Source organism: Poecilia reticulata, chromosome 6, assembly GCF_904066995.2.
Source record: "Poecilia reticulata chromosome 6, P_reticulata-male-v2, whole genome shotgun sequence".
In the NCBI taxonomy this organism is placed as follows: domain Eukaryota; kingdom Metazoa; phylum Chordata; class Actinopteri; order Cyprinodontiformes; family Poeciliidae; genus Poecilia; species Poecilia reticulata.
Window position 1 is genome coordinate 5,505,026 of NC_088835.1, and position 133,871 is coordinate 5,638,896.

General features: G+C 38.9%; 4 protein-coding genes across 10 annotated transcripts; 2 read left to right on the forward strand and 2 right to left on the reverse strand.

Annotated features, from left to right (window-relative positions):
* Nucleotides 1-15,242: 15,242 nt before the first annotated feature.
* On the forward strand, nucleotides 15,243-65,320 carry LOC103465731 (alpha-1,3-mannosyl-glycoprotein 4-beta-N-acetylglucosaminyltransferase C-like). 3 transcript variants are annotated; one of them, XM_008410842.3, is made up of 5 exons: nucleotides 15,243-15,556; nucleotides 20,908-21,014; nucleotides 63,123-63,268; nucleotides 63,354-63,501; nucleotides 63,936-65,320. In XM_008410842.3, the coding sequence occupies exons 3-5, from the start codon at nucleotides 63,140-63,142 to the stop codon at nucleotides 65,099-65,101; spliced, it is 1,443 nt and encodes a 480-aa protein (XP_008409064.2). In that variant the 5' UTR covers nucleotides 15,243-15,556; nucleotides 20,908-21,014; nucleotides 63,123-63,139; the 3' UTR covers nucleotides 65,102-65,320. The 3 variants fall into 3 exon arrangements, with proteins under 3 accessions (XP_008409064.2, XP_081463836.1, XP_008409063.2); XM_081607710.1 differs by having other exon boundaries at nucleotides 20,908-21,010; nucleotides 63,126-63,268; XM_008410841.3 differs by having other exon boundaries at nucleotides 15,263-15,556; nucleotides 20,908-21,010.
* Nucleotides 65,321-65,932: 612 nt separating this feature from the next.
* On the forward strand, nucleotides 65,933-72,509 carry rnf141 (ring finger protein 141). Of its 2 annotated transcripts, none has more exons than XM_008410839.3 (6): nucleotides 65,933-66,245; nucleotides 68,810-69,008; nucleotides 69,592-69,700; nucleotides 71,268-71,449; nucleotides 71,618-71,725; nucleotides 72,296-72,509. In XM_008410839.3, the coding sequence occupies exons 2-6, from the start codon at nucleotides 68,878-68,880 to the stop codon at nucleotides 72,444-72,446; spliced, it is 681 nt and encodes a 226-aa protein (XP_008409061.1). In that variant the 5' UTR covers nucleotides 65,933-66,245; nucleotides 68,810-68,877; the 3' UTR covers nucleotides 72,447-72,509. The 2 variants fall into 2 exon arrangements, with proteins under 2 accessions (XP_008409061.1, XP_008409060.1); XM_008410838.3 differs by having other exon boundaries at nucleotides 65,936-66,245; nucleotides 68,813-69,008.
* A 1,440-nt stretch (nucleotides 72,510-73,949) lies between these two features.
* On the reverse strand, nucleotides 73,950-104,302 carry ampd3b (adenosine monophosphate deaminase 3b). 4 transcript variants are annotated; one of them, XM_081607706.1, is made up of 17 exons: nucleotides 104,151-104,302; nucleotides 103,937-104,063; nucleotides 97,588-97,655; nucleotides 89,183-89,405; nucleotides 88,889-89,045; nucleotides 88,101-88,266; nucleotides 84,528-84,747; nucleotides 82,989-83,118; nucleotides 82,687-82,881; nucleotides 82,372-82,503; nucleotides 80,961-81,124; nucleotides 80,641-80,767; nucleotides 80,373-80,536; nucleotides 79,792-79,912; nucleotides 78,721-78,894; nucleotides 78,493-78,603; nucleotides 73,950-77,120 (listed from the first exon to the last, which is right to left on the reverse strand). In XM_081607706.1, the coding sequence occupies exons 3-17, from the start codon at nucleotides 97,643-97,645 to the stop codon at nucleotides 76,941-76,943; spliced, it is 2,322 nt and encodes a 773-aa protein (XP_081463832.1). In that variant the 5' UTR covers nucleotides 97,646-97,655; nucleotides 103,937-104,063; nucleotides 104,151-104,302; the 3' UTR covers nucleotides 73,950-76,940. The 4 variants fall into 4 exon arrangements, with proteins under 4 accessions (XP_081463832.1, XP_081463831.1, XP_081463835.1 ...); XM_081607705.1 differs by lacking the exon at nucleotides 104,151-104,302 and having other exon boundaries at nucleotides 103,937-104,144; XM_081607709.1 differs by lacking the exons at nucleotides 97,588-97,655; nucleotides 103,937-104,063; nucleotides 104,151-104,302 and adding exons at nucleotides 91,881-91,977; nucleotides 92,053-92,162.
* Nucleotides 104,303-110,253: 5,951 nt separating this feature from the next.
* admb (adrenomedullin b) lies at nucleotides 110,254-112,616 on the reverse strand. The gene is made up of 4 exons (XM_081607711.1): nucleotides 112,498-112,616; nucleotides 112,256-112,366; nucleotides 111,901-112,026; nucleotides 110,254-111,206 (listed from the first exon to the last, which is right to left on the reverse strand). The coding sequence occupies exons 2-4, from the start codon at nucleotides 112,357-112,359 to the stop codon at nucleotides 110,933-110,935; spliced, it is 504 nt and encodes a 167-aa protein (XP_081463837.1). The 5' UTR covers nucleotides 112,360-112,366; nucleotides 112,498-112,616; the 3' UTR covers nucleotides 110,254-110,932.
* Between the last annotated feature and the right edge of the window lie 21,255 nt (nucleotides 112,617-133,871).

A 133,871-nucleotide genomic window follows, 5' to 3' on the forward strand; every position in this document is an offset into this window, starting at 1 on the left:
CTAAATTAAAACAGATCCAAGATCAGATTATTACATTAGAAACAATAAAAAACCATGTTTAATACAGAAGTATGAGCTTATTTAAAAGTATGTTTTATACCTGACTAAATGTTATTTTAGAAAGAAAACTTTTAATCCAAACCCCGCCGCCTTTAAAAAAAAACAGCCACATGGTTTATGCATGTTCTATTTTTTTTATGGATGATAAAAATAAAATCCTGACCAGACACCAGGATGCCAGCTGGTATTTATCATCACATTTTTTCAATGTCTATATATGTTCAACCTTGAATTCCTCAAGTGGCATAGTTTGAGTTTAACCTAGCTCAACTTCTATAAAGAAACAACTATATATATATATATATATATATATATATATATATATATATATGTTGCAGTATGTAACTTTTATTTTAAAAAATATAAATTTTACATATTTGTTAAAACTGCCACCATGTGGTGACAGCATAATGAGACAGATAATCTGTGAACAGATCGATCTCCTCCACCTCCTCACTGACCTGCTGCTGCCATCTGAAGAAATGCACCAACCAATCAGAGCCAGGAGGAGGGGCTTAGAGTTATCAATCATCCTCATGTGTGCTGCTAAATATTCTAGTGGTGGAAAATCAAATTACTGTTACAGGAAAACTGTTTATTCGCCATCGTCAGTGGTCATGCTAACTAACCTTAGCATTCAGGGCAGGATATGCTATCTGGAAGAAACTGTAGCCTAGCAGATCACAAGGAAGGGAAGAGAGAATGAGTAGCATACATGAAGTGATTGACAGCATTAAGACTGTACAGTAACTTTGATTGGTTGACAGATTATCTATCTTACACTGTACTGTCACAATATATTAACAAATTTAACAAATATGTAAAACAAAAAAAAAACATTTTTCATAAAGTTACACACTGCAACTTTAAGGGGAAATGAGCAGATTTTTCAGAGGTAGAAGACGTATTGCCAAAAAACATTGTTAGAATGAAGAAATAATCAACCAAACACAAATTTCTGTTCTTTTCTATGTTTATATAAGCAAACACACACACACGCACACACACACGCACACACACACACACACACACACACACCCCTTACTCATCCTTGAACCTCAAGAGAACTTTTCTAATTCCCTTAAAACGGGATGAACCGTGATTATTGATTATGTGTTTAATCTCTCCCACTATTAAAATCAATATAAAAGCTTTTTGGTGCTGTCCAGACAAACGAGGATGCTTTAGAGTCAACTCCCCCCCACAAATTACATCCGCCTCTGCAAGAAAACCCTTCGTAGTATCTGTGCCAGATCAGTCATTTTCATCTACTTGATGTATAAACCCTGAAAAGGCTTTACGCCGGATTTAACCGTCTTTCTTGAATTCGAAGACGTATTTACTTCCGTTTGAGTCGGTATGATTAAATGTTTGCTGAATTTTAATCAGGGTACAACGTCCTGATAACCATCCTAATTGTCCCCTTCTTTCACATTGCGCCGCAGCATTAGTCCACTTCGTTGACATGTGGGGCATAAAACAGAGACTAACCTTCACTGGAACTTTAACTAGAACTCTTTTTGATATGTTATCGCCTTTCATGTGTAAATGAAAACGGGTGGAAATGCCTTAAACAGCCTGTGGAGGGGTGGGCGGCGTGAACATCGCCCCTGAAGTGAAAACTGTGGCAGCGCTCGGTGGCGACCAGGTGTAAAAGTTTCTCTGAATCTTATGTAATGAGGAGTTCCTCCTGACGCTCAGAGCTGGATATTAACACTGCCAGATGATTCAATATAATCTGCAGCCAGGAAATTCATTCTCTGAAATGAAAGAGAAATCCAATTTCCCCCTGTATACTTCTCATTTGAATATAAATCCAAAGCCTGGTTTGCTGCCTCCCTCCTTCCTGGCGCAAGGCTTCAAATTAAAAACATGAAAATATGTCAGCGCTTCCGTTGGTTGAGCTGCAACACTGCTTCTGTCTCTTAGTTTCCCCCCTGCTTGTTACTGGATTGTGTGTTGTTGTTTTTTTTTTATCTGTGCAAATTGGTTTAATTAGATAATTAAAACACTGAAAAAAAAAGAGCTTAACCTCAGTTTGGCACCAGTAAGCCGTACTGTGGAATTCCTCACTCTTGTGAAGAATCACTAAGAGGTTGATTCAAATTTCCTTACTTCTTTTTTTCTGTGATTTATTTTGAGTTTATCAAACTGTTTGATGCGTTTTCTGTTATGTGACACAAGTGCATTTTAAGAAACTGCACCAAATTAAAAATATAAGCATTTTTTAAAAGAATATTACCGTTTTCTACAAGATGTAGACAGATTTTACAATTTCTAAACAAGAAATGAAGGGAAAATGTATTAATTGAAACATGAAATCTGGTTTACCCAACTGTACTTTTGAGAGAAAAAACAGAAATTTAAAATAAAGATGGAATGTGCCGTTTGAAACGTAGGACATAAAAGAAAAAGTCATACTTATTTTGTTTAACATCCTCCATCTTTGCTTCGGATTTGTTTCAAAATTTAAGATTCTAAAAGAAAAAAGTCCAGCTTTCCAAAAGGACTTTGCTTCTGTTTTTGCAAACTACACAACTTTAAAAGTTTATATCACACATCCGGCTACCCTCTTAATTTTTCAGACTGAAAACAGAACTAAATTTCAGGTGGGGGAATCCAAAAGTTGTCCTTCTGAAATAACATCGAGTGCAAAATAAGATCTGGTGAAAAATGAAATTGCGAGCATCCTGAAAAAACCCATTCCGACTGCGGCTGGAACCTTTGTACTTACACGTTTCTGGTACACTTGAAAATCTGACGCACAATTGACATCCGCACCCAACAACGACGGATGACGAAGCTGCTTCTCTGGGCCCTGCAGGGCGTTAACATTTGCTCCAAAAGACGATTTGATAAGATGCTGGAAGAGACTACTGTTGTGTTCATGTTGTGTTTGTGCATCACTGAAGCTTTTCAAGCCTAATATAGCATCTCAATGCTAAACATGCAGCAGAACAAACATCCCTATTGCTAATGTTAGCATCAACAGAAGTATTTTTTTCAGAGTTACATAAATGACCAGTAGAGTAGCACTTTACACCAATCTGATAGACGTAACAGATTAAGTATCTTTGTTGTTGAGCTCTTATGTCTATTTATTAGAGAACTTAGCAGCAAAAAGGAGGTTTGTGACAATTAAGATAGTAAGTAAGTAAGTAAGTAAGTAAGTAAGCTTTATTTCTATAGCACTTTTCACAGACCAGGATCACAAAGTGCTGCACAAAGTATAAAAAATAAAACAAATTAAAAACAACATACAAACAATAAAACACAGTAGTACACTAAAAAGCAAGATTAAAAAAGTGGGTCTTAAGTTGTTTCCTGAAAGTGTCTATGCAATGTAGAGATCGAATGGTGCAAGGTAGCTCATTCCATAGTCGAGGCGCCACAGCTTTAAAAGATCTGTCTCCACGAGTCTTAAAAAAGGTCCGAGGAACCGTCAACAAGTTCAAATTCGACGACCTGAGGCTCCTAGTTGAAACATAAGGCTGTATGAGGTTCTTAATGTAGTCTGGCGTCTGTCCATGAAGAGCTCTAAAAGTCAGTACCAGGATTTTATAGTGCATCCTGTAAGATACAGGCAGCCAGTGCAAGCTTTTGAGGATGGGAGTAATATGTTCCCTCCTGTGGGTGCAGGTGAGCAGGCGTGCAGCAGAGTTTTGTACTACCTGCAGACGCATTAACTCCCTCTTATTAAGACATGTAAACAGACTGTTACAATAATCCAGTCTAGATGAGACAAATGCATGAATAATCATCTCAAGCTCACCATAAGTTACCATTTCACGAAGTTTTGAAATGTTCCGAATTTGGAAAAAACAATTCCTAACAAGTTGAGTCACGTGCCGCTCCATCGACATTGCTCCATCCATGAAGACACCCAAGTTGCGCAGGTTGCTCTTAACTGTGCAGCTCAAGTTTCCAAGGTGCTGCTTAATTCCAGGCACAGCACTGTCAGGAGCAACAATCAAGGTCTCAGTCTTATTGGAGTTCAATAATAGGCTGTTTTCAGTGAACCATTTTGTCACTTCGGCCAAGCAACTAGTGAGAGCGCAAAGTTTATGCGGCTCACTAGGCTTGAAAGAGCAGTACAATTGAAGATCATCGGCATAGAGATGATAGGACACCTCACTAAACTTCTGAATGACCCTGCTTAAAGGAAGTAGGTACAGCAGGAACAAAACAGGTCCCAAGACCGATCCCTGCGGCACACCCCACAAAAGCCCTGCAGAATCAGACACTACATTTCCCACTGACACACTAAAAGTTCTACCAAGCAGGTAAGAGGTGAACCATTTCAAAACACAACCCGACATTCCAACCAAATGTTGGAGCCTATTTATCAGGATGCCATGGTCCACTGTGTCAAACGCCGATGACAGATCCAATAAAACCAGCACAGAACATTTACCGGTGTCCGCTGCTATCATAATATCACTAAACACCTTCAACAGGGCTGTTTCAGTAGAGTGAAACTCACGATACCCTGATTGAAAAGTGTCATAAATGTTATTTGCCTGCAAAAATGATCTAAGTTGGATGCAGACCACCTTTTCCAGGACTTTGGCCAAGAAAGGGATCTTGGATATTGGCCGGAAATTCTTGAGTTCAAAAGAGTCCAGTCCCGGTTTCTTTAACTGTGGCTCCACAATGGCATGTTTAAAAAGACGGGGAAACACACCGCTAAGCAAAGACATGTTAAACATTTCTGTAATATAGGGCCCAATGGAATCAAAAACCCTCATAAACAGTTTAAAAGGGAGAACATCTAAAGTACCAGAAGACGGTTTCATTTTTTTGATGATGGTTAAGATGTCTTCCACAGTGACGGGCTCAAATGAGGTCCAGCTCTGAGTGGGAGGTTCAAAATGCTGTAAACTATGGCAAGGCGGCAAGCTGTCCTTTATTACTTTGACCTTATCAATAAAGAAATCCAGGAACTCATCACAGCTAATTGTTGAATTATAAAGATTTACAGCAACAGGTGACACAAGAGAGCTGATAGTATCGAAGAGCACTTTAGGATTTCTTTTATTTGAGGCAATTAGACATTTAAAATAACTTGCTCTGGCCTCCTCAATCCTCCTATTTAGGAACAATATTAAGTCCTTTAAATGCAGCCTGTGGACCTCCAATTTAGTAGATTTCCATAAGCGCTCAGTCTGGCGGCATGTTCTCCTCAGAGACCTAATTTCATCATTTATCCATGGGCAGAGACTTTTCTGTAGTGCCTTCCTAGCCTTAACTGGCGCTACTTGATCCAAAATATCAGCACATTGGCTATTAAAAGCGTTCACAAAACAGTCAGTTTCAGTGAGATTATTAAGAAGTAAAGGATCAAACTTATCACAGAAAAGCATGGCTGTCGCCTCCGTGATGATTCTCCTCTTTACCTCAGTAAATACAGGCCGAGGTTCAGACGGCACCATCAAGTCAAAGAAAACACAGTAATGGTCACTCAGAAACACATCCTCCACACACACATTGGTAATTTGCAAACCCAATGCAAATACCAGGTCTAACGTATGACCCCTGTTGTGTGTGGGACCTGAGACATACTGTGTAAAGTTAAGCGACTCTGTCAGCGATATAAGGTCTCTTGCTGGAATAGAAGTAACATCATCAATCTGCAAATTAAAATCACCCACAATCAAGACCTTTCCCAATCTAATAATAGAAGATAAAAAGTCAGTAAAATCCTGAAGAAAAGTCCCAGCAAAGCCAGGAGGGCGATATATCAAAATAGTATAAAATGTATCTGAGGAACCAACTTCCATCATAAGGATTTCAAAAGAGGTGATGTGGCTTGTTTCTGACAGTCTGCATGTGGACCGGTCACGGTGCACAGCAGCCAGTCCACCTCCACGGCGTCCTGAGCGAGGCTTACCTACTGCCAAGTAACCAGCAGATGTAACCAGATGTGAACGAATGCTCCAATTAACTTGATAAAATTTTTTTAGTTGAGTCACATGGCTAGCATTTTTGAATTCTGTCCCATTGCATTTGATTCTACACATGCACCTTCTTACCTACACCCCCTTTCAGGTCAAAGCGATCCGGCCTGGAGCTGTGAATACTGTAGAGAGCAGCTGGAGGGAAGGTTAGATGATTGCCTGTATCGACTGTATTGACTTTCATCCTGTAAAATGACCGAGCACAGCTTTTTATTCGACAGCCAGCCACCTCCAGTGACAGATACCTGATGGAGCTTCACCCCTCATGTTTTTTTTATTCTCCGTCTTCTTATTCTTCTTCTCCTGCTCTGGAGAAGCGAATCTCTCGTCAAACCAAATATAACTTGGAACATCTGATAAAGCGCTTCGTTGCCTCGTTGCACACAGCGTTTGCTCTGAAGGCCTCACAAAGTGACGAGTCCTTACACCGGAAGGCCGTCGCTCCAGACGTTACCAGAGAGATGACTGCATGTGTCAACAAAGACGTGGAACTAACGCGCTGCCCCACTGTCTGGTTTCCATGACAATCGGGGTACAATGCCACAACAATAATTTAAAATCTGAGCTTTGAAGGGGAGCGGTGGAGTGTTTCCCCTTCAGTTATCATCATCACACCTTAAAGTTCAGAATAGAGGATGATCGTACCTCAAGATGGACATATTCCCAGATAACCAGCACATCATCAGCAGTTCAATCAGCCACTGGATTGAGAAAAAAAAAAAGCAAGTTCAGCTCTCCATTGGACCAGTCAAGCTTCAACAACGGCAGTAATAGAGGATGAAGCCGACCGTCGGGGAACTTGCTGGGCCTCCGATGTGTGACGGTGTGAGACTCAGATGGTGATTCAGTGCCACAGAGGCAGCTGCCATGAAATCCGACTGACATCATGTCTCATCTGAGACGCCCTGTGGCCAAACAAACAGCGGCTCATTAAAGGCTCCGTTTGGACCAAACGGAGAGCGAAGTGACATTGACTTGTAATACGGTGAAGCGAGGTGGTGTGTGTGTGTGTGTGTGGTAATAAACCTACACAGTTTTCTTTAGCCTCCATACTCATGGCCTCTTACCAGTGGTACTTGAACTTCAGGTGCGCTGTCTCCTGAGTTAGCTGAGAGATGGAGCTGCAGCTGACAGGCAGCAACGTGATCCGTGTGTTTAGGTGTGAGACTCATGAGCAAAACGCGTGACGTTCTAGTCAACCCACCCACGGCTGTGGAAGACTTCGTCGTTTTTTGTTGTTTTTATTTTACAAAAGGAAGGAGCAGAGGATTGTGCAAATGTGACATCATTGTTTCTGTTCTGAAAAGTCTTTGAAAATGTAAAGGTTCAAGGCAGGTAGTTACCTGAAAGTGTGATTACAGAAAAAAGATGTCTGAGTCAGTGCTGAATATGGAGAGTCTTCTTTTGTGAAGACAGACAGACCAAACAAAAACGTCCCCAGAACGTGCACATCAAACGTTCCTCTTCATTAAAACATACTTTAGTTTATTTTGAACATAAACGCCTGGGGGCTTAAGTAAGACTTAAAGGGGCAGTACTACTTAAAGTCTACTTTGTTGGAACTGCTTGAATCACCCCGGCAACCATTCAGCTGTTCAAAACGCTCAGTGGGACCTAACATCACCTTCAGGGACGCAGCTATGCCTCACAGAGGAGCTCCTTCCCTGTGGCTCCCCCACTCAGCTCCTTCAGACTAGCCAGCAGCAATTAGCAAACACATATTGGAACTGCTCATTATAGGAGCTACTTCTCAGTGCAAGGCTGGTAGAAACATTGTTAAAGAGTTAATGGAGGAGCCATGTTGTGATGACTTCCTGAATGCAGAGTTTCAGAAAGAGCAGGAGTTTCTTAAAGAGACAGATGCCTAATTTCAAGACATTAAGTTACAAAGTCAAATTTATTTTGTCATATTTGATACATACAGAATTTGTATTGCAACTGAAGGTGAAATTGTCACTTTGTTGTGCTATAAAATTATTCTATGTGGCTGGAAAACACATTATACTGCCCCTTTAATATATTTTTAGCCTGTTTTACCATATTTGATAGGCTGTATGAACTCAGTACAGGGTGTCTATAACTTCAGAGCACCGTCTTTAACTGGACAGTCACACCTCTTAGAAAACTGCTTCATTCGTTTAACTGCAGCTCTTTGAAATGTTAAAAATGATATGATTTTTTGTGTACGCTATCTGCTTTGTGAGTCATATTTCACTTGCTTTTTTTGTCGTTCAACGCGATTGACAGTCATCAGCTTCGTTTTAACCACAACGCAGCCCCTGACTGCGTGCTAAAAAGACACCCGCCTCTGCGTGTGCTGAGAGAGAAGGAGGATTTTATGAAGACTTAACATTTCATCCATTATTCATGGAGAAGTGGAGGAGACCCAGTGAGACGGCAGCCACTTCTATCACCGCTCTGTTATGTTTGACTCGTTCAGATGAGTGAGTCAAACGAACCGCTGGGAATTCCTCCCTCTCTCTGAGCCAAAAAAAAAAACACACTGCCGCAGGACATTTTCTTTCTGTTGTTTTGGCTTCCAGGCGTCCAACCCTTGGTAACAAATGTGGCTTCGTGCTCCTAATGAAATGTTATTTTTCTTGGAAGATCTTATTAAAAACAGGAAGTGGGCAGAGCATCAGGCCTCAATATTGTCCATCTATAAACATATGATTTACAGATTTAATGTTGCTGCGTTGTTGCAAATGTGCGCGAAACTTTGTCAATAATAACGTTGGGGGGGGGAAGCAATTTTCCAATTGCAGCATTTCCGTTAAAAAAGAAATCCAGCTAAAGTCACGTGTGAATTGGTGTGTTCTTACTTTTAAATAAGTCCTTCAAAAATATGCCTTCCCATCATTCTCCAACTACTTCCTGTCTTCTTCTTCTTCGTGGTTAGCGCCACTAGCAACATCCGGTTGTAGATCATGTGACTCATGTGATGCGAAAAAAGTTTTCAATTACGACATACTCTAATTTCGATAAGGCCCAAAAACTACCTTATCCTAGAACAAACCTTTTAATAGGGAAACTAGTGTCTCTATTTTCAAAATTGCCGTGTTCCCATTAAGCTAATTTATTGTCAAAATGTCAATTCCCGCAGTTATCTGGTCAATGGAAACGCAGCTTGTGTTCTCTATGTACGGAGCTCTGCAGCATGCGCCTTACTGAGGCTCCTCTGAAAAGGAAACGCGTGTACCGCTTCATTTTGAACAATAACAAGTAGGAGGAATCTATTATTTGCCGTCATTCATATGCAAAGCTACCCTCTACAGGAACATCCTCCTCTTCAGTCTGCACTCAGTGGTTTGCTGCTGCTTTGTCAGTCGTGTGTCGGTGTGTGCTCGAGTTTAAGGGGGAAAAACATCATCCTATATCAATTATGTCGAGTGGCCTCTTCAGGCTGATTAGCACATAAGAGGCCGAGCCAAGCGCTTTGTTCTGGAAGCATACGGGGACGGCGACGGGTCAGTGTGTGTGTGTGTCGGCGGAAAGGCTGTGGAGGACCATCGAGGTTTGATCAGAACCAAGCTCATTGGCTCGGAGTGAAACGTCCTCTGTGTTTGGCCGTTCTCCCAAAAACAGACAAGTAGCCAATTTGTTTGGAATAATTGCTGTTATTTTGTCCCCAGAAGCAGCAGGTTGCCTGGTGCTCGGCTCTGTTGCCTTACAGCCACAAGGTTCACATTCCGGTCTTTTTCATAGTTTTGTTCTTTCAGCATACTACAGCGTCCTCCACAGTCCATCTCCGTTACGTTAATTGGTTATTCTAAGTTGCACTTATGTGGGAGTGGCTGTGCGTGGTTGTGTTGACCATGTGTCGCCCTGGTGCCTCTTACCCCCGCTCAAAAACCACAAGGCAAACTCAACGGTCATCTCTGAGCCATACTTTTGCCATCGGCAGAAATATTTAGGGATGTGCAAAGGTAGACATATTCTTTTCCTCAAGATAAGATAGTTACCTAGTAGTTTTCTCGAGATAACGAGTCAACCGGTGTGTGTGTTAAACGTTACTCTGTCATAGTGTATGCCACAACAGTGGGACAGGATGAGGTAACAAGTTCACTTCCGGGTAGTTTTCGCAAGATAACGAGTTAAGTTTCCCCCGATGGTTTTCCCAAGATCACAAGTTAACATCCCAAAGGTTTTCTTGAGATAACAAGTTGATTGGTGTGGGATTATCCTGATTCCGTCCTTGTATTGCATGCCACAGTAGCAGGAGACGACTTATAAGTGTACGTCATGTATGTGTGACCTTTTCAATCGGAAAAAAGTATAAGATAATCATCTCGTTATCTAAAGAAAACAAGTAGTGTCTTCTCGTGATAATGGAAGAAATGATCTCATTATCTTGAGAAATCATCATCTGAGACGGCGCTCAGAGCAGCTTTGTTCTGTAGCGGCTGGGAGGGACAGAAGCTGGACGAGTCACTGAAATTATTTTACTGTTGTAGACAAAAAAAAAAAGATAGTAAAGCATCATTGTAGAAGCAGTTATTCACTAGTGAACCAACACTAACCTGCTTGAAGCAAATGAAAAAGGATAAATGCAAAAGCAACATGAGAAATGATCTTAAGTTCAGTCCGTTACATCAATCCTGATTCAAAAATGGTTTACTTTGAACCGCAGTGTTAAAGTCTGTTAGTGTAAAATAATTATTTAACTTAACTATTCATCTGATTATAAGAAATAATTTCACCTGTAACATCAGACCTTTTGTGTTGATTTGGGGGGTTTTGCATCAAACCATTACAACATGTGAAAACAGCACAAAAGTAGGTTTTACTCTAACATCACTTTTTCAGGATGACTCTTAGTTCTCCATTACTCTCCACTGTTACATTCATGCTTTGTACTGAACTTGATTTAATCCCACTTGAAATCCGTCTGTCAAACTGCGGTTGCCACAACGTACATCTTGTAGTCATGTACCATTACATGATCCATACATGTTGTAACTGGTCTTATTATAGCCGCATATGTAGTTTGTTGTGGTTTCTCAGCTTTGTTTTCTCTCTTTCTGCAGGTTTAGAGGCAGACTTCTAGGGTGTTGACTTGTGTTCTCTTCTCTCTACTCTGATCTCCTCTCCTTTTAAACCTGATCCCTTTCTACCGGTCTGTCGTCTCTGTGTCCATTAAAGTTGAAATAAATCCCTCTAAAATTCTAATAAAGTATTCTATATTTTTCTGTAGAATCTACTACACACACACATGAAGTCTGCGTGAGGGTTTACCATTGACCTTAAGATGGTTCTTTTGCAGCACGCTGTTAAACCCATTACTGAACAATACGTCTAATTTTCTTCTCTTCTAACCAGAAGATGAGCGACTGCTCGTTCGCACGGGGACCTCCTGCCAACCTTAGAATTATCTCTTCTGAAATATTCAGACGTTGCCTCAGTGGGAAAAGAACAGCAAGGCTGCAGGATTCATGCGGCTAATTGGCTTGCAGAATTTCCTCTGAATGCCTACTGTTACTGCGTTCACCTTTTGCACACACACACAAGGCTGACATTAATGGATACCCTTCAAGTCTTTCAGGCCTGTAATCATCCTCCAGTCTTTCACAATCTGCAGGAATCAGAGTTTTATAGTTGGGAAGGATTGTATGCAAGCATCTATCACTGCAGATGAAAGTACCTGGGAGATAACTGCAGGTTGAAATGATAATGGCGGTACAGCGTAGCCCTCTGTGGGTAAGATTGAAATGGTAAAGATATTCATGAATATGTTCTCTTTGTATTTTATTAGAATTCATTTCCAGAAGTGGAAAAGCTTTACTTGCTGTTAAAAGCGCCATCAGTGGCAGACAGAAAACTTACAACTTCATGCAGAAAATGATGCACCATTAGAACTGAGGACAAAAGGCTTTAGTTTAATGCAACATGTTGCTGAAATCAGTTCAGTCAGATTTATTATTCAGATGTGTGACCCTTATTTGTTTAGAAACCTGTCTTCTACATAAGTATGGGTTGCATTAATTTGAAATTACAATTGTAGAACTTTTAAAGAGATATAACTAATAAGCAGTTCCTTTTAAGCATCAAAAGTGGTGATGCATTGTCTACACAGACGTAATGGCCTAAAGTTCAACACCAACACGGTTGTGTTTTGCAGCTTCAGTTACTTTTCACATACTTGTTAGATTACTGTTCAAAGGCCATCAGATCTATTTTTACATCACAAAGAATCACAAAGTTGCTCTGAACAAAACGATCAGCTTATTCCTTTTTATTGTTAAGGGCAGCTGAAGCAAACCTACACTGGGACCAGGTTTTGGAGTAAATATTTTCCAAATGCTTGTTATTTTCAGCAAGCATTTGGAAATGAAAGCTTCAGGTCAGTTTTGGTCAGTCTGACATTTTTTTTATACTGACAATCCTGAGCATCAATTCAGTGTCTTCAGTCAGGCTCCAAAGGTTTAGTGTAATACTGACTGCTACAGGAGATACTTCTTCCTCTAGCCTTATGTACAGCAGCTCTGAAAAAAAACTAAATGTGTGGTGAAACATGTTATTTCATTTGGGAATTATAAAGTACTTTGGAATTTTCTATAAAATTTAATGATCTGCCTCTGAGCCCATTCAGAAGCCGTTTGGGTTTTTGTTAGGAAAAACAGTACAGTTGACCAAATGGGCTGGACAATGTAACTGAATCATTAAGTGTTTCTCAGATAACTGGAGACAACTTTCCTCTAAAAGGTTTCACTCCACTCAATTTTAAAGCAGTCGAGTCAGAGTTGCCAAAACTTTGGTAGATTTAAGACCAAAAGGCTCAAGTATAACATTTTAGGGCAATCACTGCCCAACAGTAAAACATTGGACTGTGTTTAGTGACAGGCAAGCTCAGAGTTGATTGAACAGTAGGAGCCATCTGTTAAAAACACTGAAGATTTGAGTAGAAACTCCCATTGGTAGTGTGATGTTTAGAGCAGGTTTTGTCTATACCTTGATCTAGTAAGAAAACTGTTATAGAAGGCATCCAAATTTTATGCAATTCAGACTTTGAGCAAAAACATCATTAGGCATTTTCCTCAGCACTGCCATAGGAAACTTTTCCTGGCTTAAAGTCAGTCTTAAGGGGAAAAAAAATAACTCAAATTAAAGCCCATTAGACTACGCAATATTTTGAGTCATTTGAAATTTGATGAGCAATTTACCTTGAGAGCCTGCAGGTGAAGGATGTAAACATAAATGACCGGATAGCTGTGCTGCTACACAGACCTACAGAACTTTGGAAGAGTGACACTCGGCAATGGAAGTGAATACGAGAAAAATTTGAATCTTATTTTAATCAGAATGGGAGGAGGCGTCGCTTGACACGTCACAGGGAAATAATCCACTCTTGGCCGTTCCCAGTTGCACTAAACATGATGAGCAAGCGTCAGACGGCAGCACCAGAAATATCGTTTCAGTTTACCATACCCTGAAATTTACTGTTCAAGTCCTGCATGAACTATGATGTAGGATTACCACCACCACTCAAGTGTTTGGTTTAAATTAGTTACCCACCTTTTCCACCCTGTGGTAAAACTGAATCTAGCAACTTCAGAAAGGCAGTTGGGCTCTTCATAGAAATCTCACTTTGAGACATCACCGCCAGAGAAAGTTGTTAGCAATAGTTAATGAATCCATCCCAACCAGACCTTTATACTCACCGATGTTCATCCCTTGACCCTCTTCTCCAGAAGCAATTGGTAAACATAACCGTTTTAGCAATATAGTGTCATTTCAGTTGCATGAAGTAGCACAACAATCTTAGTGGATCAATTCAAGGTTTTAGACTCAAATATAGTTATACAACAAGCTGCAAAATATTAACCTTTTGAAAAGGGATTCACATACCTTTGTCGAGCCACATAAATGCCACCACACAAAAAAGAAGAACCTGAACACCTCCCATGGTTCCTGCCACAAGTTGCAGGTGTTGCCACCATGTGAGGCATATAAAGCTCCATCCTGGTGGCACAGCTGTAGCTCATTAACTTTCATCGGCTCTCTCTTCAGAAAAGTCACCCAGGGCTCAATGAGACTCACAACATTTTCAGTAGTGATGCCAGTGAAGGAAAATATCAAATGAATGTAAATAAAAATTCGTAGTAAGAATTTAGTTGAATTATTGAGTTAATTTCACAGCATTAGTTTTTTTTCTGATTATTTCCTGTCCGCCCTCCAGGTCAGCAGGTGGAAGTAATACACACTCATAGCTGACCTGCCAACCTCCATAAGATATAACAAGAAGACCAGAGTCTCAGTTGTTTCTGTGACTTCTTAAATTTCAGTTTTGATATACATTTTGCTATTGTGTAGCATCTGTGATATAAAAAAAAATGCATAAAAACAAATCCACTGTCAACTTGGTGAATTAATTCTATCTCTTTCCATGTCTCAAGATGCCATCTTTGCCAGGTATTTTTTTGTGAAACAGATTTCAGATCTATCATGGTTAAAATAATAAAATGTATAAATTCATGTTGTAAAATAAAAATAAAGTTTGAAGTAGAGAGCCTCTCTCGTTAGCACAAAACTAAGTCCAAACAGTCTCCTCTGGAAATCCAATCTGCATTCCTGTTAAAACAGAAAGCAATAAAAAAAAATGTCTGAATATTGATAGAAACTTAAATGTCAGGAGCAACTTCATACTAGTCAGAATGTTTTTTTTGTTTTGTTTTATTTGCAATAACACTTTCTTCCACAGTTTTCCTTTGCGAGCACCAGCAGACTTAGTGTCAGCAGACTACATGAACTACTGCAAATATTACGCTTGAGGTAGAAGAGACAGATGGGTGGGAATTAATTTCTGGGAATAACTAATAGAAAACAGATTTTGCAGTAAACCCTCCTCCTGAGGTGATACTTTGGAGCGATCCCTCAAGCTGTGCGTATCTGTGGTGACATGGGAACTGAAAACTGCCTTTTAAACAGGAAGAAACCTCCTGCAGTGTAAGAGTCTCAGTGTAAGTAGCCATCTGCCAAGACTGACTCCATAAACTAAAATTTCCTCTTCGCTTTCGGGTAATGTCCAAAGAGACACACATAAAGTATTATAAATACAGTTCATGTATTTCCCACACAAATTTTTTTTTTTTCGTTAAAGTGTTAAGACAGACGGCTTTGATGCAGTGCCTCTTTAAGGCTGCCTGTCCAGACTCCAGAGAGAGAAAGAGATGGTGGCGATGGAGGAGGATACAGGGAGCCAATCAGAGGCAGTAGATGCAGACACACTCTGTTTGTAACACCTTGTGTTGGAGAGTGAGGGGGTGTTGGGAAGGTGTGTGTGTGTGAGGGGGGGTGTTCTCTGATGGATGGGGGTGGGGAATCAAAGCAAAAAGGAGGAGAGGCGAGCATCACTGCAGCGGAAGCACGCTCCCTGCCTTTCCCCCGTCTTTGCAACGACTTCTCTTAATGCCGAGAGCCGGTGCTGTCTCTCTCCCCCACCTCCTGAGTGAGTCATGGAAGTGATTTAGCGTAGGTGAGTGGAGCGGAGCGGCAACAGAAAGCCACAGTCCTGCTGGTGTGTGTGTCTGCGTCGTGGGCAGGTAAGCTCGCGCCTCGTCTCTCCGATTACAGATCTTCTTCTTTGGCCCCTTGATTTGCCTCTGCCTCCCCGGGAAGAGGAGCAAACAACTTCTGCAGAGTTTGCGTCGCCTTCTCCTCTCCTCTTCTCTCCGCGACCCCAGGGGGTAGTTTTGTGACCAGGCAGACTGAGGAGCGTTTCGTGCCTCAGGGATTGACAGGCGAACTCATGAGGGGCTGATGAGGTTTGGACGGAGATCAGAGGGGAGATGATGAGTCAATCTCTGCTTGAGGGACACGGATGATAATGTGATGATGTAAATATGTGTGAGAGCAGTGAAAGAGAACTGCAACAGATTGGTTCTTCAATGTTTAGGTGTTGAGATTGTGTCCCCGATGGGAAAACCCCCACAGCGCCCACAGCTGGAGCGCCTCTGGGTATCCCTTCCTGCTCCGTGTGGACTTTAAGTTTGTGGTGATGAAAGCAGGTGGTGGGACTTTTTTTTCTTGGTTTTAGCTTGAGCGACAGCTGAGCTCTATCACAGCTTTTATCATGAGTTGAGCTGTAAAAACTGCAGCTCAGCCCATGACACAAATCCCCGATCCCTCTCAGCTGTCGACATGGGGTGGGGTGGGGAGGACCTGTCTTCATCTCACGCCTGGATTAGAGTGATTTACACTCGCTCCTTGTGTGCCCGCCCGTGTTTGTGCGGTTTGACCTATAATGGCACCTAATGGCATCATATGTCACCTGCGAGAGGACGCTGTCAAACGGGACATCGTCCCCCAAGTCACACTCGGCCATAACATGGCAGCTGTTATTAATGTTAGCTCTCCTCGTGACCCTTGTTGAAACCTTTGCCGGTTGGTGGGAATTAATCTAGCCCTTAAATTTAGGAATTACTTGTATTGTTGGCTGAATTTATTCTGCTCTTTCTCTCTCTGTCTGGTGATTTTTTTCGTCTTTGTTGGTCTCCCACAAACTAGTCGTAAACACTTGCTTTAAGTGAACCTATAAAACATTGGGGTCTTCGTCCTCAGATTGATCTTCAAACTCTTTCTCCATCCCAGCACTGTCCAGCAGCTCAAAACATAATCGATTTGTCTCCTTCAGTGTACCTGCAGCCCTGCTCTTGTGATTGGAACAGATTTAATATGAGGAATCAATAAAAGGAAAATGGGCTTTTACCTGGAATGACCTTGTTGGGGGCGCCCAGTGGAAAAGCAGAAACTCTTGTTTTGATCTTACCTTCATCTCGGCATTGTGTTTGCAGAGGTTGAGCATCTGTATAGACTTTAAAAAGGCCTAAACCGGCTCCATTTAAATTCAAAACATCGTTGCAGTTTTAGTTTTTGCAGTCGGTGAAGTCTCGCTCAGGGAAGCAATGCAACTGGCAAACATTACCAACGTCTGCCCTGGTTCTTACAAAACTAACTTCAGCAGGGTTTTTTTTCTTCTCCAGAACATGTAGTGACAGCCTTTTAAAAGCAAACCCCGAGATTAGAGTCTTAAGTCCTAATTTTATGCGTACTCAACTCAAAACTTACTGGAGTTGTTTTCTCCGGAGATAGCAAATATCGGATGATTGCACACAAGCTTTCCTATCTTTACACACTCTGATGTGATGAAAAACATCTTTGAGTTGCAAAATCAGCTGAGGGAACAAGATTTTGGTCTCTGGAGCATTTGAGAAATTGAGAAATTTTGTGTTTACTACAGGCTATGCTAAAAGAGAATCAAATATGCACAACAATCTAGGGCTGAATACAACCTGTGTAAAGATTAATCATTCTAAGTGATTTAGTTTCTTTGTCAGCCAAAACAAGACACAACGAGAATATTTTCTGATGCTTGAATGAATGATGAGAAAACACTTTGAAGAAAAAAAACCTGAAACCTGGTCAGATTTCGGGAAATTTGTGCAACTCCGTGCATTGTTTTAGATGTTTTCAAACAAACCTGTTTATTTGGATTTTTAATAGGCAGGAACACTACATTTGTATTTTGTAAAATGGATAAAAAAATATTTTATGGTGAGGGATAAATTTGGACACCCCCACAGTTATTCCAAGTTAAAATGGCTAAAATTACTCTCAGGTGTATGACATTAGGTGCGCATCATGATGGTGTCATGACTTGGCTTTTTGCTCTGTTAATCATAGACATTTAGTTTGACGGTCTCCCGATTGCTGAAGTGAGCATGAACGTCCCAATGAGATGGAAAGAGGCCTTCAGAGAGGAGACTGAAGCACCTTAAGAATCTGGCAAGGGATTTGAAGACGCCTTAAAATAAAATAAACTCAGCAGTTTTACCGTATGGAAAATGGTCTAAAAGTGAAGGATGTTCACAACAGCTGCTATATATCATGACCAGTTCTGGTCATCCAATGACCCTGTCCACTAATACCTTACTTAGCTTGAAAACAAGAACTTCACTAGGTTCGTCAGGGTCGTTATAGCAGGGCAAACCCAGAGTCCTAAAAGTAATATGATCTGATCTGAATGCGACACAAACACAAAAATGCCTGCTTGTTTCAATAAGGACCACAGTGTTATTATCAATGTTGCCGTTTTCCTTAAAGCTCCAAAGACGCTCGTTTGACGTCTTGAGTTTTTACAACGGTGAGTCTCATCAGGAAGTCATTCTCGTGACCCAACCAGTGACTTCACCCCATAGCCAATCAAAGACTGGGAGTCTTCTGATGACATGTTTCCAGCTTGATTCCACACACTTGGAACCCCAGGGAAGTAGATACCAAAAAAGAGGCTAGTGCCACATAACCGTTGGAAAACCCTTATAACCAAATAGACACGAGTCAATCTGACAATGTCAAGGACACCCCAATTATCGGGGTAATCTTAAAATAATCTTAGGAGATATTGCTGCTGTGTGTGGTGTATTAAGAGTGATCTGGTCCGCTCAGAAGGTTGACGGGACCGCTCCAATCGAAAAACGTTATATTGTCTTAGTCCAATATCACAGTGTTTGTGGTATCCCCCAATGACGAACATTAGGGATACCAATGTTCGTCATTGGTATCCCCAATGAAGGGGGTACCAATGTGATATGTATTCAATCAGCAAGTGAGGCAACATTCTAAATAAAGAGGACTTATTTAATCTAGGATTGTGTTCAGGTGCCACAAAAATCCGTCATGAAGCTGCAAATGACCCCTAGCCCACACTTTGGACATCCATGTTTTAGTGGATAGGGTGTTTTAACTTTCTCCTTCATTAGAAACCACATTTCTGTTGCTACCTTTTGATTATTGAATAAAACATGTTCAATAGAGGTTTTACTGATGCGAAATACCCAGAAATAAATTGAGATAAATCAAATAAAAAGATTAAATATCAGTGTATTTCTTTTTCACATGACCGTATGTGGATAACCTTAAAAAAACCTAAAATGAACACCTTCAGATCAATGTTACAAAACATTTTTTCCCCTAAATGCATTCTCATTAGTCTGTCTCACTTTCTCTGAGATGAAGTGATCAAAATAAGGAAGGTGGGTGGACTGCCCCTACTTTTAAGGAACAAGCAAAGTCTACACGGCCATCTGCTCGCAGCAGAACTTCCTTTTAATCACGCCGGCAGCCTCTGAGGGAGCAGGCATTTTCACTCCTGCAGTTTACCATCTTGTATTAAGCAGGAACAGAACACACAGCATAACATGTTAGTCACATCATATCCAAACTGAACGCCAAGCTTAGTGACTTTCATGCCACACACACACAAACATGCTCCACTTAACAAATTAAGCAGACTGGCTGCTGGTTTGTCCTTGTAAACACTTTCTGAATGGTTGCTTTTGCCTTATATCGTTTTTACTTACATGAACATGTTGAACTGTGCTTCACATTCTGTTAGCCCTGATGCTGAGGCCTAATAGTCAAGTATGTATAGGTTTAAGCAGAGATTCTCACAAATGTTCAAATCTTTTGTGATGTGAAAGATAAGCCCAAGATAAATAACTTTAAACATTTTTTTAAAGATATAACGTGACATTTATCTTGTACAATACAGCTGAAAAATAGACAAACATGTTACAAGCAGAAGATAAAATAGGTGCAATAACTTGGCTGCATAAGTCTGCATATGAAAAATAATAGATTCAGGAGTTACAGCATTGTTTTCTAATAAAGTTGCTAAGCTTCAGCTCACTTATAAACTGGCCATCTTGTCCCACAACGTGTCCCACAACGTGTCATCTTTGTTGTGGCCAGTATAGATTTGAGCTACATGTGGAGTGACGCTAACCAACCAATAGGCAGAAGTTGACTCCGCCCCTCCTCATTTGCATAGAGGCAGAAAGTAAAAATAGGAGACAGAAAAATGAAAAATAAATAAATAAATAAATAAATAAATAAAAGGAGTTGTGGCAGGAATAAACTTATTAAAGAGACACAGGTAAAAGGAAAAACAAAAAAATATATTTATACTTTTTAATAACACTAAAATTCAAATTACGTGCTCAAAAATATAAGTTGTTGCAACTCAACTGAAAAAGGAATGTCAATTAAATTATTAACATGAGGTAAACGTCTTTCAAAAAATAATAATAATTGGTGCATTTTAAGTGTATTGATTAACTCCTTTGACTATTTATTATATGCTTTTACTTTTAATTATGTTAGTTTCGGATCCCTAGTTAAATGTATGACTGATGTATGATGTAAAGCCCCCCGGAAAACGTCCCAGTTAAACAACATTTAACTAAAGTTCTACGGGGTTTAGAGTCCCAGTTGACAGTTTCAACTAAAAACCTAGAGGTTGGAGTCCTTGTCAAAAGGTGTTTTTGACTAAAGTCCCTGAGGGTTAGAATCCCAGTTAAACGGCGTTTAACTGAAGTCCTAAAGGGGTGCGGGTTTTAATGTTTTTTTTTTATCTCTTTCTCACTGTTTATTTCTGTTTTTATTTTAATTATGTAAAGCACTTTGAAATGCCTTGCTGCTGAAATGTGCTATACAAATAAAATTTGATTGATTGATTGATTGACTGACTTATACAAACCCAACATTTAACCATGGGGTGCGAGCATACTCACGAGACCTCTACATGTAAGCTCTTTAAAGGTAGAAAGTGGCTCTGATTTAGATTTAGAGACGCAGCAGCAGGGGCAGAAGATAATGAGCTTGTTCTGCCTGAACACAGATGCATTGTGTTGGAAGAGAACGTTTTCACCGAAGAACGCTCTGTTTGTGAGAGTCTGACGTTCAAGGCTGACAGAACATGCCATCCTTTTGTCTCTAATGGACAAACAAATCATTAGGGACACGTGCTCAAAAACGCACGAGACTGTTGTGAACGACTAAGTCAAACTCAGTCGTCTTCTGATTCCTTCTGTCATTTGTGTTGCTTTACTTTCAGACCGGCGCGTGCTGTGACTGAAAGGATTCATGCCAGCCCAGAGAGAACAGGAAAAAGAGAAAAACTTTCCCTCAAACAACATCCGGTCTATTCACATCAACAAGTAGGTAAACTCTACGTTAAATTACTGGTTTTAAAACGCTTCTAAGTTTAGCGCGGGGAGCGCTTTCGAGCATTGACGTCAGTCTTCTATTTTTTTTTTTTATTATTATTCCTCGCGGAACTGAGTTGTCACATGAGCATCAGTGGCGCTACTTTTCAGACACCCGAACTGTTAACAGCTTTAAACGTGCGAGTACTGTCTGTACTGAGCCTGTGTGAGGTGCAACTGAAAACGAGCGGCTGCCTTCACTTCGTCCTTTGATTCATTGAAACTTTCATGAGCGAATCGTTAGCTTTCTGAAGCAAACAGTATGTTAGCTTCTGTACAAATTTGTACATCTATATTCAAACGTCCAAGAACATTAGCTATTTGAACATAGCTAATGTACAAATGATATTAGCTACATTCTCAATTGACAAAGAAATGAGAAATAATCAAGGTTGGCCCTGCTGAATTCCTTTTTTTTTTTTTACTGTGTTTTGTACACGTCATTTCCCCCCCCCCCCCCCCCCCCCCTCCTACATGTCTTAGCGTGACCATCAAGTCCAGAAAACATACACATGAGAAAAAATAATAATAAAATTGTGAAAGCGCACGCAGGGTCAGTGTGACCTCGCCAGATCGCGCACAGGATAAAACGCTCGCAGGAGGCAATTGGCCCCATCTCTTAAAGCCATGGGAGGGTTAAAAAGTTAAGCTCAGGTAAATTTATACGGATGAAAAACCAGCAAGTGCTTGTAAAGGTGAAACAAAGCTTTTTCTTTAGGGTTCACACGTCGGATTATTGCTTTATAAATACTGCACGCGCTCTGCAGCTATGTTCTTACAAGTGTTTTACACCTCCAGCAACTCCGTTCAGTGATATCCTGCTTCCACATGAAAGATCCTCCATCTTTAGTGAAGGTGTGAGAGTGTAGAGAATGACACCTTGGTGCTCGGGTGTTTGAATGGTAAAACAGTTAAATCTGTGAGCAGCTGACAAGTAAACAGGTTCTCTAAACAGAATATCAGACATTTCAACAGAAGTGGATTTTTCTTCATGTCTTTTACCACGAAGAGGCAGTCCTTTGATACAACATGATTTCATGACTGATTTTTTTTCTTTCTATTTTTTGTTTTTTTTTTCATGCTGAAAGGAAGCTTTTGGCTCTTTTCCTAGTTCATTCAGCTGATTGTTTACATACAGTATTTAAACCAACATAGCACTCTCTGTTACTGAATCAAACTGTTTCCTTTTTTAGGTTACTTAGGGTTATGGTTATGAAAAGAATTTCTATTTGCTAAGTGCCAGAATGAAGACACTTTTGTCACAGCGCACTTTTTAAACCTTTTAACACCTATATTTGTCTTTAAATTGTATGACTTGGGTCAAACATTTTGGGTATTATTTCACTGTAATTTGATGGGGGTGTTGCTTGTTAAGTTACATAGTAAAAAAATAATAAAATGGGTCACCATTTTATTCAGATGTTATTCAGATGTTATTTGAATAATAATTAAATTGTGTTACCAAATTAGTTATTAAAAATGTATATTCAAGTGTCATATTTTCAAACTAAATGTTTTATTAGCATGCTAAATATTTAGTTTGCAGCTAAAGTTAGTGAGTTTATTTAATTTTTACAAATTAAATATTTAACACGCTTTTTGTTGACAAACTAAATATATTAATATGCAACAAGAGCAGGCTTCAAAATATTTAATTAGACAGTGAAATATTATTATATTATGTATATATATGTTTTTAGTTTATTTAAATTAAACTAAAAACTTGGTTAGCTTGCTAACTATTGACTTTGAAGCTAAATATTTAGTTTGTAAGCTACATTTTAAGCTTGCTAGCTAAATATTTGCTTTGGAGCTAAATATGCAGTTAAAAAAATTGAGCTTGCTAATTAAATATCTAGTTAAAATTGTGACATATAAATGACTGAATAAAATTGTGAAAATATAACTTTTTAAAACAAACTCTTATTTTTTTTAAAAACAGGCTAAACAGTCCAAATTATTCATGCTAATTTTTGGCTGTATTAGGTCTGCTTTTTCTATTGGACTGAGATCAGAGCTTTGGGGTGGCCTCTCCAATGCACTGGATTTTTCTCTTTTTTTCTCTCTCTCTAATTTAATGGTTTACTGAGAGTTACCTCTCATTTAGAAGACCTGTTTAGACCCAACCTTTAACTTTTGGCCTGATATCTTCAGATTTTTCAGACTTCGTTTAATTGTGTAGTGTCTAACAGGCACTCTGTGATTGTTCATAAATCTGAAGTGGGCGTGGTTGATGTGTTAAGTTTCTCATGCAGTTTGAGACAAATTTCTCAGTTCTTGTGGAATATACACAAACCTGAAGCCGGTCCTGTTGCTGGCGTCTTCCATCAATTCAGTGTAAAGTCTTTTTGTGTTTTATTTACCGTTGTCATAGCAACTGAACTAACGGACGCCGGGAGGAAAAAGAGCGACGGCGGTTCTAGTTAGCTGAGGCATAAAGCTGGTCATCATTTAGCTAACATTACCTGCATCCAACAGCTTTACTGAACTCAGTTGATTAGTTTGGGGGAAAAACTCTGCAAATTTCTTTGTGTTTTGCTGATTTGCTGCCATGATTTTAACACACCTGAGTAGCTCTGCACAGCAGCAGCAGGTCTCCTTCAAGGTTGCACGGGTGTAAATCCAGCACGAGCGTCTTAGCAGTCATGTTGCATTTAAAGGCGGCTCGGAAAAACAGATTACGACGTGTTAACAACTATCAAACAGTTTTAATGACTGAAAAACATGACAGAAGGCATAGATATAGGAAGTGCGGAAGCCCTTACTGTATCAAATCGCTATAGGAATAACAGAGGGTTGGCCACTTTAAAGTAAAAACAAAGCTTCCAGTCCAAGGGGGGACACAGCTGACTCCATGGGAGGTCAATGCCCCCCAATGCCCACCCATGCCGTCGGGCCTGACTGTGTAGCTGATTTCTTTTTCTGTTCACTTTTAAATTAAGTCTTAGTATTTAAAAATAGTAAGTTGATAAGAAAAAAGAAAGCTGTGTATATTTTGTTTGACTCCCAAGGTAAAGGGTGACTTACCAACATTTTTCTCACTGGTCATAAAATAACCCTACTTTTTTTTAATTTATTTTTTTATTAACAACATAATACCTTTTACATAATTTTTGTGGTCAAGCAAACAAGTTACCTTGTTTGTTCAGGTATTTCACTGTTGCTTTTTTTTATTGACATTGTTTTGTATTACTCAGTTTTGACTTTGACATTAAAGTTTTTTTGTTTGTTTTTTTTGTCAAAAAAGCCTAATTTTGTTGGTCATGATTGATTTACCGTAAAAGGAGTAAAACATACAAAGGGGTGAACACTTCCCAGGGGCATTGTAGATGTAAACTACCTTTCTGCTGTACAGTAGGACATAGAAATGTGACCTTTTACCAAGGTCAAGGTCAGAGTTTGGTCATATTTCTATGACAACTAGAAACTCCAGTTTTCTACATTCTCAAATCACAAACTGCTTTAAATAATCTGTCACAATAGTCAATACAACTGCCAAAAAAAAGAGGAAATTCTTGTTTTGTGTCTTCACAAGTAGAAAATGGAATAATCTAGTTCAGATTTGATCAGTCGAAATATTTTAGATTTTGAACTGGAGACCAATAACCTCAGTTGGAGCTCATAAAGATAATAAAAATATAAACAGCTTTTCAGTTTAGTGTCGACAGGAAGCGCTGATGCAGGTTCTACATTCAGCTTCCTTAGTGCATCATTAGTGACATAAGTATTTATTAGTAAGTTGTATTTTTATGATGTAAAGTGCTCTGAAATGCCTTGTTGCTGAAAGATGCTGTACAGATAAAATTAGATTGATTGTACCAAGGTTGAGTTTGGATTCTGTTGGTGACTTGTTGAAATGTAATAATTCGTTTTCCACTGATTTGTCAACATTGTTTGTCTAAGAAGAATAAACACATATTGTACATTTAATGTTCTAAATGAGGAAACTCATTAACTAATTTTATGCTTTACCATTTTTACCAGTGACACTAAGATTTCTGAGACCTTATTAACTACTATATTTAACAGTCTGCAGTGTTTTTCATTTCCTACATAATCTTTTGGGAAATTTGCACTCTTGAACTAAATGTAAACACTTGGTAACAAAATGGCTAGATGGATGATTTGAGTGCATCTATTCTGGTCAGCTCCACAAATTCCAGACTTATGGTCATTTTCCTTTAAAATCACGACTGAAAACCCCTTTTTTTACAGCTGTCTTTGATTAATAACTGGAAAATAGATCGACTCTGGTATGGACATAACTCTTTGTTCTGTCATTCTAATAGGCATGTTTTTATATATATTGCATCCTATCTTTTTAATCCTCTAAAACACATTAAACTGCCTTGGTGCTGAAATGTGATGTATGCAATTAAGGTTGATTTAAATCTATAGTAGGCCTGTTACAATAACACATTTTGTCAGATGAATGTCCCAGAAATTATTGCAATGAACAATAATATTGTTTTTGAGACCATTTTCAGCTAATAATGGCATAATCATTCAAGTTTGCCTTCTCAAAGCTGAACAAACTTCAGTTTGCACACAATACTGGAACTGGAAGGTATTTTAAATATCTCAAATAAAATATAACAATAAGAACAATAAATAAAATGGAAATAAAAACCATGCATGACCGAAAACATAAATAAAACGAATTACAAAGTTTCTGTAAACAACATCGCCCTTTAAAAAAATTAATCCTCAGTTTGTAAATTATAGAACTCATTTTAATTTATTACTTGATTAATTGATTGCTTATTGCATCAGGCTTAATCTATAACGACTAACCCCTAAAAGCTGCTGTTTTGGGGATGCTCAATTGTAATTATTTAGTCAGTGATCACTCAGATTTTCTGATTTGGTTATATTTTAAAAAGTGTTATCAACTCATTAGTAACTGACTGGGATTTTTAAAAAAAACTTTTAATTAGAAATTTTAATAATTAACCTTAATTTTACAGGGGTGGGTTATGTTTATCTGGTTATCTGCCAAGAATATTTTATTAGCAGTTTATAACTTTTCATCTGAAGCACATTTTCAGTACAAATCAGGGTTTTCTTGCTGTTGTTTTTTTATATTTAGAGATTATTAAGTGAGAGAAATTAAATTAGTAGCTAATTTACAGAACACTCCAGAATTGTGACTGCTGTAATAGTTTATACAGAAGTACAGAATATTTCACACCTTCATTAAGAGCATGAGTAAACTTTTATCTATTATACAGAATAAGGGTCAAAATAAAGGCAACTATCTTCTGCTGCCTGGCAGATTATCGTTTTCATTTCGTCTTTTTCAAAAGCTTTTGATCTGCCTCCCACTAACTTTTGACAAGTTAGAAAAGAGGGGCCTACAACAGTCCCACAAGGCTTAATTATCCTTCTGACTGATAACAACTTGGAGAGGGGGAGGTCTGCCGAAATGAGAACAGGAAGCGAGGAGGGAGAGGGTGATGGTGGGGATTAATGCAGATTTTCTGATATTACCTGGCCTGTGATCAAAAGACTGTGTTGGCAGGCGGAGCACATAATCCTCTCAATTTCTCTTTCTGCTGCCATAAAACATCTGGAGCCATGTAGAGCAAGATATTATTGACCAGCCTGACTCCAGCAGTGGACGTGTAAATCACACCAGCGACTTTAGCCGTCTTCCACTGAATATTATAGTTGGCAGAGATCAGAGTTTTGTTGTGATTTTACCCAGTTTCTCTTTGAGCTATAACATAACAATTACAAGAACAGCTTTGGCCATTTTTTTATGCCTTCCTAATATAGACGGAAATTAATTATTGATATCTCTTTTTAGAAAAGAGGAAATATTTAGCATCTTATATCAACATTTGGTTTGGTTAGTGTAGTTAGCATTACTAAGAACTTCCCCATGTGTTCACTAAACGTTATGCTAAGGATTTACATTCTCTAGGCCTACAGAATTTCATTCCTTATGTCCGACTAATCAGCACCATGGAAAATGAATGGCACTCCTTGATTGGCCGCTTTTCAAATGCCACCCAATAGCATTCCAAGTTGCATTGTGCCTAGGTTTTTCTGCATTTTGTTTAGAATATTTTAGATATGTCAATGGGTCAAATTTATTTACATAGCACTTTAAAACAGGTATAAAACTGCACCAAAGTGCTGTACAAGAACGACAACACAAATGAAAACAGAGCACAAAACAATACATCAATTAAATGCCAAAGAGTAAAAATGAATTTTAAGAAGCAATTTAAAATGATCCAGGCTGTGGGCAGATCTAATCTGGAAAGGTAAGTCATTCCATAAAACAGGAGCAGGAACAGAAAAATATTCACACCAGAAAGGTGAATTTTCCACAAATAACTTGGGGTTTCAAATAGGTGAATCTCCAAATAGGTGATTAGCTCATTTGTAATAACAGCATGTCTATGCTTGGTGTCATGTTGGATTACAGTAAACTGTCAAAAAAAACAAACAATAAAACAATGTATCTAAAGTATGTTACTTAAGAGATATTGTCTGCCAACCTTTTTTCTTGATAACATTTAATTTAAAAAAGAAAGTGCAAGTTGCGGATTACCACCGTAGTCGTGCTAGTTTGCTGGTATACACAACACTAACGCCAGCAAATCCATTCCTATTGCTAGCCTGTCCACGTTAATGGCCAACAGAGGAAGAAGGGAAGGCTAGGTATACCAGTCACCAGCCTCTTCAGTGCTAACAGAAGTGAGTAATCTCTTTCTTATTTGCTAGCACCGGCGATTCTGTTACTGGTTCCCGGTTTCAGTTACTGGTGCTGGCCTATCAATAATCAGATCAGTAGCCAACTTCAGAATGCTACCTGAAACAAAGGAAATGGCGCTGGCTATTGCAACTACTGCGGCTATTGCGAATATTGCGCAGGCTGCGCAATAGTCTTAATTGTGGTGGTAAAACCACAGCATACTCATTATATTTAGTTTGGGACGCGTGCATAGCAGCCAGCTTTAGTGGTATTCATGCCAACAGAAAGGGGATGGAAAGAAGGTGGGTGGGAGAGGACAGGCAACCAAGGAGCCAGTAGCAGAGTTGTAGTCAAGACCACCAACCCAAGACCAAGTCAAGACCAGCACCCCATGCTACGTGACACAAAAAAATTAACTTTTACCTATCAAAATTGCTTCTGAAATTGATCTGAAAGATCCACATTCCCATAAAAAATAGATATTAAATACTTAGAGCTGAAATAAATTTAATCAGTAAAGATCCGTCCAGAAGAATCGGATCGTTCCTGAATGTCATATCACTATATTGCACTTTGGTACCAGCATTGTCCCATAAATGCGACACCTCAGTCAACACCTCCACACAATAATTCAGCCATGAGTGACAACTTTTTTTCATTGCAGATGCAACATGTGTCTCTGTACAGCTAGCTTTGCTAGCAACACGTCCACGGAGCTTACCTTTCTTTAAGCTTTCCTTCCAAGTGACAAAGTTGGACGAAGTCCCCACCGTCTGTGAAAGCGAAGCGCTGCTTATTTTACATGTCGCCATATCAATTTATGCAGCTATTATATTACTGACGATCAGACACATCTCCTCCCGCTCAGAGGAAACCACTGCGCATGTCTTGGAGCTTCGCGTGCAAGTAAAGGTGGAGGCGATGGGTGACAACAGATGTAAGTCACGTTATTGCTGGGATTTTACGGCGCCACCTTAAGTCCCTGAACTTCACATTTTAACGGAAATTTTTTTCGACTTGGATGTAACGAGTAACGCGACAGTTTTGTAGAAATGTAGTGAAGTAGAAAGTACAGATACTTACTGTAAAATGTTGTGGAGTAAAAGTATAAAGTACCCATTATTAAATCTACTTAAGTAAAGTACAGATACACGGAAATTGTACTTAAGTACCTGTACTTCGTTACTTCCCACAACTGATCTAGTGGAAGCATAACGTAACTCCAGCCTCTAGTGTAGCGTCTATTCTATGCGCCTTATAATGCGGTGCGCCTTATATATGAAAAAAGTTTTAAAATAGGCCATTTATTGAAGGTGCGCCTTATAATCCAGTGCGCCTTATAGTGCGGAAAGTACGGTAACCCTTTAACCTGCAAAGGTTCCTCGAGGTTCAGTACACCACTGGGGTTGTTTCAGGAATTCACAGGTTCACATCCAGGAGGCACACGCTTGTATTTGTTGCCAATCGAGAAACGGAATGAGGTCCTTAAGCTCCAGCAGAGCGAACAAATCTCTCACTTTTTATCGAATATTTACAGGCCGCTCTAGATCGAAGTTCCACCTCATAGCTGTAGCCACAGCCGTCAGCTACATCTTAATTTTTCTCTGTTGTTTAATGGAATAAAATAATAATGGAATAAAATAATAAAAAACCAACTATCAAAACATTTACTCCCAACAAGGCCTCCCAACTTCCATTAAAGGGTCATGCTAAGTTGAAAGCATATTTTCAGTTTCCAGCCGTAAAAAGCAGAACATCCATCCTGTGAGAGAGAGGTCAAAAAGCTAAGCTGCTTGGCAGACAGAAAAAAAGCGGCTTTATGTTCATGCTTGGCAGTGCTAATCTGGCTGCCTCCTAACAAATCTCCCCCTAATTTTGAGACATCATCAGACACTGATGGACCGCCATGTGGCGTCTGCCTTACAGCCGGGTCTGGACCACACTGAGAGGCATTGAAACCTGAGAAAGGTCCACTTTCACACAGTATCAAACGTTGATTTCTGATGATATAAGCTATTAGTCTGCGATTAGTGATACAAATATTTTAAGAGCTCAACATCGAGTGATGTATCATCCAGAATGACAAACATTCAGATCCGTCTAAGTGATTTTTACAGAGAAAATTAGTTTGGTAGGGTTTTTTAAAATAACTATCATGTTGATAAAACAGAATTTCTGCAACAATTATTTCATCAATTTCTAAAACTTTTGTTTTTTTTAGGAGGTCCACAACTAAGATGTTTCTTTTTTTTTCTTAATTCTTAATTACTACACCCACCTTGTAGTACGGTTAGACATTTATCGAGATAAATATCCTATTGTGATTATAATTTAGGTTTATTGTTGTCATGGTAAATTCCAGCTAATGTTTAAACCTCAAGACTGTCCGTGTTGTCGGGATAAATAGCTCTGCAATTTTCCACAGTTTATAAATTGCACTTCTTTATGTAACCGGTGTCCTAATGATGCGCATTACAGTTAGGAATGTTTTTCAAGAGAAGTATTTGTGTTTGTGGGGCCATAATTGCTGTGACACTCAGTTGCAGCCGTCAAGTTACCTAAAAAAGAAGTAATAAATACTCATCAATTTTATATTTATCACAATGGTGCCACAAAATAATGTGACAAACATTACTTCCATTTTGCTCACAAACTGAGAGCTACAAGGTAGAGACCTCAGTTTGTGATTTTAAGCATAATTTAAAAATGCAAAAGTGTGAAATATGATGAAAAATAAAAGCCACAAAGCTTCTGAAAAATCCTTGACAAAACTGCCGCTACTATAAAAATGTTCTTATTTAATCATCAAAACAGCTTTACGGGATTTGCCAAGGTCACAGTAAAAACAAAATGTTACATAAGCAGAAAATTAATTCATTTGCTTTATTCCAAAGAACTAAAAGATGATCACAAAAGTCTGATTGAAAAGTGTGGATGGTTGTTATGGATGGACAACCATCCATAAAAAATGGATGGCTGTTAATAGATAATGCTCTGTCCATTTTTTTTTTTTTTCTACCCCAAAACGATCTGGAATACAGAATATTCAACAGAAAAGAAAAATATTCCTACAGAATATTTTAAATAGTGGTGGGACTCAATATTTTATGTCAAGTTAATTGTAGGATCTGTAATCAATCAATCAATCATAATCACGTTTTAATCAAAAACCATATATCAACAACAAACATTTGAGCTCAAAAACCCTTTTTTCTTGCTTAATGTTTGAATAGATATATGAGCTCAGCAACAAAGATATTATTGTTTTTAATCAATTATTTAGGATATTCAACCATTAGATTATTTTTAAGCTCTCCTCTACCCATTCAGCTCTGAAGTGTCTCAGGAACTCCTGATCATTCATGGGACTAGAAATGAGGATGCTGACGTTAGCGTTGGGGTCGTCTGTGCTGTTGTTACATGTTTAGCATTGAGATGCTAATTTAGGCTTTAATAGCTGCAGTGATAAGCTAACTGCTTTTAGCACAATTTGAGCACAATAATAGTATTTTCCAACATCAAATCAGATATTTCTGAAACAAAAATTAAGACCCTGTGGACCAAGAAACGGCCCTGTTGTCTATCAGTGTATTTGTGGATGTCGCTCGTGCGTCAGATTAAGGGTTACCCTACTAGAAATGCATGAATACAAAAGTTCCATCTAAGCAATTAATTGTGCTAAAAAAAATGTATGCGTTAAAATTTATTTAATCGAAATTAACGTCTTAATTTGAAAATGTACTTATGTCATACAGTGTGAAATAAAAAACAGTTCTTCGTAGGGAAGTTTTGCTTTTTAGATGTTGAATAATTTTCCCACAGTGTAACTGAATTAATCATCTCTTTACCCATTAAAAGTTCCTCTTTTGACAGCCATAAATTTGATTACAAGAATGTAATCGCATTTGGTATTGAAAATACAATTTGCATAAATTTCACGTCCAAAATGAAATATTTTGTTTTACTCTCTACTTTTTCCTTCACTTCCACTTCTACCCCACCATTCAGAACTTGTAGGTGTTCAGAAATGATCCCAAAAACCTAACAGTGAAGCAACTTTTAGTCCTATTGATCCGGGAGGTTGTGGGTTCAAATCCCAGCCAGGACCTTTCCACATGCAGGGTGGATGTTCTCCCTATAGGATCAGAGAAGGAATGGACTGTCCTTTATCTGCAGCATCCATGAAAATGGAAGCAAATACTTTTTAAACAAACTCCTGAGAGATTTCAGGTCTCTAAAAACCTCTGAAGGAAACAGGTTTTTACCCTGCTGACTGTACAAGGAGTGCTGTCGTTGTTCCGGCTATAAGGAGGCATGCATTGATTAATCTGAAAAGCATTCCACTGATTCTCTGATCAGTCAGATTGTGCCAACAAAGAGATGAATCAGTGATAAACAGCCTACGGACACGCAACAGGTGGATTGTGTATGCGTGTGTGTGTGTGTGTGTGCGTGTGTGTGTGTGGGGGTGTGTGTGTGTGTGTGTGTGTGTGTGTGTGTGTGTGTGTGTGTGTGTGTGTGGGTGCGTGTGTGTGCGTGTGTGTGTGTGTGTAAGCCAGGAGAGAATCAGAGAGGAGTTATCAGTCCTCCATCTCTGTCGTCTACGTGGTGAACCGTGAAGAGCACGCATGTCGCATTCCCCCGAAACCCGCTCGCCCGGTTCATCCTCCATTCAGATCTTGGTTTATTTAGCTAATTAGCGCAGATTAGCTTCTCTTTGACGGAACGGGGGAAAATGTACGTGATTGGATCAGTTAAGCTTTTGATATTCATAACTCGTTCTTGCCACTTTATTTTACAAATCCCAGAGGATTTTATCACAGAGCTTAATTTCCTCTACTGAATTCCTGTTTTCTGTTCTGTTCTCTATTCTTCCATGTCTGGTCTTTAGTTTTGCTGTGTTGTTTGGCGCTGTTGGCTGAGGGTCTGTGTGGCATCTCATTGGCTTGCCTTTCATGTTTCATATCTGATAATTTACCTCTAAAAACGTTGAGCCACAGATCAAACCATAACTGGTTGACTAATTGCCAGATGCGAGCAGGACCTGTCCACCCAATGTGCCACTGCTTCAGCTGAGCTGCGTCTCTAATAACCAAGCAATTGCTCAATTTGGCATTTCAAAAATAAATTTGCTTAATGGAAGCACAGCAATTTTGTAGAAACTCAATGTTTTGCTGCTAGGATGAGATGATTTTTAAATGTATTTATTTTTTGGCAGTATCGAAATTGGTTTATTGGAAACATTGCAGTCTTGCTAAATTTTATTTTATTTTTATTTTTTATTTTTTGGCATCACACAAGTCACATGATCAACAACCAGGTGTTGCCACTGACGCGAACCAGAAAGAAGACGGTGACAGGAAGTAGTTTGAGGATCATGGCGGCACTTTTTATTTTATGATTTATCTCTTGAACAAACTTATTCAAATGCAATTTTGATTGTGCTTCTTATTTTATAGTTACACCGCAATTGCAAAATTGTAGGGATTTTTTGATGTTAGCTGAATATTAAACTTTTGCACACATTTGTAAAGGAAACGCAGCTGCAAACCAGAGCCACCGTATTATTAGTCTCAACAACTTTAACCGAAAACAATTTCTAGTCTGTATTTCACTTCTACTGACTCGTTTCCACCATTGGTTGGAGTTAATGATGGTGCTCCCAGCAGCAGCAGCTCAGGAAAGTTTCTCTTTTAAAAAACGTGCACTTCTAAAATGCCAGCCGTTTTAATTGTTCAGATTTGACTGCATGCAAGATAATGTGAGCTGTAACTCCCAGGATGTTAAAAGTATACCAGCAGGCAGCTATATGGAGCATGCAGCTCCTTACCGTCCTAATAAGCCGAGCCTGTCTTCTCTGACTGTGGCAGGTTTGTCAAATCCCCACTTTTTAAGGTCCTGGTGTCGGGCGTACCTGACAGAAGCTTTTGATTATTGTGGATGGCTGCAACATGAAACAAAAAGCATCTTAAATATATTTTCCTGCCAGCATCAAGTCTCTGCCTCAGCTCATCCTTTGATCTACTTTACTCTTGCAGAGATTATTGGGGGGGGAGGGTGGGGGGGCAGGTGATAAAAATAAAAGTATAAACTGGCTTTAAAGAAATTATGTTGGCATGCACATTTGAAAATGCTTCTTTAGTTAGAGAAGATCCAGTTGTCTGGTGAAGGATCCCACTGTTATGGGAAGATATTTCACACTCTGTGAGGTTGGGACTACAAACTTTGATGTGTGTTATTGTTTCTCTGTGAAAAACCAACACAAAGTAGAGGATCACTGCATTGCGGATAAAATTATGGTGCATGGTTTTCAAAATGTTTTAAAACTGAAAAGTGTGTCGTGGATTTGTCTTCAGCCTCTGTTTTAAATTATAAAACAGCACAGAAATTCAATGACACCGTTCACAACTCCTCCTTCTGTTCACTGATTGGCCTGAATGAAATGTGCTGACTGAGAAATATAGGTGAATGGGATAAATTCCAGATGTAGCACTGAAGGGAGATGAGAATCGGGCTGAATGGCGATGGCTAGGCTAGCTTGTGGTAGACTACAATCATCACTTTGTCTGAGTTTTGGCGAAGGAAGTTTTATTCAGGCGTCCCCTAACGCCTAAATAAAACGCTGACGTCTCCTCTGCTGAGCGTTGGCACCGTGGCTGAATGAATATTAATAATGTAACTGTTTACATCAATCACTGCTATGATTTTTACTGACTTATCGCGTTAACAAGCTCATTCACGTGTGATTTTAATTTAATTTCTTATGTAGCAAAACATTAACAGAACATTTACAAAAAATGTGTGCACGTTTGTAACGAAAACACAGCTAGTGATGGGAAAATTAGCAGATGTGTTTATGATCACTGCAGAACACTGGATTTTATTCAGCATGCTTCCATTGATCAAATAAATGTGTGGCTGTGAAAGACGAGGAATACGAGAGGACTATTGACTCCAGGAACAAAATTGGAATTGATTTGGCGAGCGGGCCAGAGATGGTTTACATTTCCTGCAGCGAATTGTTATGCTGGTGCTCCACGTCAACCTCTGGCCCAATTTGCCTCTCATTATTCTTCCAAACAAGCGCGCTTGGCCCCCGGGTGTGAAATGAGGGAGACTTAAGATGGTTAAAAAATCTTAATTGATGAAGCAGAGTGTGATGCAGAGGTCCATCTCTGTCACATTCTCTTCTCATCAAAAATAATATCCTGTCTGGGAGGAGAAAGAGGAGAGGCCAAATGGGTAAAAGGAGAAAATCAGAATATGAAATTAAAAAGGCCAGTATGCTCGTATTTCAACACTCAGACTGAAAAATAAACCGTAACACTCGAGATCTTGACGCACTTCTCTGTGCTGCAAAATGGAAGAGCCAAAAGGTCCATGGATGTCTAGACTAAGATAAATCTATAGTTGGTCCAAACGTCACAGGTTTTCTACATCTAGATTACATTTTCAGAAGTTTGCTTAAAGTCTAAATGTAGTCATATTTTAGACATGCTTGATGGAGAGAGCTGAGCTCAATACATCTAAATTAACACATCGTCTCTAGGTGAACCTCATAACCGCATCCTTAACTTAAACTATGATGTAAATTAGAGTTTTTTTTTTTTAGCTTTATATCATGTTAAAATGTTATTCCCTCATTAAAAACATACCTGGGGAGTTGCCTTGAGTCTTTAATGCGAAGAACGTCTGTTAAAGAGGAGCCATGTTGTGATGATTTCCTGAAGGCGGAGTGTTGGGAAGAGTAGGAGCTTCTTAAAGAGACAGTGGCCCAAATTCTCATTATTTGACTTCTCATTATTTGACTTCACAACTTAAAAGTTGTGAAGTCAAATTTCTTTTCAGCCATATTTGATACATGTATCACTTTATGACAACTGAAGGTAACATTGATAGTGCCGTTTTATGAAGCACAATGTGCCAGGAAAATACTTTCTGTTTTCTGCATTAAATGTTTCCCTTTATTCACAATTCCACACGCAAATGCTTAGGATGGGTGTCTCCAGCCTTCACAGTCCAAAAAGCCATTTTCACTTTCAGTTCAGGTAAATAAAACTCACTTACATCCACTAATTTTACATTTAAAAAATTGTTTAAAAAATAACTTCTGTGGGAAATGTGTGTTGTTGTTTTTTTAAAGAGCTGCATTTTATTTGTATTTTTGAGGTCTCAAAGAAAAACATAAAACGTTTTCAAACTGGACATAATTCTATGGGATGGCGAAATTTGTGCAACATGATGTGAAAGAAAAACAACACATAGTTTCCAACCTAACGAGAAAAGAAAATATATATTTTTTAAATGCAGGGAATTTTATGTGATTATTCCATTAAACCACCTCTGAAAAATCACCTCCTGTTTTCTGTTCAATCCCAGCAGAGTGGTCATTTTTCAAACCAAACCACTTTCCATCAAATATTATAACGTGATATAATCCCATCCAATTCAATTCCCCTGGCTCACCTCAGCACAGGTCCAGACTTTGGAAATGATGTGACGTTTTTTTGGATGTTGAGGCTAATTTTTCCAGAGCGTTATTGTATTTGCAGAAGATATTCCTATTAACATGATGGGAAGGCCTGGCGATGACAGGCTTATGAGTGTTTGAAAGCCTTGGGGATAAACATTGTTATTAGGAGGCGGGGCGACAGGCAGATGCCAGATGTAATAAGCTAACTGTTTTTGTTTTATTTTTGCGTGTAAGGGCATACTTAGGACTGAAAATCAGATTTTTTTTCCCCACCCCATCACTGCTTTCCGTTCTTCCAAAATAACAAATCACTCACTAAAACAGATGTAAAGGGAAATTTATAGCAGTAACTTCAAGTCAAACAAGGTTTGAGATGAAGTTTCTTCCTCCAAAGAAACAGTCTGTCAGAAAAAAAAAAAAACATTTACACAATCTCACAGTGAAAAAAAAAAAAAAGAAAGAAAAACAGGCTGAAAGGATGATGATGGAGCGTTAGATGACAAAATGCTGCCTGTCTCAGGTAACAGTGATGTGCTAAGAAAGGAAAATTTAGCTCCGGTAATTGAATAAAGATTCTTTACATCAAACTGAGGTTTTGGATAGAAACATGAGTGTGTGTTGTAGGCAAGACGAAGCGAAGCGGTGCTTACAGAGGACGCTCTCTGAAAGCAAGTCGGCCTCTCACTCGTCTGATAGATGAGCATTCTGGGAAACATCATTCTGAACTCCCTGTGCTCTCCAGAGGATTTATTAGCATCCCATTATGTTCATCTTATAGCAGCAGTCTCTCTTGTACACTTCTGGCAGGCAGCTGAGTGATTATGGCTTGCTGTTGCTTTGGAGCATTTCCCAATGTGAGTGTTTGGGCTGAGTTCCAAATCGCTGTGTATGATGTCCTTTTTTTTTTCCTTCTTCTTTTTTGGTGTAATACATATCTGGTACAAATGTAGGTTGACACAAGTTTAGCTACTGCATAGAAGGTATGAAAACTCTGCATGAGTTCAGAACTGCCAAGTTTGTTTCCGAGTTAAAAAGAATCGTAGAGAAAGGGTCGTGGTCAAGTACTCATGCTCCTTTGACATTTCATCAGGTTTTAACCACAAACGTCTGTCATAGACCAACACCAGACTAAAAAAATGTTGTTCGCTTTCATACAGCTAAATAAACAAAAACTGCTTACAAAAGTCATAAACCTCAGTTCTGCTAATGCCACAGGGATATACTGACATGGTAATTAGGGGAAGCTAATTCTAAAGCACTAAATTCATCCATCTTGATACTCACTGTGTGTCACAAGGAGAACATGATAATGTGAGGTGACATTTTGCTCTTTGTTTGCTAAACACCCCTATAGTTGTGTTGTATTCACTCATTCATTTGTTTCATAAAGTTTCTTTAAAATAAGACAGAACATGAAGAGAGGAAACTGAACTGCTGCACACAGAGACTTCAAAATAAGAGCATGAATATAAACATTACTACTTGAAAAATTATTTAACACTTGGTTATAAAACAGCGAAGTGAATTACCGGTTTAGAATCCATCTGGAAAAGTGTAGGGTAAGTTGAGCTAAACATTTTAAAATTTAGCTAAAGCGCAAAGCTAAAAAATTAGCTCTGCTTTTAGCGAATTACAATTACAGCAGTGTGCCCACCGCTCTAAAATAGCAACAAATCATCCTAAGTAACTAGGTGTAAACAGAATCCACTTCCTGTGTGTGTTTTACTTTCTCTGCACAAAGCCAGCTGTTGTGTAAAGGCCTCAGTGGTTCAGAGAATTTTAGTCAGAAAACAGCATCATGAAGAACAAAGAACACAGCAGATAGCTGAGGGCTAAAAACGGCAGTAAGAAGTTCATTTTTCAGTCTGTAGGGAATATAGTGCTCTGGTCAGATTAGACTAAAACTGAAATTTTATGGAGAAACGCTAACTGTGTACACTGTGGTTCAGTTTGTAGAGCAGGTACAGTGTGCAGAGGCTGTAGTCGGCGATGTGCTTGTCCCAGGTTTGATTCCTTGGTCTTGGGTCATTTGCTGCTTGTCTTCCTCTTTTCTCTCCATCCTGAAATAAAACAAAAAAAAAACCTAAAATTCTGCTTATTACCCCACCTTGAATTACAGTGGTGGTAGAATCATGCTACAAGTTTTCCATCCTGACTGAACTGCTGCCATTTTGTAAAGAGTTAGTGCAGCTAAGTCTGGAGATATGCAAAGCTAACAGCAAAAATTCCAACCCATTTATTGCGATTGCAATTTTTTTTTTACTTAATTTAAAAGTGCGCCACTCTTTTCATATTTTTACTTTCTTTCCAGCCTTTCAGTTTTGCACCGCTTTGTGTTACTGTTGGGTAAGATCCTTATAAAATACATTGAATTATGCTGTTCTGACATGGCAAAATGTGAAAAAGCTACTTTAATAGTAAGCTGCATAGAGATCTAACATTGAATGTCATCATTTTAAAGGTTTGTTTTTGAGAAGCAGAAACCTGCAACAAGCATTGGAGTACAGCTGCATCTAATAGTAAACTTTTATGAATCAGATTAGATAATTTTATACATTTACAGTGGATTTCTATGAATTATCTACTATCCCAGAAATCAGACATTTGATCTCGTTGTTCATATTTAGTTTTTCATATTTTTGAATCATATCCAAAAACAAATCTTTCAGTCTGTTGCTTCACTTAAAATCCCATCACACATCAGGTTTGCTTTTAGCGTCTGATGGATGAAGGTATGTGTCTAAAAACACATACCTTCTGTAAATCGCACATGGTGCGATTTACAGACTTTTTTCAGACGTATTGATCATTTCAAAAAAAGTCTGCAGCAACTTCAAAACACCACACACACACACACACACACACCTTAGATATATTCCACTGCGAATGTCGCAGAGAGGCAGTAATAACGGTAATTTCATGCTCTCCTGTAGAAAAGCTCTGCCGGCTCTGATGTCGATTCATTTCCTCTGGCCTGTCGAGTGTTTGAGCGAGCTGACACGACCGGGACCGCTCCCCCGTTTCTTCTTCTGCCTTCACTGCTTCCAGTTCAAGGTTGGCTGCTCTTACAGTCAGGTGGAGTTCAGCTTGGTCGGTTCTGTCAAACACAATATAAATACCGTCCAATTCCAAACCCCCCCACCAAAACCAAGACAACTAGCCCAAAGCTCAACCTCTAATGAAACCTGAGTCAATAGAGCTTCAGTGTCAGGTTTTTTTGTGGCATCATGTCTGTTTAAATCTCGATGTTGTGCTGGGATTTCTGTTTTACAACACCACTACATGGTGACACTTGATTAGCCAATGACTAAACATTGATGATGTCATATTTGACGGATTCTAGACATCTCTAAATAAATTAACTAATAAGATGAGTGCAATAACAAGGCATTTCATTAAAAGTTGTCTGCTTTTCCGTCACAAAATAACTATTTTGAAATAATTTTCCTCTGATTTTTTCACAGCAAATGTTGTGAAAAGGAGCTCAGATTTGAACAACTCACACAAGTTTTTTTGGTTTTTTTTTATTAGCCCGTCTTCAAAAAAAAAAAGTTGAAGTAACTTGAAATGTTACTTCAACAAAATAACATTTGTTGAAGTAAGATCTAAATGGTTTTAAACTCCAGTCTGTGCTGTTCAGTTTATTATTAAGTTTATTATTTAATCTGTTCTGTAATCTGAACGTCACAAGCCATAACCAGGCTTCTCTCTGTCGTCACACCATTCACACACACCCTTCACACACACTGTTTAAAATTGTCACTCTCTCCGTCACACTCCTAATAATATTCTAGCGCAGTCTGAATCGGGGGCAGCCTCTGTGCTGTAGTGTGAATCAGGATCAGCCTTCTGTGATGATCGTATCTCTGAATCATCCACTTTTTAACAGAAAAAAAAACAAATCTTGGAATGTGGGATGCATCATTTCAGAGTCACAAAGCTTTCTGGCCGTCTCTCTGCTGTTCTGTCACCGAGCTATGGCAGTTGTCACCATGGAGACCAACATCTTAGTCCCCCCATATTTTCTTGCATCTCTAAATCTCTCCGCTTCCTGTTAAAATGATCTGCCATCCTGACAAAAAATAAATAAATCAGGTTGCAACACGCTGGCGCCCTTTTTACCCCTCTTTATGCCCCCCCTCCACTCCTTTGCAGAGCTGGGAGGAGGAAGAGGAGGAGATGATGGGCTTTGAGAATACTTAATGACTTTGGTATTACCCTCTCAGGCTGTTTCATTTCGGATGAGATCTCGGTAACCCCTGCAGGCAGATGGCACATATTTCGCACATTGTCGCACGCCTGGTGTGACAAATAGCGCGCCTCTCACCTTGGGGCATTGTTGACTCCTCACAGGAGGGCTGTTTGTTATTAAAAACCCGGTTCAGACAAGCTTGAAGCTTCCCAGCACAAATTATGCCTTCTCTGGGATAGAAATGTATCATTGCCAGGTCCTGGGTGATATTATATCCCTTTGCCCTATTGCCCCCTCTAAACCCTTCTCTAAGTGAGGGAATCGTAATAACAGAAGAATTGATTAGATGTGAACTGCAGAGTAGCAGTCAGGAATGTGTTTACTGTAGTCTCCCTCCAGTCCAAATGCCAAGGATCAGCTCCCAGCAGACACTCCTCTGCCCCATGAATGATTAATGAGTCAGAGTGCCTCTGTAGGCGGCCACAAAAATACATTTTCTACCACTTAGGTCAGTGGCGTGTCACTGTTTTCCACCGGACATTCAATGCCTTAAATTTGGGGGTTTTCTTTTATGAAATTATGATTCTGAAAAGTCTGCAGAGCTGCTACTAGTTTGTCAGGTAGTGCCTATTAATCTGACTCCCAACACAAAAACGTGCTGTCATCATGTTACAGCACGTAACATGATGACGTTATGTTGTGCTAAAAGGTGTCACTTTACTTTGAGATAAAAAGAAATGCACAGTTAACAAATGTTCCAAACTGAGCTAGAGCTAGCTAGAAAATGTCAAAACAAAAATAACTTTTCGTTTATCCTATGGTACAAGGAGGATATGTCAGAAAATAAATATCATGTTTAATTGTCAGACCCATCGATTTGAAGCTAAGCTAGCTAGAAGCGGGGCGAATATGGGGTGGCATATGTTTCAAAGCTTTTGTCTTGTGTAAGGCAGCATTTTGTCACATGGTACAAACTGCAACTATGGAATATAAAAAATTACATGAACTTTAGCTTATTTTACTTAGAATTTATAAGGGAATTAAATACCAGTGAAACACATGGATTATTTTGGTTTTCAGCCATTCTTGTGGAGATTTGCTGCTTCTGTCATGTCAGATGAGCCAGTTTGTGCTTAGCTTTAGACGTCAGTTCAAAGTGGTCACATCTGACTGTAGAATACTTTTGTTTTTAAACCTAAACCTTTAACATGGTGTCTTGCTAGTGCGACGACAAATGTGACGCACTAGTATGTCAAGTGCTTGTTGCTAGCAGTGACATTTTTCTGTCTCTTAATCAATGCACTGTAAACAGTACCATCCTCCTTACCGTGCGGTACCGTCTCATGGACCTGCAGCTGCAGGTGTCCAGAAATAGTTTGGTGTTTGTTGGTTTTATGGACCACTTTTACATTGGAACCGCACTAATCTCTTCCATACCACTCAGGGGAAACAATGCATTAATGACATGTTATGCTACCAGGTCAAACGCAAATAACTGAAATTACAAAGTTACATAAAGAAAGGGTGAGTTGACCATATGACAATATGGATACATTTTGTTTGGTTTATTGTTCTCTTTAAAGATAAAATCTTTCAGAGAGAAAACTTGAATTAGTCATGTTTTCTCTTGGTTGAATCTTTAATAACATGCTATGTTTGACTCTCTTTTCAGCTTTACTACCATAAACTCTAATGTTTACCATGTTAACTGAAGCTTTTCCAGTTTGAAAAGTTAATTCCTGGCTTTTTCGGATCTCTGAATGTCACAAAGTCTGAGCTTGGGTTTAATTTGTTGCAGTTGCAAGATGAAACAGTTGTTTCTCAAAAATGTTTTTCAGTTGTAAACAGTCTTCCTTGCTTTAGTATGATGGAATTTAAATAATCTGTTTACCTCATCATCATTTAAAGATTAAAGAACAGCAACAACTGATTATCGATGATCATTGTGTAGCAAAACTTGCAGTAGTTGGTTTGAAAAGGCCAGATCATCAAATCCTTTCTGTTCATCCTCACTGTAAAGCTGGTGTTGGAGACTTTACTCCAATAAGTCAACATAAGAAGAAAGTGTCATACAAGTAATCAAATGCTATCAGCGTTTCCAAGGCAACCAAAACTGACCACCTTTGTAACACAATATCAACCACCTATTTTCTCACCGCTTTTACTTATGTTGGCTATTTTCTAACATTCAGCTCAGCCCCCCGTGAACCTGGACAAATTACCTGAATCAAAAACAATATGACGCACAAATGTATCTATAGAGATATTTTTCTCATCGCCATTAGCGTTAATTTGCCACAGATTGGAAAGAAGAACTTTAGTGTGCGACGCTGAACATGAGAAGTTACCAGAGAGGGCTGGTCTGAAAACTGATGGGGCTTTGTGAAGCTAATGTATGATACACAGGGCAGCAAATGAAAATCAACCTCGCCTTGTTCTGCCTCCCGATTGTTCGTGTAAATAATACGCAGACAAACTACAAATATTTTATATAGCTGGTGACAAAATCAATACTACATGAAGAGAGTTAATGACACGGAACTGAACGAACTCCCCAACCGAATGAAATCCTGCACTTCCAGCGCTTTACACTGTGTGATTTAAGGATTTTCCACACAGATGCAGCATGGAGAGAGTCCAGTGTAACAACTACAGTAGTCCAAAATGTAAACTCGACATGCTGTGTGAAGCTTTAGAAACAGACAGATGTTAATGAACAGAAGAAGAAATAACCTAACATGCAGATATTGATCAAGAGTTCAAGAGTTTATGCATTCGTAATGACTTATTAATTGAAAGGCAACCCTAAAGTTCAGAAAGTTCATAATCAAATCAATGTTTTTAAACCTTTAAGTAAAAAAAACAAAACAAAAATGTGGTATTGAGGCGTGGCTTCGAGACCACAGTCAGACTTCTGTAAAATATGTCAAACTAACTCTACTAACTTTTGATTTGTCACTTATAAAACAGTATATTTGTTTTTTTTTGGCATTTTTTTGTGAGCTCATTTCAAATCAAGTTGATATAAATCTTCAATTCCCAATTAAACTTCCTGTAGGACTCATCCATCACCCGCTGATTCCACAGGAAATAAATGCCAGGGAGGCAAACTTATAATGAGCCCAGTTCTTCCAGTTAGCCTCACCGTAGATCCACAGCCTGTAGCAGCTTATCGTTCCAGTCAACACCACTGGAAAAAAAAAAATCTGATTTAAAAAAAACAGCCACAAAGGCAACTCATAAAGAGAGAAGTGGTTTGGGTAGGTAGAACAGTCCTCTGTACAGGAGTGTTGAATAACTACCTGAGGTCATGCAGACAGAACACGGCGTTTACTCGTCTCACAGTTGGTAAATGTGATGGGAACCAATCAGATGAAAAGATTCCCATAGTAATGTAACATTTTCACCAAAGCTAAAGTTCTTTTGTGTCTGTGTTGCCATGAAATGGACCGGCGACCTGTCCGAGGTGAACCCGGCCTCTCGCCCCCAAACCGTTGGAGATGGGCAGTTATAGTCCATTTTTTTATTTGTTAATTACATCGATTTTAAGATGCAAAAAAAATTTTTATTCGAGAATTTGCTTTTTTTCTTTTTACATACAAAGGATTTTACCTTTTGAAAATCGTCCGACAATTTAAAAATGTTGCCGTGTGAACCAGGCTCTCCTTCTACTGGGTCACAGAGATGGTTTGGTTTTACAGTGGTTTCCATGACAACAGACGGCACCAATGTTGTCAGTCTATGTCAAGGTCAATGTCAAATTTATTTATATAACACATTTGAAAAAAGACAACAGTTGACCAAGTGCTTCACCATAACACCCACCGTCTTGAAGGCGGAGTTATTCACCCCCTTTATTTGAAGGGGGTGAATAAGACTGACATGACACTTTCATAAACATGACATAACACATGTCATGAACATGAATAAGCCTTCATGAATATTTATGACTGTTGTCATAAAGCGTCATTCGGTAAATTATGACACTTTTAATACAAAGTCAACATTATTCAAAATGTCTTTGTTATGACAACTTTACATTGGCCAAAAAATTATTACTGTTTAAACTTTACCTTTAATAACATAAAGTTACCTAATTTTTAAAGTGCAATCAGTAATACTTTTAGAACCAATTTATATCAGGCAGAAGCTTGGTAAACGGCAGCTCAGGGGAGGAATTTTGTCCTCGAAGGCGGCGCTAGATCCACTCAGTCATTTTGCACAGCTGAATGGTTGCCATGGAGATGAAAGGATTTCTCAAACATGCATGAAAGAATCAAAGCAACACTCCAGGGATGTGGGAGTAACATAACATGATGCAAAGCTCAAAAAAGTTGATTTTACTTAATTCTGCCCCTTTAATAAAGCAGACAGTGTTTCAAGCATGTACAACTTCAACCAGACTTATTTAAGAAAAAAAAACATACAAGGAGGTGGTGTGCTCTTTGTCCTATTTCTTGTGGAAGAGCACTCACTGCAAAACAGTAATAAATCAAATCCAATTCCCTGTCTTTTATAAGATTACCTGTTTACTGACAGCCAAACATGCGTCACCGCTCACAAACACTCGCTGCAGGTTATGCATCCACATGTGTTTGCATAAATTTTTAATCACGCCTGCCCGTCTCACCCAGCAGCAGGATGAGCGTACCTCCTGCAGCTTCAAAAACCGGCAGCCCCTCACCCCTCCTCCCTCACCACTAACCCACTAACCCCCCTCCCCGAACCCCCCTCTCCCAGCACCCCACCTTGATGAATAAGTAAACACATTGAACCAGGCAGAGATGCAGACGGTAAAATTCCCAGCTGGAGGCAGGAAGATTTGCTTTCTTCTGGAGGAAATGTTGTTTACTTGTTGAAGATTTCGCTGCTTACTTTCTGTGAACTCTATTAACATTTTCCTTAGAGTCTGGATCCACGCATCAGCTTTAATTCTGCTCTGGAGATTGCATTACACAGCCTCAATCATACATGGAGCAACTGTTATTAAAGTATGTGAAAAACAATTTGCCTTGGTCTTGACTGCTGGCAAACATATATATAAATATATATATATATATATATATATATATATATATATATATATATATATATATATATATATATATATATATATATATATATATATATAAAATTGTGTCCTTTCTTTATTGCATTTCTGAATAATTCAGGAGGCAAATTGACAAAAGTAGAGAAGAGTGTTTTTCTGGTCTGTATGGTCTTAATAGGGAAGGCTGTAGTGACAACCATTAAGTGTTTTCATTCTGTTTTTCATTTTTTCTTTAAAAAAAAACCTGCAATTGTTTGTGTGGAGCTGTTGTTTACGTCGCCTTGGAGACACCAGCAAATTGTCCGACTGCTTTTTTTCGAGTGGTTCGCTTATCTTTTATTATTCTTAACACGTCTCCAAATAGACTGTTGTGTCGCTTGTTTCTGCTGAGCTTGTATGTTTAAAATGACATCTTACAAGCAAAGCATGAGCCTGAAGGAAAATGCAAAAACAGTACAATAGAGCAGGAAAAGGCAATGTGAATATAGAAATGTACAGTTGTTGTCTGAATGGGCCCAGTTTTACACTGGATCCCTGTCTCTGAAATTCCATAGTGGTTTATGTAAACAAATAATGCAGTGCTATGTAAACGACATAAAGCGGTGAGGTGAGTGAATTGTCATCAGAGCAGACAGAGGGTCTGCACAGTGTAGCATGAGACTAAGGGTGTTTTCACACCCAATAGTCCAGTAGACTCTACTCTATTTGAGACCAAATAGCAACATTTGTTACATTTTCAGCTGGTGTGGTTCACATTCGCTCTGCACTGTCAAAAGAATCAAACTCTATGAAAAAATGTGTTTACTTCCTCGCCTGAGAGGGGCGAGGCAGCACCAAGAATCACTGAAGGAAACAACACAGAAAACCTCTGAACAAGAGATTAGCTGCGTTCCCATAAACATTTCCACAAATCTTTGTTGTTATTGTGCTGTTGTGGAAAAAAGACACAATCTCACATTTGCCATGTTTCCATTAAATAAGAAATGTATCTAAAATCATTCCTCAATAAGCTCATTCACAAGATGTAATTAAAAATCATGGCAGTTATGGATGTCCCTGCCATGATTGCAAAACTTTTTAAAGAGATTTTTCAGTTTCAATTTTTTTTTCCAATTTCAGACATTTTTTTTTCCAGTTTTAAAATAAAATTTCAGTTTCAAATCTTTTTATTTTTTTTTCAGTTTTATTATTTTTTTCCCCTTTTGAACAAAGTTTATGGCCCCAATCTAGCTCCATAGAATCAATCTTACCACGGTGGTATCAATCTGATACGGATATCAACTTTATAGCTGTACTGTTGATATTTTGGATTGGTCTCCCCACCTCTACTCTTGTGAGAGAACTGCTAAAACCACTGCTGGGTTAAATGAAAATGTTTAATGTAAGTGTACTAGGAGTATTAATATTCTTACGTTTAACTGTAATTGATTAAACACAGACTCACTGCTGCAGAGCTTCTTACAGGAGCAACAGGAGACATTTTACAAGACCAAAAATCACCTTGATCGTCATCTCACTGCAGAGAAAACTCACTGAATCCTGACAACTACTGATCAACAAAAACTCAAGTTGTGATTCATCTTTTCTTTTTTTTCATATTTTTTTCCTCACCATGGAATAAAAAAAATGGATCAATATCCAACCGAAACATAAGTAGAGAATCCCAAATCAGTCCATCTTCATTTTCTCATTTTGACAAGTTGATGCTTCATGCCAGATAACTCTGGAACATGTGATAAACCTTCTTCATGTTGTAATGATTGGAAACAGAACGCACAATTTAACTGTAAAATATGGGCCGAAATTACACATAGCTGCCTTGAAAGACAGGAAATTGCATTTTTTTGCACAAATATGAGTGATTACATCTAGATCACAGAAAAATGTGGAATTTGATTTTCAGCCTTGGATCCAAAAGGCTGACATCTTCACACAAGCAAAGTAAAAAGCATCATAAGGAATAATTGTATTCAAATTGTCACCAAATTAGACTGCAAAAATCACATGTGTGTTACTTTCCAAAATCCTCCATCAAAACCTGCTGCCTGCTTTCCTGCCACACCCACACACACACGCCCATGCACGCACACACACACGCACACCCCTACACACACACACACACACACACACACACACACACACACTGCAGCTCACTAGTGTCCTTCTGGGTTAATGCACTGCCTGGATGTCAACAGGCAAATGAACAGCACTGTTTACCAAATGGCTTTGTTGTTCGGCACACAAGCTTATTAATTCGGCATCTCATTACAGGCGCCGAGGAGCCATTTTCCTGGAAATTAATTGCATTTTTTTTTTTTCAGCACGCTCTTGTCATTATCATTCTTCGCTGCATATGGATTAGCTGTGACCATAATAGCCCTAAATATTTCTATTACAGGAAGCCTAGACAGAGTTGGAGCATCAGCCAGAAGCGTGACCATGTTGGTGTGAACACAAACGCTGAATTTCAAACAGGAGCTTTTGTGGAAATCAGGCTCCAGGTGCTTCCTGCTAAACAAATACAGCGGCCAACAGTTAGCGTAGCGTTGTTGATTCAAAGTCTTGAGTGTTTCTGAAACTGGGACGACGCTTGCTAATTTTACACGTTTAAATCATCATGTAGTATGGAAGAGGATTAGGGCCACTGATAAAAAAAGAATTCTGACTTTAATCTCAGAATAGCGATGGGCATTTATCGTATAGTTTATCGTGAGAAATTTCCTGTCATAATAAGATTTTTATTTATCGTTGTTGCAATAAATTCCAATTAATGTTTAAAAACCTCTGAAGCTATCCATGTTGTTGGGATTTTTATTTCTACAATTGTTCACTTTATTAATAAATAAATCAAATCAATAAATATCAATACATTTAAAAATATGATTAAATGCAGTTGCTGTGTGCATTTTAGTGATAAAAATTACACTTGTTTGTGACTGTCCCAAAGAAGCGTATTACACATAAATATGTTTTTCAAGAGCGTTACTTGTGCTTCTGGGGATATTATTAAAAAGTAGTAGTTTTTGTCGTCACTTTTATCGTTATCACTGTAGTACCGCAAAATATCATGATAAAATTTTATGTCCATATCATCCACTCCTATTTCAGAATTTTGACTTTGACACAGAATTAGAATTCTGAGCTTAATCTGTCAAAATCCAAATAAATAACCAAGGAGACTTCAATTACCATGTTACTATATGAAAATAATATGAAAAATAATCACATAGCAGTTTGTTCTTTTCTATAGGATTTAAGACTCTACAATTTACAAAAATCTGATTCTGAGGAAAAAAACATCGGAAATCTATAAAACGTCCAAATTTTAACTTTTTTTCACTTTTCCCAAAGGCCCTCTGTACTACAGCTGCCATAGCAGCATAGTGCTTAACACTGCTGTCTCAGAGGGTCCAGTTGGAGCATTTTTGTGCTGAGTTTTTATTAACTCTTTTATTCTGGCTCTTCCCGTTTTCTTCCACTGCCGCTTGTTGGATCAACTGGAGATCTTTAACTGCCTTCAGTGTGAGTTTTAGCATGGGCCTTGTTTTGGATGGGCGACCTGTCCGATCGGTGCCCTGCCTGTCGTCCACTCAGGCATCGGCACGGTGAATAGAAACAGCTTACCCGCCTTGTGGCGGGAGGGGGGGTGGGGGGGGGACTGAGAAAGCTGATCACTGAACAGACTGTAGCTAAATGCTAACAGGTCATGCTAGCAACAGTCTTTCTTGTGAGGAGTACTCACCTTTCAAATACAGTCTTATGTGCTTTGCAGGCATTTTATCATTTTATAGCACAATCAAGTAACGTTAATGGTATATATACTAAATATGAATGAAAAGAAATTTGACTTTGTAATTTAATGACTTGAAATTGGGCCTCTGTCTCTTTAAAAACTTCGGCTCTTCAGAAAACTCCACCTTCAGGAAGTCATCACAACATGGTTCCTCTATTAACCCTTAACTTTTTTTTTTTTTTTTTAACCAGCATTTAACTGAGAAGCAGCTCCAGTTCCACCACGTGTTTGCGAATTGTTGCTGGCTAGTCTGAAGGAGCTGAGAGGGGGAGAGCTGCTCTGTGAGGCAGAAACTTGGAAACTGCAGCTCCTTAGATGAGCTGAATCTAGAAGGCGGGGCTAGGTCCAGGCAGGCATTTTGCACAGCTGGTGGTTGTCATAGAGATTAAATGATTTCTTAAATATGCATCAAAGAATCATGAAAAATACGCCAGGTGTATTTTTCAAGAGGGAAGAACATAACATGATGTAAAGCTCAAAATAGTTGATTTTACATAATACTGTCCCATTAATATTCTCAGATCTAATTATATTTTTCAATGGAAATATATATTTTTTTCAGTTTCATTTTTAGTTTTCATACCTTTGGCCCCATATGTTTTTAGATCTGAAGGTTGTCTCATCAGAAAAAGTTATGGACATTTTAATTGAACTCGTTTTCACTGGATTCACATAAAAGTCAACAAGACAATTGTAATAGTTATTCTGATTCAGTAGTGACAATAAAAGCCCCTCCACTATATTTTCTCCTATGAATAATTGGTTATGTAATGAAGTCTAACCAAGTCTTATAGAATTGAAAAAGCAAAATTTTCTCCATGAACTTGTGGTCTGGTGCTACACACACACACGCCCACACATGCACACACACTCATGCATGGGATACTGGAGGGTATTGACAACAGGTGCACAACATTCTTTTTTCAGTTAGAGGAGGTCATTAAAAATTTATCATCTTAATTTCTGTTCCAAACTAATTATCCGAACAAATGAGTTTGGAGGTCTCTCCAACAGTTGTTGGCATTAGTATCTCTAACACTATTTTTTATTTATTTATTCTGTTTATAAGATGTCATTTGAGAGTTTTAAATTCAAACAGCCAACGCAAAAAGCCAAGCTTTCGGCTTTGTGATTAAAATACAATAGAATAACGGACCGGAGCCTGTTCATATGTAAGACCTGGTAGAGGAACAGTTGAAAAACGAAAACTAACTTCTACCAAATAATGACAGCTAGATTAAAATATTTATTATTAAATAAGCGATACCAATAAACAGTGACCCCTTTAAAGTGCCACCAAAAGTCACACAACACCGGCACTGTAGGACCAGAGCTTTCCGACAAGATGATGATTATTGTATGTTAGAGTCTGATAACGACCGGTTTGCTCCACAAATTCAACACAAACAAGATTGTTCCCAGGTTATAAATACCTGTAAATTATGCAGCGCGGAGAAAATGTACCGATTAAAGATCAGGTCTTGAACAGGAGGTGAAAAGTGAGGATAATAATAATAAATAAAGGCTGTGAGCTGAGAGCTGCATAGAGAGAAAGAAGTGAGTTTATCAGACCTCTGTGGGCTGCACCTAATCTCTGCCTGAGGCTATGAGGAAGCACAACATGTGGAACAGAAAAGATATTTATTTTATTCCACTGCATTGATTTTTATCCTTTTTAAAAATGTCCGGAGCACATCTTGGTTCTCTGTCCAGTTTAGCCACTTCAAACTGCTCTGGCTGATGTCTAGCCAGCTGTAAGATGTAAGTGGCAAATTAGAGGCAGAAACCTCTTCACATTAGCATTGGTTAAAGTAATCTGATCTCCGTTATCGGCTCCTGCAGTTGCAACAAGCTGCTCAGTATTCAGGATTAAAAGCGGGCCTTCGGCCCTCGAGCTAACACAATTCTCTTCTTCTGAAGCTCGGCGCTGGCGCACAGCGGGCCTGCCGTACATGTAAATTGCATCTGGAGTGTATTTACCTTTCAGGTCAAAGACGAACATGAAAGGCTTCTGCGGTCCCAGTGGCAGCGACTGTAATGAGGATGGGCTCGCCTCAACAGCCAGCGCTTTGACCCACATTAGCTCGCTGCTCCAGGCCCGTATGGAGGCACAGCAGACACGACAGTCTGTACAACTTCATGTCCTACTGAGTCGTTGTAAATGGAGAAAAAAACCGGAGGAGTAAATTGCCACCAAAAGATTTATGAAATTTTGAGATTAATTTTCAAGGAAATATTCGAGCTCCAAAAATCAAAAGTTAGCCAGAAAAAAAACATGGAAATCTCTGAGTTGGGAATGTCAAACATTTTCTACAAAAACACAAAAGTTTCAAATTTGTTGGAAAAAAAAAACAAAACTAATCTCAGAAATTTTCTAGGAAAAAAACATGGTCAGGAAAACAAGATCAATAATCTTCAAGCTTTGGAAATTTGTCAAAAGTTGTACTTTTTTACTTTGTCAATTCACAAATTTCTAAGGTTTTCTTTCTAGAATATTTCTGAGATTAATCTACATATATATATATAAATTTGGAGGTCTCTCCAACAGTTGTTGGCATTAGTATCTCTAACACTATTTTTTATTTATTTTTTCTGTGTATAAGATGTCATTTGAGAGTTTTAAATTCAAACAGCCAACGCAAAAAGCCAAGCTTTCGGCTTTGTGATTAAAATACAATAGAATAACGGACCGGAGCCTGTTCATATGTAAGACCTGGTAGAGGAACAGTTGAAAAACGAAAACTAACTTCTACCAAATAATGACAACTAGATTAAAATATTTATTATTAAATAAGCGATACCAATAAACAGTGACCCCTTTAAAGTGCCACCAAAAGTCACACAACACCGGCCCTGAAGGACCAGAGCTTTCCGACAAGATTATGATTATTGTATATATATATATATATGTGTAGATTTTTTTCTAATAAATGTTTGACTTTCCAATTTCCAAAAGTTCAATGTTTTCAACTTTTGAATCATAGAAATTTCCACTTTTTTTTTCTAAAAATGTTTTGAAATTAATCTAAAAATGTCTGAGTTTTTTTCAAGGAGATTTTCAACTTTTGAAGCTAAAACCATTTCCAAATTTTTCTACAAAATTTCTGAGATTCCAAAAATTTTGAGAATTTTTTGGTGGATATTCACTCCTTTTTTTAAATCTATAATAACCCAAATCTATAATAACCCCATGATGTGGGTCTCGTTAGTCTGAGACCCACATCATGGGTCAGATTATAGTTACTCTGTTTCTACAAGAAAAAGTTTGTAATCTAGAATACATTTTTAATAATTCTTTAACAGCCCCAGATAGCACACATTGTTAAATCAACGTAAAATTATAGTTGGAATTGTTGATTTTTGGTTGAAGTCGACAAATGATGGTGGATCAACCATCAAACAACCATTCACCTCTAGCCAAGTAACTAACGTTGAAACTGTGTCATTGAATCAATGTTGTTTTGTCGTTGAAATCTAATGACTGAAATGCGATCAACATCTGATCAATGTTGAATCAATGTCAGCTGTTTTGCCACACACCTTCTTCCCCTCCTCTCCTCTTCATCAGAGCTCTGGGTGAGGGTTAATTACGTTTTTACTTAAGCACTATGTGCAAGAGCTGGATGGTTGTTTGATGGTTGATCCACTGTCAGTTGTCGACCTCAACCAAATATCAACCATTCTGACTATAATTCAACGTTGATTTACCATTGTGTGCAATCTGGGCAGTTTGTTGCACCCCTCATCACCTCCTCATCTCCCCCTAACTCCCTCCCAAATCTCCCCCCACCCACCTGCTCCTCCCAGCCTTCCCCTCTTTATCCCCTCTGATAAAGAGGGGATCTTCCCTCCCCCCCTCCTTGAGCTCTGGGTCAGAACATTTTATTACTAAGTGGGGGTTAATCATGTTTCAAATTAAGCACTACATGTTGAGAACAGTGGGTTGCGATTCCTTTCTGTACATTTTTTTACTTGTCTGTAAATATTATTACTGACTGTGCATAATGTGTTGACACAAAAACATCTACAAGTCTCTACTAGGAGTTGTACAGTCTGACTCCCCCTTTTTACACTAGTGGTTTTTCCCAACCAAACAGCCACTTTGCTGCTGGCTTGTTTGCAACCAGTTTCTGAATTGAATTCTCCTCTGAGCAGTTTTATGGTAAGTTTTTCAATATTACTTTGATCTTAAATGTGTTTATTGAAAAATAACTGCATTGTTTTGTGCCCATAGTAATCCTGGTTCTTTTGGGGCAAAACAGATATTTTTAATAATTGAGGTCATGTCTCCTTTTGTATTATTTTCATCCTACCCACCACTCCAGGCCTAAGTATGAAATCCTGTGAGATTTTGTGGGATTTGAGTTTTTAAAATAGGGCGGGGCCTATTGTTTGGTCTGGGAGAGCATGTGGTGGACAAGGAAGTGTAAGGCTAGCTGCTCCAGGTGGGCTTTAAATTGTTGTGATAGTAATCACTTGTTTTTAACTTTTTATTATGATGTGTTTAGGGACGTGCTTAAATGTGCATTTGTTCCAGAACAGCTGAGTTACATGACTGCATGACTGTCTGCAGCCATCAAGAACCTCAGAAGGTTGTTGATCATCCACAGATTCAATCCAGGTGAGGCAGAAGAGAAACACTTAAAACATGTAAGGCAGGTGGAACACTGAACTAAACCTGCTTTTGACTGATTCAGTCTGTTGATTCTTAGATTGGTAACTGGTTAAACTGAACTGGACTATTATTACTTGTGTGGGATCTTTATCAGCATATAGACACTTTTTTAAGGAATTTAATCAACTTATTTGGAAATATTTGTAGTTGATGGAAGATTTAACCAGTTATTTGATGGAAGTTTATTCTGTATAAATTATTTTAAAAAATTCCAAGTACAGTATAAATCACATTTTGCTCTACTTATTTGTCTCTGGTGTGTTTAAATAAACCCTGATCCTCCCTGAGTTTTATCTTTAGGTTTTCTGATAAACAGCCTTTATTTTAAATATTGATTCACTCATTTTAACATGAGTGCAGCATCATAAATCCTACACTATACTGCAACTTGATGGGTAAATGTAGTTGTATGTAAACATTAAGATAAATATTAATGAAAGATCAAGATAAATATTTAACAGTGAGTGTACATGGGGAACTATATGGTTTGTATTTGTTCTGAGACCTGTAACCAGTACACTGTTTAATCTTTCATTGTCTTTCAGAACTTTTCAAATGTTTATCATCTTTCTAACCGGCACCTTCCTCACTTTTATTTTTGTGTTTTTCAGCCATTGCTCTGCATTTTGACCGAAAGCTGACTCTTGAGGACTGCAGCTAAACTGTCAAGAAGTGGCTTCATTACGCGCAAGAACGAGAGGAAGACATGGCAAGGAATCAAAGTGACGCCAACCAGAGTCAAACTGGGGTTACCACAACTTGTACTGTTTCCCTAGTTCTTACAGTACAAAGCTTAACCTCATGGACTCTGTTCTTCTGTAGACCATACACTGTTGTTTTGACAGCCAAAAAAGGAGTGAAATATGTTTAAAGATCTGTCCCTCTTAAATAAAATTTTATATCAAACCCATGTTGTCATATTTAACCTTTTGTACACAGTTAACCCATGATCTGCCAATAATGTAGTGTTTAACACCAGTGAAGAAACTTTTAGTGGCATGTTATAATGTAGATATATCAGACCTAAAAATGTACATAAAGCAGGAGCTTTCATTCAATATAAAATCAACAGAAATATGCCTGCAGAACCACTTTCAGATGAAGGTTGAATCAACATTGATTCCTAACTGATTCAATGTAATAACACAAATATGCATGTAAATTGACATACAGATGGTTGAGTCAACATTCAAGTGACCGACCACTTTCAATGTTTCAATGTCTCTGCCTAACATTGATTCAATGTTTCAATCATTCTGTGCCATCTGGGCCCTTGTCATGGATCTCGGGTCACGTCTGTGTTGTGATCTGTTCTGAAGTAAAAACCCAAACAGCCAGAAGCCGAACCGTCTTTACTGTTCAAACTCCACTTTGATTTGAACTGTGAGGGAATCAGGAGGGAACATCACTAAGTCGGTCTGACTTTATTTATTCAAGGTGACTCAGCTGGAGGCAGGAGAGAAAACGTTCAGACAGCATCTGTATGCATGAGGTTAAAAATACAGAAACTTAGAAGAAATGGACAGACGAATGACTGTGTCCTTTATGTTGTGAAATGCTGCTGTATTTTACTGAGAATATTGTGTAATGTTAAAATTCTGTGCCATCTGGATAATGCATTAAACATAAAGTGTAATAGAATTAAACTAAGACAGTTTTCTTGAATTTTAGAATGCATCTTTTCACTTTTTTTGCTTATGATTTAACTCTTGTTTGTGGATTATATTTAAATCTGTTCTGCCATTCTGTGACAATGAAATGTTTTGTGAAGTGCATGCATATGTAGTGGTGTGGTGACAGCAGAGCTAATTTTTCTTTTAGCGCTTTAGTGTTTTTGCTAACTTTGAAAACATTTGGCGAGCTTAGCTTCCCTTAAAGCAAATTTCCTGGATACATTCTAAAGCGCTAATTTACTCGACTGCTTCGTAAACATTCAGTTGAATAAAATTTGACATCCGTGTTGAATTTTGGTTATCGACCGTTAAGAAATATTCAAGTAGTTTATCTTCATGCTTTTATTTTGAAGTGGGTGAAGGTTGTTTACACAGCTGCTTTCTTTCCTCTCATCGTGACATTTATTATGTACCCAGAATGTAACACTATAACTGTTGTCTTTAAGAACATGGTTGAATTTAGCTGTTTAGCGTTAGCTTCTGCTAAGCAGGAGTATTTTAGGGTTAGCACAGCTAATGTTTTAGCTAGTGGTGCCCACAATTTGTGTATGTTTGAGTCTGTTTACATACATTTTAACTTGTGTGCTTTAAAGAAAATCTAAAATTTATTTTTTTTAATTTACTATGTCATAGTTGAGCAAAAGGTAAAAAAAAAAAAAAACATGAAAATACAAAAATTATCATAATATTCACCACCATGAAGAGTGGCTGCATGCCTCCGACCTGGGCTCTTGCCTCACTCTTCTCACTCATCTGAACCATTTGAGTCACATCTTATTGTCTGTGTCTGTTTTGAACCTGCCACCCACTAAGGGCAGAATCGATCTATCATCTCGCCTGACTCACTCTTTCAGACGGTGCCTGCCCGGGATGTGAGCGGTGTATGTGCATCTGCTACGAGGCCACCTGCTGTTATTCATAATGCCTTCTGAGTTTCCTCTCAGAGAAGTTGACAGGAGAATGCTGACAGTTTTAGTCACACAAAGAGAGAAGGAAAGCTGTAGAAGCAAAGCTGGAATCAGTGATGCATTTACAACAATTTATTAATGCTGCATTATGTATATTTTATTTAAAAAACATTATCTTTTAATTGATCTATGTCTTGATGGTATAAGACAGATAATCTATGAAAAATCAATGTCCTTTGCCTTCTCCCAGTTCTCCCAGTGCTAACTGCAGAAATACACCACTCATTCAGAAACAACCAATCAGAGCCATAAGGAGGGTCTTAGCGCTGTCAATCACTCTTGTGCTCATCTTGTCCCACTAGCTCTCTGCTTACAATTTAACAAAGAGTTCAACTTTGCTAGATCTTTTTGATGAGCAATGACAACATAACCTGCTACAAATGCTAAGGGTAGTTAGCATAACCACTGATGACGGAGGATAAACCAGTTTTCCCGTATGTGTACATTGTTTCTCAACCACTAGCATATTTAGCAGCATACAGAAGGTTGATTGACAGTGCTAATTCCCGCCTCCTGGCTGTTATTGGTTGTTTGGCAGACTTCAACCATAGCTCAGTTAGGAAATGGAGAAAATTGATATTTTATTTTTTGTCTGAGGTTATCATATTGTCAGACATGGTGACAGTTTGAATAAATATGGGGGGGAAAAAACATTTTTATAAAAGTTACACTCTGCAGCTTTAAGTGTGGAAGTCCAAGCCACTTTTCACAGTGGAATTATTCATTCTGACTCGGTTAAGGAGGTGATATTTCTTCTCTCAGAGTCCCGGCAGCCCAGTCCATCCCTCCACCATTAACCACCTCTAGCTGCCTGCATTCATCCAGTCGATAACAGGATCTCTCCATGTGCGTCCCTCTGTCTCCGCTGCGAAAACCGTCCCATCCATCATTTTCTGACCAAACGCATTACACGCAGGGTTCTGCTGAAAAGGCAGATTCTGTTTCAGCATCTTGTCCTGTTCCACTCATTCCCCTCTCCAGGGCGTATCCTGCTCATATCCCAGTGACCTACTGGTTACCAGTGCTGCACAGTGGTATTAAGTTTCGTTCCCAAAAGGTCGCTATTGAAATGAAAAGATTACTCATTAATTTTTCCACAATCACACTTTCATTACAGGCTGGTTATTAAATCTTTAGCTCTCTAGCCCAAAGCCTATCTCGTCTAACCCACTGCAGTCTTTCTGTTTTTTTTAACAAATTACAGCTGACTTGTTTATCCGTTTATCTTTCATCCATTCTCACTTTTCACCTTTAAAATGTAATTTTTATTGCTTGTTTCATAATTGGTAAACGTTTTATATTGTTATGGTGTAAACTGCCTTGTTTCAAGCACTGAAATATGTTATACAAATAAGCTTACCTTTCTACTGTAAATAAAACAAAATAAGAAAAAAAGGCGTTCGTGTAAAAAAGTATATTTTCGAAGGACTTGGATTTGAGGAATAAATTTCAAAAATTAACATATTAAAGGTCACATTGCCAAGAAAGAAAATGAAAAACTAAATTTCTACCATTCAGCAGCGGAAAAAAAAACTATTTTCTAATTGAGTTAAAGGGGCAAGTGTTCTGTAAAATCTACTTTTTTGTAGATTTTACAAAAAAGTAAAATCTACTTTTCTGATGAGGGAATAATATTATTCCCTCATCAGAAACATATTTGGAGTGTTGCCTCGATTCTTTCATTCATGGCCATTAATCCCCATGGCAACCATTCAGCTGTACAAAACACCTGGTTGGACCTAAACCCGCCTACAAACCGCAGCTCCACCTCAGAGCTGCAGTTTCCAAGCTTCGCCCTCCCATCCTACTTTTCCTCTCAGCTCCTTCAGACTAGCCAGCAGGAATTAGCAAACATTTAGTGGAGCTGCTGAGCTTATTATGGGAGCTATTTCTCAGTGTAATACTGATTAAATGTTATTTAAGGGTTAAGAAAGGAGCCGTGTTATGATGACTTCCTAAAGGTGGAATATCAGAAAGAACAGATGTTTTGTCTGAAGTATTTGCTCTCCTGCCTTCACACACATATGAATGTGAGCGACGACTCCTTCTTAATCCATCAGGTTTATTTCAACCCAATGGATTTGTTGTAGATTCTTCAGATCAAGATGTTGCTTTCTACTCTTGAATCTTGAATTTTACAGGCCTGTCAGTATTCAGGTCTGGAAGCTGTGGGGGAACTTCAACCAAAAAAAATTAGGTCAATCACAGTCAATTAATTTTTCCACATAGGGCCAGGTTAGTTTAGATACATTCTTTTCTTAATAAATGATATCAAACATTTAATAAACTGCATTTTGCATTGTCATAACTTGAAATATAGAAAGAAAAACATCTGAAAAAAAAAAGAAAATCAAAGTTTTTTCAGCCAGAGGCGTCTTCCAATTCGCAGTAAAACAGACTGCTACAGCAGGATCCTTCCTGTGCACAACCATCAACGTCTACAACTCTTTGAAGAATCTCAAGTTAATAATATTTAATTCCCCTTTGGGAGCAATAATTACTTTTGAATTGAATTGAACAGTTTCATTTTAATTCTTAAAATCCAAATTTATTTGTAAAAGAATCTGAGGATAATTTAAAAAAAAACTTCAAGCAGAAATTTCTTTCATGGTTTTATTCTTGTGTATATCCTAATTTTCAGTTTTGACTTTATTTTCTGAATAGTGTTTGAAAAGCATCAGGTTAACCTGATTGGACCCATTTGGTTTCCATCTAGCTTCGTGTGCAAACAGCCATCACCAGCTGTTAATCATTTTTAAGTGCTCTACTGCGTTTTTTCCCCTCCTTTTCATAAAAATTTCAAACAGCAGCTGTTTCGGGCCCCATCAACTCTCATTTCTTTTATTCTTTCAGAGAGACTCTGTTTAACGCGCAGTGAAGAAGAGAAACTCTGAGGATGTATTACTATTTGAAATGCTGATAATTTGCTGACAAAAAAAAAAAAGAATTAATAAAATAAACACCTCAGCAGAGTAACATTTGAAGTAAAGGCAAATTGCCCCCCAACTCTCCACCGCCACCCCAAACCTCAAATGTGGGACTTATTTATCCCACCGAACGCGGCTTCATTTCCATATAAATGTATATGACCTATAGGAGGCTTGTTTGTTGCTCAGATTCGAGGAGAGAAAGCAAACAAAAATCTCATTTCTTAGAAGGATTCTCCGTGGCAGAGTGAGCGGGCGGCCATTACGGTGCCTGGTTAGGTATTCCTCGCTCGTCTCAATATCAGATTTCGCAGGCTGCTGTCTCAGATAATGGTGTGTGTGAATATGTGTGTGTGTGTGTGTGTGTGTGTGTGTGTGTGTGTGTGTGTGTGTGTGTGTGTGTGTGTGTGTGTGTGTGTGTGTGCATGTGCATGTGTGTTTTCCTGTCAAGGCTTTCATAATACTGACTTGTGACAGCCGTCATTGTCTTTCTACTTTACTCTCTCAGGTGCCACCTTGGAGCTTTTTCATGACAGAAAGCCAAAATGGCTCATTCCCTCCAGCAGATGGAGGATGCTCTGCTGGCTAGAATGGAACCTGAGTAATGAATGAATGAATGATAAGGTGTTTGGTTTTTTTTAGGACTGAGTGAGATTTTTTTCTGCATGTAGTAAATAGCTACTGTACCATGAAATGAAGATTTCTTCTGTTTTGCTGAACAACCAGCTCACTCTGGTGTTCTCTCCTATCTTTTGCTGTCGCCGTTTTTGCGGACTAGCGAAATGCAGCATTATACCTGGTGCCTCCAATCAACTCAAATCAGAAGTTTCCAGTCCTGACGTCATCATCTGGGCTTTCCTTTGTTGTTTAAAGAGGTGGCAATCACTCTGTATGTAAACTTTTGAGTTTGACACAAATAAACAAACCTGACATGTTATTTTTCTCATTATTGTGGCATTTAGCTAATAGAAATAAGTTGGGCAATTCTAACTTACCTAAAACCAGAGAAGTTTGGTCTGATTTAACTTCAGTGGGAAAAAGAAAAGGTGAATATGTCTTCTTATTTGATGAATATAAACTTCTAGTTACCACTATATTTTTACAGAACTTCCCATCAAAAGATCAGTCCTGTAAGAAATCTGTTTAATATTATCATATCTCGGGCCAGGAGCGTTAATTTCCTATCAGAAAATCCGTTTAAGAGCGTCTGGACAATCATCTGGCCTGTAACAGCAGAACAGATGACTGACGTCTCAGCTTGTGAGCGGATTAACAAAACGATCCATCATCATCATCCATTTAGCTTCGTCCAGTGAAAAACCTTCAAATCAGCCTTCTGCATCGGCCTCAGCCCCCAACGGTCACATCTGTCATGTTGAGTAGCTCATCAAAACGTAATTAAAGATGACGATCTGTCCAGGCTTTGATTGATGCCTCGGGGTTGCAGCTTATTATTATTCTGATTAACGTTAGAATAATCTATTTTGTTAGATATGAATAACTGGCATCCAACCGTAAAGACAGGAGTTGTACAGGATAATGAGGAAGGTTGATGGAATACCTTTGCAGATTCCTTTGTTCTAAGTTTTTTTGGTTCTTTTGGCCATTTTCTGAGTTTTCAGTTCTTTTTTTTTACTTTAGTGTTTCTTCAATCTACAAATATTCAAAAAGATTAAATATCATTTGCACTGATGTGTCTCATATTCATGCAACAAGTTAACAGGAAATAAGTGTACGTGTTGAGATCTGACTAGGAACCCTGTGATTTTGATGATTGGCACTAAGCTTCACAGATCAAAGGGTTTAAAGGTTTTATATCTGCTGGAGCCTGAAAGAGACTGATAGAACATTTTAAAGGAAGGTTCTGTAAATTTATAAAACATCATCATAGCAATGGGGCACCGTTTGTAAAATTACACAATCATTTGGATTAGCCTGTCGTAGGAGAAACACATATTTTCACCATATTAGTCATTGTTACGCCCCCAAGGTCTAGGGGTCCAGGGGCGATAACATAAAATGTGCCCAGAGGAACAAATGGGGTATAAGATGATTTATTACAAGAAAGTTTTTCAAAACGATACAATTTAACCCAACTAATGCAAAACAAAAGGGGTCAACAAACTAAAGAATATTAAGTGCAAATTAAAGTTACAAAAGGATCCAAACAAGTCACTTCAAAGTAAACTCAAAATAACCCAAAATGGGAAAACAGGGAACACACAAAGGGAATGTTAAGGGGAGCACAGAGCCTCCCAAACACGAGCTTCTAGCGTGTGAAGTGAAACTAAAGCAGTCAAACTACTTAGCAGAACAAGCAGAAACAAAACAGTTCAAAATCGCCACAGCAGTTGTACAAAATAGTAAAAACAAACTGCCTAAAGCAATTGCTAACACCAAACAAAGGGGACAGCTTTACAAAACCTCTTCAAACTAGCTGCCCCTCTAGAGGAAGGATTCAGGAGCCCTTTATAGGGTGCAGGTGGGCCTCATCAACATTTGATTGACTTGAAAATCCTCTGCTGGTCCAATAGTGGAACTGCTCTCCGACAGCCTTCAGGCCAGCCAATCAGGAAGGTGTGCTCCCACAGCTGAATCTGCATAACAAAAGGAGCCTGCACAGCCTCAAGAGGCCAAGGGTCGTAACAGTCATTCATTTATAAATGTCATGGTTTCAAACTACTTACTACCAAACTAATAGCTAGCAAGCTAAAGCTATCTTGCTAAATATTAAGTTAGAAGCTAAATATTTATTTAGCCAGCTAAATAATTAGTGAACCAACTAAAAATGTAGCTCCAAACTAAGTATTTAGTTTCAAACTAAGTATTTCAAACTTAATAATTAGCTTGAAACTTAGCTAGCGAGCTAAATGTTTACCTCCACTCTAAAAATTAGCTTGCAAGCTAATAATTTGAAGCTAAATATTTATTTAGCAAGTTAAACATTAAGTTAGCTAAAAATGTACCTCTAAACTAAGTATCCAAGTAGCAAGCTAGATATTTAGTTTCATACTAAATATTTAGCTAATTATTTAAATTGGAGATAAATATGAATATGTAAACTAAATATTTAGGTTTCTAATTAAACATTTACTTACATTTATAAATGAATGAATGAAATTGTGAAAATATCAATCTGAAAAATGAACTCCCATTTTTTTTTTCTTTCATGACTGGCTATATAAACTAAACTATCGCTGTTCATTTTTGACTGTAATTTTACAAATGGCTGACCATATGCTCCTTTCCCTCTAGTCTACAGATGTCAGATCACACTAATCTGTTTTCCTTCAGAAGCTCTGCTTTCTAGCTACCATGGTTAATGATGTAACCAGCTATTCTATTCTATTCTATTGAAGATACCACTGTTACCACCAGACATTCTGGTACTACAGATTTTCTTACAACTATTATTTTAGTTTTGCTTCAACTGCCTTACCACCATCCTTCTAGCACCATCATTTAGCTGACCTTCTCATTAAAGTGAATCATATTTTCACAGATTCTTATCTTTAATATTCTGTGGCAATAAAAGCCCAGAGCTAAAAAGGAGCTGAAACAAAAACCAATACTATTCCCACTTACATCACTTCTCTTTATTTCCCAGCAGTCACAGCTGTGGTCATGAGGTTGCTGTGGAAGTCCGTGGACAAGATGAGGTGTTTGAGAAAACGATCCACGCTCCCCGTCCTCACCTTCCTGCTCACCGCGCTGCTCTTTTTCAACCTTTACATGAATGATGGTTACGTCCTGGTACGAGTCTCAATTTGGAATCTAGCGTCTAAAACCTCTGCCAGTGCCATTCCTTGTTGATCTTTTGGGTTTTTTTGTGCTTTAGGAAGGTGAAAAGAGACAGCTGGGGGAGACGTTGATTCATCCTTCAAGCTCTGACAGATATGTGCACACATTCAAAGATTTGTCCAATTTCTCTGGGAGTATCAATGTGACGTATCGCTACCTTGCCGGAATTCCACTTTCAAGAAAAAGTAAGCAATATGCCAGGCATGCAGTTGAAACCAGATATTTACAGAAATCATATAAAACCATTTATAACTTTCTTCAAAGCCGGAGGTTTTAAATATATTTCCTCACTACTTGGCAGAATTGCCTTTTAAACCATATGACTTCATTCAAATGTTTTGGATCTATGTTAACAAGAATCTCAAAGTATTTTCCTGGAATTTTGACCCACTGCTGTAACTCAGTTGGGTTTTTTCTCCAAATGTAGCAGTGGCAATTATAGACAAACACTTAGATTAAAGGACATGTCTCCAAAAGTTAAGGCCTATGTTCTTATTACAATGTATTTTCATAAAGTTTGTGGAAATATCTGGTGTCAACTGTATATCATCTTGAATATGTTTGTTGCTAACTTGAGGGTAAACATTTTATTTGTGAGATAAGACTGATTTCATTTCAGAGTATCTTACCATTGGGTTGGCATCTGTCAAGAGAAAAAAGGGAAGCTACCTGCTGGAGACGATCAAATCCATCTTTGACCAGTCCAGCTACGAGGAGCTGAAAGAGATTGTGGTTGTGGTCCATCTGGCAGACTTTGACTTGATCTGGTGTGAGAATGTGGTGCAGGAAATCACCAGAAAGTTCGCTCACCACATCATAGCCGGCCGCCTCCTGGTCATCCAGGCCCCAGAGGAGTTCTACCCTTCTCTGGACGGCTTGAAGAGGAACTACAACGACCCAGAGGACAGAGTCCGTTTCCGCTCCAAGCAGAACGTCGACTACGCTTTCCTCCTGAACTTCTGCACGAACCTGTCGCACTTCTACATGATGCTGGAGGATGACGTGCGCTGCTCCCGGAACTTCCTGACGGCGCTGAAGAAGGTGATAACCTCCAGAGAAGGCTCCTACTGGGTGATGATGGAGTTCTCCAAGCTGGGCTACATCGGGAAGCTGTACCACTCCAGAGACCTACCCCGACTGGCTCACTTCCTTCTCATGTTCTACCAGGAAATGCCTTGCGATTGGCTCCTCATCCACTTCCGGGGCCTACTGGCTCAAAAGGACGTGATCCGCTTCAAGCCCTCGCTGTTCCAGCACATGGGCTACTACTCGTCCTACAAAGGTGTGGAGAACAAACTGAAGGACGACGACTTTGAGGAAGACTCCATAGACATCCCAGACAACCCCCCGGCCGGCATTTACACCAACATAAACGTCTTTGAGAACTACGATGCCACCAAGGCGTACAGCAGTATAGTTGATGAGTATTTCTGGGGGAAACCTCCCTGCACCGGAGACTTTTTCATCATAATCTTCAACAAATCAACAAAAATTAGCAGAATCAAAATAGTGACAGGGACGGAGGATCGGCAAAACGACATCCTTCACCACGGAGCTCTGGAAGTAGGCCAGAAGTCTGTGGAGACCAAACAGGGAAGACAGTGTACAGCCTACATCACATTAGGAGAGTTTAAAGTGGGAAACATTGAGATTAATGATGTGGACCACAAGATTGGCTTTGACATCGAATGTGTCAGAATAGTTGTCACGGCTAGTCAGAAAGAATGGCTCATCATCAGAACTATCAGCCTCTGGACCACACCGCCTGTTGGTCAGTTAAAGTAGGGACGTTGAGGTCATTCTGTACTTTTTAGTTTGATACAAGTTCATTTTGGACTTTTACTGTGCTGTAAATTTAAACCAATCCATATTTTCATGGGTTGCTTAAAGATTTGTATATTTTCATTGTGATGCATCAACAACAGAACTGCTGTGTACATAAGGTCATTTGTAATACAATGTTCATTTTCTGAGGATCTATTTATAAAAAATATTTACACATTGCTGGAACTGTCTGGCTTTTTTTTAAGTCTTGCTAGTAATTTTAAGTTAGATCATAGATCTTTAAGTTCTCAAAAGTGTAAGACCTTACTTTAAAGAACAGTTATTTCCCAAAGTTAAAGGTTTTTTCAGCGTTTGCTTTGTCCTTTACTGCCATCTGGTGGTACATTACAAAACTCAGAGATACTTTTTAAATCAACATGTTTATATATTATATTATATTATATTATATTATATTATATTATATTATATTATATTATATTATATTATACCAAAAGAACATGCAAACTCCATGAGGAAAAACATTCTATCAACCGGTCTATCAGATATGATCTTAAATAGTCTTTGGTTGTACCATTACACAATGTATAAAGAATTAAGGGATTTAAATACTATTTACATTTATGTAAATTAGTTTTTTTATAATGTCATAGAAATACAAATACAAATAATAATAATAATAATAATAATAATAATAATAATAATAATAATAATAATAATAATTTTTATTATTATAATAAAATTCTAGTAAAATAACGTTAAGGGGACTAAGAGGAATGAATACGTTTGTGCGGCACTAGATAACTTCACTAGGGTTACATTTTAATCATATTTTCTCTCTCTCTTTTTTTTTTTTTACTCCTACTTACAAACGGTTGCGGCAGGAAACAAATGAGACCACAACTGCCTGAAACGACTTCCGACAATTTACTTACAATTCAACGGGTTAAACCACATGAACAAGGAGGTAAATTATGAACAAATACTGAAAACCTTCGAACAGAAATGACCCAATTCACCTGAGGCGAACAACGAAGTGACGGTGATTGCGTCATCAAGCCGCGCCGCTGCGTGTTGTTGTGTTTGTCAAAGCAAGTTCTCAGCGAAGGCATCAACGGAACACTCAACTTTTTGGACTAAAAGTGTGGTGAGTTTGAATAACGTAATATTCTCCGTCATAATTTCCTATATGGTGACAGCGTTTCTTGTTCGTTGCTAGCATGTAGCCGACTCGCTAAGGTTTTTCAGCAGAGCTGCTGCTTTTTGCTAGCTGATAGCTTATCAGTAGAACTTCGAATTTGAACTGTGCTTCGGTTCAGTTGAGTTTGGTCCGAAATGAATGTTTTAAAAATGATAAAAATTGGAACTGGTTAGCTGGAGCTGAGTTCGCTTTGTAGCTTATTTGGTTTCAAATGGTTCTCAGTTGGCCAGCAGTATGTATACAACGGTCCATTAACATATTGATAGTAATAAAATTTTATTTTTTTAACATAGGCGTTTATTTACAACAACCGCTTAAAAATACATGTGTTGGTAAAGTTTTAGATAAACTATGCAATCTTATTTACCATGGGGCTGCGTAGTATTGGAAAATCTGCCAGCTGAAATATTGCTGAATGCCATTGCATAAAATGTTGGTACATTATCTACATTTCAGTCATTCTTCGCCTTCTCAGCTGTTATTACGATATTAGTGACACGATAGACTTTAGTTTCTGGGCTAGGCCATCTTATCACGTGCGTCAGGTGTAAGCTCCATCCATTTGAGTAACTCTTCATTCCAACAAAATCCTTTGTTACACGCTGACATTATGATTTTATAATATTGGTTCATTGTGCAACCCTAATTTGTTGGATACAGTACTGTCGGTGTTTTCATGTCCTGAATGTTTTTGTACAGCCACACTAAAGGTGTTTGCAACAAACCACACAACTAAGTAATTACACACACCTATTGTCCTCTCTCGGCCTCTCAGCTGTAAATATTGAAACTATTCAGGATTTCTGGGCTGTTAGGTTTACTAGACATAGAACAAGATATGATTACTACAAGTCTGAGTATCTGTTAGTGTTTTGTATATAATTCGGGGTTTCCCCCAGTGTATTATAAGCCTGGTGGCCCACCAGGCTTTACTTGTGCCCCCACTAGTCTAAGCATTGCTTGTTTATTTAAGTTTTTTAACAATGTTTACATGTTTTAAGATGTTATAGTTGGTGTTCAGGTATTAATCTTCCAATCTTTCAATAATACATAATTATCAAGTGATATTTTCAAATTTCCTGTCAACTTTAAACATTTTTAAAATCAAAAACATGACGGGCCGCTGGATGAATGACTGTCCTAGCACCCAACCAGCAGGCTTAGCAAGTTTTCTGGGGCAAACCTTGTAATTTGATATAAATATCTATAATATGATCTAAATATTATTTTTCTAAAACTGAAAAGCAACCGATATTCCAGTATTAGATGTTCTTGTATCATATTATTCAAAGGTGCTTGTAGCAGTCTGTGTTGCAGCAAATCTGAAGAAGCTTCTGCTTGAAGACACTCGTTGTAAGGCAGTCTCATAAAGAAGCTCAGGGTTATCCACGATGTTCTTGATTTTATGAGAAATCCTCCTTTGCACCGTCATCTCCAGAGGTTACACAGTCGTCCACACACACACACACACACACACACACACACACACACACACACACACACACACACACACACTCCTTCAGTCTCACCCTTATCCTGGATAAGGTTGATAGAGCAATCACACGTCTCTATGGTCGTCATAGAGACGGGTGATTGCTGGGGCCTCCACCTGTGTTTCTGACAAAGCAGATCAGAATAAGAATATAAATAAGCCTGTCAGAATAAGCAATGACTCAATTAGTCGCACGATAAATAAAAATGAGCTCCATCATTTCTATTCTGATAATTCATATATTTTTAAGGGAAATTTTGTTCACCGAGACTTTATGATCCATTTTATTTCTGGTGTGGGTTGCAAGCGCTTTTTATTTCAATGTTTTTTCTTATCTTTGGTTGTTATGTTTTATTTTGGATAGCTAAAATATCTTCCAGTTCCTGTGTGGAATGTTCTGCACAAAATTAAGTTTATTGAGAGGGTGAACTAGCTTTATTATGCCTTTATCAATAAATGACTTGAAAATGGTCTCAAAACAACAATATTGCAACAATCACCAGGACAATTTATTGTAAAATTTGTTATTGTGACAGACATAAATATAAAAACAGAAAACAAATGCCTCATGAATTGAGTAAATTACATCTTCTTAAAGTCCAGAATATCATTCAGTTTTTGTTTTTATGCTCTATAGATTATTAAAATTTTAGCCAGCTGACTTTTGCTGATTTATTAGTCGGTCTCTATATTTTGTTCTAACTTGCTAGCAGTCAGCTCCTCAACTGACATGCCACTAGTGACTGGCAGTTGTAGTTTTAAAACCCAATTGTATACATTTTTCATTTAATTTCATTCAATGTGTAGTTTCACAGGACCAATAATATGAGATTCAACTGTTAGGCTAGAGGTGGTACGTTTTCAGCCTCCTCACTACGACTGTTCATGTTTATCACAAATATTTCAAAACAACTGAATCTGACCTTCCTGTAAGTACAGGAAGTGTGTGGCTGCAGGCTGCAGTGTGAACGCAGCCTTAGGGAGCATTTGATCTGTTTTAACAAGCTCGTTTTGCCAGCAGGTACTGCAGAACTGAATGAAGTGCTGCCCCCTGCTGGACAGTAAAGTGCTGCTGCTGCTTCCAGGATGGGCCAGCAAATCTCAGGTCAGATAAACCATCTGCCTGAGAAGCTGGTGAAACATGCTGGACTGGTCCGAGAGAGCGGCTACCTGACCTACGAGGAGTTCCTGGGCAGAGTGGCTGAGCTTAATGACGTGTGAGTGTCGGCACTGGCTCTGTCGTTTCTCTGGACATACTAATAATGCTATGTGGACGTTAGTCCGCAAACAGGAAGCAAGATTTTGACACTTTATTTTCAGTTCTTAAAATGTAAAAAAGCCATGAAGCAGATCAATGGGGGGGGAGTGAGAAAATGACTCAAGATTTTAATGTTTCATTTAGTTTTTCCACTCAGACAAGCATTAGCAGCTGAAATGTTAACAAACTAATCAAGGAGGCCTACTCTGGTAGTCTGATGCAACGGTGTATCAGACTACATTTCCACCAAAAAAGCTCAAATACTGAAGTTAATGTAAAAAATATTCTAGTTTCAAAAGTCGAAAACTTTTTGTGTCTTCTATAAAATTTCTGATCTCAGTTTCTCAAAATGCTAGACACCAGTTCGACCTGAGCCTGGGTGTCGAGTTCAAGGCGGACTCCTCTCTAAGAAACAAAATTCTGTCATTTTCAGCACACATTTACATCAGTGACAGCCGACTTTGGCACTTCGGATGAAGTTTGTCGGAAAGTCTTCAGGCCGAATCTGTTTTATAGGTGTACGATGTTTTCTCTCCTCTCAGGACGGCCAAGCTAGCTGTCGGGCAGCAGAAGCACCTTCTGTTTGAAGTCCAGCCCGGTTCTGATGCCTCGGCCTTATGGAAGGTGGCCGTCCGGATCGTCTGCACCAAGGTGACATCCGGAGTAGCGCTGGTCCACATTCCACTGTTTGAATTCAAACTTATTTCACAAAGGACGCCACACCAAACAATGCTACATGCTAAAAACAGAGCAACCGTTGTTTTCTTGCAACAGGCTAATTTTACAAACCCAGTCCTTTGTTGAACCTTTTTATTTCTAAAGAAATTAAAGTGGAAGATTTCCGTCACATATGCTCAGTTACTGTGACTATTAACAAAAAGAAAAAGATGAAAGTGCATCTTCGAGAGAAACGAATTCTCCACAACTGTTTTATCAGAACACATCGGATCGCTGTAGAACTATGGAGATAGAATATGTAGATCAGGGGTGCCCAATACGTCGATCGCGATCGACCGGTCGATCGCGGAAAGGTTTTGAGTCGATCTCGGCAGGTGACTGAGTCCAGCACTTCCTCTTCTGACAGCCTGATCAAAAATATTCACTAAGATCCAAAACGTTTGTTGCTTCATTAAAAAAAGAATAATTATAAAAAGTCAACGAAACATGTTAAAATTAATAATCTCAGTAATTATTGTTTCAACAAGGTGTTGCGCAATCCAGTGCGTTTCGGTTCCATTAACAAAAAAAGAGAAAAAAAGGCGACTCACAGACCGACTGACGAGCAGAGCAGGAGTTTAATTAGCTACTCAACCACCGCTGTGTTCATGAGAGGCTTATTAATAATCGAGAAATAAATATCAAGCCTAGAAACCTGATATCGTAACGGACTGAATGTTGTGTTTTTAATGTAATCTTTGCTCAGGCGGTTACCACGGCAACGAGTGTGCTTAAACGACAGAGAGAGAGAGAGAGAGAGAGAGAGGGTAGGAGGGGTTTTGAGTTGATGTCTTTTCGGATTGTTTTGCCTTTGTTTACCTTTGCTGTGGCTCATTACACCTGCTGTAGTTTCTGAACGTTCAATAAACGTTCAGAAATGTTTATTGACTAATTACCTAGTTCTTTGTGAGCATACGTCACAACATCAAATAGGACAAACCTCCTATCAGTCTGTAGTTTCTCATACTGAGGTCATCAAACCAAATTTCAGGTCTACCATGACTGACTGACACCTGCTGGCCTCAGGTTTGCAACCAGCTTCTGACTGAGAAACCAGTAAGCTGCTCCCAGTGTCAGAATGTCACTGAGGAAGAAACTGGATTAGGTTTTATGTCACTTTATTATTTCTGCTATAACTGATATATATTTGCATACAAAATAAGTCAATAGAGTTTAATTTGCAATTTTTATGTCATGAGGTAGATCTCAGGCGGCTGGTGAGAGAAAAAGTAGATCTTGGTCTCAAAAAGTTTGGGCACCCCTGATGTAGATCATCCAGTAGGACATTGTGCATGTTTTAGTTTCTTGTTGTTTTTTTTTATTCTATTTAGAATTTGTCCCCAAATTTTTATTCTATTTGTTGAATTCGTCCCCAAAGTTTAGAAGAACAAACAAAATGTCTCCACTTTCAAAAATATTAAGAACGCACCAATAAATTGGCCTTGATCTCCTTAACCTTTGTGTGTGATGGACGATCTGGTTTGAATTTGTCGACTCTCAGATAAACAAGGAGAGCGGAGTGGTGGAGGCGTCTCGCATCATGAACCTGTATCAGTTCATCCAGCTGTACCGGGACATCACCAGCCAGGCGGCTGAGGTTCTGTCAGCAGAGGGCGCCGTCAGGGGCTCGTCCGCCCAGCTGCCCTCCACCGACTCCTGCCAGGCCAGCATGTGGATGGGGAGGTCAGTACACAGGAAGTGGCTCTTTTTCAGCAGGGAGCTTTCACATTTTTAATTAGTAGGAAAAAAATAAGTTTAAAACCATATGTCGTTTCCTTTGAAGTGTTCTAAAGTTATAAATAGTTTTGCAAGGCGCTGTAGAGCTAAAGTGGTGTGTTTTATTGAGTGCAGGGTGAAGCAGCTGACCGACCAGGAGGAGTGCTGCATCTGCATGGACGGAAAGGCCGACCTCATCCTGCCCTGCGCTCACAGCTTCTGTCAGAAATGCATCGACAAATGGTGAAGCTTGCTTAATTTATTTTACTCACACGCAAGAACAATAAGGTTAAAAAAAGCAACACTGAGGCGGTGCACTTTTACAAACTTTTTTTTTTTCTCCTTTTAATCTTTAATACAGAGTCAGAATAAAAGACGTTCCCAAACGGGTCCCTGAGGAGCCCCACAAACTAATGTAGTTCTGCTAGCAGTGTCAGGGTTTCCCCCAGAAAACCTGGTGGTTGGGGTGTTGGGTCAGTCATTCATTCAGCAGCCTGCCGTGTTTTTGAGTTAAAAAATGTTTAAAGTTGACAGGAAATTTGAAAATATCACTTGATAATTATGTGTTATTGGAAGATTAATGCCTGAATACTGACTATTAATTCTTAAAAAAATGCAAACCTTTAAAAAGAAAAAAAAAACTAGAATAAATTATCAATACTTAGCCTGGTGGGGGCACAAGTAAAGCCTGGTAGACCGCCAGGCCTATAGTACACTGGAGCAGTGTGACTGCTGATATAAAGGCATTGTTTATGCCGTAGTCATCTATGGTGGCTTCTCGTTGACATCGCGTGGCATTTTCTGCGTTGCCAGGAGCGGCCGCAGCCGGAACTGTCCCATCTGCCGGCTGCAGGTGACGGCTGCCAACGACTCCTGGGTGATGTCAGACTTTCCCTCGGAGGACGAAGTGGTCAGCTACATCCTGAACCTGGCCGATGAGGCGGGCCACCCACACCGGCCTTAACACACCACGCAGAGTAAGGGAGGCCTAGCCCTTCACCTGATTAAACACACAGTGACACTTTGACTGGGAGATCTTCATGTTCCACGTAAACAGCAACCAGTCGGGTCTTATTTGTGTTTAAACGGCAGACACCAAGTTACTGTTCAAGACCTCAAATTCCCAGAATGCACTTGGCAGCCTGAGTATTCCTCCCTGTGTTCTGTGTTGTTCCAAACCGGACTGTGCTCCATAACACACACACACACACACACACACACACACACACACACACGCATACATACAGCTCTGGTGAGAAGTTCACATGTACCCGTCATCAGCATGAATCATTTTGGGCTTTTAATGACGAATCTGAACTGGTTCAAATATACATTCAGATACAATTCATATGAATTCATATTCAAGAATAGTTTGTGGATCCTAAGGGGAAATTAAAGGTGCAGTACTATGTAAAATGTACCTTTTTTGAGCATTACATCATGTCATGTCGTCATGTTATTTTTTTCATTAAAAATGTACCTGGAGTGTTAACTTGATTCTTCTATGCACATTTGGTTGCCATGGAGATTCAATGATTTCTCATTCAGCTGTGCAAAACGCCTGGGTGGACCTAGCCCCGCCTTCGAAGACACAGCTCCTCCCCAGAGCTGCAGTTTAAAAGCTTCCGAGCTTCTGCCTCACAGAGCAGCCCTCCACTCAGATCCTTCAGACTAGCCAGCAGCAATTAGGCACCTGGTGGAACTGAGCATCTGCTGAGCAACTTCTCAATGAAATGCTGGTAAAGGGTTAATAGAGGAGCCATGTTGGGATGACTTCCTGAGGGCGGAGTTTCAGAAAAAGTGGGAACTTTCTTTTAAGTCGTATTTGATATTTTTGTCAATTTTATAACAACTGAAGTTAACATAGTTACTTGATGTGGCTAGAAAATACATAATACTGTCACTTTAAGATTCTTCATAGAGTAGATGTAGATGTGATGTCTGTGGGCAGAAAAGATCTCCGGCTTTTCAACAATTTTCAGAAAACAGTAAAAACCAAACAAGACTCTCACTGTGCAAGAAATTTCTATTTATCTGCAATTTGGATAAAATTGTTAAAACATCCATGCAGATCTGGAAAAAAAAGTTAACTTTACCAGCCTTTAGAGACCTACAGTACTGTAAGGATATTCAATTCAATTAAAAATATTACTTTATTGATCCTAAGGTGAAATTAAATACATATATTGTTGCATTTTAGGCAATAAAATCTATTTTCTTATGTAAAAAATAAATGTAATTATTTATTTGCATGCTTTAATGTATTTCTAAAGGCTTAACTAAAATCATACATTGCAGCCCTTAATCAACAGAAATATTTTGTATTTTGTTGACCTTATTCAGCTCCTGTATGTTTTTTTTCTTTTGTTTTTCTCGCCAGTCGATCTCCAATCTTTAAAAAGTCTGACCTACCAATTCCGATTTTGGACGATTTTTTTTTTGTCTGAGAAGTTGCTAAATGTAGCGAGAGAAGTTGCTAAGCAATGGGAGAAAGACCTAAAAGCCCAAAATGAATGACATTCATGCTTGCGTCAGGTCCTGTTTTCTATTTTCCTGCTGAATTGTAATAGTTTGGGCCGAGTTAGCTGAGCTGTAGCGCCACTGAAACCAGAACTGACAGAAACCTGATGTTGCCTCTAAAACAGGTGGTAATATTTGGGAGCATAAATGTGAGTTGGAAAGTGATATTGTTCCAACACTGTGTTGGAATGACTTGGATTAAACCACTTTGATTGCTGAGTCTGGAGGCCCTGTGGCAGATCGTCCTTCTGGAAGCCATTAACTGTTAAATAAGTCGCAAAAAAAAAGAAGATAATCTTGGTTTTCCCATTTCTTCCCCCCCGCAAATCAAAATCAGACACATTCCTGTTTTCTGAACTTCCAAAGAAAAGTGATCTAGTCAAATTTCTTTCCCATCTGCATGTTTGTTCCCCACTCGGTCCCAAATGAGCTCTGGGATGTGAAGCTGTGAAGGGACATGATTCAGATTTTCCTTCAAAAAGTGTTTTGAACGAATTGGTTCGAACTTTAATAGAAGGAGTTGGCTAACATGACAGCTTTTCTCACTCGGATTCAATCCTACTTTGCTTTCTAAGATGTTCTTGCTTTTTTCATTGTACTTATGTGTGTACATAGAAAGATGTACTCTATATTATTGTATAAAAATAAATGAATTCTCATCTCTATAAATATGTTTGCATGAGTAAATCTGCTGTTTTCTCATGTCTGCTGTTACCAAGTTTCCTTTGAGGCAGAAATTCATTGAGTTCTGTTAGAGTATTTCTGAGTGATTCTGCTCTCTGGTTAATTAACTGTGATTTATGTGTAGAACACCAGACCTCAGCTTCAAAAATTAAAACCATACTATGATGGCGTGTCATTGTAGATAGGGTGGAAAATAGAGAGTAAATTAAACTCAGAAACTTTCTCGAGAAAGTGAGCAAATTCCTCAGTTTGAAAGTTCAAAGTTTGCTTGAAAAAACTCAGATTTTGACGTTAATAAATCTTAAAGGAAAAAAAACTTGGAAATTTCTGAACTCTGAATGTTTCAAAGTTTGTTTTTTTTAAGGAAATTTGCCACTTTTCAAGCTCAAATTTCCACGTTTTTTTCTGAAATATTTCTGAAATTACTCTCAACAAATTCAGCAAACGTTCAACTTTAAACTCAGAAATTTGTAACGTTTTTTTTTCTACAAAATTTCTGATTGGCAAAAATGTACTCCTCCTTTTTCCCCCGTCTGCAGTGGCCCTAATACTCCATTGTATCAAGTTAAGTCTAGTTTTTAATATAGTACTGTCTGTTTCAATACTCACTTTAAGAACACATTAAAAAACCCATTCTAAAACATTACCATAATAATACTTAGGGTATTGAGTATTATTACCAAAAACCATTCTTTAAACGTTGTTTAAACAATGTTTTATGTTTAAACATAGTCATGAACTAAACACGTATCTCTTTTCAAAGCTGACTTTTATTATTATTTTCTAGTTTTATTGCTCAGCACAACACTCGCATATTTCCTGATACATGATAGCTCTCATTGTGAAGTATATATATTCAGTAAGATATTTATATTTCACAAAGATTTTAATGAATTCTGTGTTGAGATGAATTTGTAAGAATTTTTTGATGGTGAGTTTTTGATTTGATCACTGAGCTTTTGTTCTTTTAATGTTCTCCTAAATTATAAACTTTTTTATATTTCTGTTTTATTTTGTTTTCTGAATGTTGAATAAAGTTAATTCAATGCATTTAATAACTTTAGTTTGCACATATCTGACACTTGATTTTAGATACTTCTCTATTTTTTTGTATTTTCAAATTAAGGTTGTAGCATTAACTGTAATTCCACTAACTGAAGTACTTTTTTTTGCTGGAGGTCTTTCAGTCATATTGCTGTATGTTTGGATGTGGATGTAATGAAATCGAAGCCTTGTTAATGTACTGTTAATAAAGAAGCTCGACTTTGCACATAAGCACTCCGTCACCTTGCGTATTTACTTAGTCATATTCTTTATCTGCGAATAGCTAAAAAGTCTTACATTTATGTAGGTAAAATTAATGGCCAAAAATTATTTTTTCAGGTTTGAATTTTCCTCAGGCAAAAGTCTTGAGCCGCGCGCAGACATCTACATTGGGTTCTGTAACTCGAGACGGCTTGCGGCTACTGCTAGCTACCTGCTAATTTAACTTTACTAGCAGGTACCGCTAGCTAGCTGCTAATTTACCTTTACTAGCATGTACCGCTAGCTAGCTGCTAATTTACCTTTACTAGCATGTACCGCTAGCTAGCTGCTAATTTACCTTTACTGGCTAACTAGCATTTTTGTACCTGTAGTGGGGAAGAGCAGATTTATCGCCTGCTGGCAACTTCTGCCGCCAACAGAAGCATTGGTGACAGAAGTGAAAACCTGTTTTCTTTAAACTCAATTGTCATTTTTCAAACTCGCATATTAAACATTCTCATCTGTTTTACAGCCTTTATTTAAGTTGTGGAAAAACAGAAATTAGACATTTTTAAAAAGAATTATCTAATCAATTTTAACTAATGTTTTCATACTCTGTAAATCTTAAGTCTTTAGTAAAATCCTTGCAACAGCATAAAATCATTATTAATACTTTGATAAAAAGTGACATTTCCCTCAATGAAATTCATAATCATACAGACGAGTTGCTGTATGATAATTGCACGAATGTACTCAAAAACTAAACATAAAAACCTACCCAGATCAAAAGAGGCACATAAATGGAGATATCTGTGCTGGTTTCAATCCAGTCTCCAGACACACTACATACATTCTTTTTTTGTTTTTTACCTACCCCCAACATTATGAGAAAAAAGTGGGGAAAAAAACCCCAATAAACTGAATTAAAAAAATATAAAAAATCTGCCACCTAGTCGGTGTCCTGTCGTCTGAAGACGCAGCCCAGGCATTTGAGTTGGACCCGTCGGGTCTACAACTCGGCTGGGTTCAGAGCGCTCTCCGTCTTCACGGCGTCCACCAGGAAGCTGAGTTCGTTACACAGAGTCTCGTGGCGGTACGCCATGCGGATCTGGGCCACGTTGGTCCGCCGGATGTCGTTGCCTTCTGGTCCGTCTTGAAGGTAGTTGGAGCCGAGAAAATGTTTCTTCTCCTGTGGGTTTAAAACATGCAGCCCATGAGTGAAGGAACATTCATGGTACAAAGTTTTGTTAAGAGGAATCACGAGTCAGGTCAGCGATCTGGACATAAACTACAGGTTCATATCGATACAGAGACTGTATCGGTATCGGATCGATGCTCGCATGGTAAGATCAATACTTTAGTCTCAGATTCACTCTTGAAGTTTTATTTTTGGTATTCTAGTTTCTTAACTCTAACAAAAAAAGTATTTATATTTGCTCTAAAATGATAATTATTTTGACTTTGTTTTTTTTCCAGAAAAGATGCACAATTTAAAAAAATTGTGCACAATTTAAAAAAATATTTTTTTTAATTGTTTTTTATTGTGAAAATGTGTTTTGTCCAAATTGTTTCTTTTTACTTAGTAAAAATTTTTTAAAGCAAAAACATTGGAAAGTCAGAGGTGTGATGAAATTTATTGGTATCAGCAATACTGCTGCTGTATTTACTTAGCATCGTATCGATATCAAAATATTCAGCATTGCATATAAATCGCACATATATGATGAGATCAAATACTTTACAGTCCGGAACAGAACTTTTTCGATAAAAGTTTAAGATTGTCTGGTTTCGAAAGGGCTTAGGAGTAAAGAATCAGACAATAAAATCAAAATAAATAATTGGATTTTCATTTTTCTATTCTTTAAAACCAAGTTGAATGTTCCTTTCCAGGGTTAAAGGCAGTACTAGTTTTGAGCACAAGATGGCAGTCTAGGTGTTATCAATAAGAGGAAATGTATTTACTTATTTAATTTAAACAGAAAATGAAAAGTAAAAATAGGAAAGAAACTATAAGAGAAATAATGTCATCTGAACGGACGTGCAATTTTACACAATATGTTCAAAAAGGAGCAGGTAGAAAATAAAAGACTCCTTTCATACACAAAGGATTCTCTCCACACATCAGATAAATCTTAAATAAATCATGACTGTATCATTATTTACACATTATTAATATGAGCTATTGCATCTACACAACATTATTTCCTACCAGTGCATTTTTGTAGAAGTTTTTAAGCTGGTTTATATTTGTACTTTGCCCTTGACCAACATTCTTAAAACCAAAGTATTACTGTCTTATATTGTGGTTGGAATAATTTACATGTTTATATTTTGAATGTCTTTACTCAGAGTTAAGTGGAACTGTAGTCAAATTCCTTATGTGCACAAACGCTGCAATCAAAGCTGATTCTGATGAGTATTAGAGTAAAGGATACGCGTATGTCTCTGTCTTTAGGCATGACCTGTAGTTGTGTCATGTCTTCAATGCAACAGTCTATAAAACAGCCAGAAAGTTGAAGGTTTCGTTGCTTTTAAGACGGAGACGATCCGTGTGTCCTTACCTGGTGTGAGAGTCCGCTCTGCAGGACGCTGTTCCTGGCAATCTCACACAGATCACATGTGCTCAGCTTCCACAGCTGCGCCGCTATGGCGTACTCCTCCATCAGCGCTTCCTGGACATTTATTTCATGAGCATATTAGCAGCCAGACAAACAAAATGCACCTCAACACTCCTGCAACACCCAAAGATGCTTGAACACTTGATAACCCTCTGAGAGAAAGCAGTGTACCTTGGTGTAGTGGAACTGCATGGGATCGTCGGTGGACAGCGACACACACAGGCCTTTGTGCAGAAACTCTCGCAGTGGGTTCTTGGAGTACTGGAGGAAGAGGCTGTTGTTGCTCAGCGGGGACATGGCGATCGGGACCTGGGCCAGGTAGTACAGGTACTGCAACACCGGACTCTAAGGAAGACGAGGACAAGCATCAGGGATTACCGCTCTAGGTCAACACTCGTTCGTCTGTCAGACGATCCAGAACAACTTGCGTGTAAAGAGAAATCGGTGGATTTTTCAAGAATTATTTGACACCTTACTGAAACAAACATGGGATGAAACCTTCAAAACAAAATCTGGTGTTTAAGGTATGTAACAAAAAAAATAAAAAATCAATCTCTCAATCTGTCTGGTTTACCGACAGACATGTGGAGGTGTTTTATTGACCGGTAAACCAGACCAGACTTTGGTAGAAACTGAACATATTGCAGCAAAGTTGCTTTAAATCTGTTCCGTTATTGAACATGCTGGATATGGAAACGTTGCAAAAGATAAGAGTTTACATCATCTAGGGCAGGGAGGGAAGATCAAACTCATCTTCAGTTTTCAGCCACATCAAGATCATGAATCAATACAACTTTATGGGTTGTATTGAATCAACCCATTAAACATGTTAATATTTAACTGTCTGCATTTGATACATACTTCAATAATGTTGAATATCTTTTTACATTGATCAGTCCCTCCAGGGTTTTTTGAGTTTTTGCAATCAAAAATTGCAGATTTTGTGATGGTAATTTAGGAATATTTTCAAGGAATTTTTAAATATTTACAAATGTGATGTCAAATGTGACTTTGTATTACTTGATAACAGACTAGAACTTGACATCAAGTGAGGTTGAGGCAAGAGTGTCGTAAAGGTCAGAAACATTGCCACCTGCAGGCAGGATGCTAAAATGTTTATCAAGACATTGATGTGAATTTTGACCAGAATTTTCTCCCTGGAAACAACAAATTGTGCTTATTGTCTGTGGCTTTATGAATTCTTCTACGGTCACCGGCCGTTTCATGGCAGGAGGGCTGCACCTTCTTGAGGTTGAGTCCATGGGAGATGTTGTCTGCAGTCAGGAAGGCAGAGACCAGGTGGGTGATGGAGCCGGCCTCTCCACAGTGGGGACGAAACTGGAAGGTGTTCAGGCCTCGCTCCCTGTGGACAGAAACATTTTCAGAGTCACGTTGCCGGGAGCTTCACTTTGAATCTTTTCAATTGGCTAAAATCTCACAACTCTTTATCGTGCTTTCAGTATGCCTATTCAGTGGCGCAACTACGCATTATTCAGGTGGATGCGAAAACATATATCGGGCTAAGAGCAAGGTGAACTTATAACAATCTCACTCTCAAAAATGTTCACAAGGATTTCCTCATCACACTTGCGTTAAGGGCTTATTTCCACAAAAGGTGATGGTCATGTACACAAGAAATAAAGATGGGAGGTGATTGTGCTAGCAATTATCTGCCACTATCAGCCGCGAGGGCTAACCAATATTAACAGCAACAACTTTTAGCAAAACCCACTGATTTAATTTGTGCGTGTTACCTAAACAAAAGTCATTGTTAACCCTTTTTTTTCTCTCTATAATCGGCTGCACCAACAGGCTAAACTTACTTGCGCAGGTTGTTGAGCACCATGATGTTGGCATACATGTAGAAGAGGTAGTAGGTGTATGGAGGGTTGTTGTCTTCGATCCACTCCTCAGGCTTCGGGCTTTTGTAACTGAACATGTGGTCGCTGTGTTTGGACTCGTCGTCCACACTGTCGAACCCCGTTACCTGCAGGGCGACGGAGGCAACATTCACCATTATGCTCCACCAGATGTGGAGAAATCTTCTACAGTTTGTCTTTCCGTTCAGTTGGGTGTTGCGAAAGGACGTACGTATTTTAGGAACACATGGATTATTTTGTGCTTTTGAGGGTTGATGGTGGCCTCGAAAAGTGGAAGGAAAATGTTCTCAAGTATCTTGGCAAAGTTCGGCACCAGTTTCTTTGACTTGAAGATGTCACTGCAAGACAAGTAAACAAATAAACCCATCCTAGCAAATGAACAAATCAGACAGTTGCCTGTAAGTAATAGTTAAGTAACTGATCTTAAGTTTCTACATGATTACACTTTCGAAATGGACCCATGCTGACATCATGGTGTCTTTTGAGGGTAACGATCTGTGCTTTGCTCTGTAAGTAAGACTGAGTGCTTACTAGATCCTTGGAACCTGGATCATCCATCTCATGTTGGGGGAGTGGACCTTCTGCTGGATGAACCATGTGGCGAGGTTCTCCCACTCGCTGGGAGATCGGCCGTAAATCGACAGACGGGGCTCAGCATACTGATACGTACTCTCCTCCAGCTCGGCGGCAACTTCCTGAAACAAACATGCAAACCATACAGGAAGCCAGTGATGCTTTTTGTTAAGACAGAAGTAGGCACTTGCAATCACTCAGTATATAAAAAAGCAGCAGTAGTGTCTCACTATACTATGATGCAGAATGTTTTTAAGAGGTTTTATTGGCTCTAGTAGCCTTTACTTGAGAGGTCAGACAAGAAAGTAGGTAATGAGAGAGGGGAAAGACATGCGGCAAGGTCACCAGGCTGGGAATCGAACCTGTGACGGCCATGTACATATGTTGTGCATTGCTCCTGTGCCACCCTAGAATGACTTTTTTAATTAGAAACTCTAAAAAAAATTTCTAGAAAGATTTTAGACATGTAGGTACAACCTACAGGGTAAGTTCTGTTTCCTTGGGGTGTGAATATGATGCGACACAGTGGACGATTTCTCTCAGCCACTCTTCAAAGCGGTAGGTTAACTTACATCAAGTAAGTTAGTTGATGTAAGTTATCTTCTATAACTTATGTCAATGACTTCGGTGGTTAAACGTTGGGTTGCAGGTCTGTCTGTCTGTCTGTCTCAGTCCTTGAGTTCCTGGAAAAGACACTTCATCTGGTTTTCCTGCTGGTCATTAGAACCTCACCTCTGTCAGTTTGCAACTACAGTGTACAAACTCACCACCATGAGAGTGTGGATGAATGGGCCAATGACTGAATGTAGTGTAGAGCGTTTCAGGGTCCTCTGGACTACTAGTACACGCCATTAAGCATTTATGAATCTGCAAACGGCTACAAAAAATAACTGCTCACCTAAGCATTTCTTTATGTATGGTCATTTATTAAAACAAAATCCCTGAAAAGACCTTAAATTTACCTTAGTTAATCTTAGGGTCACCAGTTTGAGATGAGATTTATTTTAAGGTTCTTTACATAAAGTGCCAATTATTGAGATTTGTCTCGTAAATAGAAGGCAACCCTTGATGACTTCTCAATCCCATATAATATCAATATGAGATATATTGATATATAATATCAATACCTTTCTAAAGTAATGGCCGATGTCATTGTTTTCTTCCCAAAAACATTATTTGTAAAAATAGGTAGTGATTTAATTTTTTCAAAATCACTTTTGCTAGAAAATGACAGCGATTATTATAGGAATATGACAACATGGACTAGAGTCCCATTAAACCTCAGTAGAACACCAGATCTGTCCAGCAGTAACAAATGACATCATCTTGCGTGAAGCCTCTATTTGGGGGCATCGGTGCTTTTCCTCACCTTGACGAGACGCGCAAAGTACTCTCCTTTGATGTAGTTGTCGGTTTTCAAGTAAATCTCGCGCAGCTCGCTGGCTCCAACAGGGTTGTACTTGGAGTTGAACTTGTCGAAGCGGTGGAAGGTTTGTCTTCCCTGCCAGTCACAAGAGAGTGTGTGAAAGACAGTAAAACAGAACTTGGCATAAAACAGACATCAGATTAAACTCCTTTGCTTTCGTCCTGAACAATCAGAATAACAATCCATCAGTACATTTCCCTTAATTTGCAGCCTGATCAGTTAACATTAAAGTGGTTTTCCAGATGTTTTGACTCTTACTGCGTGGACGTCCAGTGAATCCACAGTCAGGTCATAGGGGTCCATGCTGAGCTTCTTAAAGACTTCTTTGAGAGTTATCTTCTGGTTGCCTTTTTCCAAGACCACCCGGTCTGCCTCTGTTTGGTACGATAGCTTTATGAATTTCAGCAGATGCTTCTGATTCATGCAGGCAGCAGCGTGTATATGTGTGTCCACCTAAGTTTGATCAAACAGGAAAGTTGGACATTGCGCCGTTGCTCGTCTAGACTTCAAACGTTACATCGGATCTAACGCTGGACCCGATGTCAAAATTGCAGACTAACCTTTCTGACGTTGTAGAAATCTCTATGTGCAACGCTTTTTAACTCTTTCATCTCAGCCATTTCATTTAGCATTTCATGAAGGTAGAATTTAGATTCCAAGAAGTTCAGCCGTCTGTGGCAGTAGGTTTTCCTGCAAAGCAACACAAAATACAGAGAAAGATTTTATGTGTTGTTGGGAATTACTGGGTATGAGAAACTTCTTTTAATCACTGAACTGCAGGGACGCAACCCTCTAATAAACAGGGATGATCCACTTTTTCACTTTCAATACCAATACAGGTATCTGAGGTTTAGTATCGGCCGATACTAATCCGATACAAAAAATGTGTGTCGAATTTCTTTTTTTAAACAGATATAAATGTACTGAATGACAAATTTATTTCCTTATTCTGCACCAGCAGCAGCAACACTTAAAAACCCCAATAGTATCACAAGCTTAGTTAAAACATGTAAAAATCACACAACTTTAAACAGGTCAGTCAGTGCAGTTAGGAACGTAACAGAGTAGAAAGCCTAGAATTAGACTGAATAGATCTGCTGTTATGGATTGACTACATCGTCACCCATACCCAATCTAGAATTTTTTCAATATCAGAACCGATACAGATATCAATATTGGATCGGTGAATCTTTACTAAAAACCAGTGGTGGGCACAGTGGAGCTAATTTATCATTCAGCGATTTGCTAACTTTGAAAAGGTTTAACACATTTTGCTTCCCCTAAATTCATTTTTCCGAATACATCCAAAATCACTAATTAACTTTACTGTTTTGTAATTATTCAGTTGGACAAAGTTCACTGTTTGTGTTTAAGTTTTGGTTATTGACTGTTAAGAATTATTCAAGTCGTTTATAGTTGTGCTCTTATTTTGAAGTGTGTGAAAACTGTTGATGCAACTCTTCGTGCGTTTTCTTTTTTTATTGAGCAAATGGCAAATATCTAAAAAAGAAACAAATGAGGTCTACAAAAGAGCATGAACAAACAACCAGCGTTAATTAAAAAAAAAAAAAAGCAAATATTCATAAATTACTTTGAGAGCCTCTTCACATTCCCCACCATTATTCTACAGATTTGGAATAATAAAGTTTAAAATTATATGAAAGTTTAAGCCCTACCATGGTCAGTTAGGTAAAATAGCTTCATCACTACCAATACTCAAAAGTCAACAACTGTAAAACTGAAACCATGAGGTCTGATCCAAAGAATCATTTCCTGAAGCACAACTGCACAGTTAGGTACTCAATCACAAATCTGATCATTTTGAGGGCGATATATTGTTTCACATATTGTTTCGCTGTAACATGGTGGATATCAGCATGGATGAATTCAGTACTTTAGCATTAGCTTCTTCGAAATACTTGTTGCAAAATAACTTTAGTGTAGAATTTACCCCCATCATGGTTCCCATCTGTTCCGACTTGCTAAACTATCATTTATCTTTGCCTGAGGTTGGGGAAATGATTGACGCTACCAGCTAAGACGTAACTCCCTCCATGACCTCAGCTTTGTGGAAGATGTTAAAGTGTTGGCTCACTCACGTTGGCCCATCAGCTATCATTGCAAGTACGTGGCTCAGATCGATGGTGAAGGTCTCCAGGTCAGGGTATGGCAGGCTGAGGGGTTGCTCTTGCTTCAAGGCCTCAGCGTTGGCATAAACATTGACTATTCCATCCTTCATCTTCAGCTCATAGTTCAGGTCCTCAGGAATGCCCTCCATGGAGTATGGGTCCTCTCCTTCTTGGGGGCTAGGCCAGGTGTCTGCACATGTTTGGAATAGACGAGCAAAACATTAAACCAGTGGTTCTTAACCTGGGTTCGATCGAACTGGGTCTCAGGGGTTCGGTGGAGCCTCTGCCGCGGAGGTAAAGACACTTGTGTAAAGTCGTGATGACGCCCCGCTTTGCCATCACTTGCTGCAGAGGATCAAGTTACATTGATTAGCCAATCAGAGCTGCGGAGGAGCACTGATTGAAGGAGTTCAACTCTCAGCATTGATTTGAACTTGTGTCTTTAATTACTTCAGCAAAACTCAAAAGTTTTTTCAAATTCTGTAGCTTTCGGTGTACTTCTAAACCTGCTCCTTAGTCGCATCTTTTCAGGGCTGCTACTGCCTCTCTTGGTGGTAACACAACCAATATTATTACATTACTAAATTAGAATACCGCAAAGTCTTTATTATGTATTAGAAATTTTTCATTCTCTTAACAATGTAGAACTAATTAAATGATCTAAACAAAACCTTAAAGTGGTTCCAGTTTCTCTCGATGGCCAACCTGTTGAAACTGTGGCAAATTTTAAATACCTTGGGTCGTTCCTGGACAGTCAGCTCAACTTTGCTGAAAACACTGACTATATTTTGAAGAACTGTTCTGAGACGCTACCTTTTAAGAAGACTTAGTTATCAGTCTTCTTAAAAGGTCTTCAAACTGGGGGAGGAGGGGTGGGGGGGGAATCATATTTTATTTATCACTACAGAATGGTTCAATGAATGCGTATATGAAACTGGTGGGTTCGGTACCTCAAAAAAGGTTAAGAACCACTGCATTAAACAATGCTGCTTTAAAGTAAAACTGGATTAAAAGAAATCACTGACTGAAAAAGACAGAAGCAGTCTTTCTGTGGGAAAGTCAGTAGCTGCATTTACATTGACCATAAAGCTGCACAGTTTAACATTTTGAAAATAAATTCGCTGAATGGAGACATGCTAATAAAAAAAAAACAACAAGTCATTTTTGGATGAAACATTTTGGCACTAGAATAAGGTGGGAGGTTTTTTTGGCCATATCGAAATTAGTTTATTTATCATTTCTTTCTCTATATTCACTGACTGGTAAACTGTGGAATGTGTTCACTATTTTAAACACCTGAAGTTAAATTTACAAAATGAGTACAAAGTAAAAAAATCCAGTCTGCTGATCCAGTCTGAGCACTTTGACCTACAAAACATTTCCGCTTTTACTTTTCACTCCTGGCTGTTATCACTACCTTCCTAAAATAATGGCCTAAGGTGATTTTTGCCAAAAGTGATTTTGACAAAAGAAAAAAAAAAAACACACTTCTGGCAAAAAAAATGACGGGCAATTATTTTAGGAATGTCACAATCTCAGATTTTAATGAATGTCTTGCACTGCAAATCGCTGAGATTTTTAAACATTAACATTTTGTCATCTACTAAGAAGTGAAGAACAAAAGCCATTGTCAGCAACTTAAGAACTTGTTTATATGCAGTATATCGCCAAAAGCATTTGTCCATCCGTCTCTGCTTCAACTCCTCTGGAACAGCTTTTGGCATGGGTCTGTATGTGATTTTCTTTATCCTGTCTTCCGAAAGCGAATTCATGAGAAGAAGGACTGGCTCTCGGTTTCCACCATTATTCACCCTGGTTGTGTTGCATTTGACTGAGGACAGGAAGGAGTCAAGTTCCAGTCAAGTTCCTCCAAGCCAAACTTGGTCATCCATGGGTTTATGGGCCTTCCTTTGTTCTCATACAGCTGGGAGGATGAAACTGTCTCAAATATTTTGTTGTACTGAAATAGGAGTTTCTTCTATTTCAGTACAATAGAAGAAACTCCTTTTGCATCTCCCGTTCCCTCCTTTTCAATACACTGCTGCATCCGATGGGTTTTTATTGCAGAAGGTGAAATAAGCTTCCGATGCAGCTGTTCACCCATAGAAACTAATCCCACAAAGATTTCTATGCACTCTTCTCAACCTTGTATGAAAGTCACATTAAGTTTGAAGGCCTGAAGGCATTAAATTTGCAGAAATTTGGCATAAACTCTGATTTTACATGTCTTAAAGGGGCAGTATTTGTGTTTTCTGAGAACATAGGCAGTACCATTCTATAGCACAATAAAACACCCATGTTACCTTCAGCTGTAAAAAATAAAAGAAGCTAAATATCTCAAATATGACTTTAATATAACTTTTTGTAATTTAATGGCTAGAAATTGGGCCTCTCTCTCTATAAGAAACTCCTGCTCTCTCTGAAACTCCACCTTTAGGAAGTCATCACTGCAGTGCTCCTCTTAACTCTTTAACAATGGTTTTACCAGTGTTTCACTGAGAAGTTGCACCAATAATAATCTCATCAGATCCACAGTTCCACTCGGTGTTTGCTAATTGCTTCTGGCTAGTCTGAAGGAGCTGAGTGTGGTAGTCGAGGGTGAGGTGTCCTCTGTGAGGCAGAAGCTTGGAAACAGCAGCTCAGGGGAGGACCTTCGTCTCAAAGGCAGAGCTAGGTCCACCCAGACATTTTGCACAGCTCAATGGTTGCTATGGAGAATAAAGAATTTCTCAAATATGCATGAATAAATCCTGGCAACACTCCAGCTATGTTTTTGATGAGGTAATAAAATTATAATATAATGTAAAGCTCAAAAAACTCAATTTTAGATATTACTGTCCCTTTAATTCCTCATGGTAGGGTTTCTGTTTTTCCCAATCACTTCAGCTTTGCCCTAATACCACTAAGAATTGATTGTGGAATATTTAGTAATAACAAAAATCATGACTAGACTTGCACAGGTGCCATCCAGTCAAGTTATTTCACTGAAATTTACTGAACTCCTTAGATTTTTTCATAAATGTCTGTAGAAGCAATCTGCATATTTAGGTGTTTGTACTTAGGTCAGATGGTCCAATGATCAGGATTTTCATGCCTTTTAAAGAGTAACTGTTTATATAAAGTTACTCTTATGTTTTGCAGAAAAAAAAAGATACAAAAAACTGTCCTAGCTTTCATCATGTATGAGTCAAGTCTTTGTACTCGGTAAACACTTCTGGTTGTGTGTTCATTCATCTCGAACCAGGAATAGCCTGACTGGCCTTGTGTCAGACACACACTGATACACATAGAGAGGAGCTGAAAATAGCAGTGAAAGATACTACTTTGCATTTTATCTTTACATACAATGCTTGAAATCGAGCTTGAAACAACAAATGGAAAGAATTTATCCCTGTGCTTCATACATCGTCAGTGCTCGAGTTGCATCTGATGAGTTTAAGAGCGGATGTCTGAAGATTAGCATCTGCAAGAGTGGGAGTGCAAACTCAGTAAATGTAGTGAATGCTTTGATGGAGTAACATTAGTTTAAAGATCTTACTGTACCTGGCAGAACCTCGTCTTCTTCGCTCCACTTCACATTCTCTCCATCGCGGAGGTACTTCGCAGTGGTTCTTGGGAAGCGGTGGTACACCAGCTTGGAGTATTTCTCTCGGATGACGAGGGCCTTAAAGAGACTCCTGGCTGCTTGTTCGTAATCCTCAACTGTGACCTGGAAACATTAAACAAGTTTAATGGAGAATTCACACCAGCGCTCTAGCGTGTTACTAGGTAAACGAGTAGAGTTTCTAAGGAAACTCTAGCTCCACCTAAAAGCCTCGGTCTTGGTTCGATTGAAGTGAATTTTGTTGCAGTTCGGATGCGTATGTGAAAAACAAGTGGACCGGAGAACGCTCAAAGGCAGGAAGTGAACTACAGTGCAGGGCATTCTAGGTAAATACAACCAAAACAAATGTGAGTGTTTCAAAAGCTGGAGAAATGGCTCCTTTTGTCTATTACCAAAGACAAAAGAGAAATCTTACAACATTCTACAGTCTGTCCCGTCCTTCTTGTGTATATAATTGTGGCTCCCAGGGATTTTACACACCCTTACAAGGAGTGATCTGGGTCTAGAGAATAAATGTAATATTTTGGGTCATTAAAAGTAATGATAATTATAGGACAAACTTAGGTAGCAAGACAAAATGTTGCAGGTCCAGTGATTTTCCCTTGTCTCCTTTAGCCCGATTCATGTTTTGGTTGTATCGTTTCTGGTTTGGATCTTCAATATTTATCACGGTGGCTTTTTCAATACAGACTTGTGTTTTTGCTATGTGTCCTTAAGTAGTACGCACCCCAGCACAGTAATCCCCACTGATGGTAACTCTCTGGTACTCCGGGAAGTTTTCTGGGATAAAGGCTTCGGCCCCTCCTGACGTAGTCAGTGGAGACGCCCTCCAGTCATCCTGTAAAGACATGGACTGGGAGCGCTTCAGCAAGAAGGTCTTCTTCCTGAAAGGGGAAGCAACAGGATCACATGACAAGCTGCAAGCTCACCTTCATAAAACTGTTCTAGTTCATAAAACTTTAAGTTTTCACTGTTGGGTACAGATGAGTTGAAGGTTTCCGAACAGTAACCCATGATGTACCTCTTCACTGATTCCTGAGATTGCTGCTCGGCCAGCTCCTTTTGCATCTCCCGCTCCCTGTCCTCGTGCAGGCCGATGGGACAGTCCTCCGGCACGCTGAACAGGGCCATGGCGTCCTTGGTGTCCTCCTCTCTCAGGGCAGAAGCATACACTTTCTCCGCCATGAGCCGGATCTTCTCATCCGCCACGCTCAGAGACATCTTCGGGAAGAGCCGGGCTATGTCTGGAAAAAGAGTAGCATTTTAGAGAAGCTCTTGGATTCATGTCACAAACTATCACAGGTAACCATTTTGTGGTAACCAGTGATAGACCCTGTCCATGGGAGCCCGTGAGCTTTTACCCAGTACACAGTCCTGCAAGGTTGCACTGAAACCAACTGCACTTTTACATGTTTTTTTTTCTGTGTGTGTGGTTTCGGGGACTGACAGTCTGACGGGACAACCCCATCATTTCTCCACTGTCCAACCGTGACATTTGCTGCAATCCTCCTGAGCTTTGTGCTGAGACCCCGAAAGAGGTAAGGATCATTTCGTAAGAATCACATGTATATTTGTATTAGTTTTTATTTATCTAAGCAAGTTGCCAACATACTAACATTATTTTAGAGATGGCAGTAAAAACATGTATCAAAGATAAACCAGAGACATCTGAATTTGAGTTTGAGGTGGGAGTTGGTGGATGTTTTGCTGAGCTTCATCTGACCTCTAGTTTGTAAACAACTTCCAAAAGGCTGTTCATGTTTCTGTCCAACATCCCGGCCAGGTTACAGTCAACACATTTTACACTGCCGCTAAGAGGCCCAGTACCGGTGTTGAAAACGTAAGGCCACAATTTATTTAGTGGACAAACGGAAGCGCATCCCACAAAAAAATATTTTTCATTAGGAAAAACATGCATTTTTCTCTGTCCCTTTCTAAGTTTTTCACTGCTTTGTGTTGGTCTGTCACATAAAATCCCAGCAACGTACTCTGAAGTTTATGGGTACAGCAGCTGGAACAATGTGGAAACTGAAACATGAACACAAGACTCCAGATAAAAACATGAATATAAAGTTTTAGAGGCTCCTGGGAGATTACTGCAAGTCCATTTGGACTGCAGCACACTTCCAAAGACATTATAATAAAACAGTCTGGTTTATTTAGGCTGGTTTATTTAGGCTGACCTGGATCTCTTTCACATCTGTGGCATGGCGCCTGGTGCTATATTTACCAGGCGCTTCTGTGAATTTGTATTTTGATCAGATCAGAAGAACAACAGCAGAGTTTTTTTGTTTTGTTTGTTTTTTTTAGACGGCTCAGCTGGCTGGCCAAACATTCCCTGCTGTGAAAGCTTCTGTTGCTATCCAGAACCAGAAGGAGATGTGTAGCTATTCTGACCTCCGTGTCATCACTGTTTCTGGCGTTAATGTTTGTGCCAGTCAGTGGGCCGCGTGGAGTTTCAATCAACAAGTAGGACATGAAGATGTGTGTACGTCCCAGAGTATTGGGTGACACAGGCAACGCTGTCAGAACTTTGAACGCTCTTGGCTCCCCAGAGACGACCGCAGGACTATTTACCTTCACACTGACACACTTTCTAAAGCTTTCATTCTGGCCGAAACAAACCTCTTGTAAAAAATGCTTAGATGTGTTGAACATTTTTATGTGTTGTTAACTTACCACCAAAGATTTTAAACTATTAAGGTAGTTGAAAGGATATTTTAGTGGTTGAACTAAAGTAAAGCAGTGCAAAAATAGTGGAAGAAAAATGACAACCACACATAACACTACTTCACAAATAAAAATCTGAAAGGTGCGGTGTGCAGACGGAAAGAGAGGAATAGACAAAGAAACAAAGAAAGAAACAGAAAAAGCAAGAAACAAAGAAATACAATTACAAATAGAAACTTTTTAAAATAAAAAAAAATCAAAAGAAAGAGAATGAAACCTACAATAACATGGTGTGCATGTAAACTGAAAAGGCTGGACGAGATGAGCATCAACCAGATCAAACTCAAGACTGACTCCAGAGGAGCTGCAGAAAAAGTTCAGCTGTTGGTGGAAGAAAACCATTCCAACTTTAGAGCAAAGGTTATCACAAACACATGAAGAGGAGAGCAAAGTTTAACCATTGGACTGGAAAAAACTCAGCACATCACTGTGGATGCACCATCACCATGGTGACAAATAGTGGTTGTGGCATCATGCTGTGGGTTATGAGGGATGGGGTCAGATCTGATGGGATGATGGAAAGAACTAAACACAAAGCAAGACTAGAAAAAAAAACCCTGTTAGAAGCTGTAATACAGGGGAAATGGATGGTGTAGAGCAAAACATTCTCATTTGACTGGAATGGCCCAGTCAAAGCATAGTGCTACATCTGTTTGAGAATACATGGCAAAACTTGAAAATGTGTGATCTAGAACTGCAAAGCTCAGAGATGTAAATTGCCGAAACCTGTGGCTGTTTGTGCCGTATGTTCAATATTCAAAACATTTGTGAAGCTACCATACATGAAATGATTCCCCACCTTATACAATATGAATCATCACGCTTTAACCGTCATGAAACTGAGAATAACATGTTCCTAAAGTATTGCGGCCTTTCGCTCCCGGCCAGTAGGTCATGAAAGCCCATCCTGACCAACACTGATAAAACTGCCATCACATTAGCATCACTCTACAGATCCACAACACGTCAGATTCCACTCCGTCTCTTACCTTCTGCAGTGATTTGGGCCATGTTTGTTTGTTTTTCTCACTCTTTTTTTTCTGCTAATTCAAACACTTCAGCTCTCATAAGAGTGAAAATCACTATCTAAAAAATAAAAAAATAAAAATGTCAGCTTCAGGTTGCTGGTTCTTAACACTTATAGAGGGTTTCTGCAGACACCTGGCAGTGTCCTGGACGTCGGAGGGTTTTTTGTTTTTACGCCTGTGATGCTTCTCGTCGAAGCGTCTGACTGCGACTGGGCTCGGTCCCGCTTTGCTCCGCTGTTTATGCCCTCCAGTGACAGCGCGCATGAAGCAGCTGCTAGCTGCTGCTGTCTTAAGTGTCCCTTTCTATCCAGCTATTTTCGGATGTTGAGAGCGTCATAGCAACATGGGCCTCTAATCCGAGCTGGCATGGCCGAGCGGGGCTGATAACAGGGGCGGCTGTCTGTGGTCCGGGTCAGTGGGAATAAAAACGTCGGGGCTCTTTAGGTCACGTCAAGGTCCTGAGAATAGATTTCAAAACATAACGCTTTGTGGAGAAGAAACAAACTCAAGGGCCCAGATTTCCACAGGGAAATTTGGGTTTTTAGAAACATGCCTCTGTTTAATGCTGAGAAGAAATGCTGTCTGTTGGATATTTTGGGTGGAAAAACAAAATGACTATAAAAGACGAATCCAGAAAACAATGTATTACTGAAACGCAAGGGAAAGGAACATTACGCTACATTCACACAGTGGATGAAAGCAGCTCAAATCAGATTTTTTTTTTTTAATTTATTGGCCATATGAGATCTTTTCACGCAAGCCTGAATGGCACCAATTCTGATCTTTTCATCCCCCCAAAAAATCTGATTTTAGCCACTTCCAAATGTGGTGCTAAATTGGATACAAATCCGAATGTTTCCAAGCGCCTGCTGCCTGAATGGCATTTTATCCGACATTTATGTCACTGACGTGAGACAGGCGTCGCAATTTGGCACCGGAAGAAGCCAGATCAGACATATTTCAATGTGAAAATCCTAATTATGAAATTATGAAAAAAAAGTCTGTAGATGTGTTTCCACTGACCATAAAATTGTGTAAACTGGAATTACAAAAAAAAAAAATTTGTTTAATGAAAACATGTCAATTCTGAAAAATCCCACGATTTTTGATAAAAAGTTTTGGAGAAAGGATGAGGTGGGGGGGGTTTTTCCGGCCATATCAAAATAAGTGTATTTCACAAAACTGAGATCGAAACAACCATTCAGCTGTGCAAAACGTCTTTTTTTGCATAACATGAGTCATGATCAACAACTGAAATGTTACCACTGGCAGAAAAAAACAAAGAAGACAACAAGAAGTCAAAATATCGACAAAGTTTTGCACACATTGTAAAGGAAGCAGCTTTCATCACATCACAACCCCACCACTCCTTCTCTACAGAAATTGCAGTCAATGCTCAACAAATCAGCGTTACGATTAGTCGTGCTTTATTTTTCTAGCTTCCTTTGTCTTATGATCTTGTGACAATCCTGTCTGCTCCCATTGCTGAATAAATTTTAAAATCCATCCATTATCACTTCCATTGCTGCTGTGTGACGTCAACATTCTTCTTCTGCGCATGCGGGTTCTTCAGGGAAGTAAACCATTACTTCCCTGAAGTAATGGTTCAGAAGTCTGACACTGATCGTAAACAGTCGGATTTCATGACCTGTTCATAGACTCTACTCGACGCCTTTTTCATAGTGACCTAATTAGGATATACAATCCCTGGCAAAAAACAAACAAACTTGAGAGTGACTACTCGAGGCATTTCAGTCAATATTTGTCAAAGAATGAATAACCGTTGGGAGTTTTATGAACTCCCACATGATACTGAGACAGGACGCTGCCTGTGCAGTAAGTCCAGTCATGAAACTTCCTCCCTACTACTCTATAGACATTTGTTGGAGGTATTGTAGACCAACAGCCACTCAGCGGCTGAGTGGTACGCAGTGTGAAAACTTCAGAACTGAGTCAGGTCTGTGCATGCAGAGGTTGCCAACTTTCTGCAGGGTAAATAGCCCAAGACCAACTACATCTGCCTTTCAGATTAGCTCAATAACAGCTTTAGGAGATGGGTTTCCATGACCAAGCAATTGCTTATGAACCTTAACATCACAAAGTGCAATGCAAAGCTTTAGCTTTAGTGGCGTAAAGCAAGTTGTTACTGGCCTTTAGAGTTGTTCTCTGAAGTAATGAAACACCTTTCTTGGCTTGGCAGGCCAAAGAACAAATATACGTTTGCTAGGCGGCTGTCAAGAGAGACGCGTTTAGCTGACATCATGTGTAAGGTTGGCTGGGTGGAGGCTGGGTGGAGGTTGGGCTCGGCACCGTTAAAACAATAAAATGAACTCAATGTCTCCAACGCTGGAACGCCTGAGCTGCCTTGACGATGGCATACATCTTGTATTTCACAACTTGAAAAACCTGTTCAAAGTGCTATGCAGTCAGAAGGTCCGTTGTTTCATAATTCAAACTTTGTGATAACTGTTTGAGGACGGCCACTTCCTGTTTCAACGTGAACATAGCAAGCGCCACAGGGACGGAGATGAGCAAGTCCAAAGAGTTGGAACGTCACTGACCTACAGAGAATCATCAGGATAAACCAGAGCAGGGACTGTTCATCTAATATCAGTGTCAGAACAAAATACACTTTTTTTTATCACTGTCTGAAGTTAAATCTGACCAAACCTCTTGTTTAAGTCACAATTATTATGAGATTTTTATTTTTTTGTAGCCATCTTCGTTTGTATACGTTTGGTCTGTATTGGGGATAAATGTCTTCTAAACTGTTTGACTTGGGTTTTTGATAATATAGAACAGAGGGTTAAAAACTTATCTTTAGAAAAGTTGCATGAACTCATCGACATGTACAGAAAATTATCTAAATTTCACCAACTTAATGTTTTACATTGAAAGCTGAAAAAAAAATCTGGTGCAGGACTAAGCTCCATTCTGTAAATCTGATCTGTGAACCGTTTTATGACCATGTTTGGACATGATTGATAATAGAATATTATATCTCAGTGGCGAAGTCCAGCCGAGATGCAACAAAGTATGAATTCAAATTGTTTTTGCTTCATGGATCCAAAACGGTTTCCTCTTATTAACTTAAGGAAAATGTTATTAATTACATCCATGTAAGTGAATCTTGAATATTGCTTTTCTAAACCAGGATATGCTATTAAATTAAGCAGTTTAATATCATAAATGTTTTTATCAAGAATTAACGATCCTACATTTCTACCAGAAGCAGAAAAAGTCTGGATGTACTCATTAAAAAACACTCATTGATTGAACATTTCAGTTAGTTTTAGATAACCTCTTGTTATTAATCATAGAAACAACTTTTTACAGGTTTATGTAGATGTTCCTACAGTAGAAAAACGACTCACTGAGGCATTTATGGCTGTTCTGTGGTATGTTACAAAACAGCACGTGCACTTATGTTAAAGTACATTCCTTATATTTTGCACACATCACCTGGTGTGGAATGTCAGTCGGTGGCTGTATTTACATGAACATAACCCTACAGGTTAATGCAAAACATACCGTGATGCATCACCAGCATGCACTGTTATGACAGTGAAAGAAACCGTCAGCCCTGATGTAAATACCTTTTCACTATTGCAGAAAGATTTTAAGCCTTTAGAGATTTCTGGGGTTTTTTGTTTGTTTCTGTCACACTTAAAGGGTTTAGATCATCAGTCTAAACCATTTTGGGCTTATGTTGAAAAGTAACTATACCTAAGGCAGAGAACTGGTTGTACCAGACCTTTGACAACAACAACTGCCATCAAGTGGTGGAACAACTAGCAACAGGTTTTGTATAACTCTGTAGCTGGAATCCTGGCACACTTTAATTCAGAGACGCTGAAAGGTTTTCCAGCCTGAACAACCTCTTCAGGGTCACATGACAACATTGAAAAAGTCCAGACTTTAAACAAGGCAGCTGAAGAAAAAACTACTTTTTTTGGTTGAGACATTCAATAATGGGTTTACTGGTGTGTTTTGGACCCCTGTGTGCTTGGTCATGCATTTTTCTTCAGAATTGTCTGAATGCTAGACCGTCACTCTACCGCATGTATGCTCTTCTAAAACTTTTCATGGGTGCTCAACCCGGTTCTTTTGTGACCCAAATGAGTCGCTGATGCACTCTTTGTTTTGGTAGTGCAGCCACTCCTTCAACGGTTTGATGTTTTAGCTTTGTAACCCTTTCCAGACTGATGCATGTCAGTGATTTGTACATATGATATGGTGTTTGCATTCGGGTGTTTTCACATAAACACTCTGTTGGGCTACGGTTGACTCTAAATGCATCTTGTATCGAGTAGTACCATGTAGTTTTTCATTGATGTTGAACTCAGCTCTCCGTTTAGCTTTTTTTTCTCTCTTCCTGCAGGTGTAGAAGAAGACTTCTACGGTGTTGTCTTGTATTCTCTCTATCTTTCTTTCTTTATCTCCTTTCTCTTTAAACCTTTTCCCTCAGTTTTCTTTCACATCTTCCTGTCCATTGCATTTGAAATAAACCCAAACTAAGTTTTATTCATAAATATGATTAAAACTTACTTTGGGTTAAGTTTTAATCCAGAAAACCCCCCCGAAATTTTCCACTTGTGAAAGTAAATCTTTTGGGCTTCGCCTTGGCACTCAGACAACAATTCTGAGTGTTGTCTGAGTGCCAACACTCAGACAGCATACGTTAAAAAAATAAAAGTTTTGTTCCTCTTTATATCAGACCTAATGTGTTGCTTTTTAAAATCTTTTGTCCATATTCATGTTGTCAGATAGGTTCTACTGAAGTGATTTCTTGACTACAGGGCAATAACTTTTCTACAAAGGTTTTGATAACTTTTTTCCCGTTAGTTACCTTGATCTGGGACCTGAAACATTATGTGTGAGAAGAAATGTGTTTGGTGGCAGGTACTTTCTCTCAACATTAAATCCATGTGCTGTCGGTCTGTTTTGGAAGAGCTAAATATGGTAAAGTATAGACATGTCACCATCGATTCCACCGGGTGTTTATTCTTTGTCAGTCATTGTTCATAAGCATGAAAAAAAGAGTCCAAACAAGAACTGAGAGCAAATACATGTCTCTTAGCTCGCAGGCTTCTAGTATAAACCGAGCTGAATCCAAAGAATGCCTAAGATTATACAAACCAACATGAAAAATGTTGCAACTAAAAACCAGCATACTCTCACATGACTCATTCCTGTTTTTGGCTGCAGGCTTTGGGCTGCATTTGTTGATGAAAATACATTTTAAAAGAAAAGAATTACGTTAGTCTGTATGAGTGGCACAGAGTGCAGTTCCCTGGTTTCTTACATTAAGGGTCACCTGCAGTATGTTGAGCCCAGCTGTTTATTGAAGAAACAGAGTTATATTTCTAATATATCTGATTTATGAGACATCCATGCAGCTACATCTAACAGGAAACCACACACTCCTTCACGGGAGCAGAGCGTCTTCATGCGTTGAGATGACAAAAAAAAAAAAATTGTCTTTATTTCTCATGTTTACATGCTGCCAACAGCTTACAGGCATGTTCCTGTTGCGTATTAATTACTGTAATGAACAGAGCAGGGATGCTGACTAGAGCTGTAATGTTCTGTCACACCGTGTATTTTTTATCCTCCCGCCATGCGTCCCATACCCCCCCCGACCCCTGAATCGGGAATTTTGACTTACCTTTCCCTAAGCATGGTGTGGACTGCTGCTTGAAAAACGGAGTGTCCCTTCTCTTCATTTTGATTCACCTAAAAGATGCAAAGCTTTGATTAATACAAATATATGTATAAGTATATGTATATGTATATATATATATATATATATGTATTTTCAGTCTCATGCTGGCTTATATTTATAACACCTAAACTCTTCTACCTATTTATTTATTCACTTCCCATAAATATGGGAAATACAAAAACACCAAGAAATGTATTTTATACTCATTTTAAATGTTGGATCTATTCTTTGTTCTAAAACTTAAAGAAGTTTGTTTAGCTTTTTTTAAGAAATGATCAAATAAAATCATTTCATAAAAGGAAATCTGTTTTTACTTCAACAACTTGTCTTTATTCTAGGAGGAATTTTGCGCCTGCAGACAAATTTTATTTTTGCAGGAATGATTCCAGAACTGGTTTGTTGTTGGAGGATAAAACTCTGGAGGAAGGATTTCCAGCTCCAGGCACTGACTGTTCTCCAACGTTCACATGTCTGAGTCGTCTCCTGAGCATGAAATCATCTTCCACGTAGTCCTTCTATGACCTCATTTGGTCCAGGTGTGTTGAAGTACAGCCGTCTAACAGCTGCAGTACATCAGCCGAGTTTCCATCGAGTAAATTGCGCTATTTGAAATTTTGAAAATAAATTGGCTTTATTGAAATCTGCCAATTTTGAAAAATTTTTCGCCAAGAAGTTTTGCTTCTGTGATGAGGTGGTTTTTATCATAAGATGTGTTTTGTTTTGTTTTTTCAAAATTGCCGTGTTTCCATTAATCAAATTTATTTTTGTAATTCCAATTTGTGCACTTATATATTCAGTGAAAGTGCAGCTTTAATTGTAATGTTTTATGTTGGCCTGCCGAATACAATCCCTATGAAACACATTCAGGTTTGTGATTGTAACGAGACATTTAGAAATGTTCAATCTCAATACTTTGGAAAGCAAATAATGCAGCTAATAAGGAACATGACTGCATACATAAAATGCAATCTCACATTGCAACTCAACACACAGAGCAACGTGTGATTGGGAAAGCAGACTCCGCAGAACAAAAACTATGAACTGTGTTTAAACCAAAAGGTTTAGTTGGCTGCGTTCTGTCTTTTCCTCATGCTGCTTAGCAAAGTTTGCTTGTGTTTCACACAACAAGCCACCGTGCTGAACTGTGGCTTCTGTCTGGCCACTGTTTGTGAAACAGATGAGAAGACAGAAGAAGACAGAGGAAACCAACGCTGGTTCATTGAGAAAGTTTCACTTTGAGTGACTTGTCTGGTTTTAGAAGAAGTTCCTGCTTTTGTGCTTTGCCACTTGCTTCTGTACCTCTAGCACTACGACGTTAGAAAGCAGCAAAGTCACTGCTTATTTAAATAGATATCTTGGGGTTTGAGTGGAGTTTGGCTTCTCATAAGAAGCTTAAAAGGAAAACTTTTAATCCATCTTCTACTTCTTGGTAAGGCCTATAGCTACTGGAGGTTTGGAGGTAAACCTCTAATAGTCCCTGATGGTTGTAAACAAAACCATGAAGCTGATGCTAACTTTAGCATCATCAGCGTTCTCACAGTGCTTATTAATAACTCAGGCCACGCCTAGCATTCTGGCACACTTTCTTTTCTATACCAATAACCCAAAATGCTTCCAGATACCAGATTTAAAAGTGCTGCACTTGTCTTCAAGTTTTGTAGTCTAGTACTGTCAACCAGCCTGACTCTGACTCTTTAGTCTATCAATGCAACGGGGCAATGTCTCAAACATAAAATTAGGCCAAGTAATGCTCATTTCCTTTGTCAATTTAGCTTAAAAATAATATTATTTTATCCAAATGTTTCTTCTGATTGGATTCCAATAGAGAATTTGTGAAGAGAGCCAAACTTAGGGTGTTTGTAAGGAGTCTTTCTCCAGCCACTAAGAGTTTGCGCTCATCATAAAAGATGAATCATCAGTGAAAACCGGTTTAAAGGTTTAAGAGTTCTAAGAAGCGTTGCTGCAATGCCAAGAAAGGTTTAGATTTTTGAAAACAATACATCTTTTCCCAATGTTCCAGTTTTGTTAAAATATAAGAAAATTTGAAGGGAAATAAGTGATTTATTTCCCTTCCAAAACAAATTGTGTATTTTCTTATGTTTTGGTCGTTGCATGTCTCATTTACTATCAGAAATACATTTTAAAATTGAATCTAAGGGCTGCACCTTGGTAGAACTTGCTTTGCAGCAAGCAGGGAACATGGATGAATAGGATTTAACTCCTATTCATCCTTGGGGTGTGAATAATTTTGACCTAAATCTAAATAGAGCAGAGTGTGAAGCTTAAAGCAGACATCTTCTTAAGTGGAGCTCATAACATTAGCGTAAACCGACTTGAGCAGACGATGTCCCATATTGACTGCAACTGTGAAAGACTTCTTGAGACGAGACATTTCATAAAAACGTGAGATCTGGTGGCGCACCCCTATTCGTTACAGCAGATAAGATATTAACAGCTAATACCCTCTGCAAAGAACCCCACTTTTAAAAAAACATCTAACCCATTGTTTTAATGGGAACTCAGAGTCAGATGTATGGCAGATACATTTAATCCCATCATCTGGTTGGAGCATGCTTACAGTTGGTTTAGATGCCAAGTCCAACACGTCACATAAGACACACATTCATGTACAGGCACATTTCATGTGCAGGGAGAACAAGCAGCCTCTTTGTTCACCTCATGTTAAATTGCAGCAATAAATGTGAAAAATGTGTATAGTCAAATTTCTAGCCTTTCATTACATTACCTGATCAGAGCTGTTTACTTTGATTGGAAAGGCTGGTTTGTAGAATGAGGCTTTTAATGCTGGGATGTCCAACTCCAACAGCTAGGTCACATTTAAATCCTTAAACCAGAGAAAGTGAACGCAGTTCGCTCCAGGTTCATGGAGCAGACTGACGTAATACTGCCCCTTCCCCACTTATTGCTGCATGATGCTGGCTGCTTACACACTTTTTCCTCACCTACAAGAAAGGTAAGTTCTACTGTTTGGATATAATTCCATATCCGAAAGAATCAAACATCAGCCATAGCCTTGAAACTAAACCTGCTCTTTGCTTTCCATAATAAAAAAATAAAAAATAAATGTTTTAATAATAAATTTTAATTGCAAATTATAAAATCGAATCTATTTTTCAATCATTCATATAAAAATATAAGCTAAAAGAACTTATTGAATGTACTACGCTCATCTTTCTGATTGGCTCTCACTCCAAGTAAGGAAGCCGCGTTCTCCTCGAGCTAGCTTAGCTTGTTATGCTAGCAAGCGCGAAATGGAGACGTTTTGTCAAGAAAAATACCGAAGGAATTGACAAGCACTAGACACTGCGGCAAAAAATCCTAACAACTCATGGCCAACTAAAGGCAGAAGACATATATGATATATGTTATGCAAGAATAAATAAAAGACGTTCTTGCATAACTCGGTGCATTTATATAACGTAGGACATCAGACACGAACACGGAACCCATAATCTTCAATGTCAGCCTCACTCGACACCCCCATCTAGTGGCGTGGAGTGATGTGACAATATATAACACAACATCATGAGGCAGAATTTATGCTAAACGGAAGCTAATAATACTGTTTGGAGGGCCATGATGAATAAACTACAGTTGCCATAAAAAAAGTCAAAGCAATGAGTGACAGGTCTCTTAGGCAACAAACTGCAGATTAGTCAGCCGAACAAAAAGTCTCACAATTTAACTTGCTTAGTTTAACTCCATGAAAATCAGAAGAAAATAAATAATGTTCTGTCCAATGATCAGCCCATAAAAATTACAAAACTTGCAATTAACTTTACATGTTTTGGCATTTTTTTGCTGTTCTGTGTATTGTAATCAAAATTATAAAAGTAAAGGTTACACGTTGCACATAACATTAAGATAACTCTAACAGCCAATATGTTATATGTTTTTTTAGCAGCAGGAGGAACAGAAGCAATAAATGTTTCAATAAGAGCAAAAAGATCACATTTTACATTTTTCTCTTTTGTATATTTAAACAATGAAGTAACCAGTCATGGTTGTGTGTGCTTACACTTAAATCTATTACACTGCAAAAACACAACATCTTATCAAGTAAGTTTGGTCTAGTTTCTAGTGCAAATATCTTAGTAAACGTTAAATAAGACACGACTAACTACCAAGTAACTTTCCAGCAAAATTTTGTTTTAAATAAATAATTCTTTATATTTTGAAAAGTACTGTTTGCACTGGCAGATTTTTTTTTCCATTTTATAAGAGTACTAGCATTTTTTCATTATTCATTATGTTAAATGACTTAAATAACTTAAAACAAGTCTTTTTTGTCTTGTTAAAAAAAGTTACTTTTAAGTTAGTACACTTGATGTCTCAGCACGATCTAGAAAAACTCATCCATGTGTTTATGTTTAGCCGCATTGATTACTGCAACAGCATCTTCACAGGTCTGACTAACAAATCAATCAAACAGCTGCAGCTGATCCAGAAGTTGCTGCTGCTGCTGTTCTGACTAAAACCAGGAAGATAGAGACATAACACCAGTTTTAAAGTCCCTACACTGGCTCCCTGTAGCTCAGAGAATAGACTTTAAAATACTGTTGTTAGTTTATAAATCACTGAACGGTTTAGCACCACAATACCTTAAAGATCTGTTATTGTTGTACCAACCGTCTAGACCCCTCACATCTTCTGGTTCTGCTCTGCTCTGCATCCCCAGAACCAAACGAGGAGAAGCAGCATTCAGCTTCTATGCACCACAAATTTGGAACAAACTTCCAGAAAACTGTAAAACAGCTGAAACACTGGGTGCCTTTGAAAATCAAATTAAAACCCACCTGTTTAGAGTTGCTTATGGCTAAATTAGGATTTGAGTGTGGGTTTTGATGTCTTCGATGTTTTTATGTTTACTTTTTATCTATTTATTCTCACTGCTTACGTTTTAATGATGTAAAGCCCCCCAGAAAATGTCCCAGTAAAACGACGTTTAACTAAAGTCCTACGGGGTTTAGAGTCCCAGTTGAAGGCGTTTCAACTAAAAAGGTTGGAGTCCTTGTCAAACGGTGTTTTTGACTAAAATCCCAGAGGGTTGGAGTCCCAGTTAAACGACGTTTAACTGAAGCCCTAAAATTAGTGCAAGTTTTAATGTTTTTATCTTTTTTTAATCGTTTTCAAAATCTTTTTCTCTTTCTCACCGTTTATTCAATGTCACATGCTGTTTTTATTTTAATTATGTAAAGCACTTTGAAATGCCTTGCTGCTGAAATGTGCTATACAAATAAAATTTTATTGATTGATTGATTGATATGATATTTGCACTAGAAAACACTTAGTAAAAGTGTTTTTTCAGCGTGCCCAACATTTGTTTTTTAAAGAAGCATTTTCACATCCTTATTTGGTTTTTTGCTCTTCTCTTTGCTGTTTGGTAAACTGAGAACGACAGAAAGAAAGATTTTGTAAATATTCTCTTTTTCCTTTTTCTTTTTTTCTACACCAAGACCCAGAAGGTGCAATAACTAACTTCTGTTATTACCCTTCCTCCTCCCTCATGACTCTGTACTTCTGCAACCACCCCCGTCAGAATAACGACAGTTTTACTCGCACCATTAAACACTGGCAGTTCTATAGGTTTTTAACTCTCCCAGGAATCTTTGCAGGGTTTTTTTTTTTTTTGTTCTGGAGCAAAAAATCCGTTCAGACGTGAGATTTGTCCAGACTTGTTGGTTTTGTTCATCTGGTTCTCCATTGCATGCAAACTCCAAACGATCCCACGGGTTAACACTCATGCTGTTGTTGTCAAGTTAATTTTGAGTGAATAAAGTTATATCTGTAAGAATCATATTCTTAAGAAAAATAATCATATTCTTACAGATATAACTGTATCTGTAAGAAGACAGGCTTGTCTCTACTTTTTTTGTGTGTGCAAACTGGATCAAGAACACGCCCACACCCAGAACAAAAACAAAAACCTCCAAAAGTTTTTGTTTTGATCCACTTGTCCTGACAATCACATCCATCAGACTGACCTTTTATGTGATTTCTCTAAAAATTGGAGAAAAAAAAGAAGATCTTTGCTCCAAAAAAAACAGAACTTCCGATCCATTGATCTCCTACGCTACAATAAAAGAAGCAGAACTAAAAACGGAGCTGCACATTTTTACCTTGGATGCAAATTACAGCCACGTTTCTTTGTTTGTTTGTTTGTTTGTTTGAATTTTCATTCAACGGACTCTGCCACGGAAATTCATGCGAATGTGAGAGTGATGAAAGCCTTACAGTACAGTCAGAATGCCGGGCGTTGCTGTGTACTTACTGCTGGATGTTGTCACTGCAGGGCTGCGTGCGGCGCTCAGACCTCTCAGCACGGCTCAGACCCTTCTGAGGAGCAGCCTCTAGCAGACACACAGCCGTTTCACTCCTACGCTGCCAGCCTGACCTGACTGGTGATATGCAGGAACACGGAGAGTTTCAGGAAGTGAGGCGCGATCATGTCAGGGCGGTAGAGGAAGTGCCGGAGGAAGGCTTACATCTGCACCAGCGCTGTTAAGTCTGTTAAGTGGATGACAGCTATTTTTAGACCACGCCCTTCTCTGTGTTGCTCTCAGCCTGGTATTGTTGGGTCATTGTTGGTTGGGCTGGCTGTGTTCCTCAGGTTCATGTTAGGAGTGTGAGTTGGCATTAAAGCCGTGGTAAAAAAAAAAAAACAGAAAAGAAAAGAAAAGAAAAAGATCTGTAGTCATGACAACAAACGAAAATACACCCTCTTTCAAAACACAGGGTTTTATAGTTCTCCAACTGGTTCTAAAATGACCTAAATTTCTAATTTATGTGACATATATAGCACAGTCTGCACTCACAGACTGTGTTACGAAAACAAAAGAAAAATGTCAATGAGCTATGTGTGAAAAAGTAAGTACAGCCTTACTGTTTCTATTTGAGAATCACACGTTCATTTAAAACATGCCAGACAGTGGGCCCGGAACACCAAGACTCGTGACCTCTGACCTACGAGGAACCGTTTGTAAAAATAAAAGGAATTTGGGTAATTTAGCCTGTGAGAGCATGGAAAAAAGGGGGTTACATTTTCAAAGTTGTATTTTTATTAATTCATTTATAAATGTCACAGTTTCCAACTTTATGAACTAAATATTTTGCTTCAAACTAAATATTTAGCTTGTTAATATATTTGGTTTCAAGCTAGCTTAGAAACCTAGCTTGAAACTGAACTATGTAGTTTGAAGCTAGCTTTGTTTGGAGCTAAATATTTAGTTTACAGCCCCTATAAAGGGTCACTGATCCCTCCTCTTCGTCCGCTTTGTATTACGATCAACTCTCATTTTTCCTTGTCCAAGTCTTTGTTCAGTTTCTTGGGACTGTCCCAATTTCACCCTCTTCCTTTTTTAATTTCCTTCCCTTGCCTCCAAATCTTCCCCTAACCACGTCATCGTTTAGGCTTTCCGGCCCACCTCATCATCCTTTTCCCCTTTCCCAACAACGATCCCATCAATCTCTACTTCAAACACGCTGGCCGATCAAAAGACGTGTCGCCCCCATCATAACGTAGAGATGAGATCAATTGGCCAAAGCATATTTAAAACTATGTCATTTGTTGAGTGGGAGAATGTGAAGGCGGAAGAAGCAAATAATGAAAAATGAAGAAGTTAAAGGATTTAGAAGCACACCCTGCATGTCTTCGGTTTAATTTTGAGAGCAAGTCCTGAACGATGGCTCATCATGCTTCATTCTGCGTGTCATGCATAATTGCTTTTAGATCCGTTCCTATGGAAACTGTGATGCTCTTTCAGCCTGACAAAAAGGGATGTTTCATCACCTTTGCCTCCTCAGGTTTTGGCTCACCATTATGGAGTTTGGATGCAGTGAGAGCCCCTCAAGGGAGCTAGATACTTGGGCTTCACAGGACAAAACACACAGCTCAGGAGAAATGAGGACTGCAGGAGCTTCATTTTAAGAAAATGTCAAGTAAAACAACAGTTCTGGAATCATTCCTGCATTATAGATGTCATATATATATATATATATATATATATATATATATATATATATATATATATATATATATATATATATATATATATATATATATATATATATAAATTTGCTGTTCACAAGTCAAACAAACAAAAGCAGAAGACAATTTCTCATAACAGAAAAGAAAAGTTTTATCTCCTCATATACAAAAACTCCTAAATTACTGTGTGGAGGTGTTGATTGACATGTCGCATATATGGGACAAAGCTGTGACCAAAGTGCAATATAGTAATATGACATTCAGGAACGATCCGATTCTTCTGGATGGATTTTGACCAAGTCCTATAGTGCTGAAGCTTCACTGAGAGCCGTTCTTTGTTCTTGTAATGCTCTGTGTACACTGCAGTAGCTATTTTATTTCATTAAAATATCTTTATATTTAATTGGTGAATAAATAAAACAAGAACATAAGAACACAGAACATGCTCATTGCTCTTTGTTTTTGTCACCTGTCATGGTGTCAGACGTTGCAGCAGGAGGGAGGATGAGAACAGTCACGGTGCTCCTCCTGCTTGGTTACTTCTTGCTTATTGGGCCTTGGACAGTGTTCATAGTTGAGCGTTGTTAATTGCTATATTTAATGGTGCAGACAATTATTATTTCTGACATTGGCAATATGGGCAACCGCCCAGGGTGTTAGTTTTTTAGGGATGGCAGGAGACCTGTGTGTATTGTGGCACAGAGATGAAAGCAAAACAGAATGAAGAGTTTGAATTGTCACTGGTTAAATTTATTTCAGCTCTAAGTATTTAATATCTAGGTGTTTTTATGGGAAAGTGAATCTTTTAGATCAATTTGAGAAGCAATTTTGATGGGTGCACTTAATTTTATTGTCATGTAGCACGGGGTGCTGGTTTTGATTTGGTCTTGGGTTCAGTGGTCTAGACTACAACTCTGCTACGAGGCTCCTTGGTTCCATGTCCTCCTCTGCCAGTTGGATTTCTTTCAAAATAAATGTGTGGCAAAAAAAAGTGAAGTTCATGTTATGTTAGGACAGGAGACAAGATGTTTCCATCCCTGAAATTATGATGCATAGAATCACATATCTAAGTCTAAACTATGTTACAGAGTAAACATAATAAAAACATGCTTTATCTGTGGCATTGTTCATTAAAATGGCACATTTCTGATGTATTAAAATTAAATACGATCGGTTCACTTAATATTAGTGATTAGGCAATGCATTCAGCAAGTACTTTTACTTTTAATACTTAAGTATTTTTAAAAGCCAGTACTTTTTTACTTTTACTTAAGTAAAATGTTAATGTGGTACTTTGACTTTTACTTAAGTACATTTTTTTGAGTACTTTCTCCACCACTGCAAACTACTGACAACATGTCGCAGAAATTCCAAGCAAAGATTTTATATTTATTTGCAGAAAATGAGAAATGGTCAAAATAACGAAAAAGAGGCCGTGCTTTCAGACCTCAAATAATGCAAAACAAAACAAGTTGTCATTCATCTAGAAACAACAATACTAATGTTTTAACTCAGAAGAGTTCATTTATCAAATAACTGCCCTCAAACAGCAAAACATTTTGCTGCCATTTGTTTCACAGCATGCATTGCATTGACGTTTTATCGACTTTTCAACTGAGTCCCGTCACATTGAACACCGGACACAATCTTTGTAGGGTGAAAAGACAAAATTATCTAGTTTATTAATGCAGCCTGATTAAATTTAGTCTTATAGCACCACCATGTGGAATGTGAAGGAAATGTTTCCTTTTGTTCTCCTACAGGTGACAGTTTCAGACCATTTGTTTTCTCATTTCATGTTTTTATGTACATTGTGTGCCCAGTATTGTTCTTATGTTATTTTTGTGCAATAATTTTTGGATTTGTATCAGCTGATCTGTATGTGTAATGACTTAATGACTGAGAGTGTGGCGTAAGACTACTCTTTACCCAATGGAGATTTAACTGACTGTAAAACATAAAAATTTCTTTAAAAAAAGAAAAAGGGCTTCCTTGAAATTACCAGAAATATAGAAGCTTTTGATGAAGCTTACCGAAAATTGTGTGCGCTGTAAACAACCATGTGTGGAGGAGGGCCACAACATCTATGCCAGCAATAAAACATCTCATACATTCCTTATGCTTCAGGTCAATATTTGGAAATGTAGAAAAACAAACTTATGTTTTTGTTAATTTCCTTCGTTGCAATTGCCAAACTACAACCCAACAGAGGCAGACAATAATTGCAAAACAGCACAAAAAATCAACATCGTCATTCACAACTTCTGTTCGTTCACTGATTGGCCCGGTTGAAATTCAGCCGGAGAAAATGAGCTCATTTGGATAAATCCCAGGTGGAGCACCAAAGGGAGATGAGAACTGAGCGGAATTGCACAATGACCAGTGTACCAAATACCAGAATACTTTCTCCAAATTCAGAAGTTTACTATGACGTGAAACAATCTGGGACGATACTGTCAAGTTTATATAAATATGTCACTACATTTGTGTTACATGGAAACTCACCTGTGGATGTATTTAAGGCAACTCTTCAGACAATTTTTGTTTGTGTGACATCATGGAAAAATCCAAAGAAATCCGCCAAGATATCAGGATTGGAAATGTGAACTTCCACCGACATTGTGCATCCCTGGGTGAAATTCACAAATGCCTAAATTTCCAGTTCCAACATTTAAATGAAAACAGTATGGAAATGTCCACACATCAAACTGCATTGGAAGGAGATGAGTTCTGTCACCCAGAGATGAACGTTATTGGTTCAAAAATGTGCTTATAAACCCCAGAACAAAAGCATGAAAAACCTTGTGGCGATCCTGGCAGAAGATGGACTGCCATTGTCCCCAGTATATCACGTCCCATGCAGACATGAATTGTAAATGCACTTAGGACCAAAGATCTTCATTTTTTTGATATGTGTCTTGTGGTTTCATTCAAACTAAAACTGAAGCGTTTTGCAAAAATAACCATTATTATATCTGGAGAAAGATGGAGAGACTGGTACACTTCACAAAATTGACAATAAAATGATGAAGAGAAAGTGTTTGGGTGGTTGTCACAAACTAGTGACCCAAATGCTATAGAAAATTTGTGGGCAGAGCCCAAAATGTGTGTGTGAACAAGGTGGCCTAACAACCTGGTTCAGTTTCAGCAGATCTGAAGAGTGGATCAAAATTCTAGAAAACCACTGCAAGAAGCTTTTTGCAGGAATCCTAAGTGCTTAAATATAATGCCACTAAACTTCTTTTCCTGTGTCTTGGAGATGCTCTACCTCACATCTAAAAAGCTTCTTCAATTATGACCCCAGGCTGGAAGTATCAAGCTTTTAATTGCACATTCACTTCAGCTTTGTTTAGTCCACTCTAGTCAAACTCTAGCTCATTTCCCTAGACAGTTCAGTTGACAATCAAAAGTTGCCACCTATCAAACCCATCATGTGAGTCGTTTTGGCAACAACTCAAAAGTTTGAATGGCTGTAAAATTGACTGGGGCAATGAGGCAAGACCACTTTTTCTCTCAAATCAACCGGGATTTAATCAGCTCTTGGTGCTGTTCATGGCAGTAATAAACAAGATGTAGAGGTTGCAAAACTAGCGTGGGATAAAGTCCTCTCAACCATGCTGGAGGTTTGAACAGATGTTCACAATGTCAGAACTTATTCAGCAATTTATTTTGACAATTATGATTTTCTGGCTTACATCCCGGACACATCCCCAATTTGTTGCAGCCTGACTCTAGAACCATAATAAATGAAGTGAAGCAATCCATAGGATAACTTAAAATTGAATTGAACAAAAATCATAGCTGGCTGTAGAAGAGAGGTAAAGGAGAGGGAGAAAAAGAGGAGAGAGCAACAAAGGGGAGAGAAGAATGAGAGCAAGTGGTGCATCTTAAACTCCATCTGAAGCTCTTCTGGAGATAGTGGCCATCTGCCTCCATTTTTAATCAGCACCAATTAGGAGCTCTGAAACAGAGATGTTAGAGATGACAATTTTGCTTCATTTTCTTTGTGTGGATTACTTGGGTTGTTCCTGACATCTGGTGTGAATTTCATGTCAGCGGCCACGTTGGAAACATTTAAACTAAGACGAACTTTAATGTTTTCAAGAATTATTTCAGTCGCAATAAATATCTAGAATGAACTGTACAGTTCCAGTTCCTGTACTTTCTTCCTTTATTCCTCCCCAAAAGAACATTTTCAGGAAAGATTAAGGATTGCTCAACTCCAGAATGATGTTCCCCGTGGACAGATTTCCTTTTAGTACATGTTTTTCTTTTGAAATGGAGCTGATGAAGTTATTTTTAAAATGGAATGTGAGGCGCATGCTTTGCTCCTAATGTAAGTCAGAATTTTTTTTTTTTTACAACACACACTGTCCCAAAATGACACCCGTATGCATCTGAACCCCCAGAGACTGAAGCTGGTGACCACTTCATTTTTTAAATAGTTTCTGACATTGGTTGAAAGCAGAGCTGCTGGAATCAGTTATAATCTCTGGCTTTGCCACAATCCATGAATGAAGTTTAGTAACAGTCGAAGCTATTTGAGATTATCCGTACGCAAATCACATAATATTAAGATGTTCAAGGATTAACATGAAGCATTTCCCAAAGTGAAAGACAAGCCTTTATTCAGAAATGTAATTCAAAACTAGATGGCAGCACAACACCTACTTAGTTCTTTAGAACTCTTCAACCTGTAACACAAATCTGGAACAGCTAAGCTTTAATACAGCGCAGTAATGTTATCACATTTTTTTTTCTGCTTACAGTTATTCACTCAGGTTACATACAGCAAAAATATCATTCAAGTTGAAATAAAAAAAAAAAATACATATTTTTAATATGTATAAAATTATATTGTTTAAATATAAAATTTATATTCATATATACATGTTGACAGTTAAATAGTACTAAATAGCAAATAAAGGTTTGGTACAAGATGTGTAAATTGCACATAATGAGCAGTTCCTTTCCTTCATTTCACTTCATTGATGTGAGCTTCCAGAGCTCCAGTTGCTTCGCTGGTTCCTCCCCAGTTCATGGCTGGTTCACTTTAAAGGCTGAAGAAGAGCCACATTCTTATCAGGTCCCACAGGTTCTGACTCCAGCACATCAATAAATCACACTGTTCAGACACCAACAGCTAAAAAAGCCTGCATGTATCGTTTCCAGCCAAAAGGGAGGCTAGAGCTCCCCCTGATGGACTCCACGGGTAATTAAAATTAAGATCTAAGTCTGTGGAAAAGTCTTTATGCAATCAATCAAAAACAAGGTCCAACGCTAATTGTTCTTTGCCTCTACAGGTGTGTTTTTCTCCCTGGAGCATGGTTTTTCACTGCTCGTTGCTGGTCTCTCGGTCAGGAGGGTCAGCTGAGGGTCGCCCACAGTGGAGCGCCGGCGGCGTCGGCGTCCAAAGCCACCAGGGCCGGTCTTACCTTGAGGAGAGCAGGGCTTGGGAATGTTGCTGTTGTACACGGCTTCTAATGTGACGTGAATTGAACAGGTTGCCAACAAGCAGCCAGGGGATCTTTTGGATCTGATGTTCCCTCCAAAGCTGAAATAACGGATTCACAGGTTAATGTCATGTAATTTTTGGATTTCATTTTTACACAACTTGGACTGTTTCGATCAAATTTGGATATATTATGTATTTTTGGGGAGATAAAATTTTTAAACTATATCAAAACTATAAAATACATCATCATGGCAACTACAATTTTTTTTACTCACAAGTGTTAAGTCTTTAAAATCTTTATATTTTATTGGTTTGTGCTTGGTCAAGACATTTCTTTTTTCATCAATTGTAAATTTACCATTTGCATAGAAATAACTTTTATATAAATGAATAAAATTTTGACTTTTCTGGAACCCAACCTTCCCAACTTCCAATTGGAGAGTACGAGTTGAGGGGAGAAGAAATAAAAAGATTAAATATTCCTGTATGTCAACTTGCATATTTACAAAACGGGCCTGGGCCTGGTAAGGATATCAACTTTGTGGGGGATTAAAAAATACTTTTAACTTCTAAAATGGGAACTTAAGGAATTAAATCATAAACTCAAAATCATTCATATATTTCCGAAGGCAACAGCATTGTTGTGTCTAAGGCATCCAAATGAAGATCAAAAACCCAACAGTATTATTATGGATTTAAGGCTCATAATTGTCATTTGCTTTTCTTCCCAGACAGTAATCCGAAGTACCAGTGCTGTCAGTGGGGTGTCGGAGCAGCATCTCTTCTTATTTACCTTGCTGATTGTAAAGATGCTTCTCCATCCTGGTTCTGCTCTGGTCCCACAGAGGTCCGCTCTGCAGCTGCACTCAGCTGGGTGTGGGGGTCCCTGCTCATGTGGCTCTGCAGCCATTCTCTGAACCTGCAGCAAACATTTACAGAAACAGGAGGGAACAACATCATTTACCAGTCAAATTAACATATCTATCGCCAATACCACAATAATTTTAGTAGATATTGAAAGGTTCTTTTTCCCCCCCAAAAAAATCAAGCCTTTAAATCCAATTATTCAGCTTTAGTTATTTCCTAATATATGAGCGACCATCTCGTGAACAAAATGTCCTCTGCTGCTTGTTTGTGAGGCAGCTCACCTTTTCTTCAGGGCGCCGTGGGGCTCCACAGGGTCCCCTCTGATTAGTGGGACCACAGTGGTGAAAACACAGCAGCACATCACAGTGTGGAGAGACAATCTCATTTCGAAGCTGTCAATCAGAACATGTAGAAACTGCATTTAGCTTGCTCAAGATTAACAAGTTATGACTCTTTACAGCTTCTAGATTTAATGTTCTTAATATTTAGAACGGCAATTTAAAATCCACAAAGTGTTACTCACCACAGAGTCTTTCTTAGGACGTGATATAGAGGAATCGAAGTCTATTATGAGTGAAGTTGTTTTGTTTTTTTTCTTCAATGCTGTAAAGGCTTTGCCATGGGTTGAAGTCTGAAGATTACATTGCTGACATGAGGGGCTTTATAAGAGGAGGGAGGGAGCTGTACCTGAATGCCAGACCCAGTGGGAGGGACTGCTTGACAGTTCATGTCAACCCCGTCCACCCCTCACGAAGACACTCAGACCAGAAACATGCAGAGACCGACTGCTGCAGGCGGACCCACAAATGGCATGATAGTTTGTGGGAATCATAACTTCATCAAAGTTATTGCTCTTTTTGTCCTGCTCTGACATGTTACCAGAATAGCATGCCTTTCACACTTTGGCCTTTGACATTCACAGCCAGGCTGCACCAACTGTGGTTTTCTGGCCCATCTTACCGATCTTTAAGAAGCTTGACCTGCCGATTCCGAGACACACACACCAGGCTTCATCCTCTCCTAAAAAGCAGAGTTCAGCTTTCTCGGATGTTCAAACTCATATTTACAAACTGACACTTGAAGCTGAGTAGAGAAAGATTAACTGCAAACCTGCAGATGTAACCTTGTGGGGAGCAGTCAAACCTCTCTTACAGTAGAGCAAAAGAGAATAGTAGAAGATTTTTAGATCTTTCCCAAGATCGGCTTCACGTGTAAGTAATAATATATTTTGTTTGTCTTTATATCTTGACATCTCAAAAGGAGAACAATCAGTCGATTACCGATCTCCCAAAATTAAGAAAATCAAGGTTATTGCTGGACTCCTAATTTATGGTGATTATGAAGTATTTATGTCCCTCAAACTCTCGCATCGTGTTGCTTTACATCCACACATTTCATTATATTTCATAGGCATTTCCTATGATAGCACAATTGCATTTGCACATAGCTGTCAAGTGAAGGTTGTGATTTGCTTTTCTGTTCTGAGGTGAACATTAACCTGAGTCTTGAGTCTCCTTTCTTTTTTCTGTCACTTCTAATCGAGGGAAACTAAAGTATCCCTATAGAATGATGGTGCCACCATGGATTACGTACAGTTCAGTCAATCAATCGATTGACAAACTGAACTGTTCGTTGACTGGGCCTGATATGGCTCTTTTTAACAACGCTGTTCTTCTTGCCAGTCTTCCATAAAGGCCACATTTGTCAACAGATTCTTCCACCTGATCTTTACTTGCAACTCCCCCAGAGTTATCATGGGCTGGTTCTTTGATTAATGCTCTTCTTTCCAAGTGTGTTGTAACTTCTTCAGCTATGTTTCGCCAAGCCGTTTGTTTAGTGATAATGGAATTTTATCTATAACACATTTTTACATGTAAATCTCAACATGCTACGGAATTAGAATAAAAACATGGATGACAGATTGTATATGGTGGAAAGTCCAAAGCTTGGTGTGTTGTTTTTAAATTTATACCTGCTTTAAACTTCTCCATAATTCTATCCTTCCTCTGTCTGTGTTTCTTGGTTTTAGTCATCTAAAACAATCATTAGCAGGGGGATTTACTGTATATAGAGTTACTATAGTAAACCACCTAATTATAACTAGGTGGTTTCTGAAGGCAAGTGGCTGCACTGGATTTTAGTGTGGGCTATATGGAAAGGAAAAAAGTTGGTCTACATAGTCAGGTTTTCATTATCAAATTTTAATAGGTATATATTCTTCAGCTTTCACTGCACCACAGTCTGCTGGTAAAACCTTGATAAGATTCTGTCCTGACAGAAGCTTTTGGTTGTGATTAAAACATAAAGAACTTTTTTTTCTCTCGGTTGTTACATAGGGACTGTTTCTGCGTGTGTCTGATAAATTCAGAGTGTAAATGAGTGTTTCAAATGGCTTAGCTTCACTCTGACCCAGTCAGGTGTGATTTTAAATTTCCACACAGACTCCATTATGTATAAATTAGCTCATCGTCGTTATGGAAACTACACGCACTGCAAAAATTAGGAACACAAGCTTTAAGCTAAACAGGCGCTCCCCAACATAAGCTAATCAATTCAAACAAACCGGATCTCTCCATTAGCAGCTAAAGTCCATTAGCAGTTTCTAAAGTTTTATTCCAGGTATCAGAGAGTGATGGCTGCTATCTCAAAAGTTTGTTGTGCTAACCCTAAAGCACTAGTCATAGACATTAGTTCCACTATAGCTAAATCGCTACAACAAGGTATTTAGCAGAAGCTAATGCTAAAGTGTTAAACCCAATGATGTTCATATCTACCGTGTCAGTGATACAACTGTGTGTATCACCCTCATAAGGGACAAATTGCACACCTACCTGTCTGGTTGTATTTCAAGAAGAGATTCTTTGGAACAGAGCAAGACTATAAAATGTCTGACTATTTGAAGAACAGTCGATAAAAACTTCAACACAAATGTTCAACTTCAGCTACTAAAGTTTATAAAAAACCGTCAAGTAAATTAGCTAAATTAATTTAAGGGAAGCTACTTGTGCTAACCGTTTTCAAAGTTAGCTAAAACACTGAACAAAAAAAAATTATCTCTGCTATTAGCACATCAGCTAAAGTATGTTCATCACTGCCTCCACCCAAAGCAATAGTAAATAAAACAGTAAAATCTGATTAAAGCAGCTTTAATTTAAGATTGTTTCTAGCAGTTATGGTTTAAAACCCACAGAATGCCACGCTAATCCCAACCATTGATTGTCCATCAGAAAACAAGGTGACAGAAACACAGAGGTGGAATCCAAAATACACAGAAGACAAAGCAGCTGCCACAGCTCACCAGAAAGTCCGGTGGATGTTAGAGAAGTCTTTGTACCGTTTTTCTTTGGTAAATATAGCCCGCACACTATACTATTGCCATTGCTTCTTCCCAGCCGGCCATGTTTACTTACTCTGAACTCACGTTGGGTCATGAGAAATTTTGAAATCTGAGTGACAGTGAATGAGTTTGTGTATGGTGTATGTTGCTCCTGCCATGTGGCTTCACACCACGCACTCTACAACCAAACCCATTATACCTAAGACTTTTTATCGTGTGTGTCGTCTCTCACACACCTACAAATTGGTTGATAATTTTAAAATTTTGCAATGTGAACCAGGCAACAGTCTCTTTGTAGGAGAGTTTTTTTCACCCAAAACAATAATTCCGGTTCTGTCATAAGCTGCACTATTCATGATGTAAAATGTAAAACCCTTAAAGTAAAAGTTGGTGTGCTTCGTTTTAACTGTCATTGTAATTTTAGGAAAAGGGAGAGTGTTGAATTCCTAGGGCTCATCCGATCTAAACTCTCACCGTTCCAAAATCAGCCTTACCTCCTTCTTAGTGGCACTTAAAGGCATTACGTAAGAACTCTGGAGTAAGATGGAATTTTTTTGCATGCAGCTCAGTCAGCTGCTCTCGTATGCAAGCAGTTGTCCCGTTGACATGGGAACTGATCAAAACAGATGACGAGTGCCAGAAGGACCAGAAGAAATCACTTAGTCAGCACGACATCCAAATCAGTGTGAAGGTTTTTGAAAAATACCAGTGAAAAAAAGAAAATCACAACATGGGATTAGAATTCAACCAGAGCCGGGTTTGGGAGGGTGTGAGTCCCTGGGGCGCCGGCAAAATTAAGGCCAGCGAATATAAATAATGATGGTACAAATCAACTTGATGGTGATGAGTCACACAGATCATAATATTAAATGTAACCAGAGGTGCACAATAACAGGAAAACAATTTTGCTATGATGGCCTTGATTATCATTAACCCGCTTTTTTATTTTTACTCTTTTTTTTATATTATTTTATTTTGATCAGTCCAAAATGTCCACAGTTTGCTGTGAGCTGTAGCATTCTAGCTACTAAAAATGTACATCTGATCTGGGCATCAAGACCAGTTAGTTGACACTATTGAGACTAACTAAATATTAACAAAAAGCTGCCTCGGTAATGGCTGCACAGTGGCGCGGTTGGTAGAGCTGTTGCCTTGCAGCAAGAAGGTTCTGGGTTTGATTCCCGGCTCGGGTCTTTCTGCATGGAGTTTGCATGTTCTCCCTGTGCATGCGTGGGTCTTCTCCGGGTTCTCCAGCTTCCTCCCACAGACCAAAAAAAAAAACATGACTGTCAGGTTAATCGGCCTCTCCAAATTGTCTGTCTGTGTGTGTTGCCCTGCGACAGACTGGCGACCTGTCCAGGGTGTAACCCGCCTCTCGCCTGGAACGTTAGCTGGAGATAGGCACCAGCTCCCCTCCTGACCCCACTAAGGGACAAGGGTGTAAAGAAAATGGATGGATGGATGCCTCGGTAATTGCTGGTATCAGTCTTGCTCAAGCTAACACCAGAATCTCTGTCAGTCCGTTTTCTGCCAAAAACTTAAGAGAAAAAACTCAAAATTTCAGTCCAAAATCAGATTATTTTATTTATTATTTTATTTAAGCCATTGTGGGTTCACAAAGACCTAAAGCTAAAATGTTTCGAAGCAAGGCTAGTGTTTAGGATCACTGAAAAGTCAACATGCAAAGAAAACAAAACCGTGTTTGACAAAGATTAAGGATAGTCTGACATTTCCAGCTGCTGCAGTAAGTTTTCACACTGTACTGCATCAAACAATCCAAACCCTTTAAAAAATCAGTTTCTCTCCTCACCTGTGGTGGTGCTGCACCAAGAACCACTGAAGCAAACAAAACCACTAAAGAAGACACTGAAAGCAACTTTCTTCTTCGTGGAATATATCAGTTCTCTTTTGTCTTAGGCTGCTAGCATTTCTCCCACTAACACTGGACTTGTACGCTTGTTTTAGTTGTATTTACCCAGAATGCCTTGCGCTGTAGTCCGCTTGCTGCTTTTGGTGTGATCTCTGGTCCACTTACCGTTCACATATGCACTCAAACCGTGCCAGAGTTCACCTCTACTGAACCGACACCAAGGTTTTTTGGCAGACCAGATTTTGCTTATTTTGCCTGCAACAAATGTTTGCTGAAGGTTATTTAGTGTCCTAAACATGTGTTTGTTGCTCTAAGATATTTAGAGCAACACATGTTCCATCTTCACAACAAGACCAAAGCATGGCGAGTTATTTGTCCCTGCAGGGTGGGCTTCTCTTATCTTTGACTTCTCGTAACTCAACCATAGCTGCACGCTCCAAACATGTTTACATAGAAATAAAAGACCTGACTTTTGAGTTACTGTCTCCGCTGGTGGTGCTCTGTAAATTCATAAAATTAATCCTCAGTCATGTTGTTGACTGATTTTTTTTTCATACCCAAAAGTTTTCAAGACATAAAAAAAATAAATCATGATTATGTTGGCACATTTAATAGCTTTTTTGTTCACAAAAAGATGCGGGTGATCCAGCAGTTTCTTGTTAAATTGATTGCACTGTTGAGGACATGTTGGTGAAGATATTTCTCTAATTATGAATTTTAATTTCTATAGGTAGTTTACTGCTGTGGAAATGCTCACATGTAGACAGAGATAGGCAGAGGAAGCTGTAAATGATGGCAACTGACGGCTGGAGGAAAAGTTATAGCTCTCAGAATCAAGGAAAGCCGTGTCATCGTGACCTTATCGCAAACCCAAAACATCTGTAAAGTCATGGAGCTCGGTGTCACCAGTAATAGCTTAAAAAAGGTTTATGAGTTAAAGCATGATGGTGACAGTTTGACGGTGCGACTAGTGACTTCCAAGTTTCTTAGGAATTTGACTTTTACACCAAGGGGAAGTTCTGACACTGACTGGATCAAATTCCTAAAAATTGAATGGTTAGAGGTTTTATTAAAGAAGATAGTAAAAATCTTCACATTAATCATTGCAAGCTAAGCAACACTAGCTAACAAAATTGTAAATGTGGTACAGTGCCTTGCAAAAGTATTCATATCCCTTAAAATACACACAGGTCATGGAGTCAGGAGTGGTTGGTGTACAAAAATAGTTTTGTGCACAAAATGTGTGTGAGAGAGAGAATTGCTTTTATAGCATTTGTTTTCAAATAATGCTCTTCTACATATAGAATCATTTTGTTGACAAAATGAAGCCTGGAGATGTAGGTATTAATTTATCGCGGAGCACCACATAACAGGTAAAATAACGCCAAAAAACTCAAAACCACTCCTATTCTTCATTTTTCTCTGCCCGTGTCGGCTACGCTATGCACAGACGTTGCCATAGCAACTGATAACGCCGCTAATGCATCACGACTCAACACCAAAAAACACGCAAACCTTTCCCACACAAAGAAAACATTCAATCCATTACAGCTTTAAGTTTTCAGGTTTGATGTTTATTACTAAAAGTTGCTATAGTTCTGCTACTATTGCTATTAGCTAATCTACAGCAGTGGTTGATTAGCTAATTTAAGCACCTGTTCTACTGATGATCCGAGTTAGTGTGCGAGTCACCTTTTTTGTTTTTATTGAACCGAAATACATCAAGCTCAACAGCAAATCTAAGTGTTACGGTTGTCAAAGTCAAGCTAGCATAACTGACCTACTTCCTTCTTCCTCGCTATTTTTTTTATTAAAACTTTTTTCCTGACCTTGTTATCTAATTGTTGTCATGTTGACAATTAGTAGTAAATCATTGTGTCTCTTTTTCTTTTAAATATCATACATACATTTAAGAGTGGCGCAGTTGGTAGAGCTGTTGCCTTGCAGCAAGAAGGTTCTGGGTTCAATTCCCGGCCCCGGTCTTTCTGCATGGAGCTTGCATGTTCTCCCTGTGCGTGCGTGGGTTTTCTCCGGGTACTCCGGTTTCTTCCCACAGTCCAAAAACATGACTGTCAGGTTAATTGGCCTCTCCAAATCGTCCCTAGATGTGAGTGTGTGTGCATGGTTGTTTGTCCTGTGTGTCTCTGTGTTGCCCTGCGACAGACTGGCAACCTGTCCAGGGTGTACCCCGCCTCTCGCCCGGAATGTTAGCTGGAGATAGGCACCCCTCCCGACCCCACCAAGGGACAAGGGTGTAAGAAAATGGATGGATGGACATACATTTAAGATTTATCGCATTGTGTTGACAACCGCTACAACCAATGCTAGTCATCATTGGCCAGCAGGTTTTTTGCCCTCTAGCAGGAAGTCGGGTGCTCGTGACGTCACGCTGCAACGTGTCTGTGGTCATATAATTATATTTTATTATGAAGAGCATAGCCCATAAAACATCTCCAGCAGTTTCTCTGACATTCATTTTCACTTCAACATGGCTTAAACACACTATTCTATGCTTCATTTTAACTTCTGAAACAACCCAATATATCTTGTGGTAGGTTGTACCTTCGCATATCTTATAAAATAATCACGGTGGGCCACCATAACCAAAAACGCCAACGCCATCTTTTGGGTCCCAAGGCTTACTTGTAGCATCCTGAGGAGCACAACATCAACGCTGACCCAGTTAGGATGCTCTACCAGCCATGTGCAACCGAGCAAACAGCCAACGCCCTGGAGAATGAAATCGTTGGCGTGCACACCTGGTGCCTACCACACTAATGAGCCAGGCAACGCTGCAAACGGAAAGACGGAAGGCGGGTGGCAGGCGGAGGGGAGCCGAGGTGTGTTCATGGGCCCAGCACGGGTGGAAAATTGCAACTACCACCACATAAATACTACTTCAAAAATCAATAAAACAACATCATTTTTTTATTTATTTAATTTGTCATTTTCAGTAGCCACATTTTCAGTGAAAATTATGAAGTACATGCAATTATTAATTAAGCTTGTCACGATGAATGGCAACCATAGTGGTGTCATTACACTTTCTTGAGATGCACATGTTCTGCAGGTCGGACTGCTCTAGATCTTAAATATTTCTAAGAACAGGAGAGATGTTTGCCCACTGTGCATAAATCTGAATTTATCTTACATGCAGTGTTTTCTGACTACAGCGCTAAAATCAAAGCAGACATTTGCTCTAGAGTGCATCAACAAGAAAACAGCTTAAAGCTACAATATGTAATTTTTAAAACATAATTTTTTAACTTATTTCTTAAAACTGTCACTTTGTTATGACAGTATGATACAAAACAGATCTGTGGAAAAAAAATCACTCTCCTCCACGTCCTCCCTGGACTATTACTGCTGTCCAAAGAAATGCGCCACAAAAACTACCAATCAGAGACAGAGGGTGGGATCTGATGCTGTCATTAAACCTCATGTACTCGCTGCTAAATGTGTAGCACTTACCCGGCGCAGAAATAACTTACTGTTACAAGAAAACAGTTTATCCACCGTCATTGGTAGCTATGCTAACTAGCCTTAGCATTCACTACATGCTATGCTAGCTGCAGCATAGCACAGAGCAAAGGGGGGATGAGCATCACCATACGGAGGATGATTTACAGTGCTAAGTCCCGCCTCCTAGCTCTGATTGGTTGTTTCTAGTTAGTGCTGCAAAAAAGCTAAAAAAAAATTCATAGATTATTTGTGTCATACCTTACTTTCACGACATGGTGACAGTTTTGAAAAATATCTCAAATAACATTTTTATAAAAGTAACATAGTGCAGCTTTAAGTAACATGTGAGCTACTGGTTTTAATCCAGAAGAATAATGTCAGAGGAACACAGCACTACGTCTCTGGAAAATAGCTCATCACTCTGTGTTTGGACGCCGTCCAGATTTTTAGTTGTATGTTCTGCATGTTGATCATGAGCTCCAGAATTTTATGTTACCTAAACAGGGCTCTGAAGGTACAAACTGGTTAGATTTTAAAATTTACTTTTCAGTGTTTCTGCATGAACTGATTTCATTGTTAAAAAAAAAAAAAAGAACAGAGACGAACAGAGACAAGAGTAGTTTTCTTTGGATGCCGCTCGGGATGAAGCTGCGGTGGATTTCCACACCGAAGGGTCAGTAGAACACAGCATGAGCTCAACACTGGCAGGCAGCCAGCGTGTGATATTATTAGTTACTTTGAGACTATTTATAGTTCCACATTTCATCCAGCGTTTTTATTACTTCAGAGAATGATGTGCAGGAAGTGTGAGGCTCTCATTAACTCGGCTGCTCTGGAATGTGACAGAAGAATTTTTTTCCCTCTCTCTCTCTCTCTTTGCTCTGAAAGAGCATTTCCTCAAGATGATTTTTTTTTTCAGAAAGGCAGCCCAAACATTCCTCTCTGCGTTTTTTTTCCTTTCGTTTTTCCGAAAAACAATGCAGAAAGCAGCAAGAGAAATAAACAAATGTCGTGCATGTGTTTTTCCTTTTTTGGTGGAGAGCTACAAGTTTAGGAATCGTCAAGTGGAAAATACCAATTTGCCCAAGGGAAAAACTATGTTGCACATATTCTGACAGAGAAATAATAGCCTGGACTGTTTAGCTGAGGCAATAATTTTAATCTTTTTTTTTTTACTTTAGCCCAGATGTTCCTAGAAAAGCCAAATCCAAATCTTAATATTCTGTCAAGCAGACTTGGTCTGGGTTTAAAGTTAGATCTTTCTGTAGACTTAAACATGGCGGTTACCTCTACTGGCTCTGAAAAAAAAAGCATCAGCAGGTCTTTGGCACTAAACACTAAAGCTGTGTTTACTTTTTAGTGCTGTGTTTATTTTTTTGTGTTTATTATTAGTGTTTATTTTCATGTCCAAAATCAAGAAATATGAGAACATGTTAAAAGGTAAAATTTATTTCTTTGAGCATCAAGTTATAATTTATATATAACTTATTCCCTTTAATCTCCCATGGCAACCATTCAGCTGCACAAAACGCCCAGGTGGACCTAGCCCCGCCTCCATGGACAAAGCTCCTTTTCTGAGTTGCAGTTTCCAAATCGACCTTACAACTGTGTCCTCCACTCAGCCCCATCAGACAACCCAGCAACAATTAGCAAACATCTGGTGGAACTGGGCATCTTTATAGGAGCTACTTCTCAGTGAAATCCTGGTTTTAAAAAAATGTTGTTAAAGGATTAATACAAGACCCATGTTTAGATGACTTCCTGAAAGCGGAGTTTCAGAAAGAACGGGAGTTTCTTAAAGAGACAGAGGCCCAATTTCAAAGTGTTAAATCACAAAGTCACTTTTTAAGTCATATTTGCTATATGTGACATTTTAATAAGAACTAAAGTTACTTGATTATGCTATAAAATGGCAATCTGTGACTTGAAAATACATAATACTGCCACTTTAAAGAAAGCGAGCAAGCATGAGGCAGCGAAGAACAAGTGATCATTTATCCAGGGCATGAGAAAGTTGTGCTAGTGTTTTCTAAGAGTAGCCGCTTAGAGACCTAACAGACCAGGATCTTACCCAGATATTTAAAAGCCCAGCCTTCTTGTAGTGAACCAACATAGTGAGGGGATAAACTTGGCAAAAACTGTAATTCAGAATAATTCTGTCAGGAAGCAAGCAGAAAGTCATTTTTGTTCTTATTGTAAGCAGCATTGATGTCCTAATGCTTTCCAAACAACAGTTGTTGTGTTCTGTGTTTTCTGTGTAGTTATTTTTGAGGTTTTCTGCGTTTAGTCGTGTCCCAGTTCTGTCTTCCCAGTTGATTGCTTCCCAGGTGTGTCTCATTCCTTGATTACCCTCCCTGTGTATTTAAGTCCACCTGTTGTCTTTGTCTCTGGTCAGATCCTCGTCGTGTGTTACCGGTCGTGTTTGTCATCAGCCTATTTCCCTGTGGACTTTATCATTAAAATAATCATCTTCATCTTCATCCTCATCCTGGCCTGCCTGCGTCTCATCTCACCTCACCAAAACCTCGAATCATGACAACAGTGTTACTAAAAATGTCTGCTTTACATCATGGAGCTGTGCAGAGGTTGTGTATCAGATTGGTAGTGAATGGAAGTAGCTGGAAGTCTGACTTTTCTAAACATGGTTCCTGTTTTACTTGTGAGGGTTTAACTTTGCTACTATTAAATAAACGTTAATACACTGCTAATGTGAACACCCCTTTAGTCTATCTAGAGTTAATGTTTCTATAACAATGTGTTGCTTAAATCAAGCTAACACCACAGAGTCACATTCAAAAAATTACACGATCATTGAAACATTTATTTTGAAAACTCGGTAAAACATGTTAAATAGAATAAGTTACACACAGTGACATTTTCGAACCTTAAGTACAGCTAATTAAAAATATGACATTTATAATTGTTGCAATATGTTGCAGTAGATCAATAAGAGAATATAAAAAATGTGGACTTATAGAAAAGTATGTTATTTTCAGAAGGTGCTTTTAGTCTGACAGATGAGCTTCATTGGAATTCATGTTTTAATTTATGTAATGTGACTGCATGTGGCCATGGCAAAACAATGATTTACAATCTGTCATTCATTCGGCTCAAACAAGGCAAAATGAATCACTGCTGTAGATAATTACTGTAGATAAACATAAAATAGAAGCATTTGGAGATGGCCGTTTGTGGTTTTATTTCAGAAAATGATTTGTGGACATTAACAGATTTTTTTGTGTTGACTTTGACGTGAAATGTGAAAAATAGATTTGCTTTAGGTGTATAAAGAGAAGTATGTCCTTTAAACTCCAAATCTAAGAGAGAAAGGTTAAAAATAAATAAGAAGTCCTTAAATCCCCCCCACCAGTGGTCAGTCTGTAAATTTAGCTCACGAGGGATTAGCTTTGAAATGCAGCTTTAGGCAATCTGACACGGCTTTCGAAACTCCATGACTCATAAGAGCGACTGACATATTTGAAGAGGAATCGGTGAAACTTGTTTCTGGTTTGTCTTTTTGTTGTGTTGAAAGTGCAAAACACACCAGGGATCCGTTTGGAGAGTCGTAGCATTCCACCGGAGGTCGAGCAGGACGGAAAGTGGATTCCGATTGCCAGAAATTTCAGCACCTGTAAGAGAAGTCTGACAGTGATCGACATCAGCATCGCGTTGAGTTCTGGTTGAAAGGCAACATTAGTGTTGACCAATGACCAATGTTGTTGTCAGGAACAGTGGGTTCCCGACCACTTTCAGTAAAAACATGCCTTTGTGCACCGACAGACATTCTGCGCCTCACAGTATCCTTACACACATGCACACACACACACACACACACACGCACGCACGCACATCCTTTGTACTTCCATAAAACTGATGACTGTGTATTGACTTCCAACTTACAACAATTATATATTTTAATTTAAAAAAAAAAAGCTATGATAGCTTGACTTTGACAACCTTAACATATAGATGTGCTGCAGAATTCTGTTTGTTAAAAAAAAAAAACAGAAGGCAGCCTGCACACTTACTAACAGGTCAGTAGCGCAGGTGTTTAGCTAATTATCTAATTGATTTAGCTAGTCAGGCGATCACTTATTAATAATCGCAAAATAAAAATAAAGCCTGAAAACATAAAACTGCAACAGACTGAATCTTCTGTTCTTTGTGTGGGAAATGTTTGTGTGATTTTTGGTGTTGAATCCTGATACATTAGTGGAGCTGTTGTCAGTCAGTTGCTATGGCGACAGGTCACGTAGCCCAAAAGGGATACAAATGGTTTGTTTTTTAATGGTTGTTCTGCGTTGTTCTCCCTTTGCTGACATAAATGAATAACACTTGCATCTCCAGGATTCATTTTTTAAAGAATTGTTCTACAGCGGCAAAGCGTTTCATGGATAGCAAGTAAATGAATCGTCTTTTCGCTCTGCAGCGTTGTGTGCATGCGCAAAATTTCCAGATGTAAGCAATAACATGCGACATAAACCCGGACTCTTACCCAAAACCTAATCATTACCACTACGTGCCTAACCCTAAAACCTAACTTAAACTCAGTTCACATCTTAGTCCTACACCCAAACCCTAACACCAAACAAAGCTTCCTCTTAGGAGCAGTGAGTCTTCACTAGGCACTAACACATACTCTAGGAGATTTTCCTAAAGTTTGTGATAGGAAAATGTCCTCACAATGCATCCAATACAAGACCACACACACAAAAAAAACTTTGCATGCCAGTTTGTTTTCTTCCCCCCGTTAAACTATAATGCTTTTTTTTTTAGGAGTGAACAGTCACCTTTTTCTTTCATGCTTACGTACATTCTGTACTTTCTCATGCTAATGCTCTGGTCTGATTTGTTGGTTCGTTTACTGCTGGAATGTATGCAGGAATGTGCAATATGTGTTTTTATAGAGCAATAAGTGTTTTATTTTATTGTGCTCACATGGCTTATTTGTGGCGTTTTTAATTGTGGAAGCAGCTTTGTTCAGTGTTCAATGTCTAAGATTAAGTATTTACCTACCTACCTTGAGTACCATGTGAACATATGAGGTCACATTGTGACAGCGTGGAAGTCGCCACGACTTCCTGAATGCTCAACAAACCTCTTCTGAGAATCACAAGGCATCAAAAACGATATTCAGTTTGAACACTAGAGATTGGACCCTTCTCTTTCTGGTTCTCAGACTTTACATCTGCTTAATACTTCCACACACACCCCACTAGCCACTAAAGTCAAACATAATCATCGTCTTATACTCCCTCGTTTTAAGGTACCGTAATCGTCGTTAATCTCTTCATCGCCGTTGGGTGTTACATTTTTCACCCGTCTGCAAATAGTTGCTACAGTTTTTTTTTTGTTTCTTTTCTCTCGACTTGGACGAAGGCAACAAGCAGAGCGAATTCAGATTTCATTTCCAAGATGCTTCATCACACATCGTCTCCCTCAGTTCCAAGTGATGGATCCCCCCCGAGGGGCCCATGAACGTGTTTCGAAAATAGCATGTTTACTATTGTTAGCCTTCCGACGTTAAAAAGAAAATCGTAATTAGAAATTATATTTCCTGTTCCATCGCATTCTGCAATCATGAGTCATGTGCAGCTTTGCGTGCTGAACCCCCCCTGCACCTCCCCGACCCCCATTCAGATCCTAACCCGCCCAACGCTGCATTCACAGTGGATCGAAACAATAAATCTGGCTTGCATCTCTGGCCATCACTCCCTCTGGTTTCCTCAGCGAGTGATTCAGACCCTCTGAAATGTTACCCTGGAACTGCAGTGTGCTAAATGCTTGTGTAACACATCATTAGAAATGGGGGATTATCTGTAGCTTTGGAACCAAAGGATCACTTTCACATTGTCTTCATTAGAGCTTTACGGTTTAAGGGATATTTTGTCACTTTCTAAATGATGATTGTGAAACTTGTGGATTTAGAACATATTTTCTAAAAGTTTGGCTCTTCAAGCTTCCCAGCAATGTTCAACTCTGGCAAATTGGTCATTGTCATGTGTAAAAACAGATGACATTTGGTACAACATGTAGGTCTCCGCAGCATATCTTAAATGCTGTCGGTACAGAACTACATATTTCAGTTCAATACGACTGAAACGTGCGTGTCGTATAGAACCGTTTGATGCTAGCAGCGTTGTTCATCCAGAGGCTGAACTTTACACACCTCTGCAAATTTGCTCCATCTCAATTATGAAACCAGCAACGTGCAAAAATAAAATGGAAATTGTCTGACATGAAAATAAAAGTATGCGCGTCAATAACTTTTGCAAATATGCCTTTTGGCATATTTGTTCAAACTGTTGTGACAGTTTGTTACGAGACAGACAATCTGTGAAAAGATCAATCTCCTCCCTGAGCTGCTACCGAACCACTCCCGACCAAAAACAACCAATCAGAGCCAGGAGGCGGGTCTTAGCGCTGTCAATCGCCCTTATGTACTCGCTGCTAAATGTGTTAATGATGGAGAAACAACTTACTGTTACAGGTAAACCATTTATCTGTCGTCATCTGTGGCCATGCTAACTGGCCATGCTAACTAGCCACATTAGGCTCCGGTGTGGGGAATTAGCTGTAGCATAGCAGAGTGATAGGGAAAGCATATAGATACAAATACATACATACAAATGTTTTCCAGAGGTGTATCAGGATGATTGACAGCGCTAAGACCCTCCCTCCAGGCTCTGATTGGCTGGATCGATGCATTTGCTCAGATAACGGTAGGATGATTTTTTCACAGATTATCTTTCTCATAAACTGTCACAACATAACAGCTTTAACAAATACGTAAAAACAAGAAACATTTTTAAATCAAAGTTACATACTGCTGCTTTAGCGTGATGCTCATACCAACAAAAAGAAATAGAGACGACATTTAATCCTGAAATCGAGATCTATGATAACCAGTCCAGTGTTTTTCTAGCTGAAATCACAGGATAGCATATAATATATAAGTCTAAGACCACTGCTATTCCAGTGTTATTTTAATTGTTGTGACACTGTTATTTTTTTAAATACAAATTAAAGTCTGTTACTCATCAAGCAACTGTAAGCAGTGCGTCTTCTCTGGGTTACGAACAACTCTCTCACCTAGGAGCTGCGTGTGATCGCTCAGATGCTCAGAGTTATTATTCTCGCTGCACAGCTGACATTTTTCTTATGGTAACAAACGTGAACGGCGTCCATAATGAAACCCAGAAAACATCTCGCTGTCAGTGCACATCCTGCACAGCTTGTTTAATGACAATTTAGATCCAAATATGTTTCTATTCACGCACAGTGTAAACAGGTAAAGTTCTCGTCATATTCACCATTGATCTCTCAGGTTTTTTGCACACAAATAAAAAAAAAATAGAGGATTTTTTATTTTTTCACGCTGATGGAATGAAATGGATGACATTAGTTTATAATGCTAAATTAAACAAAGCTGCCTGCTTCAGTTTATGCTTTCTGGTATTTTTGCATTGTTTACACATATTTTTTCAATGATTTGGACCTAAACTTAGATCACATTTATTTTAAACCTAGACAAAATATTTACAATTGAAACCAGAAATTTTTATACACCCTCTTCCCTCCTCCCGCCTTCTCAACGACTGAAGTTGAATCATACCAAACTTCTCTCTCGTTTTAAGTTAGTTAGATTTACCAAAATTATTTTTATTTGCTAAATAAAAACTAGAATATGTCAGAGATTTACTCATTAAGGTCTTCAAAATCAGAAGTTTACATACAGAACGCTTCGCATCTCTTCAAGCTACGATGTAAAGTCCAGACAGCGATTGTTATTTTATATGGTCATTTGAAAGCAGATCAAACCTTAAAACAACAGAATCACTATTCAAGAAATCTACCGAAGCATTTGACAAACAGACATTCTCGTCTCATTAATATTTTGAAGAGAGACTGTTGAAATTTATAGACTTTAAATATGCTTCTTTCATATATAAGAAACAAGCTCAAGTTTCAGTTCAACTATGGAATGTTATTGAGGTTTTTCTTTAAACTGTTAGTTACACATCAACGTTTCATTGAATTGAATTTGCGGAGGGTTAGTTCACAGGAACACTGCGGTCAGCGATGTAAAGTCAGGGCTCAGGAGTAAAGAACAACCCACATATGGAGGCCTGAGTCCTTGAAGTGGACGTCACAGGTTTGATTCCCGGCCAGGTGACCTTTGACCCATGTCTTCCCTCTCTCTCATTACCTGTCTGAGGGTCAGCGTTAAATGTAACTAAAATAGCATCATGATGGACGTTTAAACCGAGGTAGTACGTAGCTGTGTATTGGGAAATTCCAGAGTATTTGTAAGTAACAGGAATATTAATATAGAGTTGTTTAACTTCCCTCAATTAGCTGTTTGTCCATCATGTAACATTACATTGTTGTAATGCTTGTTTTCATTGACTTGTCTGTCCCTGGTGTGATTAACACCTAATAAAATCTTTGAAAAGTTGAAATTGATGTAGCTTATTTATTGTAATTCAGAGTTCAGTGAAAACATGGCCAATTTATCGTTAACATGTCTAAATTACATTTCAAACAGAATACCTTCTTTTAAACCGTCCTGGGTGTAAACACCTGGGAAAGAGAGAGGTTTTAGGCAATAAAAGATTTTCTTTCATATGTTTTTTAGGATGTGTTGCATTTTTTACATTTCAAGATTCCAAAGTTTCGCACGGCAGTTAATGGTGATTCGTCACAGCGCCAAAATGTAGTCTGAATCCTTTTTGTAATTGATTCGCAGCACTAATTCCTCAACAGATGCGCTCCCTCAGCCTCTCATTGTTCAACTTGATTCTTGCAGCTCTCACTGTGTTCAGAACTTCAGCAAAGACAGAAATAAAAAAAAATCTGTGGAATGACAAACAATCTGGGTCTCAATCTGATGGAAAATTTAAGATGGAAAATGGTGACATGTAAGAAAAAAACACACAAAAAAACAGGTTCGTGACAAAGACTCCAGTCTCAACTGTTATACAAGACAGCTATTGTTATCATTGGTTTTTATTAGTGAATCTACCACCAGTGGCTGTCTCACCACAAAGATGTTTTTTTTTTTTTTTTTTTTTTAAATAGTTACAACCAAAAGCTTGAAACACGCCGGGAGCGTGAAGATGGTAAACCTTCAGCTGCTCTCCTCCCTGGTCGGTCCAAACACTTCACCAGATAAACACCAGCTTCGCTTGACCTCCTCCGTCCAAACCTGCTGCGCTCGGTTATATTTTTTGCACGATCGCATGCGTTCTGTGCAATTAGGTAGGATGCGTGTAAACAAATGCTTTGGGAGAAGGCCATCTTCCAAATGTGGCTCAGCTGTGATAAGTCTGACTGTTTCAGCTAAAAACAGGGGGAGAGAGGGATGTAGCTTCATGCGCTGGCAGGAATGCAGCAGTCCATGGGGGGCTGCAGGGTGTTTTGTTTTTTTTCCTCGATCCTCTTCTTCTTCTAACTTGTGTTTTATATTTGCGCCTTGCTACACATTCTTTTGTGTTCACGGGGGAGGAAGAAGACGAGTCTCTGACTTTTGAAGTCTTTCCGTCTTGTCACGTAAAGCGCTCTTCAAATACGTCGTAGTTACGCCGTCGGTTGCCTGTCACCTATTGTCTGAAGGGGTTCAGTTAAAATGTCCTCTGCTGTTTACCTCTTCCTTTCATGCGCCACTAACTCTTTAACTGCTCCGTAGTTAGGAATGTGTCACTCCGCATTTGCGTTCAAATGTGCTTGCATCTTCATTCCTGTTGTACAGTTGTTTACTTACCTCTTACCTGTAAGGGTGATGATAAATTCAAAAAGGGAAGTCTGAGTGGCACAGAGATCACCTTTGGCTCCTGGTTGTCAGGAGATATTTATAATCTGGAGGGAACAATCGAGGAAGAGGGGTCTGATTTCCCCGCCGTGGCCTCGGGCTTGGACTTCCTGTGGGTGCAGAGACAACCTAAGTCAGATGCACTGATTGGAGCCAGATTCCTCGTCCTGAATTTTGTCTCCCTGCACCCTACAACCTCATGGAATTTCTAAACCAAAACCTTCAGTCTCTGGTGTTAGTCCCACATTAAACAAGTCCAACTCTAATACGGTATTGTGAAATGTCAGAAGGGTGGGTTCAGGGGGGTGGCGGGGGGGTGTTTAGTGAAGAAACATGTGGTTGTGGTCAAGAAGGATGACATGCAGGTGAAATGAGGTTGAAGGTGACATTCCAACAATGAGCCAACAGCGGTCTTTCTGGCAGTCGTCATTGTGGTTCTCGTGCAGCGGAATGTGGCTGATAAAGCTGCATTCTCTCGTTCCTGCTAAGTGCTTTTCAGCTTTATGAGGCGGAGGAGGACATCTGCTTGCATCATTGGCCCTTAGAGGAAACGTCTCGGGGGGGGGTCCTTTGATTTTCCATGGAAATCTATAATGTGAAAATGCTATTTTTGTCTGTCTGTTTTTGTCTGCCTCCGTGACCTGCTAATGCTCTGCTATCACACCCCTGGGTTTCATGAGCTGCCATGTGCAATACGGTGAAGGAAGGGAAATGTTCTGCAGGTGTTTGGTTTTACTGGTCCTCAGGTTCAATTCTGCTCCTTAAACCTACTACGTCCCTCGGGTGCCATGAGAACCTAATTTATTGTAAATACCCAGAATTCCTAAAGCTTTCAAACCCTATATATTTTTGGAATCCCTTGGTTGTCTTACAAATGTCTCAGATGCTGGAAGTCAAGGGAGGAGTGAGATACGCTTACAAAAACACAGTGCATTGGAAAAATATTTACGTACCACAGCAAACATCTATTAGTTTGTAATCCTTTGGGGATTTTTGTGAGAGACTAAAAGTTGCATGATAGTGAAAAAAAAATCAGACAAACATATATGTTATTTTTCAAATAAGAGTCTGAAAAGAGTTGTGTGTTACCAATACACCTGAATAATTCCAATAAGACATTTTTATGTCTAACCCTATGTTGTGTTGGCAACATAGCCCAAGCCCAGTTACACTGGATGGATGGACACAGTCTGTGAAAGTCGGTTTTCTGACATGAATATGCTTTGATCTAATTCACTGCAGCATAGGTTGAGCTAATTGTCATTTTGAGTTGCTGGAAGACGAATCAATCTATTGCCCAGTATCAAGTCTTTCCTATCTCTTAAGGCCAATACACACCGGTTCCATTGGCATCTGAGCCAATGGAAAATTGGATCTGATGATGTACGTCTCAATTACAAGAATCACGACAGACTCCACGACCAACTCTTCGCTCACATACAGGCTCCAACACAACAGTCCCTCTACGGACAAGCAAGATTGAGTATTCATGTGATAGTATGTACACAGCATGAACATGAACCGCTCAAGGTGACGCTGCCCCCAAATTTCTGCAACATTCTCACCAAATTAGACTCCACATCTGTCTTGGTTGGACAGTTGGAGTCACAGGGAGTTGCTAAGGGTCTGTAGGAGGCTCCATTAACTTTAAAATGTTTCGGCCAAGATACACTTGATCCCATTTGGCATCGGATCCAACAGAAAAGTGGGTGGGATGATGCAGCGATTCCCTGAAACTCCACCTACGACTGTCCTGAGATGCAGTCTCTATCTTAGTAGTCAACTCTGACTTAGAGTAGTTTAGCTTGGTTGGAACTACGCAACAATTTGACGGGAATGTCATCTACCAGGCAGGGAATGAGGCACGAAGGGAAAGTAAAACATATCCACTTTGGGGGAAAACACAAACTAAAATATTTTACTTGCAAAAAATGCAATGTACTGACTCATGGCAGGAGCTCAGAAGTACATGTTTATGCTGGTGGGATTTCCAGTACATACTCTCACAGGAACACTTGACCTCGTGACCCTAGTGGTTCATAACGGGACCCTCGACTCAAAGCCTGTATGTCAGTGTGAAGGATCGGACACAAGCGGTGTGTCATGGCCTGTGACAGTGTTTCTTTCCCTGCTGAAAAGCAAATCATTCCCACAACATGATTCTGCCATCATCATGTTTCACCATAGAGATGGTGTGTAGTGTGAAATGCTGTGTTATGAAGCATACAGGGTGCTCATGGTTTTTGGCGACTGTAACTTTAAAAGTTACATGGCTTCATTCCAGTTATCCTGGATTTTATTTAGTAGTATCAAATTAAAAGGGACTTAAAACTCAAGCATGCCCTTACCTTTCAGAATTTCATTCACTAAGAATTTTGAAACCATGAGTAATTTTCCTTCCACTTCATACATTTGCACCTCCTTGCCATGGCCTATCACATAGAATCTTTATAAAATACATTAACATTTGTGATTGTAACTAAAGAAAATTTAAGGGAAACGAATAGTTTTAGACATTCTAACCTAACTACAACCTCCACAGACACACACTCTAACACACAGAGATATGCTATAAACCCCCTGCGATGGATTCCAGATCAGGAATTTAATGCATTTCTGTTTCGCATCACCTCCCAGGAATGCAGCACGCGTGCCACAGGCCTCATAACCTCATCACAATGATTATGAGGATATATAAAGATGGAGCGATGATGGGATACAGACGCTGCTGGGGGTTGTGGGGAGAGCTGGGAGTGATCGGAGGCAGAAGGGTAAACAGGGCGCATCCGGCACTCTAGTCGACATTAATGACGAGCCAACTTGTTGTATAAAGCGGTGTTAGTGCAGCTGTGGTATGTGGAGACTGCATCTGGACAACAGATTTTTTTTTTTTTTTGGAGAAGTGGGGGTGGGGGGATTTGTGTGTATGTGTTTGTTTGGCCCTTCCCTTTTCGCTCAAATGACTGTTGCACGATACGGAAAAGGGATGGAGTGAATTAGCTTGGTTGGGGATTCTGTGAGGATGGGGCTGGGGAAGGGGTGAAATAATAGTGGAGATTTTACAAGGTAGATTCATCTGCATAAAATGTGGATACAATTTTTCTGTTGTAGGATGTCAGTCATTGAGATAATTGAGTTTTAGGACCGGACGTTCATTGCTGGGTGGATTTCCAGGAATGAGGAGGAGCAGGGGACTTGCCTAGGTGAAGTGGGGTGAGGCAGCCCAGAAGTCGTAAAAACTCGGAGCTGACTTTTTTTTTCTTTTTCTTTAAAGTTTTATTCGGAGTGCAACAGAAATTTTGAAACGTAGATGGAGAAAATAACACTTGAAGAGCTTACACACGAGAATATTTCTTTAACCAATATTCATTATGATGTCAATGCTGGTCTTTTTAAAAATAGATTTTCTGGCTCCCA

Coding starts and splice junctions, on each gene's coding strand:
- LOC103465731 (XM_008410842.3), top strand. CDS start 63,140: ATGAGGTTGCTGTGGAAGTCCGTGGACAAGATGAGGTGTTTGAGAAAA. Junction 63,269..63,353: donor TGAATGATGGTTACGTCCTG/GTACGAGTCTCA, acceptor TTTGTGCTTTAG/GAAGGTGAAAAGAGACAGCT. Junction 63,502..63,935: donor AATTCCACTTTCAAGAAAAA/GTAAGCAATATG, acceptor ATTTCATTTCAG/AGTATCTTACCATTGGGTTG.
- rnf141 (XM_008410839.3), top strand. CDS start 68,878: ATGGGCCAGCAAATCTCAGGTCAGATAAACCATCTGCCTGAGAAGCTG. Junction 69,009..69,591: donor GTGGCTGAGCTTAATGACGT/GTGAGTGTCGGC, acceptor CTCTCCTCTCAG/GACGGCCAAGCTAGCTGTCG. Junction 71,726..72,295: donor CAGAAATGCATCGACAAATG/GTGAAGCTTGCT, acceptor CTGCGTTGCCAG/GAGCGGCCGCAGCCGGAACT.
- ampd3b (XM_081607706.1), bottom strand. CDS start 97,645: ATGAAGAGAAGGGACACTCCGTTTTTCAAGCAGCAGTCCACACCATGC. Junction 88,267..88,888: donor GTGGGGATTACTGTGCTGGG/GTGCGTACTACT, acceptor TAATGTTTCCAG/GTCACAGTTGAGGATTACGA. Junction 83,119..84,527: donor ATGATAGCTGATGGGCCAAC/GTGAGTGAGCCA, acceptor GTTGCTTTGCAG/GAAAACCTACTGCCACAGAC.
- admb (XM_081607711.1), bottom strand. CDS start 112,359: ATGAGATTGTCTCTCCACACTGTGATGTGCTGCTGTGTTTTCACCACT. Junction 112,027..112,255: donor CACGGCGCCCTGAAGAAAAG/GTGAGCTGCCTC, acceptor TGTTTGCTGCAG/GTTCAGAGAATGGCTGCAGA. Junction 111,207..111,900: donor GCATCTTTACAATCAGCAAG/GTAAATAAGAAG, acceptor CCGTTATTTCAG/CTTTGGAGGGAACATCAGAT.